General features: G+C 39.7%; 1 protein-coding gene and 1 pseudogene across 1 annotated transcript; one reads left to right on the top strand and one right to left on the bottom strand.

The window, feature by feature from the left end:
- Window positions 1-17,106: 17,106 nt before the first annotated feature.
- Window positions 17,107-69,937, bottom strand: LOC114100048 (organic anion transporter 7-like). The gene is made up of 10 exons (XM_027944653.2): window positions 69,536-69,937; window positions 68,782-68,885; window positions 67,286-67,440; window positions 67,018-67,186; window positions 28,220-28,343; window positions 22,073-22,188; window positions 21,220-21,434; window positions 19,360-19,468; window positions 18,111-18,314; window positions 17,107-17,167 (listed from the first exon to the last, which is right to left on the bottom strand). Exons 1-10 carry the CDS (start codon window positions 69,935-69,937, stop codon window positions 17,107-17,109), a joined length of 1,659 nt encoding a protein of 552 aa, XP_027800454.1.
- A 28,466-nt stretch (window positions 69,938-98,403) lies between these two features.
- Window positions 98,404-99,576, top strand: LOC114099849 (solute carrier family 25 member 33 pseudogene; annotated as a pseudogene).
- The last annotated feature ends 44,603 nt before the right edge of the window (window positions 99,577-144,179 follow it).

A 144,179-nucleotide genomic window follows, 5' to 3' on the forward strand; every position in this document is an offset into this window, starting at 1 on the left:
TGTGACTAGAAATGTTTATTCTGTACCTTTATATATTATATATTTATAAATAGCTTTTGTTTTTTTAATAGGAGCTCACAATGCAAGCTTGCCCTGATTCTCAGAGGAGATTTTGGACTTGAACTTTTGGGAAAACTTGGATCTGTTGAGCATATGGGGACTCTTGGAAATAGACAAAATGTATTTTTAATTGTGAGATGATTGTGAGCTTTTGGGGAGCCAGGAACAGAATGTTATGATTTGGATATGAGGCGTCCCCCAAAATCTCACATGTGAAACAAGGCAAGAAGGTTCAGAGGAGAAATGTTTAGATTGTGAGAACCTTAAACCAATCAGTAAATTAAAACCCTGATAGGTATTAACTGAGTGGTAACTAAAGGCAGGCAAAATGTGGCTAAATCAAGTGGGCATTGGGGACACAACTTTAGGATATATACTTATACTTGGCAAGTGGAGATCTCTGGCTCTTTCAAAATAATCATGTGAGCTTCTTCCCTTAGCCACACTCTTTTGCCAAAATGTTCTGCTTCACCTCAAGTCACAAGCAGAGGAGATGGCTATCTATGAACTGAGAATCTTAAGCTGTGATCTCTCAAATAAACTTTTCCTCCTCTATAGTTGTTCTGGTCAGTTCTTTAGTCACATCAGCAAAAAAGTTGACAAAAAATTATTGTCACGTGCAGAAAATTGTCTAATGGAACTGATTTTTTTCTGGTTCCAAGGATTAAACCCAGGGATTCTCAAACACTGAACCACATACCAGCATTTTTTAGTTTTTGTTTTGAGACAGGATCTCATTAATTTATCAGGGCCTCACAAAATTGCTGAGGATGGCTTTGAACTTGTGATCCTCCTGCATCAGTCTCCTGAGTCACTGGGATTAAAGGTATGCACAACTATGCCAGGCTCTAATGTGACCAATTTGACATCAAGGTACTGGCTAGTCTTCCTAAGGAATAGTGTTCTATTGATGACCCAGAATTGGTTCCTGTTGCTTGCAACTTGACTTTCAGCACAGGTAGTCACTGTTTCTGACTTGAAGAATGGGAGCTAATGCTGTTGGTCACATGCAGAGGCTCAATTTCTGCTATTATCTGTACAAGGCTCAAGTACAGATTTTGGTGCTGGAAAGTGGGGTGATGCATTAAGTTTCCTTAAAATATGGATGCATCCATAGAATCATGTAGTGAGTACAGGCAGGAAGATTTTTGATGTGCAGATTATTAAACACCTAAACTGCCTTGAAAATATTGTTGCCAGAAATGAGTGTTAAAAATGATTCTCAGGGGGCTGGAGTTGTGACTCAGTGGAAGAGTCCTTGCCTTGTATGGGTGAGGCACTTGGTTCAATTCTCAGCACCACATATAAATAAATAAAATAAAGGTCCAACGACTAAAAAATATTTTTTAAAAATGATTCTCTGTGGGAAGCCATACTGACACATGACTGGGCGACTCCCGGTTTGGGTCTGAGGCTTCTGGCTGTGTCAGAATTTTCCCGGCCCTCTCCTGATGAGAGAACCCGTCCGTGTGGGGGTGTGACTGACCACTGACCCCGGGGGCCCAATCACCGACCCTGACCTTGGAGTGCAGTCCCCCCTCAACCTTCATTGGATGGAATTATCCCCTGAATTTCTTGTTCCCCAATAAAAGGCTACTCCCTGGCGTGTTCTCTCTCTCTCTCTCTCTCTCTCTCTCTCTCTCTCTCTCTCTCTCTCTCCTGCTAGCCCTGAGTAATCCTTGCTGCCCTGCTGGGTGGTTAGAGGTTGGAGCCAGAGAGGGGAGCCATCTCGGACCTGGCAATAGAAATAAGGTAACTGAGTCTGTGTGTTTTATTTCGATCTCTTCTAGCTAACTTTATGCCAAGAACCTCATTAATGAAACCATTGCGCAGGCCGCATGGTGGAATTTTCAGTTAAGACGAAGGATGGTTGGTGAAAGAATAATGTTCCTCTCCCTCTGTTAAATCTAGTGATGCAATTAGTTAGATTGCATCTTTTAAAGGCTACAAGATATTTACTACCTTTTTTCTTAACTCTTACATTTCCAACAGTTAAGGCATAAAAAGATTGAACATAGGTTCTCAGGCCATAGCAGGAACCCTCTTTGCAATTCCTGCCTACACACTCAGTGATAGGGCCATCTGTATTATGTAGAAAAGTTGAGGCTGCAATTAAGGGCCAGAGATCTTTTTGGATACCACCTTTGATGAATGTTAGAATATTACCAACAATACCTCCAGAGGTCATGGCATCTTTATATAGTTGTCTTTTATCTACTCTTGGAGACAAATCCAAAATACATCCACCACTTCTAGAAACTTTATGTTGTCCTGGCAAGACATTTGCACATTCCATCCATTTAGGAAAGGTGCAAAATTCTATTGCAGAATGATGAAGGCAGTAAGGTGTTTGTGGACATTCTGTGGAAATGACTGGCTTGTTATGAGAATGAACCCTTGTAATAACTGTCCATACATATAATATTAAGTCCCATGGGCCAGTATAATTGGCTAGCCTAGGTTCCCCATAAACTGTATTTTCCTCAACAGATACCTTTAAACAGCGAACATGTTTATCATGGGACCAACATATAGGTAGTTTCCCACTGTGGCCAGTATAATTAAAATCAGTCACATGGATGGATGTAATGTGAGTATCTGTATTCTATGTAATGAGAATCATTAGTAAGTACTGTGATGGATTCTCCAGTCCACATCACTGGATCCACTACAGGTGAATCCAGGAAATAGGTCCAATAAGTTTCTCCATGAACCCCACCCACCTGACAGTTCAACAGAGCTATCATGGCCACAGACATTGTAGTTGGAGACTTAATATCTCTTTGTTGTCAAACCATGTGTACAACCTGTTGCACTGCACAGCCTGTTGCCTCAGATTCTTCAGTTGTTTCCATGATGGCAGTTTGGATGTTTGGTCCCTTGGGGCCTTCCTCATCCTTTTCCTCCATGATAGCTTCCTGTTCCTGCTGGAGGAACATCTGGATTGATTTTCATTTGTTTGAACTTTGGCTCCAGGTCCTCCATGTCTGATGGCATGTTCAGGTACCCAAATAGAACAAAATACACCTTCTGGGAAAACACAAGCATGATGTCTACCCAACATTATCACTGGGTCTGGTCCTTTCCACTATCCTATTTGTAAATCTTTCCACCAAACTAGGCCCAATGGACCTGTTACAGTGGAAGACATGTTTGAGCAGCAGTGCAACCTTCAGAATCACAATTTTAAAAATTTAGAAACAAACAAGGCATGATTAAGGTTATTTTGTGGGGTCTTATTTATCCCTTTTTGTTTTGTACTTGTAGATTAATAGATAAATTAGTGTGCTCTACAATGGCTAGACCTTGAGGATTATAAGGAATGCCTGTTTAATGATCAATAGAAAATGGTGGCAAAACTGCTGAAAAGAACTAGTATAAACTGGAGCATTATCAGTTTTAATCTGTAAAGGACAGACTTATAAAGCAAAATCAGCTATGCAATGAAAAATGACATGTTGAATATTCTCTTTTACATGGGCAGTCACAAAGATAAATCTAGAATAAGTATCAACAATAACATGTACATAACAATTTTTGCAAACTGATGGATGTGAGTTACATCCATTTGCCACAGCTGATTTGGTGGTAAACCATGGGGATTAACTTCAGTTGGTGAAGATGGAATATGTATAACACATTGTGGACATTTGCAAACAACTTGATAAGCTTGTTCCCTTATAACATAAAAATTTTTTATGTACACTAGAAACATTCTGATGATGTAAAGAATGTCAGGTTTGTGCACAATCAAATAAAGACATTTGTTGACAGGCAGCAACAAGTTTATCAATCTTATCATTTTCTGATGCCAAAGAACCTGAAATATTATAATGTGCTTTGATATGACTAATGAAACTAGGATATTGATGCATTTGAATTGTCTTTTGCAAAGTATGGAACAAATGGAATAGTTCTTTTGATGGTTTATTTCTAACAGTAGCTGTTTCAATATGTTTAGCGAATCCAACCATATATGCACTATTGCCATAAATATTAATTGGCTCATTAGTAAGATGAAGTAAAGTACAAATGAGAGCTTGAAGCTCTGCTCATTTTGCAGAAGTATATGAAGTCTGTGTTATTTCAGTATGAGCATGGCTATAGAAACCTGCTTTTCCTGAACTTGAGCCATCAGTAAACACCGTCATTGCTATGACTATTGGTTGATCACATAATTTTTGGAAAAATAAATGAAGTACAAGAGCAAATTGAACAACCTTATTACAAGGATAATGACTTTCTAGATGACCAGGAAAATTAGCAAAAGCTATTTGCCGTTCTCTCTCTCCTCCACCCTCTCCTCTCTTCTTCTTCTCTTCTCCTCTCCTCTCCTCTCCTCTCCTCTCCTCTCCTCTCCTCTCCTCTCCTCTCCTCTCCTCTCCCCTCCCCTCCCCTCCCCTCCCCTCCCCTCCCCTCCTCTTCTCTCTCTCTCTCTCTCTCTCTCTCTCTCTCTCTCTCTCTCTCTCTTCCCTCTGTCCCTTCTCTCTCTCTCTCTCCACCCTCTTTTCTTCTGTGACTGGCTGCTACAGTTCTGCTAATAAAATCTCAGACAGGTAAACAGTTGTTTTGGCTTGTTAAGTTTACAGAGCTTTTTCTACCATTCCTACATTGGTGCCTAAACCTGGGATGGGGATCCCCATCGCTCAAGGCAGAACCCCGTTCCCAAACTTTGAGCCCAACCATTCCTGTCATAGTCCACTCCTCTGATCGCCCACCTGACATCCACCACTGGCCTTGAAGATTGGTGAGTTCCCCATCCCATGAGTGCCTGAATGCTAACTCCCCAGAATGAGAGAATTGGCCGTTGAGTGTCCAGCAATCCCTCTGGGTGTTTTAGCAGGGGAATGCACCCCACCCAGACCCATCAGGGTCGCGGTGGATCCCGGGTGCTCTGCTAGGTTACCCCTGGGAATTGACTGCCTGGGACTTAGGATCAATTCTCCCTTTCTAACTTCTCTGTCTCCCCTCACTCTTGGCTCCCATGGATGGGTTAGCGCAGTTGCTGCAATCCGTCTCACCAGAGTTCTGCCTCCGTTCCAACAGTCTCCTTCTGACTCTTTTGTTCCACTTGAAAAACTCTCCTGATGTCAGGTTGCCCATGGCCCCAGCCCTATTTGGGTCTCACAGATTGCACTACCCTGGTGACGACCTGGCAATTCCCTCTATTTCCCTATGGCGGTTGGCCATTTTGGGACACCCACTTGACCCTCTGTCCACTCTGGAGCTTCCAGGAAGCTCTTTCTGGCCCAGGTTTTCTCTCTCCCTCTCTCTTACTCTTTCTCTGACTCCCATCTTGCCCTTCCAGCATGGAAAATTCCTCATACCTCCCGGCCTATTCTCCCTTGTGGTGCCTCTTAGATAATTTGAAAATCCTGAGCCTGGCCCCTGATATTAAACCAAAAAGGCTCATAAAATTCTGTACCCAGGTCTGGCCTACATACCTCTTGGACAACCAAAAGGTTTGGCCCATGTGTGGGTCTCTGGATCCCAATTTACTCCAGGATATTTTTAATTACTGTGAGCAATCAAAGAAGTGGAATATGATTTCCTATGTGGAGGCTTTTTCCTTGCTTCAATCTCATCCAAATCTCTGCACCCAGTGCAAGCCTTAACATCTACTCCTTGCTCTCAAGCCTCCTTCCTCCTCTTCTTCTCCACCCTCTGCCTCCACACCCTCTCCCCCTTCTTCCTCTTCTCTGCTCTCAGCCTCCACTTTCCACCCTGCTGATGAACCACGTCCATACCACTCTCCCCCACCCTCAGCCCCGCTTTCCCCACTTTTACCCCCTCCCATTTCCCCATCTTCTACATCTGTGGCATCTTCTGGGAACACTCCTCCTTCTCTTCCTCCCAACATTTCCCCACAATCTCCTCCTGCTTCCATTCCTTCAACCCCAGGCCCTCCACCTCAGTTTAGTCCACCCGCCACCTGATCAGCCACCCATTCACGTGCTAATACAGCACCTAACCCACAAGTCACCACATTTCATCACCAGACTCAAACTTCACATATTGTGCCCCCCCCTTGGAGAGGTCACCAGGCCAGATGGGATTTTAAGGATTTATTTTCCTTTTTCTATGCTTGACATTTCTCAAGTAGAAAAAAATATTGGGATCCTACACTGCAAACTCTGTCTCTTATATTAAAGAGTTTCACTACTTAACTCAAAACTAAAGCCTCACCTTTCATGATATCTATATGATTCTGTCCAATATTCTCCTCCATAAGGAAAGGAGAAGGGTCTGGGACCAGGCTAGGGCCTATACAGACCAGATTAATCAGACTGATGCCTACCATCCCCTAGCTGCCCCGGCGGTTCCAGACCAAGACCCCTGTTGGGATTTTAATGACCCCCAAGACCTGGGACGCAGGGACCACCTTATTACCTATCTGATAGCTGGCCGAAAGGTGGCAGCACAAAAGGCTATTAACTTTGATAAACTCCAGGAAGTCATCCAGAAGAAGAATGAAAACCCCTCAGCCTTCCTAGACCGACTAACAAAGGCTCTCCTTCAGTACTCTAATTTGGACCCTGAATCCCCAGATGGGAGGCAACTTCTTATGACCTATTTTTTTCTCACAAAGCTACCCCAACATCCAGGCAAAGCTAAAAAACATTAAAGAAGCGACCCTTGACTCCCCAGATGGAGGTGTTGGCCACGGCCTTCAACGTCTATCACAACAGAGATGAAAGAGCAAAATGCTAAAAATGCCAGATGTTGTCTCAGGTGTTACAGGGCTCCTTCCAAACTATGGAAAGGGGGAGACAACAATTCCCACAACAAGGACCCCCTGGGCCCTGCTTTAAGTATGGTAATGAAGGACATTGGGCTAAGGCTTGCCCTAACCCCAGGGCACCACCCAGACCATGCCCCAGATGCCAACGTCCTGGCCACTGGGGATTGAACTGCCCCAATTCCCAGAGGGGAGCTGAGGTCAGTCACCCTGCCAGAGACTTGCTGGGCCTAGCAGCTGAGGATTGATGGGGCCCTGGGTCTTCTGTCCTGACCTATTCAATCACCAAGCAGGAAACCAGGGTGGTTATCTGAGTGGATGGGCATCCCATAAACTTTTTGGTAGACACCAGGGCCACATTCTCAGTTCTGAGAGAGTTCTGGGGAACTACCTATCCCTCTGAATATCCTATTGTTGGGGTAGGAGATCAAACAATCATCCCACGCAGAACTCCTCCCCTCACTTGCTCCTTATCTGAGTTCTTCTTTTCACACCATTTTTGTTTATGCCTCAGTGTCTGGTCCCCTTGCTGGGAAGAGATATATTATCCATCTTGAAGGCCTCCATAACCTTACCCTTATTGTCCTCCCCTATTCATATCTTCATCATGGCTTTACTCCCCAATGAAGAAGAGACTTTATCTCTTTGTGTCTGGTGTGGAGACCCCAAAAACCACCAGAACACACATTTTCCCCTCCCCTGTAAAATAGTAGATCCAATTTATGGGACATTGAAACCCCGTCCTCTGCAAATTGCTCTCCTGTGGAAGTGCATCTTAAAGATCCTAACCACTGCCCAAACCAGGCCCAATACCCACTGCCAATGGCCAGTCTTAAGGGCCTAAAGCCAATCATTCAGAGCTTACTAAGAAAGGGGTTCCTCCATCCCACACACTCTCCATTCAATACCCCAATTTTAGCAGTAAAAAAGCCTAACGGAACATACCAATTGGTGTAGGACTTAAGGTTAATAAATTCTTCAATCAGGCCCATACATCCCCTAGTTCCAAACCCTTATACTATCCTTTCCTCCATTCCTGCAAACTCCCCCTGTTTTTCAGTTATTGATCTTAAAGATGCCTTCTTTTCGATTCCACTATCTGTCTCATCCCAAGACATATTTGCCTTCACCTGGACTGATCCAGAGACTAGACATTCCTGACAGCTAACCTGGACTTTCCTGCCCCAGGAGTTTTGAGTCAGCCCACATATTTGTGGACAAGTCCTCGCTGGAGATCTTGAGGATTTTTTCCCTCTATGTCCCAACTCAGTCCTCCTACAATATGTTGATGACCTCCTCCTCTGTAGTCCCTCTTTAGAAACCTCAAAGTCTGACACAGCCACACTTCTGAATATTCTTGCTCACTGAAGATATAGGGTTTCTCTGCAAAACATGCAGCTCTTTCTCTCTGAGGTTGTTTAATTAGGGTTCCACATTTCCCAAGGGAAGAAAGCTATCACAACCAATAGAAAAGGCCTTATTGAAAGCCTTCCAGTACCAAAAACTAAAGAGGAGATTCTCTCATTTCTGGGTCTGGCAGGCTATTTTAGGGCATGGGTACCAAATTACTCATTACTTGCCAGACCATTATATGATCTAGCAAAGGGGAACAAGCATGAGCCCTTGTTACTTTCAGCTGCGCCACATTTCAGAACCCTCCAGAAGGCCCTCTTACAAGCACCAGCTCTACACCTGCCAGATGTTAATAGGTCTTTTACTCTCTATGTCCATGAAAACAAATGGCAAGGCTTAGGGGTGCTGGGACAAATGTATGAGCCCACCTTTGCTCCGGTGGCATACCTTTCAAAACAGTTAGATCCAACTGTCCGGGGATGGGCTTCTTGTCTCTGTGCCCTAGCAGCCTCCTATGTTTTATTAAAAGAATCACAAAAGCTTACCTTTGGAGCCCAAATCACTGTCACCTCTCCTCATCACCTCAAGGACTTGCTAACGTACAGAGGACTGAAAACCATCCCTCCCTGTTGAATTCTCTCTCTCTTGGTCTTTTTCCTCTACAACTCTTCTGTATCCTTCCAAATCTTCCCCCTTCTCAACCCAGCAACTCTGTTACCCACTCAGGCTCAAGGTCAAACACAATCCCCAATACATAAATGCAGGAAAATTCTAGAAAACTTTCTCCCATGCCCAATTAATATCACTGAGGGACCTCTAGACCAATCTGATTACATCTGGTTCACTGATGGCAGCTCCTTTATAAATGAGGGGATCAGAAAAACTGGATATGCCATAGTGTCCCTATCACGAGTAATAGAAGCCAATCCCCTGCCTGCAAATACCACCAACCAACAGGCTGAGCTGGTAGCTACAACACAAGCCTGCGAGTTGGCATCAGGGAAAAATCTTACCATTTACACTGACTCCAAATATGTGTTCCACATTCTCTTATCTCATGCAGCAATTTGGACACAGAGAGGTCTCCTGAACTCAAAGGGCACCTCTATAACAACTCCACATATATCACCCAGCTACTACAAGCCTCCCAGCTTCCTAAAAAACTTGGAGCTGTCCATTGCAGATCACACCAAAATGACTCCTCCCCCATCACACAGGGAAATTCAAAAGCAGATCAGGCAGCCAAGTCAGCAGCCCTTTCAGACCCCACTGGATCTCTCATTGCCACGTACTCTCCAACATTACCCAATAATGGAGACCCACCAAAACATGACCTCTTTACTTACCTCCACTCCATTTTCCACACTAGTCGCAGACTCTCAAAGCCTTTCTCCACTCTTTCTTTACTCTGACTCTCCAGGATAAAGAAGTGATACAGCAAATCACAGCCCCATGCCAAATATGCAAAAGAGTGAATCCCAATATATCTTTAAAACCCAGAACTTTCCCTTCTCATCAGGCTAGGGGCCATACTCCCAGGGCAGATTGGCAAATCGACTTTACCAACATGCCCAGAGTAAAAAACTTCAAATACATACTAGTTTTAATAGACACATTCTTGGGTTGGGTAGAGGCCTTCCCCACCTCAAATAAGCAGGCTACCATGGTGGCTAACATCCTCCTAACTGAAGTAATCCCTCGATTTTGGATGCCCACTTCAATCCAATCTGACAATGGGCCTGAGATTGTCTCTCAAGTATCCCAGGATGTGGCAAAGACATTGTCCATCCCATGGCACTTTCATTGTCCCTATCGCCCCCAAGCCTCAGGTAAGGTTGAGTGAGCCAACTCCACACTGAAAGACATCATAACTAAGCTGTCTTAGAGACTCACTTGGATTGGATAAAACTCCTCCCTCTTGCCCTACTACGCCAGAGGGCTTTACCAAAAAAGCCATCCCTTACCTCCCCCTTTGAGATAATGTATGGTCGTCCTCTTCCCCCAGAATCTCACCAATGCCTTGGCCCCTCCCTGACCAATATGCTCTTCCCCTCCTCTTCCTTATATGCTCTGAGCTATGGAAGCAACAAGATTTGTTGCTTCCGGATCCAGAGAACTCAGCTGCCTCTTTTCCCCTCAAACCAGGAGAATGGGTCTACTTTTCTTCCCCAGGGGAAAAATCCCCTCTAACCCCAAAATGGGAAGGGCCATTACAAGTAGTCCTGTGTACACCCAATGCTGCAAAACTCCAACAGGAAGGAAAGAAACTAACCCCCTGGATTCATATTTCTAAGTTAAAACCAGTGGCACGCCCTCCATAGGACAATCCCACCACAGCTCCCAAACTTACAAGACCCCCACAATCACCCAGATTTACTTGTGAGATATCTCCAGATAATTCTCTTTTTTTTTAAAGAGAGAGACAGAGAGAGAGAGAATTTTAATATTATTTATTTATTTTTTAGTTTTCGGCGGACACAACATCTTTTGTTTGTATGTGGTGCTGAGGATTGAACCCAGGCCGCATACATGCCAGGCGAGTGCGCTACCACTTGAGCCACATCCCCAGCCCCCAGATAATTCTCTTAAGCTCCATTTTTCACAGTCACACACCACCCTCCCTTGCATTCCAGAGGAGAGGAACACACATAAGAATGGGCCTCCCGATAGAATCTAGGAACCCACACCAACACAGTACACCCACACCCGTTTTAGAAACAATTACAGGAACAACTAGAAAAAAAGAAAGCTGCAATTGGCACAACAATCCTACTGGGACCTCTTCACAAACACCATCATCCACTGGAGTCTACCGATACTGGGACATCTAGTTGGGGTCTTTTCATTCTGTGCCTTCCTTCCTTGCATTTTAAAGTTCCTTCAAGGACAAATTAACAAAATCTCTAACCAAACTTTCAATCAGTTCCTTCTCAGGGATTACCAGCTACTTGCCAACAAGCCGGGTGACACTCACATCCACTCATCCCAAGAAACCTCCACCAAGTGTTGAAAGATGAAGATACCAAATGACAACTCCGCTGAAGGGCCATCTCTACCCCACCATTCCAAAGAAATAAGCCCTTGGTTTTCAGCTTTATATGTTCTAATCTGCCTTCTCCTGGATATAGGCCTTTTCTACCAGCCCTACAGACTGGACAACATACCAGAAATTAATGTTGTTTCTTTTCATAGCTGCAGGGCCTGTTCATAGACTTCTCCCTGGAGGAAATCCATGCCTTCAGCGCATGGATATGGGGCCTCCTGGCCCTCCTTCTCCAACCAACTGACCTCCCTCCCTCCCTCTAAACAATGCCCCTACTCAGCAGTAAGTAGCCAGATCAAGAACGGTGCCCCCAAACCAAAACAAAAAAGGGAGGAATATTGGCAAAGATGGCGCCCAGAGCTCTTCTCTTCCAGGAGCTCAGGTCCATGACACACTGAATGGCATGTGAACCATCACCTCCAATCCCTGTGAATGGCGCACCTCCAATCCCTGAAGTGGCACAAGCTCTCTGCCAATAAAGAAGTAATAGCCCACTTGCCCTACTCCTCCTCATCCTGCATTGAGCCCATAAATATCAACACCCTGTTTGCGCTCTCCCCCCTCCTCTCTTCTTCTCTTCTCTCTCTCTCTCTCTCTCTCTCTCTCTCTCTCTCACTCTCTCTCCACCCCCTTCTCTTTGACTGGCCACTATGCTCCTGCTAATAAAATCTTGGACAGGTTAAAAAAAAAAAAAGCTATTTGCCAAGTATTGGAAGATTGCCAGAGCCAACTATGCTGTTGGATAGAAAAGGGGGTTACAATAACAGAAGGCTATTATGATTGATCCAACCAATTGTAATACTCATGTTCTACATTTAATAACTAATTGAGCAATAAGATCATGAAATAAAGTCAAAGACTTTTGAGGATAGTGAGCTAGGTGACGCCATTCAATAACTCCCAAGGACTGTCATGTTGCTCCTGTAGGGATATGAATAGTGGAAAATGTTAATAAATATATAGGTTCTTGTAGATTAATTCTAGTAAGCTGTGCAGTCTTAATGGCAGTTGCAACTTTTGTTAAGGCAGTCCTTGCCTGTGCTGTAAGTTGGTGAGAACTTAGAGAAGGGTCTCCCTGTAAAATCTGAAACAAAGGCTCAAATCTGCAGTGGATAATTTTAAATGTTGCCATAACCAGTTAATATCACCCAGTAATTTCTGAAAGTCCTTAATGTCTGTAAACCATAAACTCTGTTCTGTAGATTTTGTGGATGAATCATGCATCCTTTGATTAAATTGCCAAAATATTGAAAAGGAGAAGACTTTGTACCTTCTTGGCTGCTATTCATAAACTAACTGCAGTAAGTAAAGTTTCTAATTGAGCAAAAATTTTTAAAAGCATAACTGAAGTAGCCTGAGTCAAAAGAATATCATCCATATAATAGATTATAGATGCATCAAGGAATTTTTCTCATAATGGAGCAACAGCTTGTGCTGACATAATGTGGAGCTATTGGCCATACCTTGAGGCAACACTTCCAGCAAAATCTCTTACCTGGTTCTTTAAAATTTATAGCTGGAATGATAAAAGCAAATCTCTTACAATCATCTGGATGTAATGGTATAGTGAAAAAACAATCTTTATTAGTATTAATTCATAATCAAGTAGTATCTCCATAGGAGAAGGAAGTTCATACTGTAAAGCCCCCATTGGTTCAATAAATGGCTCTGAGATCATGTAACAATCTCCATTTGCTAGATTTTTTTCTTTACCACAAAGATTGAAGTGCTCCAAGAGTAGGCTCAATATGACCAACTCGAAGCTGTTCCTGGACTAAATTGTGGGCTACTTGAAGTGTTTCTCCTGTAAGGGGCCACTGATCAACCCAGAAAGGATCATCAGACAGCAATTATTTTTTCCTGTCATTTTCTGGGCTGGAGAAGACATAGATCAATGCCCCCATTAAAAAGGCTGATTAAATGTATTAAGTAATCCATATTGTCTTTGCTGAGAAAACTGAGGCATAGGTGAATACCTTTCCTTTTTATTCATTTTCAATCTTTTAGTGGAGATAGATCCTTCATTAGGCATGGTAGATGTCATCATGAAATTAGGGGTTATTGACAAAACTCCTAAGCTGCTCATAATATCTCACCCTCATAAATTGACTGGCAAAGTATTGAGGATGTAAGGTTTAAAAAGTCTACATTGCCATTTTTGTCTTCCCACTGGAGGTATTGAGCACTTTGAGCAGGCTGAGAGATCTGTTTAATGCCTTCTAAGTCTGCAGACGGTGTGTGTAAAGCCCAATCCTGGGATCAGAATTTACTGGAAATTACAGGAACATCAGCTCTGGTACCTATCTCACCCTTCAAAATTTTGTAATTAATTTTAAGATCCAATAGGGGGCGTTCTTGCTTAACTAATGGAGCCAAGAATGCTCTTTCCAAGGATCCAGATGTCTAAACTTCGCGGGGTTCATCGGATAAAGTTTCCCTGTGGAATAATAAAGCAAAAAAAAAAAAAAGCAATGCTATCTTCTGGAGAATGATGAATAATGTAATTTGTTTAAGCAACAACTTTAATTTCTCCATTAAAATTTACATCAAGAACACCCAGTAATACCTGAATTCTTTTTTGAGTTAAAATAATTCTACCCAATATTAAACCTATTGTATCTGACAGCAGAGGTCCATAAATTCCCATAGGGATCATTTGTGGATTCATCTCTGGAGTCAGTACGAATCTTGAGGTGGGGTGGAGGCCCAGGATTCTTGTTCCTGAGTATAGCAAGACTGGGCCTGTGCATGAGGATGCTAGACCAGAGTGAGTGACTGTTGATCCCGAGCCAAGAGCAAAAGGTGACACCCTCATTATTTAGTGAGGTCAGGGTTGGTCCCCCTCCACTTTCTGATGTATAAGCAGAGGTGGTCCATTTACAACATTCTGGATATAGCATTCCCACACCCAATGCCGACCTTTTGGCACTGTGGGCAAATACCTCGTACATTTCTTTGTTCTTGCGACTGTCTGCAGTCTCTAGCCATATGCCCTGTTTTGCCAAAGTTAAAGCATTGCTTCTTAGAATTGGCCTTCTTTAAAGGAGGCTGTAAAATTTGTTTCAAGGTGGCCACCTTGGCTATGCTTTGGGAGTACACTGGGTTGACTTCAGTACAGAGATGGATGTAATCTGATACAGTTCCCTTTTGGCAGTGGGGCTGGAAGACCTCTTGACAAACTTTATAGTATTTCCAAAAGCCAGTTGTTTAACTAAGATCTCAGATGCATTTGGATCCCCAATCATACAGCTTGCAGCTGGATATAAATGTGCTACAAAGGCTAAGAAATTCTCCTTGGGCCCCTGTAAGATCTGGCTGAAATATAAGTTTTTCTCTCTCTTAGTAGGCACTTTTCTACATGGTCTTCTTGAACACACACTTATCTAAGTATACATTTGTAAATCATAATTTAATTGTTGCAAATGGTGCTGTCCCAGTCAACATTTCCAACGTGATATGTACTCCATGCATGCCTGCTCAGAGCAAAATCCATCCAACTAGATTTTCACAGCAAATATTCATCTCCCAAAAGGCAAGCTTTCACAGGGGTAATCCAGTCATTAGGGGGCAGGGTTTCATTACACAATGATTTCATCAAGCTATGAAAAAAAGGTGAATTGGGGCCATACATGGAACAAGTGAATTTTATTTCTTTTAAAGTTTTAAAAGGAATGGCTGCATGGATACATATATTTTGATTTGGATTTTGCAGATCTAATTGCTCAAATATTGGATATAATTTAAATCCCGATAAATCGTCTTCTGCCACTCTGGTGGCACTAAAGTTCTGCTGAAGCAGGGTAACTTTTGTAGCCACCATATTAGGGACCCTGATTTTTAGTCTTCCCCAAGGGACAGGGTGGATCTCTGGAGCAGGATAATTCAAATGCAAATTATGGAGGTCTGCTGTCAATTCATCCTCCTCCTCAGAACAGAGTCTTCCTCACAGTCCAGCAAAGTGATCCCTCCCCCATCTTCCTGTATGGCTTTGTCTAATGAAGCATGATCTGGCTCTACCTCTGGGCTGTTTCCCTGTCTTTATCTCACTACAAATGCAGGGTGCTTTGACTCTGTCCTTAGGTTCTCTCTCTGCTTTTTACCAGCTACAAATGGAGCACGTTTTACCTCCATCCTTAGGTCTTCTCTTCATCTACCAAGTGTTATGTTTTCTGCAATCAGAGAAGACCTGGAAGGTAGGCAGGTTTGTCCAGTAGGTCTAAGACTTATAACAACATTTCAAAGGCAGTGATTAAATAGCCCAATATCTTGGTCTGAATATAAACAAGTCTCTATCACAGTCCAAATTCTTTCTACTTTCTGGATTGTGCTCCTAGGCCTATTAGCTGAAATAAAACCAGCATGCCGCTCCCTGCAGAGTTTTCCCAAGTATGCAAATCAAACGAAGTTTTCCTCAGAAAACCACAGACAAACTTCCCTAATCACCTGTAGGAGCTGGGCAAGTTGAGCTCACTTCACAGATTTCTCCTTTTGCTTCATGATACCTTTAAGAATAGCTAAGTAACTCTCCCTCTCTGTAGAGAGTGAGTTCACCATGCTTAACATCACGCTATAAAAAAAAAAAAAATCCTCTCTCCTCTTTCTCTCAATAAGCTAATCATGAAAATTTCCTGTGAGAGAGGACTAAGCACCCACCTGTACTCTTTCTCATTTTGGAATCCTTGTGAACAGTCCCTGTTCTAGGCAAGTTCTTGCTCACATACCTTGTGGGTGAAGGAAATGGGATGGACTCGTGTGAAATAAAGCAAAGAAAATAGTACAAGGAAGTAAACATGAGAGATCAGAAATAAGTTTTCAGAGAGTGGGCAGTGATGGGCTAAGCTGACCAGAGGGTACAGCGTCTAACAAGAGAAAGGAACCCCCCAACTCTCCCCCACCCCCACTTGCTTTATTTATAGTGATACAGATCAAAAGGGATCAATAGGAGCTTTTTTTGCAAAAAAAAAAAAAAAAAAAAAAAAACAATGGATAGGTGTGGGAGGAGGCAGTCTGTTCAGTTCTTCAGGGGTCATGCCCATCTCCAGTGCTATGGTGAGCCTCTGACAGAGCTAGGTAGAAAGTCACATGAACTGGGCATTCTCAAACCAGCAGGGTTGCTGCTGCAAATTCCTAACAGACTTTTCTGCTTAATGGCTTTCAAGTCATTTGAATTCACCAAGCACAGTTCATGGATGACTCCCCACAGGTGGTATGATTGACAGGTGGTAGAAACTTCAGGAGGTTGTACCTAGTTGGAGTGATTTATGTCACTGGGAGTGTGATCTTGAAAGAGATATTCCGGATCCTGGTGACTTCCTCTGTTTCTTGTCTTCAATAAGGTAAGCAGGTTTGTTCCACCATGGACTCCTCAATATAATACTTTCACTTTCCATAGACCCAAGGCAACAGGGCCAAGCAACCATGGAAAGAGAATCCTGAAACTGTTTGCCAATGTAAATCTATCCTTCATTTAAGTCACTTACCTCCAGTATTTTGTTGCAAAGACAAAAAACTGACTCACATACTAGGAATAATTTTTAGATGTTTGTAACTATTGTTTCAAGTTGTTTCCAGAAAGTGGAGTTCTTCATTATAATTATCCAATAAAATACTCTTCCTATAAATTCATAAGGAAAAATGTTTTTAAGCTAATTCCATCTCCCTATCCAAAACCTTTTAGGTATCTGCAACCATGTAAATAGTTTCTCATGTATTTCAAAGTATTGTAGTTGCTTTGAACTTCTTGTGATTCATAAAGCATCTTGTATACAAAATTTAGCATCACAATTGTAAATGGGATTCATTATTACTATTGCATCTATTTATTTAAATATGTTTTGCTAGTATCTAGGAGTGATCTTGATATTTCTTCTTTTATCTTGCTCTTTGATCAGTTGTCAATTCCTGGAATTCCTTAGAAGTGTGTCACTTTGATGGAGGTATCTTCCTGCTCTGTTTTTCTTGAGTCTTTCCCCCTAGAACAAATACAGTAAAAACCACAATGAAAGAAACACAAACACAAAGTGACATGGAGAAAGAATATATCTCCTGCATTCCTTAGAGCAAGCTGATCTTTTCCCCACCAACCTTGGTGAAAAACAAACAACCAAACAAACAAACCATGACACCTGTTTAAGGACCTGAGTAAATCTTGTAAAATACAAGACAAATATTCCTGGCAGTATTTGGAAGGAAGCTTTGATAATTTCTACTGTCATCCTTGGCTATCATGTCATTCTCCAAAGGAGTCTTTGGATAAATCAAGGGAAGTACACAAAAGTTTAAATATCTTCCCTAATCCTTCATCATTTAAAAAAGGTCTTTATTTACTATTGCATTCTTTTCTTTTTTGAACACTTTCATTCCTCGTGAAAACCAGATGGTCTGAATCTCACAGGCAACACATGAAGACTCCTCCCCTTAGATATATTGTCACCTGTGGAAGGGGCCCTATTTCTGTATGTGTTCTCCCCTGGGTTCTTCAGTGACCAGGGAAGAGCTCAAGCTTATAAAAAATGACAATGCCAGACAATTTACCAGCACTCATTGGGTCGCAGAATAGTAGGACCTGTCAGGTGAGACTTGGCATTTGTATTTGTGCATGTTCGTGAGATATGTTCAGTGGTATGTGCTACATTGGAGCAGAGAGGACTGAGCAGACCTAATTGTATCATATTTACTACTAAACCTACTGGGGCAGTTTGGGAAGAACTGGCTTGTGTGATCTAGAGATCTTCAGGGGGACATCTGATATCACTGGTTAAAGGATGTTGCTTTTACTAAACCAATGGCACTGACCACTTGGAAAGAGAGTAAGTCTGAGATTGCCAAGCCATAATGGCCCCAGGGGAATTTGTCTTCTCATCTCAGACCTGTGATACATAACTCCTCTAAGGGACCATGAGGAGGCTCACTCACCCATTTTCTATATCTTGGAGGGAGTCAGGCAGAGGCTGATTCCTGGTTTCTGGAAGGAGGAAGACAACAAGGCCAGCAAAGATGCAGGAGGCTCCATAGATGATCCAGGGCAAGGGTTCAGCATATGTCTCCAGGATCATCAACAGGGGTGCCAGGGCTGACCCCAAACTACCACAAACTCCAATGATTCCTAAAGCTGTTGCCCTTGGAGCACAAACAACAATAAAAAATTAACCTGGTAAGAATGCAGATGGATTTGTGTCACCTTTTTTCATTAATTATGAGAGACAACAAGGAGTGTGTTTGGGCATGTGAAGATTGATGACTTGCTCTTGCTTTTGAAATTTTGTTTCATCTGCTAGCAACCTTTATCAAGTTCACAGACTACAAAGACATGTTTTATTATTAAAAATTCCATTAATCATTTATGTTATGTTATTTTATTACTCATTTACTTTATTACATACTTACTTTATCTTTACTGGTACATTACAGTTATGCAAAATAATGGGATTTGTTGTGATACATTTGTATAGGCCCATAATCCGGTCAAGTTCATTGTACAGTTCCTCCACTCCAATGCCTATTCTCTGCTCTTGAGGTCTCCCTTTTATTTTTATAAAAATTCTTGTTCTTCACGTTTTTCTTTCTAGCTTCCATATATGAGAAAATATTAAACCCTTGAGTTTCTGATTCTGGCTTATTTCATTTAGCATGGTCCTCTGCAATTCCATCCATTTACGTGCAAATGACATAATTTTATTCTTCTTTTTTTATAATTTTCTTAATATTTATTTTTTAGTTATAGGTGGACACAATATTTTATTTTACATGGTGCTGAGGATTGAACCCAGTGCCTCATGCATGCTAGGCGAACACTCTACCTCCAAGCCACAACCCCAGCCCCAATTTTATTCTTCTTTATGGCGGCATAAAACTTCATTATGTATATGTACCATGTTTTATTTATTCACTTATCTGTTGATGGGCATCTGGGCTGTTCCTATAATTTATCTATTGTGAGTTGCCCAATAGCATCTTCAATTTAGGTGACTCCAAAGAATACAGGAGATGTACATTAGTGGTATATTAGCACACCTAGAAATACCTAGAAAAAGCTAACTTTGGGTAAACTTTGGCTATAATTGTTATCATCACCATTGATTACTTTCGTTTTCTTCCCTTGATGAGTCATAGAGCTGAGAAAGAACTGTTTTAACCTTCACGAAGAACCTATGAAATTTTGTACCTGATGACGGTGGGGAGCAGTTCATTTGTATGGGTAAGAGAACAGGTAACAGAGGCAAAAGAAATTCCTCCTCCCAAAGTTGTCAGAATCATATGCACGGTCTGCATTTCTGGAAAGAGGAAGAGCCAGGAAAGTTAGGAAATCTGAGATGAAGGAATCTTCATTCTCCAATTTACAAACAAAAAATGCTTCTGTTGGAGACGTTCACAGTGTAAAATATACTGTGGAAAAACTGCACCGAGGAAGTTTGTGAGGACGAGATGTGACTTATATGCAAAGTTCAATTTATGATGAATAAAAGTTCTGAATAATTGTATTCATTCTCTTTGCCTCTCCAGATTTGTCAAAGGAGAAGAGAGGATGCTGAATTTAGGAGGAAATCACTTTCTTTTTCTGTACAATGTCTCTATCCTTTGAATGGAAGGTAGGATTGTCGTGTGTGATTTACTGAGGGGTGTCAGACTCACTCAGGCACTCATGGGGTTGAAAACCACGGTCCATGCACAGTACTGACATGGGGTAAAGACTGTAAAAGACAGTCATGAAAGGACAGGAATCCCATATTAATGGACAAGCTGGAGAGTAGCCAGATCTAGATCAATGTTTGAAGACTCAAGAATAAAAACTTCTATTATAGAAAACATGACAGACTTTGGAAACTTTTCATAAAGTTGGTTTTCTACTCAATTAAAAGAAAATCTCTTGGGGCTGGGAATGTGGCTCAAGTGATAACGCGCTCGCCTGGCATGCGCGGGGTGCTGGGTTCGATCCTCAGCACCACATAAAAATAAAGATGTTGTGTCCACTGAAAACTGAAAAATAAATACTAAAAAATTCTCTCTCTCTCTCTCTCTCTCTCTCTCTCTCTCTCTCTCTCTCTCTCTCTCTCCCCTCTCTCTCTCTTCTCTCTCTCTCTCTCTCCTCTCTCTCTCTCTCTCTTTAAAAAAAAAAGAATCTCATGAGAGCTTTAAACCTTGGAGGAGGCTTTGTGACAGCCAGGAAAATGACATCATTGTTCAAACTCAAGAAGAGTGAAGCCTGTAGCCTGGTGTGATGGTGCACTCCTGTAACCACAGCATTGTAGGAGGCTAAGGAAGGAGGATCAAAAGTTCAAAGCCAGCTTCAGCAACTTATCAGGGGCCTAAGCAATTTATCAAGACCGTGGCTAAAAATAAAACGGGCTGGGGATGTGGCTCAATTGTTCAATGCCACTGGGTTCAATCCCTGATACCAAAGAGAGAGACTGAGGAGTGGAACCCACCAATGTGGGATTTTGTAAAATAAGTTACAACACAGGAGTTCAGCAAAGCACAGTGATGGATATGCTGTCACTGCTGTCACATATTCTCTACTGGAACCCAAAGGTTTATTTTCTTAAGTCAAAATAACTCCCGAAAACCAGAATGGCATTTGTGGTGACCTGAGATGAGGCACATGTGTAGACACATAGAGTTCAGGTATAGATTGTCACTGAAGGTGAAGTAATAAGACAGAGCCATCGAGAAAAAGTAACAATACAGTGTGGTCACATTAGCTTATAATGATAAGTCTAAACCCTACATGTTTGCAATGAAGTGTGATTGGCCAAGAGAAGAAGCTCAGAGAAACTTAGAGAAGCTCAGAACACGGTGGCACCATTTTACAGGTACTTCTTGACCATAATGAAGATAATCATGCATTTGAAACAAACTTTACTGACCTTTAGGTGTTTTCCAAGTACTGGATGGCAGAATCTGTTCTAAATGCCCAACTTGTGTCAGTGAACACTTAGAACCCAATTCTTCTGATTCCTATAGGTGCAAGCTGAAAAATCCTCAGGAAAGTGGGAAAGATCTTTCCTTTTTTACCCTCTCTCCTTACCTTCAGGCACAAATGTGTTGACCAGAAAGGTGATTCCCAACGTGGTCATGAAAAAACACAGGCTTATTCGACGGCCCTTGTGATTCAGGGCCCAAAGTGAAAGATAATTGGCTGGGAGTGTGACTACACCAAGGAGAATTTGGATCAGGAAAACATTGCTTGCCAGGTGCTGGAGGTGCATAATCAAGCCAAAAGTGGGTAGCCATACTAAAAATCTGTAACAAACACACAGGAAAGACACATGCATTGAGAGTTAACACTTATATACTTTAAATGATGGTATTATAAGAACGGTTACTTTTTGGTGTTAAAAATGCAAACTATCTTTTTCTTGTAATATGTGCATGCAAGTGATTATTTTATAATTGTAATAAAACAAATATATGATGAGGCCATCAGATGTTTATTTTGGAGAGATGTCAGAAATGTAAATATAAGATGGGTCTTTAGGATTTTAGAGTTTTTCCTGCTCTTGATCTGAGTGATAGATATATCTTTACATATGTAAATATTTACTCATTGGGTTACATATATGTCTGTAATTCACTATTTCAAATTTTATCTCCATTAAAGCAAACAATGAAGAAAATCCGAGTCAAAGTCTGTACATGATTGAAGTTTGCAGCATCTGTCTCTGGTGTGAGTCTGGCAGTGTGATATGATAAATAGAACTCACTGTACAATGGTTCTGTGTCAAGCTTTTCATAACTCTGACCATAGCCCTGGCCATAGCAATGCTCGTTATATCCTTCTCATCTTTCATATCCAAAGCTGTGTTCACCATATATTGCCCAATTGAAATAAGAAATAAACTCATTCTCCACTCTTTTTATAAGCATGATGTGAAGCCTACCTCACCAAGGACAGGAGACAGATCCGTTTACACAGGTTGGGTGTGTGGAACAAGTTGCACAGAGAAGGTTTTGTCTGTGCTGCCTTCAATTCCTCCTTTATGGTGGATCTCACAGCCTTCAATAATAACAGAGACAAAAAATTGTTCAGTTGTCAGAAAACAATGGGTAGTGTGGAAGCATTGGCCACCCACAGAAGGTAAGGTCAATAACCATCCTAAATAGTGGAAAGTATAAATATTAAAACAATGGCAGGCATGAAAGTGGTGTGATAGGTGAACTCAGGAGTTCAAGGAACCTCAGGGAAGTTGTACAATGAGAACATATTAAGAAGTAAACTCTAAAAGAGTATAGAACGTTGAAAAGAGAATTTATGTTAGAGATTTATCTGAGGAAGGAAACCAAATGATGAGTTAGTGAGATTACAATTCAAAGCCCCTTTTATAACAGATGACTCTAGAAGAGTTGGAAATGGAGTTTTGTTCTCCACTAATTACTAATGGTTGGAGAATACATTTCATATCTCAGGAAGAAGAATTATTTCCTGGCAATTTATTTTTTCATTTTTTGGTTTTTAGTTTTTGAGTCATCCTATTTTATAGAATATGTTGCATGTTGTTTCTCCATGAAAGAGAAGCCTAGAATTAAACTTGAGTTTTGAATCAGAGGGGATTTTAGTTTAAATTGATTTAAACTCAGATTTGCTTTTACACTGAAGTGTTATTGGCCTTGCCACTTGCTAGTTGTATACCCTGGGCAAGGTGATGGCTATCACTATACCTCAATTTCCTTGACATTGAAAAGAAGAAGAAATAAAAGAATTAGGATCAGGAGAAGTAAGAAAACCAACAAAATAATAATGCCTTCCCCACAAACACTTTCTATGTCATTTAGTAGGTTATAATATACATATCAATCTACTTCTAGCAGAACTCTTAGACTTATTAATTTATTAGTTATTCAGAAAGATTAAGTCCATTGTCATGCCTCCTCTACAAATGCAATAATACTACAAATGTAATCAGAAAGTTTTCATGTTGAAGGGAATGCTGAGAATTGGACCTACTCCCATGACTGAGGAAACCTGCACCATCAGAAATGGCCTTGGAGCTTCCAACTCTAGCTTCAACAGAGGAATACAGGATTTATGCTTGTTAGAGAGACATTTGTGGTAATACCTTCTGCATCCAACACATAAACCCATGACCACTGGCCATTGTTATTATGGTATTATAAGAATTGGCTGCAAGAAGACCTTAAATCTGTCTTAGATGCGGGCTGCAGTGCCTGAGACTGGCCTTCAACCCCGTCCAATATCAGAGTAAAATATCAGGGCATGCTGGCTTAATTTGTTACCAGGTACTCATTCTTGATGAGCTAACAGAAATGAGTGGTGCATCCAGAGATATTTAGGTGGGCAACGCTAGCTGACAAGGCAGTTCTACAAGTGTATTCTCCCCGGTAACCCTTACATTGAGAGGAAGCAGCACATATTCAAATAAGGGTTTGCTGGTTGTTCACATTTTACAAATGCATCTTTCTCTATAAATTTCATTCTATGCTAATCATCGCATCATTAGAAAATCCTGAAACAGTCTCATCTCTGCAGTCTTGCCCACAAAGGTGCATCAGGGTCAGTTCATACGGATTTACAAGAACTCTTTATTAAACATTTAAATGGTTATGAACCTGTTGACATCATGTGTTTAGGCTAAAATAGACTCTGGGGAAAGTAAGCAAACTACAAAAATTAATGATTGCCACAATTCTTGGACTCTAGGATTTAAAAAGAAAAATCTTTAAATGTTGAAGTTAAACATTTACCAGGACACCACTGACCTTGCCCTTCTGAAGTCATTTGGGCTGCACTCAACTTCAAATAACCAAATCCCTGAATGTTTAAACCTGACTAGTTCTACCCAAACTTTAAAGGCACATTTCAGACACTGCATTTTTTAAGATGCATTCACAGCTCCCATCCCTACATCAAGGTTAGGTTTCCATCCTTGGGATTCACTTTGCACCCTTACTTGACCGTTCAGGGGCTTTATCAAGCTCACTGATCCTTGTGAGGGTGGAAGCTATAAATGTTTTTGTCCCCTGTCAAAGGACATGCCACAGGGAATCATGGAACACACTCAGAAAGGATGTGCAAGGAAGGAAAAAAAGATACGAGGAAGCAGAGCAAAAGGCACAGACACAAGGTGGAATGCATTTGGAAGCCAAGAAAGCGCACATGAAAGAACCAGTAGAGAAATAAAACAAAATAAATGAGCTTTGGGTAGATGTTTGTGACTGTGATCATAGACAGATGATGTTGATAACTATTTTTTGACTTCTCAACTTACCTTATTAGTATATAATTAATAATTTAAAAATTGCCCATATTTAACAATGCATCTAAGTATTTTGGACATAACTGCATACCTGTGAAGTTGGCACCAAAATATATCCATCCATATATATAATCACTTAAAAATTTCTTCCTTCACTCTGTATTCATTTTTTAATATTTATTTTTCAGTTGTAGTTGGACATACTACCTTTATTTTATTCATTCACTTGTTTTTTAATATGGTGCTGAGGATCAAACCCAGGGTCCCACATGTACAAGGTGAGCACTCCACCATTGAGCCACAATCCCAGTCCTCTATATTCATTTTTACTATTTATTTTGATAAGAACAGTTAGCACAAATCCACCCTCTTAGAAATTTTTTAAGTACATAATACAGTATTATTGTCATCATTCCATTCAGCAGCTTTCTAGAACTTACTCATGTATTTCCACAATGAACACGGGAATGCAGATATCTTCTTGAGATTCAAATTTTTATTTATTTATTTATTTATTCATTTATGGGCATATACCAAGATGTGGGACAGGTGGATCAAATAATTCTATTCAAATTTTTGAGGAATTTTCATATTGTTATTTATAGTGGTGGCATCAATTTGTTGTGAAAAACTCAATTTGTGAAATGTGAAAAAAGAAGTCAAGAGTGTAAGTGCATTTACAGAAGCTACAGAAAAGTAACTAGGAATAAATTTATCCATGAAGTTGCAAAATCTGTATTATAAAAATTATAATAAAATTATAAAAATATAATTTTTTCACAAAAATTAAAATATTTGTGAAAAAAATTGAAAAAGGCACAAATAAATAGACAAATGTCTTTGTTCATGTACTGAAAGCATTAACATTGTTACAATGTTCATGTTCTTCAAAAGTAGCCACAGATTCAATGCAATCTCTATCAAAATACCAATGACATTTTTTTTACAGAAACAGAAAAATATTTTTCCAAATATATTTCCAAAATAGTTTGAAATCAGTAAAGCTCTTGAATAGTCAAATTATCTTGTGCAAAAAAAGGCACAAAAATAAAACCAAAAATATGGAAATAAACATGGAAGTATCACACCACTTGGCTTCAAAATATACTATCAAGGCATAGTAATCAAAACAGCATGGTACTGGCAAGATAAGACTTAGAGCAGTGAAGCAGAACAGAGAGCCCAGAAATAAATCTACATATTTCCACTGAACTGATTTAAAAAAAAAGTGCTAAGTATAAAAAAATGGAGAAGAAAATTTCTCTTCAAAAATGGTCTTAGGGAGACTAGATACTCACATGCTGAAGATAGATGTCAGACCTGCATCTTCACCACATAGGGAAATCGATCCAAAATAGATTGCAGACTTAAATGGAAGGCCCCCAAACCATTACACTACCAGAAGAAAACATGCAATAAAACTCCATGACTTTGGTGTGGACAAACATTTTTTAGATGAGAGCACAAAAGGGAACCAAAGTCAAAATGGACAAGTGGGATTAGGTCAAACTAAAAAACTTCTACACAGAAAAGGAAGCAAGGAACATACTGAAGAATCAACATACAGAGAGAGGAAGCTATTTGTCAACTATGCTTCTGACAAGGCATTTATCCCCAACAGGTACAAGAAATCCAATTGATTAAATAACCAAAAATGAATGAAAATACAAAAATGTAATAAAACGAATCTGAAATTAAAATGAGAAGACAATCTTCAGAATCACTTGGAACACTTCAAACTACAGGCTGCAGCATCTGATCCCCCAACACAAACAAGGATTCTTATTAGCAGTCAGGAGTATAACCACTGAATTAAAAAAAAAATGGACAAAAGATCTCAACCAAACCTGTGAATGGGAAATAGGTACAAAAAATATTTGATATCACTAATTATTGCCATAAATGCACATCAATCCTACAATCAAGCAGAGCATGGCAGTATGTGCTTGTAAGCCCAGATACTTGGGAGGCTGAGGGAGGAGAATTGTAAATTTGAGCCCAGCTTGGGCAATTGAATGAGCCCTTCTCACAAAATACGAAAGTGCAAGAGATATCGGAGATGTATCTCAGTGACAGAGCAACACTTGGTTCAATCCCTAGTAAAAGAAAAGAATAATTATAATGATATATTTTCCTCTCCCCACTTGGAAAAACTATTATTAAAAAAAAGGATTTCAAGTGGTGATCAGAATAATAATTACAACGATATATTTACCTCCTTCCACTTAGAATGGCTATTATCAAAAAACCAAAGGATTACAAATGTGGATGAGAATGTAAACAACAGGGAACACTTGCACACTGTTTATGGAAATGAAAATTATTACAATCATTATGGGAAATAGTATGGAGTTTCTTCAAAAAATTAAAAATATGATTGCTATATTCAGGGTATATGTCCAAAGGAAATGAAATCAGTATATCAAGGAGACATCTGCATTCATAAGTTTATATATCATCATTTACAATAGCCCTGATATGGAACCAACTCAAGTGTTCATTAACAGATGAATGAATAGGTTGGGCATGATGGTGCATGTCTGTAATCCCAGGAAATCATGAGGCTGTGGCAGAAGCATCACAAGTTTAAGGCTAGCCTCAACAACTTAGTAGAAGCCTGCCTCAAAAAAATAAAAGGACTGGGGATGTAGTTCAGTGGTAAAGCACCAATAGGTTCAATTTCCAAAATTAAGATAAATAAATAGAGAGCTAACAGATGACTGAAAAAATAAAATTTATTATATCACAACTGAAAATTATTCAACTTTGCCGAGGTACAAATGTTATATACATTTTATAGAAACTACACTTTGAACCTTGATCTTTTGTTTCCGGGTACTCCATTACATTCTTTCAACATGTTAGGCACCTGCAGTGAGCCACAGTTCCCACCATCCACATGATCTTTAGGGTAACAACCAATACTCTACCAGGTACTGTGTTTTTATACCAAAGTATTCAGTAGGTGACATGTATTAAATGCATTTTTGACTTGTGACATTTAAACTAATTATTGGTTTTTATAGTTTTTGATATGAAGGGTCCCCCCAAATTTCCTGTGGTATTGAGAGGTGAAATAATTAGATGGTGAGATGCATAACCTAGTGAGTGGATTAATTCTTTTGAAGCATTAGAAATTTTGAATTTATTACAATGGTTACTGTAGGCAAGTTCAGTTTGGCTGGAGGAAGTGGGTCACTCGGGACATACCCTAGGGATTATAATGCTTTGTTTCAGACTCCTTCTTCTCTCTATTAATTTCATGATAGGCATGAAGTGCACAGCCTTCCTCTGCAAAGCCCTCTGCAAAGAATGCTTCATCTTGCCACTGGACCAGACCTATAGAGTCAGCTGACAATGGACTGAATCCTCTGAAACTGTGAGCCTAAAATAAACTTTTCCTGAGCAAAATTGTTCTTGTCAGGTATTTTGGTCACTGCCACTAAAAGCTGACTATACTGTTGATTTATTAAGACTTTTAATTAATTAGTTTAATTAATTGGTTTAATTAGCTAGACTTAACCATTCTACCCTGTATATATTCTTCAAAACATCACACTGTAAATATAAAAACATACAGGGTTACTTGTCAGAATGAAAAGTAATCAAATATAAAGAATAAAATCCTGTGGAAGGAGATATGTGAATTGATTATGAGGAGCAAAAGAAAGAAAAAATGGGCTCTTTGCCTCCTCTGAATAAAATATCTGTGTTCAACCTTTTCAGTGATTGCATATTGCATCTTTGGACACCTATTAATAATACGTCAGGCTATGTCTTCCTTGTCTCAAAAGCACCTCCCATCCTGCTCACCTCCATGGTTAAGGCATCTGCACAAGTCTTCATTCCATTCACCCTTGCAGCTTTTTTAAGTTCCTGTAAGCTCTCCTCGGGTTTGTTGTTGGTAATCAGCCACCGAGCTGATTCTGACATCCACCTGATCAAAGATGATAGAAGTGTAGTCAACTCTAACATGGTATTTACCACATTACCTTCATTCTCCTTCAATCTAATACCTACCAGTTACTCAATTAAGCCAAGAAACACACTGTCATGTTGCCTGGTACCATAATTGGGCAAACAGGAAATGATGCCTGCATGCAGTACACCTGCACAGCTGGGATGGCAGACATGGAGTCCTTCCTATTAGCAGCCTTCTTGGTTGGACACACCTTGACTATGGCACTCATAGCACTGAAGCATGAGGGACACTTGGCTGTTCAGACCTTCTCCAAGTTACTTGTAAGGGCAAAAGAAACGTTGATTTATAAAGTGTTCTTTTCCTAAAATAAGCACCTTAAAATATTTTTGCTTACTGAAGGTCCCATGCAGACTGGAAGCACTCCTGCTCCTGCCACTCTGATGGAATCTGATACACAAACAGCTCAGTCTGCCTGGACACTCTCATCTATGTAATGGGGACAGCAACGTCATCAGTTTGCAGATTTGTTATGAGGATGAATGACATCATGGATGAGTGCACCACAGGGTACACCCTCTTGTCTGCCAGAAATCATCTCACTCTCTCAATCTGTAATCATCTGTCTGAGAGTCATTCCTCACCAAATGGGCCTCCTCCACTGAGCCAGCCTCTTGGGAGGAAGAACATCAAAGCCTGTCTTAAGGCTTTCTAAAGACAGGAAAGGAAGAAGATCTATGGAAAAAATTATGTAAGATGTCCAGGCATCCTATATTTTCCAACTGGAGAAACAGTGCTCCTCCTTCATTAAATAGCTATAGATGGAAATATGTTCTTTCTCTCATCCATTATCACTTCCAAAGTTATAACTCACCCAAATATTCTCTGTTGGGCATTTTTCATTGAAAGCTACACACAAAACTACATGGCATAGTTGTGGCTATCTAATCTTCAAGTGCTTCCTGATGTGATGGAAATGTCTTTATTGTTTCATTGTTTTATGTTTATGGAATACATTTAGTTTTCATCAAGCATCTTCATAGTCACTATATAATTTCAGTTTTCAAAAAAAGTACAGAGATAGAGCATAATAGTGGTCATTACCAAAAATTGTACTAAAATAATATAAATTTTATCAAGTCCCTAAAATAGGAAGTGGCAGAGTCAAACTAAAACTTAATTTTTATTAATCTATTATAACTATATATGATACTGGGATTCATGGTGCCACATTCATAGATGCATACAGCATAATTTATCTATCTTATTCCCCAGTATCTGCCCTTCTCCATTCCCTACTCCCTCACCATGATCCCCTTCCTCTCCTCCACTGGTCTCTCTTCTATTATATTTTAATTAGTGGTTTTAATTATATATATAAATGGATTCATTGTGGTACCTTTTTTCATGGCAATACCATAATTTAGTTGAATTTATTTTTTACATACCTCCCCTTTCATTACATTTACATTTCCTGTCACTACTCTATGGGTCTCACATTTTTGTGATAGCCCTTTTTTATTTCTTTTTTCTCTCTCATTTCTGCATATGAGAGAGAACATTTGACCATTGATCTTCTAAAGTATGATGTATTTCACTTAGTTGATGTGCTTCAGATCCATCCATTTACCAGAAAATGACTTAATTTAATTTTTTGATAAGTAAAACTCCACTTTGTGTGTGTGTGTGTGTGTGTATATATATATATATATATATATATATATATATATATATATATATATATATATATATATATATATATCACATTTTCTTTATCCACTTATCTGTTGATGGACATTAAGGATGGTTCCATAACTTGGGTATTGTGAATTGTGTTGCCATAAATATAGGTATGCATGTATCACTATAGAATGCTGATTTTAGTTTTTGTGGATAGATAGAGAGGAGTGGTGATTCTTTTTCTAGTCTTCTGAATGATCTCCATACTGCTGCCCCCAGTGGTTGTAGGAGTTTACAGTTACACCAACATTGTATAAGTGTATTTTCCCCCTCATTCTCATCAGCATTTATTGCTATTTGTATACTGATGAATGCCATTCTCAATGGGGTGAGATTAAATCCCAGTGTAGTGTTTATTTGCATTTCCATGATTGCTAAGGATATTAAACTTTTTATGTATTTGTATTTCTTCTTTTGAGAAATATGTCTCATTTGCTTTGCCCATTTATTGATCATGAATTTTTCTGATTTTAAGGTTTTGTGGGTTCTTTATGTATTATGAATGTTAATTCCCTGCAGAAAGAGCAGTTGGCAAATATTTTCTCCCATTCAGTAGGATCTCTCTTCATGTTCTTGTTTTCTTGCTCTGCAATTTGTTTTTAAAATTTCATACCATCCCACTTATTGGTTCTTTGTTTTATTTCTTATGCTGTAGGATCCATACCTTCACCAATATGTTGGAATGTTGAACTAATGTTTTCTTCTAGCAGTTGCTGAGTTTCTGTTCTAACTTCTGTGTCCTTGAGCTAATTTGACTTGACTATTATATAGGATGAGAGGTAGGGATATAATTCCATTCTTCTATATATGAATATCCAGCTTTCCCAGGACCATTTCTTAAAAAGACTATCTTCTCCACTGTATGTTTTCAACACCCCTTGACAAGGATCATGACTGTATTTATGTGGATTTTTCTCTCTGTCTTCTGTTCTGTTTAATTGGTCCTCATGTCTACCTCTGTGCCAGTTCCATGCTGGTCTTGTTACTATAGCTCTGTAATATAAGTTAAAGGACATTGTGATGCCTCCAGCATTTTGTTTATTGCTCATATTGTTTTGGACATTCTACATCTTTAATTCTTCCAAATGAATTTTAGGACTGTTTTCCCGGTTCTGTGAAGAATTTCATTAGCATTTTGATGGGGATGGCATTAAATCTGTAAATCCATTAAGCAGTATGAAATAGTCTTCTTTGTCTCTTCTGATCAATTTTGGCTTGCAGTCCACTTTATCTGATATGAGATACAGCAAGGATGTTGGTCTGCAGTTTTCCTTCCTTGATTTATCAGTATCTGGTTTTGATATCAGGGTTTTATTCTCTTCATGGAATAAATCTGTAAATATTATCCACCTTTTTATCTCATGAAACAAGTTAGAGAGTCTTGAGAAGGTCTCTTCTTTAAAGATCTCATAGAATGCAGCCAAAAATCCAACTAACACCAGAATTTTCTTTGTCACAAGGGTCTTTATTTTTGCTTCAATCATATTGCTTTTTATTGATCCACTTAGCTTTTCTATACACTTTGGCTCAAGTTTAGGTAAATCACATATTTTTACAAATTTGTCAATACCATCTAGATTTCCTAATGTATATGAAAATAAGTTTTTAAAATAGTCCTTAATGGTCCTCTGTATTTCAAAAATGTCTGTGGTTATATGTCCCCATGTAGCAATAATTTTCTTTATATGATTCTTTCCTCTTTTTCTTATAATTAGATAATGGTTTATCAGCCTTCAGCCTTCTTTATTTTTTCCAATAATCAACAATTTGTTACATTAATCCTGTGAATTTGGGAGTTTTGTTTTTTTCATTTTCTATTTCATTTATTTATATTTTAATTAATTCCTATCATCTAATGGACATAGAATTAGTTTGATCCTGGTTGCCTATGGCCTTGAGATGTAGCATTAGATTTTTGGGGGGGATATTTCTATTTTAAATGTAGGCATTTAATACATTATATATATATATATATATATATATATATATATATATATATATATATATATATATATATATATTTAAGATCTGTATTCTAAGAATCCCAGATTCTTGGTATGTTGTATCATTATTTGTGGGAGACCATCTTTGCACATGACTGAGTTTCCTCCCCAGCTGGGTGTGAAGCGCTCAGTCACTTTTAATGTGGCAGAGCTTTCCCCACCCTTCTTGGATTCCAGAGTTTGTCTGTGTGGAGGAGTGTCTCGCCACTGCCCCAAAGATCCAATCATCGCAACTGACCTTGCAACACTGCTCCCCTTGACCTTCATTGGATGGGATTTTCACCCAGAATTCTTTCATTTTTTGTTTCCCAGTTATTAAAGCCCTCTCCCTAGCATGCTCACTCTCTTGCATTTTTTCTCCCCCACTCCCCTTTTCAGTAAAACCTCACAAAATGGTGTCTCTGTCTTTAATTTAAACTCCCTGAGGATTTTCCCATGTGACCTAACTGTTCTCACCATCTGCGCTGGCCGTGGACTAAAATTATTCTTGTTTTTTTCTAAGAATTTTTAATATTTCTGCTGACTTTTTCTCATATCCAGTTCTTGTTCAGCCGTGTGTTGTTTGGAGGCTCCCAAATGGTGAGTAGAGGAAGAAAGCACTTCCCACTTATCTGATTTTTGGAATTGAATAAACAGTAATACGTCTTAATTACAAGGTGGGTGTAATTATATGTTAGAGTCTGTAAACAAGTCAAAATAACACCTGGCATTTAGCCAGGGGAATGTTAGAGTTCGTAAACAAGTCTGGATGGTGCCTGGCAAAATGCCAGAGGGAGTGGTTTGAGAAGTAACAAAAGCGAGCCATTAAGTGTAGAGATTCCTGATTGGTTGACTGATGTATCTAGTTTATGTTAATTAGATAAGCTGTGTGGAATGTATAAATACTGCTCCTGTCCTGCAATAAACGGCTCCCACTCCTGCTGTATCAACGTACACAAGTTGTTCGTCACCCCCCGGTTATTTTGCCCAGCCAGCCGGGCTGCGGCAGATGGTTGCCCGTACGGGGAGCCCCGGGACACTCGGGGGTAAGTGACGAAAAAAGCTGCCCGTCCATAGATAGGACGGGAGCAAATCTGCTCGTCCCTAGACAGATAGGACGAGAGGAAAAATGACCATTTCCAGAAAATGGAGAAGATTGATACAGTATGTTTGTGTCTTGTTTTGTCTCAGTGTATTGTATTGTCTTTATGATGAAAATATGGAAGGGGTGGGAAGTAAATTACTAAGGGAAGAAGGCACCCCAGTGGAACCAAGAATAGTTAGGGCATGTGTTGATAAGAGCCCAGGAACTCTAGTCAGAAAGAAAAAGAAAGTTCAGAAGAAGAAGGATGATCAGGAAAAAAGTTGCAGCAAAAGGCTATTACTAAATACTTTTCGTTACCGGAGGGTGCGTGAAGCGGAGAGGCAGCTGCCGAGTGTGCAAGCCGGTCACAGCACAGCAAGGATTTTCCAAAAGGCGGCGGCGACTGGCCCTTCCCCGCCTCCTGGCCAGGGAGCTAGCTCTTCCACTGCCACGAGCCCAAATCTAGACCTGACCTGGAGGCACAGTCTTGCAGGCTCTTGCTCCCTGTGCCCAGTAGCAGTTTGAGTCCGGGACACTCCCCAGGGCCATCTGGGGCTGCCCAGGCACTACAGCCAGCAGAAGACGCTACTGGTGTCCCTGATATTTGGTCATTTTCAATGCCAATAACTAAGCTACAATGGTTCTCCCACACCTGGAAGCTGATGAGTAATGAGCACTATTAATGCTTATTTCAAATGCAAAAAAAACCTTGAGATAATGTACTAAATTGTTCAGAAGGTTGTTTTCTTAGTAGAATGCTACAGGATTTTCTTTAGCCATCCGGAGTTCCTGCCTTTGTGCCAGTGAAGACGAAGGTGGAAGAATTTCCAGTGTTGCTGAGAACCGGACGAGACTTCGGATCAAGCTAGCTGCCTGAAGAACTTACCTGGACTGTGATTTAAGCTAGCTGCCTGCAGAACCTACCGGACTGTGATTTACCTGGACTGTGAGTTAATCTATTGAGACACTGCTTTATCTGGACTGAGACAACAAACTGTAATCTATAACAAATTGTAACTAGGTATCTTTGCTAACGGTGTCATTGCTGGTATAATTTTTCCAAGGGCTTCTTGCATGGAGCCATCAATTGGCTTGGTATTGTGGCATTTTGTATCCTCCCTTTCTGTTTGTAGCAGGTTATTTATGGTGTTTGTGTAAAAACCACTATGGTTGTTATTTAAATTAAACAAAAGGGGGAAATGTTAGAGTCTGTAAACAAGTCATAATAACACCTGGCATTTAGCCAGGGGAATGTTAGAGTTCGTAAACAAGTCTGGATGGTGCCTGGCAAAATGCCAGAGGGAGTGGTTTGAGAAGTAACAAAAGCGAGCCATTAAGTGTAGAGATTCCTGATTGGTTGACTGATGTATCTAGTTTATGTTAATTAGATAAGCTGTGTGGAATGTATAAATACTGCTCCTGTCCTGCAATAAACGGCTCCCACTCCTGCTATATCAACGTACACAAGTTGTTCGTCACCCCCCGGTTATTTTGCCCAGCCAGCCGGGCTGCGGCAATTATAAATCAATATTTGTCTGTCAGAGAGTCAGAGAAGCCCAGAAATTCAGGTGTTGAGAACAAAGGATATAAGAAAACACACCAGAGCCTGGCAGCAGCAGAGATGCTGCACCACCACAAAAGGAAAGAGAAACACAGTGAACAAATTCAACACATAAACACCTTTAAAAGGCAGTCTAGACTTGGCAGATACAAATGCCCTGGGGTGAACTGGTGTTCAAAATATGCTTCATGTAAATAAAGAAATAGAGATCTAACTCTAGGAGTTTAAGCTGAATCATTTTCCCGTAGGAACTTGAGAGTTCTTTACAAAAACTTCCACTTTTTTTTGTCTCAGCCAGTGCTTACTATGTTATCTCAAGTTCACCTGAAAAATCATGATCCCAACACAATCATAGTGAATGGCAGATCCAGGGGATTCATGACAGAAACAGAGGAGAGTACAACCTGCTCTCCCTTTGCACTCTATGGTGTGAATGATCAGTTGAAAAGGACAGGAAAATTGAACAGATGGGCAGAATTCTTTTAGGGATGGACAATTATTTGGTGGCCAGTAGGGGGGCTACACAAAACTTTCCATTCACCATCTACCCATAGTGGTCTGCTACCATGACCTATGGGTAGAACACTTCAGTGATATTGGAAATCCACATGCCTACCCGAGAACTTCATCTATTCAATCCTAGGGGCATGAGAATTTAGCATGCAGGATAAGACTCCACACAAAGGTTCAAAGCCAAATATAGTCTTAAAATAATTTGGCTTCCTTATTAACTTATTTATCAACCAATTAAATAAAATCACCCCCATTTACCACTCAGACTAGTGTATTTCTGAAGAACATTTGTAATAAATTTTTTAAAGATTTATTGGTTTGAAATTGTTCTGAACTGGTTGTAACTACTTGAAATTAATCTCTCTCTTCTTATTGTGCTGTTAGATACTGGACATAATAGAAAGTTTAACTTGAGTGAAATGTGGACACCAAGACATTCACCCAATCCACAGAATAACAAGAAATTGTTCTTTATATAAAAGTAAAAGAGATAAATACCCCTTAAGGAATTCTAACAATATGAAAAAGCAAGGGAACTAGTCACTCCAAATACCTCAGAATGCAACTAATCCCATTGATATCATAATGGAGGAAATGCCAGAAAAAGAATTTAGAAAGTTTATGTATGATTTGGATGTGATGTGTTCCCCCAAATCTTATGTTTGAGAAAATGCAAGAAGGTTCTGAGGAGAAATGATAGAGTTGTGAGAGTCTTAACCCAGTCAGTGAATTAATCCCTTAATAGACATTGACTGAGTGGTAACTGCAGTGGTGGGTTTTGAGGACATGGTTTTGGGGTATGTATTTGTATCTGGCAAGTGGATCTCTCTCTCTCTCTCTCTCCCTCTCTCTCTCTCTCTCTCTCTCTCTCTCTCTCTCTCTCTCTCTCTCTCTCTCCCTTTTGCTCATCATGTGAACTGCTTACCTCTGCAATGATGAGTAGCCTCACCTTGAGCCCTGAGGTTGGGATCCTGCTATCTAATGATTGAGACCTCTGAATCCGTGAGCTCCCAAATCAAGTTTTCCTCCTCTAATATTGTTCTTGTTGGGTCTTTAGTTTGCAGTGGCAAAAAGCTGACTAAACCAGTTGATAATTAAACTGTTCAGTGTACTAAAATTATATCTATAAAATGAACTAAGAGATAATATACCAGAAATGAAATAACAATAAAATAATGGTAACAAATCATGACCAGAATATACAAGAAATCAGAGAGAGTATTAATAGCCCAAATCTAAGACTCTTTGTGTAGAAGGCAACAAAATACAAACTAAAGAAATGTATAAAATTTCCAGGAAACTATATAAAAAAGTTTTCCAAACTGTAATAATGAGGTGGAAATCCAAATACAAGAGGCATTTCAAACCCCAAATAGATAAGATGAAAAAACATCCCTCCTAAAGTACATCAAAATTAACCATCTACTACACAGAATAAAAATCGAATTTTAAAAGCTGAAAGAGAAAAAATGGCAGCCCACATTTAGAGGCAAGTTGGGGTTGTTTTTAAATTCTTATATGGGTAGTATTTTTAAAGTATTTTTTGTAGTGCTGCTTTGCAGTCATGAATTTTTTTAATATATTCTCATGTTTGGAAGTTTTTATTTTTTATTTGATTCTAAAGGATAGTGTTGCTGTATATAGTGATCTTGGTTGGAAATTTTCTTTCAGAGATTGGATTGCCTCATTATATGCCTTCCTGGATTTAAAATGGTGTGAAGAACTAAGGGGTTATCTGTATTGGTTTAGCTCTAATGTGTCCTAATCTCTCTCTCTCTCTCTCTCTCTCTCTCTCTCTCTCTCTCTCTCTCCTGGGGATTGAACTCAGAGGCACTTAACCAGTGATCCATTTTTTTGTATTTTTTTACAGACAGGGTCTCACTGAGTTGCTTAGTGCCTCCATAAGTTGCTACGGCTGGCTTTGAAGTAGGGGCCTCCTGAGCCACTGGGATTATACATGTACCACAGTGCCTGGCTCTGACATTTTTCCTTGAAGTTTGAAAGTTCTATCCTTATTCTCTATATTAAGCATTTTGATTATGATGTGTCTTAGAGAAATTTTTGTTTTGTTATTGTATATGTTTGGTTCTATATGACTTCTACATGTCTAGGTTCATCTAATACCTAAGGTTTGAATTTTTTTCTATTATTCAGCTGAAAAGTTCTTAGTACCATTAGCTTGTATCTCCATGCCCTTTTCAATTCCAATGATGTTTTTCTCTTTTGTTTTTTTAAGATATACATGACATTAGAGTATATTTTGACATATTATATGTACATGGAATATAAATTATTCTAATTAAGAACCCATTCTTTTTGTGTTATATGACATGGAGTTTCACTGATCAGATATTCATATATGAACATGGGAAAATTATGTCCAATTCATTCTACTGTCCTTCCTATTCCTATCTCCTCTCCTTCCCTTTATTTCCCTTTGTCAAGTCCACTGAACTTCTACTCTTCTTCCTTTGTTGTGTGTTTCCATCTGCATATCAGAGAGAACATTTGACTTTGCTGTTTGGGGAATTATCTTATTTTACTTAGCATGATAATCTCCAGATCCATTCATTTACCATCAAATTCACAAAGTCAAGTTTGGCCTCTTAATATTTTCCCATAATTCTTGTATATTCTGATAATGATTTTATTTCTATTTTTGTGCTTGTAAGAATTCAAGTTTATATAACCTGTCTTCAAGGTCTGAAGCTCTGTTTTCTACAAAATCTAATCTCTTGTTGATTCTTCCAAATTAATTTTTATTCTATTTATTGTGTTTTTAATTTCCAGGAGTTCTGGTTGAGTTTCTTTCTTAATCAATCTTTTATTGAAATGATTTTCCACCTAATATATTTTCTCTCAATCTTTTCCTTATATCTTCTTTTAATTCATTAATTGTTTTAATAATCAACATTTATTGTCTCCTTCTGGAAATTCATCCCTTTAAATATGTGTGGGTTTTTTTTATTTAGGAAATGTAAATTTGGATGGAGACTTGCTGGCATCATTCCTCGCATGTTGAGAAGTCCTAGGCTTGTGCATCTGTTGAGATAAACTCCTCTTCCTCTTTGATATGGAGGATATTTTGGTGAGTAGTTATCTTTTTGTAATAACTCTTAATCTGAAGATATATCTTCGCTTTAGCAAATAAGCTCAGAAAAATTCCATTATTAATTTTAACTTTAATGCCACTTTGAAAGCAGAAAGTAAGAGTGATAGTTTTAAATTAGGCCATATGTTCACAAATATTACAAATGTAATTTCTAAAGATCTCTATTACTCTGATCCCTCCCAAAAGAATGTCTATGAACAGCAATAGAGAATAGAATGAAACAGCTACACATTCATAATTTTATATTCCATTAAAATTTAAGATGTTATACAAAATAAAGAAAATACAGAAAAATGGGAAGTCAATCAAGGAAGGTGGTGGGTAAGGGAGGAGATACAGAGGTTCAAATGGTTACAGTAAAGTTAGAGCACAAAAGAAAACTGCAGTGAAATAGTTATATAGGGGATATTGTAGGTATTAATTATTATCAGTCAGTTGTTAAATAAATTATCATAGAGAAGTTAAGATTATTTGTTGATAAAGTTTTTAAAAAATAGTTATTTTATATATACATGAAAATAGAATGTATTTTGATATATTATACATATATGTAGTGTAACTTATCCTACTTAGGACCCAATTCTTCTGGTTGTACATGACGGGGAGTTTCACTGGTGGTATATTCGTATATGAACATAGGAAAGTTATATCAAATTAGAAATTTTTGAAACAGACTTTTGTATCTGTTTCAAATGTTAGAACCTACAAACTGTGAGAGAATTATTCAAATGCAACCAAACTTGTTAAATCACACATGAAGGCCAATGGAAAAGAATAGAAGACACAGAGACAAATCCATGCAGATACATCTGATTCTTGCCAAAGTTGTCAAAAAACATACATTGGTGAAAAGACAACATTTTAAACACATTTTGCTAGGAAAATTAGATATCCATATGTAGAAGAATAAAATTAGATTCTTATCTCTCACCCTGCACAAAAGTCTTGAGTTACCATTTTGAGTTAATGGATCAAAGACTTAGAAATTTTGAGTTAGTGGATCAAAGACCTAGGAATTAGACCAGACATGTTGCAACTGAGAGAATAAAATGCAAGGATTACATTGCCACATTCAGGAGGAGGCAGTGACTTCATTAATAAAACTCCAAGAACTCAAGAGATAAAACCAAGAAACCATAATTGGATGGTGTCAAATTAAAAAGCTTCTGCACAGCAAAAGAAAAAAATAGTGTGAAGATTGAATTCACATAATGTAAAAAAAAAAAAAACTTTGCTTCTTATGCTTCTGTTTCCATTTTATTGTTACATTGTACTTCACAGTGGAATTTGTTTTTACATATTTATACATGTTTTTGTCAAATGGCAGAATATAAGAGGTTGATTTCCTGGCTGCTCCAAGAAATGAAACCAGGAAAGCAGACAAGAAGCTTCTCAGCAAGGTAGGACAACAACAACAACAGCACAAAGGGTGGGAGGAGTGGGGATTGACTGGAATTTAAATCTGGACATTCAATGCAGATCAAGAACCCAGGAGGTTGGCTATAATAAAATAAAATAAAAATACCCAGCATTCCAGCCACTGCCATAGCTGGGCAAGAAGAAGCAGCCAGATCAGACACACCATGTGCAAAGTGAAAGGAAAAAGTGCCTACATTTTAGAGGGGTGAGGCATGTCTGGGTATGAAGCATTTAGAGATCAAGAACATTGCCCCACTAAACTGAAAGGTGTGATACACAATATTCTTGTGCAGGAAAGAAGCCCCCATCTTTCCTGGCAGCATGTAGAGGAAAGAAGAAGGAAACAATTTGCTGCCTCAGTACAGGAGCTGCCAGCTGCAGGAGCCAGTTCTTAGCTAACATGAGTTTGGCCCGAAATACAGGCCCATTAAACACAAACTACACAACAAAGAGTGTGCTTAAGTGACTGGGAGAAAATCACACATGGAGAGAGATTTACACAGAGGACAACTGGTTGTGGAAACCAACTTGGTTCTACCCCTCCCCCTGCAATCTGGTTGCTTGCAGAACTGGCTGAGAGACACATGTCTGGCCAGAAATTCAGAAGGGCAGGGGAAAGAGTGATTGAGTTTGGAGACTTAACCCAAGACAGGAAAATGTGCTGTCTGAAGGTGACATACTGCACTAAGAATTTGCTCCTCCTCCACAGAAGTGGAATCCAGGGGAGTTCCCTAGAGTACATTCTTCCAGTGTACACCAGCAATGGCTGGGCCCTGGAGGTGTACTGTTTTTAAATAGCCAGACCAATTGGCATTCAGTGAAGAGCCTTGAGTCTGCTTAAGTTTAAACCTTCCCTCCAGTCATTCCACCTATGGGATTACCTTTCTCACTCCAGCAATCCCAAAGGTGGACCATCATGCTCCAGATGACCACCTAAAACTGCTGAGAAAAGAAACTGAGAATATTTTGAAGTTTAATGTAAAGAATTCATTAACTTTTCATTGAATTTTTTTTTCTTTTTGTTTTCTTCAATTCTTTTTTCAGTTTAATTGTGATTCATAGATATTTATATATACTCATATTTGTTTTTCCCCCTCTTTTCTAGCATTTTGAAGCCAGTTATATTTTATGGTTCAGTTTTTTGAGGACTAGGATGCTTGATTGGTATATTTAGTTTTGCTTTGTATTCTTTTATTTGCATTTGTTATTTTTTTAAATTTTTACTCTATATGTATATTTTCTCTTACGAAGGAAACCCCTTGATTCTCTTTCTCTATTTTCTTCCACTATCAGCCAATCAGCATTGTTTTCACTCTTTATTTTTTTACTTCTATCTTTTCTCCTCCTCCTTCATAATCAAAACATCCTATATCACTCTGTTCTCTCCCTGTCCACCATTTGAAATTGTAAATCCTTTTGAAAGCTTGCTGTTTTTATTGTAGATAAAACTGATCATATGATTTCTGTCTACTGGTAATTGTTATTATTTGTTTCCCACTAAGCAGTGATATACTGTAAATGTTCAGGGACACCAGAAGTCCACAGAGTTGAAACTCCACTACCTCAAATCCATACTGTTAGATGGGTTGGTGCACAAACAAAATGAAAAGACAAGGTAGCAAATTACACCACACAAACCAAGATACTCCAATAACAGAAACCATTCCACACCACAGTGAAAGAAATTCCAGAGAAGGAGTTTAGAATGTACATAGCTAAACTTATCTGCAAAGTGAAGGATGATATAAGGAGAGAAATCAGAGAGAAAATGCAAAAAAGTGAAATATCACTTCAATAAGGAGATAGAAATTCTAAAATAAAAAGTAGAAACATGTGAAATGAAGGAATCCACAAACCAAATTAAATATTCATTGGAAAACATTACAATCAGACTAGATCACTTGGAAGATGGAGTTTCAGGCAACAAAGGCAACACATAATATTGAAAACAAAGTTGACCATGAAGAAAAGATGTTAAAAGACCACAAACAGAACTTACAAGAAATATGGGATAATCTGAATAGACCAAATTTAACACCTATTAAGGTAAATGAAGGCTTGGAGATACAAACCAAAGGAATGCACAGACTTTTCACTGAAATAACATCAGAAATTTTCCAAAACCTAAAAAATTAAAAGGAAAAATCAAATACAGGAGGCTTACAGGACCCCAATATACAAAATTAAAACAGCCCCACACAAAGACACATGATTATGAAGATACCTACCATATGAAATAAAGATCGAATTTTAAAGGCTGTCAGAGAAAAATTAAAGGTAACACTTAGAAGAAAACCAATCCAGATCTCAGCTGATCTCTCAACCCAGACCCTTAAAGCTAGTAGGTCCTGGATTAATATATAACAAGCTCTGATAAAAATGGATGCCAGCCAAGAATACTATGCCCCAAAACACTAAGCAATTAAGCTTCAGAATTGATTTTGGAATTAAAAAACCTTCCATTATAAACAAAAGTTAAAGGAATTCACAACTAGAAAGCCTGCACTACAAAACATACTAAATAAGAGAGGTCATGAAGAAGAAATCAAAAATCAAAAATGAAAACCAGCAAATAGAGGAAGTACACTAAAAGAACAGTGAATCAATGGAGAAACTAATTCAAAGTCAAAAGCAGAAATAAATCAACATCGCAGATAGTAAAAATCACTTCTCAATAATAGCAATGAATGTTAATGGCCTAAACTCATCAATCAAAAGACAGACTGGCAGATTGGATTAAAAAACAAGACCCAACAATGTGCTGTCTCCACAATACTCATATAATATGGAAATACGTCCACAAACTGAATATAAAAACATGGGAAAAAACACATCATACACACAAATCTCATGACAAGAAGGAGTTTAGATGCTCAAAAGAGATAAAGTGAACTTTGCCTAACTTAATTAGAAGGGACAAAGAAGAACACTTCATACAGCTTAAAGGAATTATACATCAACAAGATATAATAATAATAAATATTTTTGCTTCAAATAATGGAGCATCAATGTACATCGAAAAAAACATTGTCAATGTTAAGAATGAAATAGAATAAAACATAATAATACTGTGAGACTTTAACACATCTCTCTCACCACTGGATATCATCAAAATAAAAACTAAATAAAAAAGCTATAGAAATACAATCTAAAATTTAGATTTAACAGACATATATAAAATATTTCATCCATCAAAGGCTGAATCACTTTTTACCTCAGCAGAACACAGATCCTTCTCTAAAATAGACCATTTTATAGGTCATACAGAAACTGTTAGCAAATACAAAAAACAAAGATGATCCTTTGCATAAAATAAAATTATAAATTAATGATAAATTAAAAATAGAAGCTACTGAAGCACATGGAGACAAGATAATATGTTATTGAATGACAAACAGATAGCAGAAGAAATCAGGGATAAAATTTTAAAATACAGGTAAATGAGAATAGTGAAACAACCTATCAAAATCTCCAGGACACTATGAAAACAGTCCTAATAATCCTCATTCCTTAAAAATAGAAAGTCAACAAATAAATAACATAACATTATATCTCAAAGCCCTACAATAAATCAACATTAAAAGCATTAGAAGAAAAGAAATAATTAAAATCAGAGCTGAAATCAAAACAAAAAATCCAAAAAATCAACAGAAGGGAAAACTTTGTCCTTTGGGGAAAAAAAATCGATTATATTGATGAACCCTTAGCCAAGCTAACAAATAGAAAGAGAGAGAAAACTCAAATTACTAAAATTCGTAATGAAAAAGGAAATGTCACAACAGACACTACTGAAATACAGATGATAACCAGAAACTATTAAATTTATACTCTAATAAAATAGCAAATCTTAATGACATTGACAATTTTCTAGAGATATATAACCTACAAAAACTGAATCAGGAGGACATACAAAATTTAAATGAATCAATTTCAAGTAATGAAATTGAAGATGCCATAAAAACTATCAAGAAAGAAAAGCTCAGGACCATATGGTTTCTCAGATGAAGTCTACCAGACCTTCAAAGAAATTACACCTATTCTCTTCAAATTATGCCACAAAATAGAAATGAAGGGAAATCTTCCACACTCATTCTATAATCCTGATACCAAAACCAGACAAAGACCCATCAAGTAAAGAAAATATCAGACCATTATCCCTAATGAATTTAGATGCAAAAATTCTTAAGAAAATACTGGCAAATCACAAAAAAAATATTAATGAGACTCTGTGCCTAATAGAAGAAAAAGTAGGCTCAAATCTTCATCATATCAGCTTAGGATCTAACTTCTTTAACAAGATTCCTAAAGCACAAGAAGTAAAATCAAGAATACCATAAGTGGGGTGAATTTAAACCAAAAAGCTTCTTCTCAGGAATGGAAACATTCAATTACATGAAGAGAGAGCCTAGAGAATGGAAGAAATCTTTGAAATCTGTGTCACCAGCACCTCAGAGAGAGCATTAATCTCTGGGATATATATAAGAACCCAAAAAACTTAACACCAAAAAAAAAGTAACCCAATCAATAAATGAGCTAAGGAACTAAACATACACTTCACAGAAGTCAAAATACAGTCAATCATCAAATATATGTAAAACGTTCACCATCACTAGCAATTAGAGAAATGCAAATCAAAACTACTTTAAGATTTATCTCACACCAGACAGAATGGCAATTGTGAAGAATAAAAACAAGAATAGAAGTTTGCAAGGATATGGGGGGGAACATTGCTGATGGGAATGCAAATCAGTGCAACCACTCTGGAAAGCAGCATGAAGATTCTCAGAAAACTTGGAAGGGAACCACCATTTGAACCATCTATCCCACCTCTCAGTTCATACCCGAAGGACTTAAAACAAGTGTATTGCAGTGATGCAGCTACATCAAACTTTTATAGCAGCCTAATAGCACAATTTGGAACCAAATGGTCCCCTTCAACAGATGAATGAATAAAAATATGTAAATGTAAGATAGATATATATATATATATATATATATATATATATATATATATATATATATATATATATATATATATATATATAAATGAATGAATGAAATTATGTCATTTACCAGTGAGTGGATGGAGCTGGAGAATATCATGCTAAGTGAAATAAGCCAATAACCAAAAGCTAGAGGTTTGCTCTACTTTGTGGATGAGAATTCACTACAGAGGTGGTGGGTAGGGAAGAATCGATTTAGTTAAGATAGAGGGGAGTGAAGGAAGGAGGGGGGTATGGGGGGTTAAAAGTTTAGAAGAATGAATCAGAAATTATTAACCTATGTACATATATAACTATACAACTGGTGTGGTTCCCCATTATGTACAAGAAGAATGAGAAATTATACTCCAATTTATACAATGTATCAAAGTGCATTCTCTCTCATATATAACTAATTAAAACAAATAAAAAAATTGAAAAGATAGAGCACCATGATAAAGTGAGGTTTATCACAGGAATTCAAATTTGTTTGAATACATGGAAATCAATAAACATAATTAATCACATCAATAAACTTAGAGACAAGAATCACATGATTATCTCAATAGATACAGAAAAAGCATTTGACAAAATGTAGCATCCACTCATTTTCAAAACAATAGAAGAACTAGGGATAGTAAGAACATACATTGACATTGTAAAAGTAATCTATGCTAAACCCAAGGCCAACATCATTCTAAATGGAGAGAAATTGAAAGCATTTCCTCTAAGAACTGGAACAAGACAGGGATGCCCCCTTTCACCACTTTTATCCAACATCATCCTGGAAACTCTATCCAGAGCAATTAGACACAAGAAAGACATTAAAAGGGTACAAATAGAAAAAGAAGAACCAAATTATGACTGTGTAGTGATGACATAATTCCAGATTTAGGAGACCCAAAACACTCCACCAGAAAACTTCTAGAGCTAGTAAATGAATTCAGCAATGTAGCAAGATATAAAATTAACACCCATAAGTCAAGTGGGTTCCTATACATCAATGATGAATCAACTGAAACATAAAATTATCCAATTCATATTAGCCTCAAAAAAATATTTAGGAGGGGCTGGGGTTGTGGCTCAGTGGTAGAGCGCTCACCTTGCACGTATAAGAACCTTGGTTCAATCCTTAGCAGCACATAAAAATAAATAAGTGAAATAAAGGTATTGTGTCCAACTACAACTAAAAAATAAAAATATTTTTAAAAATTTAGGAATCAATCGAACAAAGAGCCAAAACACTTCTTAAATGAAACTACAGGACACTAAAGAAAGAAGTTGAAGAAGGCATTAGAAGATGGGAAACACTTTCGTATTCTTGGCTTAATAGAATAGAATTATTCTGTCAAAATGGTCATACTAACAAAAAAAAAATAAAGATATGTGTCCACCTAAAACTATAAAATTAATATAAATTGAATCCCACTTATATTAGGGTCCAATGACATTCTTCATGCAATAGAGACAACAGTAATGACATTAATTTGAAAAAAAAATAGAGCTCTAGAATACCAAAGACATTCTCAGCAAGATAAGTGAAGCAAGAAGCATCATATTATCAGACATTAAATTATACTACAGAGCTATAGCATAGTATCGACACCAAGATAGTCATGAAGACCAGTGGTACAAAATAGAAGATGCAGAGACAAACACACATAAAAACAGTTATCTCATACTATACAAAAGTGCCAAAAACATTCATTGGAAAAAAGTTTGCCTCTCAGTGCTGGGAAAACTGAAAATCCATATGTAATAAAATGAAATTATACCCCTGCATCTTCTAGAAGGAAAATGTAGGTCCAAATCTTTATCATGTCAGCTTAGGAACCAAATCCCTCAACTAGACTACTAAAGCACAAGAAGTAAAATCAAGAATCAGCAAATGGGATTGTATCAAACTAAACAATTCTTCACAGAAAAGGGAACAATCAATAACATGAAGGGAGACTCTATACAGTGGGAGAAAAATCTTTGTCACCTGCACCTCAGGTACAGCATTAATCTCCAGGATATATAAAAGAACTCAAAAAACTTAACACCAGAGAAAAAATAAATAAATAACCCAGTCAATAAATGTGCTGCAGAAATGAACAGACACTTGACAGAAGAAGAAATATGAATGCTCAAAAAATATATGAAAAAGAGTACAACATCTCTAGCAATTAAAAAGATGCAAAATGGGCTGGGAATGTGGCTCAAGTGTTAGCACGCTCGCCTGGCATGCGCAGGGCACTGGTTCGATCCTCAACACCACATAAAAATAAAAAAATAAAGATATGTGTCCACCTAAAACTATAAGATAAATATTTTTTAAAAAGATGCAAAACAAAACTACACTGAGATTTTATCTTACTCTAGTCACATTGGCAATTATCAAGAATACAAGTAACAGTAAATGTTGGCAAGGATATGGGGATAAAGGTACACTCATACATTGCTGGTAGGACTGAAAATTGGTGCCACCACTGTGCACAGCAGTATAGAAAATTTCTCCAAAATCTTGGAATGGAACCACCATTTGACTCAGTTATCCCACTCCTTGGCATATATTCAAAGGACTTAAAATCAGCATGCTATGGAGACATGGCCACATCAATTTTCAAAGCAGCTCAATTTACAATAGCTCAGCTATGGAACCACCCTGGGTGCCCTTTAATAGATGAATGCACAAAGAAAATGTGGTACATATAAAAAATGAAATATTACTCTTACATAAAGAAGAATAAAATTATGGCAATTGCTGGTAAATTGATGGAACTGGGGACCACCTTGCTAAGTGAAATATGACAGTTCTGAAAGAACCAAAGGCCAAATTCTCTGTCTGATATGTGGATGGTGATACATTGGTGGTGGGGAGGGAGGAGTGGAGGTTCACTGGATTAGACAAGGATAAATGGAGGGAACAGGGATAGATGGGAATGGGAAAGGCAGTAGAATGAACCAGACACACTTTTTCTATGTGCATATATGAATACACTACATGTGTAACTCCACATCATGTACAACCACAAAAAAATGATAGTTGTACTCCATGTATGTATGATATGTCAAAATACATTCTACTGTCACATATAACTAAAAAGAGCAAATAAAAACATGCTCATGCATCCATAAAACATACGTATAATTGGGTCAATTTTACTGGCTAATACCTTCCTTCCTCTTTACCATAGGTCCCTTTCCTTTATTGTACTATCTGCCTTCTATTTTGATATTTCCCCTGCATTTTTCTTTTTTCTGTCTTTATCCTCCACACCTGAGAGAAAACATGACACTTGATTTTCTGAGGTCGCATATTTAACATAGCATGATGCTTCCCAGTTGCATCCATTTACCAAAAAATGACATAATTTTATTCTTTATGAGTTGAGTGAAGCTCCATTGTGTATATAAATCACATTTTCTTTATGCACTCATCTGTTGATGGATACTAGACTGGTTTAATAACTTGGCTATTGTGAATTTCATGGCAATGAATACTGGTATGCATGTGTCATGTAGAATACTAGTTTTAGTAATTTTGGGTAAATCCAATGACTTGTGAGAGCTGGATCATATGGTGGTTTCATTCCTAATTTTTGAAGAATCTCCATACTAATTTCCATAGTCATTGTACCAATTTGCAGACCCAATAACAATGTATAAATGCACCCATTCAAATAAATAATTTCCAATGCTTATCATTATTTTCATTCTTGATATTTGAATTTTGAATTGGACTAAGATGAAATTTATTTGATTTTTTTTTTGATGTTCATTTCCCTGATATCTAAAGATGTACAAAAATTTAAAAATATTTGTTGACTATCATTTGTATTTTTATCTTGAGAAATATTTGTTTTATCACTGGCCATTTAGTCACTGTTTTTTGTTTTGTTTTGTTTTGTTGGTTGTTTTTGTTGTTTTCTAAGCTTTTTATACATTCTGGATTTTGTCCCCTGTTAGAAGATGTAGCAAGGATTTTCTCCCATTCTGTGGGCTCTTTATTCATCTTAAATTGTTTATTTTGCTATTCAGATGCTTTTTAATTGGATATAATCCTACTTATTGTTTTTTGGTTTTATTTAATGAGCTTCATGAATCTTATTAAGAAAATCTTTGCCAATATCAATAGATTGAATGTTAATCATAGGTTTCCATCTGTCATCTGCACAATTTTTGGTCTAATTCTAGGGTCTTTGATCCATTTTGAGTTGAATTTTGTGCAGGGTAAAGAATAGAGATCTAGTTTTATTCATTCTTCAAATGTTGGGTTTTGTTGTTGATTAAGTGTTTGTTTTGGTCATGGGGAATAATAGAGATTTTACTTAGGCATGATCTACCACTGAACATACTATCATTTTCTATTTTCTTTTGAGACAGGGTCTCACTAAGGTGCCCAGGCTGACCTATAACTTTTGACTATCCTATTTCAGACTAATAAATCACTGAGATTATAGACATGCATTACTGCACCCAGCCTATTTCTAAGGATTGTTTTTTTTTTTCATTTTGCTTTGTTTTTGAGCCTATAGCAAATAGATTTGTTTTCCTGATCACTTTTAACAAAGTCATTATTAGTGTTTAGAAAAGTTATTAATTTTTAAAATGCTGATTTATTTCCCAGTAACTTCACTGAATTATTTTATTAATAGAAGTTTTTGAATCTTCCAATTAGAGTATTATATTATATTCATACAGTGAAAATTCGACTACTTCCTTTCCTGTGTGCATTCCTTTTATTTCCTACTGTTGCTTAACTGACCTGGATAGTTTCAAGAGCTATATCAACATTCAGCCATAGATCAGGTAATTTCAGGCTGCAATTCGCCTGCGGCTTGCAGACAGATTGCTAGGGTTCAGCGCCTGGGTGCTTCTTAGAACCTGACCTTATCGGAGCGAACACCGAGCGCGGGGCGGCCGAGTTCCGGCTCCCGGAACCGTCCCGGAACCTCCCTGGCCCAGGGCTGCGGAGCCTGCGGAGGCTGCTTCTTGGACCCTGCTCCTATCAGAGTATACACCAAGCACTAAGCAGCCGAATTCCGGCTCCCAGAACTGAGCCCGCGGGGACTGCTTCTTGGAGCTTACACTTATAGGAGCTTACACCGAGCACGGAGCGGCCGAGTTCCGGCTCCCGGAACTTCCCTGGACCGGGGCTAGGAGCCCGCGGAAACTGCTTCTCGGTCCGGGTCCTGCTGAGGGCCGGTCAGGACTCATCCATTGCTTTGGTTGCCCGGCAAGGGGAACGAAAAGCTGCCATTCGCATAGGATACCAACATGGCAGAGATCTGATGTCAGCAGAAAGCGGCGGAGGAGAGAACTTCATCAATACCAGTGGTGACATAAGCAGTTGGTCTCCTGGTAGGGGGGGTGAGGCACAGTCACCCGAGTCTCCTCAATTTGTCGTTGAGCCAGAGGGGAGGAGCCAGGCCACCGCCAGCGCCCGGAGCAGGCCCAGCGGCTCGCCAGCGTGGTGACCGCGTGACCCCAATTGGAGAGGGGGCGGAGCAGAGCCGCCACCCGCACCCGCAAGGTGGGCAGACCCGCGACCCAGTGGTACATGGGCATGGTAGGAGGGGCAGGGCAGAGCCGCCATTCGCGCTTGCAAGGTAAACAGACCTGTGACAGCCTGGCGGGTCAGGCCCAGTGGCCTGCCAGTGTGGTACACACGTCATCCCAACTGGAGTAGGGGCAGAGCAGATCCTTCTCCCACGCCCGGATCAGGCCCTGCCCGTGTGGTGGTCACGTGACCTAAATTGGAGTGGGGGCGGAGCGGAACCGCCACCCGTGCCCGCAGGGTGAGCAGACCAGTGATCAACCTGCAGATCAGGCCCAGGGGTCCACAGGCGTGGTAGGAGGGGCAGGGCAGATCCGCCGCCTGCGCCTCCAAGGTAGGCAGACCTACAACAGACCGGCGGATCAGGCCCAGGAGCCTGCGGGCGGGGTACAAACACCACCCTAATTGGAGTAGTGGCAGAGCAGAGTCGCCGCCCGTGCCAGGAACAGGCCCAGCGTCCTGCAGGCGGGGTAGTCACGACACCCAAATTGGAGTAGGGGCAGAGCAGAGCCTCCACCCGTGCCCGAAAGGTGGGCAGATCTGCGACCGACCAGCGGGACAGGCCCAGTGGCCTGCCAGTACGACAGACACGTCACCCCATTTGGAGTAGGGGCAGAGTAGAGCCGCAACCCGCGCCTGCAGGGTAGGCAAACCTGCAACCGACCGGCGGATCAGGCCCGGTGGCCTGCCGGCGTGGTACACTCATTACCCCAATTGGAGTAGGGGCAGAACAGAGCCGCCGCCAGCTCCCAGAACAGGCCCAGTGACCTGCCGGCGTGGTAGCCACAACACCCCAATTGGAATAAGGAGAGAGCAGAGCCGCCGCCCGCACCTGCAGGAAAGATACGCAAGCAGTATGAAAAGACAAGGAAAGAAAGGACCACAAGCAATGCAGGTCAACGCAACTTTAGAAGAGGTAACAGCTGCAGCAGATGGAATGTCAGATAAAGAATTCAGGATATACATGCTTCAGATGATCTGGAGTATCAAGGAAGACATTAAACAGCAAAATCAGACAATGAAAGATCACTTCGACAATGAATTATGCAAACAAATCCAGGAAGCAAAGGATCAACTATACAGGGAGATAGAGGTTATAAAAAAACAAACAATCAGAAATCCTAGAAATGCAGGAAGCAATAAACCAACTTAAAAACTCAATGGAGACTACTACCAGCAGAGTAGAACACTTAGAAGATAGAACATCAGACAATGAAGACAAAGTATTTCAACTGGAAAAGAACATAGACAGCTCAGCAAGACTGTTAAGAAACCATGAGCAGAACATCCAAGAAATATGGGATAACATTAAGAGACCAAACTTAAGAGTCATTGGGATACAGGAAGGTACAGAGCTCCAAACCAAAGGAATGAGCAGTCTACTCAATGAAATAATACAAGAAAACTTCCCAGACTTGAAGAATGAGACAGAATCCCAAATCCTAGAAGCCTACAGGACGCCGAATGTGCAAAATCATAAGAGATCCACACCTAGACACATTATAATGAAGATGCCCAACATACAGAATAAGGAGAGAATTTTAAAAGCTACAAGAGAAAGGAAGCAGATTACATTTAGGGGTAAGCCAATCAGGATAACAGCTGATCTTTCAACACAGACTCTGAAAGCTAGAAGATCCTGGAATAACATATTTCAAACACTGAAAGAAAATGGGTTCCAACCAAGAATTGTGTATCCAGCGAAATTAAGCTTCAGGATGGAGGATGAAATTAAAACCTTCCATGATAAACAAAAGTTTAAAGAATTCGCAGCTAGAAAACCATCTCTTCAAAACATCCTTGCCAAAGCATTACAGGAAGAGGAAATGGAAAATAACAATGAAAACCAACAGTGGGAGGTAGGACAGTAAAGGGGGGGTGAATAATCAAAGAGGAAAACAAACCATGTTTAGTAACAGAAATAAACAAATATGGCTGGAAGAACAACCCATATCTCAATAATAACCCTAAATGTTAATGGCTTAAACTCACCAATTAAGAGACACAGGCTAGTAGAATGGATCACAAAACAAGACCCAACAATATGCTGCCTACAGGAGACACATTTGATAGGAAAAGACATACATAGGCTGAAGGTGAAAGGTTGGGAAAAATCATATCACTCATATGGACTTCGGAAACAAGCAGGAGTGTCCATACTCATATCAAATAAAATAGATTTCAAGCCAAAGTTAATCAAAAGGGATAAAGAGGGACACTACATACTGCTTAAGGGAACCATACACCAACAAGACATAACAATCATAAATATTTATGCCCCAAACAGTGGTGCAGCTATGTTCCTCAAACAAACTCTTCTCAAGTTCAAGAGTCTAATAGACCACCATACCATAATCATGGGAGACTTCAACACACCTCTCTCGCCACTGGACAGGTCTTCCAAACAAAAGTTGAATAAAGAAACTATAGAACTCAATAACACTATTAATAACCTAGACCTAATTGACATATATAGAGTATACCACCCAACATCAAGCAGTTACACTTTTTTCTCAGCAGCACATGGATCCTTCTCAAAAATAGATCATATATTATGTCACAGGGCAACTCTTAGACAATATAAAGGAGTAGAGATAATACCATGCATCTTATCTGATCATAATGGAATGAAACTGAAAATCAACGATAAAAGAAGGAAGGAAAAAGCATACATCACTTGGAGAATGAACAATAGGTTACTGAATGATCAATGGGTTATAGAAGACATCAAGAAGGAAATTAAAAAATTCTTAGAGATCAATGAAAACACAGACACAACATATCGGAATCTATGGGACACACTGAAAGCAGTTCTAAGAGGAAAATTCATTGCTTGGAGTTCATTCCTTAAAAAAAGAAAAAAACAACAAATAAATGATCTCATACTTCATCTCAAAATCCTTGAAAAAGAAGAGCAAAACAACAGCAAAAGAAGTAGAAGGCAAGTAATAATTAAAATCAGAGCTGAAATTAATGAAATCAAAACAAAAGAAACAATTGAAAAAATTGACAAAACTAAAAGTTGGTTCTTTGAAAAAATAAACAAAATCGAAAGACCCTTAGCGATGCTAGCGAAGAGAAGAAGAGAGAGAACTCAAATTACTAGCATAAGGGATGAAAAAGGCAATATCACATCAGACACTTCAGAAATAGAGAAGATAATCAAAAACTATTTTGAATCCTTATACTCCAATAAATTAGAAGATAGTGAAGGCATCGATAAATTTCTTAAGTCATATGATCTGCCCAGATTGAGTCAGGAGGATATAGACAACCTAAACAGACCAATATCAATCGAGGAAATAGAAGAAACCATCAAAAGACTACCAACTAAGAAAAGCCCAGGACCAGATGGGTATACAGCAGAATTTTACAAAACCTTTAAAGAGGAACTAATACCAATACTTTTCAAGCTACTTCAGGAAATAGAAAAAGAGGGAGAACTTCCAAATTCATTCTACGAGGCCAACATCACCCTGATACCTAAACCAGACAAAGACACTTCAAAGAAAGAAAACTTCAGACCAATATCTCTAATGAACCTAGACGCAAAAATCCTCAATAAAATTCTGGCGAATCGGATACAAAAACATATCAAAAAAATTGTGCACCATGATCAAGTAGGATTCATCCCTGGGATGCAAGGCTGGTTCAATATACGGAAATCAATAAATGTTATTCACCACATCAATAGACTTAAAAATAAGAACCATATGATCATCTCGATAGATGCGGAAAAAGCATTCGACAAAGTACAGCATCCCTTTATGTTCAAAACTCTAGAAAAACTAGGGATAACAGGAACATACCTCAATATTGTAAAAGCAATCTATGCTAAGCCTCAGGCTAGCATCATTCTGAATGGAGAAAAACTGAAGGCATTCCCTCTAAAATCTGGAACAAGACAGGGATGCCCTCTCTCTCCACTTCTGTTCAACATAGTTCTCGAAACGCTGGCCAGAGCAATTAGACAGACGAAAGAAATTAAAGGCATAAAAATAGGAAAAGAAGAACTTAAATTATCACTATTTGCAGATGATATGATTCTATACCTAGCAGACCCAAAAGGCTCTACAAAGAAACTATTAGAGCTAATAAATGAATTCAGCAAAGTGGCAGGATATAAAATCAACACGCATAAATCAAAGGCATTCCTGTATATCAGCGACAAATCCTCTGAAATGGAAATGAGGACAACCACTCCATTCAAAATATCTTCAAAAAAAATAAAATACTTGGGAATCAACCTAACAAAAGAGGTGAAAGTCTTATACAATGAAAACTACAGAACCCTAAAGAGAGAAATAGAAGAAGATCTTAGAAGATGGAAAAATATACCCTGTTCATGGATAGGCAGAACTAACATCATCAAAATGGCGATATTACCAAAAGTTCTCTATAGGTTTAATGCAATGCCAATCAAAATCCCAACAGCATTTCTTGTAGAAATAGAGAAAGCAATCATGAAATTCATATGGAAAAATAAAAGACCCAGAATAGCAAAAACAATGCTAAGCAGGAAGTGTGAATCAGGCGGTATAGCGATACCAGACTTCAAACTATACTACAGAGCAATAGTAACAAAAACAGCATGGTACTGGTACCAAAACAGGCGGGTGGACCAATGGTACAGAATAGAGGGCACAGAAACCAATCCACAAAACTACAACTATCTTATATTTGATTAAGGGGCTAAAAGCATGCAATGGAGGAAGGATAGCATCTTCAACAAATGGTGCTGGGAAAACTGGAAATCCATATGCAACAAAATGAAACTGAACCCCTTTCTCTCACCATGCACAAAAGTGAATTCAAAATGGATCAAGGAGCTTGATATCAAATCAGAGACGCGCCGTCTGATAGAAGAAAAAGTTGGCTATGATCTACAGTCGGTGGGGTCGGGCTCCAAATTCCTCAATAGGACACCCATAGCACAAAAGTTAATAACTAGAATCAACAAATGGGACTTACTCAAACTAAAAAGTTTTTTCTCAGCAAAAGAAACAATAAGAGAGGTAAATAGGGAGCCTACACCCTGGGAACAAATCTTTACTCCTCACACTTCAGATAGAGCCCTAATATCCAGAGTATACAAAGAACTCAAAAAATTAGACAATAAGAGAACAAACAACCCAATCAACAAATGGGCCAAGGACCTGAACAGACACTTCTCAGAGGAGGACATACAGTCAATCAACAAGTACATGAAAAAATGCTCACCATCTCTAGCTGTCAGAGAAATGCAAATCAAAACCACCCTAAGATACCATCTCACTCCAGTAAGATTGGCAGCCATTAGGAAGTCAAACAACAACAAGTGCTGGCGAGGATGTGGGGAAAAGGGTACACTTGTACATTGCTGGTGGGACTGCAGATTGGTGCAGCCAATTTGGAAAGCAGTATGGAGATTTTTTGGAAAGCTGGGAATGGAGCCACCATTTGACCCAGCTATTCCCCTTCTTGGTCTATTCCCTAAAGACCTAAAAAGAGCATGCTACAGGGACACTGCTACATCGATGTTCATAGCAGCACAGTTCACAATAGCAAGACTGTGGAACCAACCTAGATGCCCTTCAATAGACGAATGGATAAAAAAAATGTGGCATTTATACACAATGGAGTATTACTCTGCACTAAAAAATGACAAAATCATAGAATTTACAGGGAAATGGATGGCATTAGAGCAGATTATGCTAAGTGAAGCTAGCCAATCCCTAAAAAACAAATGCCAATTGTCTTCTTTGATATAAGGAGAGTAACTAAGAACAGAGTAGGGACGAAGAGCAGGAGAAGAAGATCAACATTTAACAGGGATGAGAGGTGGGAGGGAAAGGGAGAGAGAAGGAAAATTGCATGGTAATGGAAGGAGACCCTCAGGGTTATACAGTGGAGGAGGTAGAGAGAGAGGAGGGGAGGGGAGGGGAGAGGTGGGGAGGGGGGAGGGTGGAGGATGGGAAAGGCAGCGGAGCACAACAGACACTAGTATGGCAATTTGTAAATCAATGGATGTGTAACTGATGTGATTCTGCAATCTGTGTATGGGGTGAAGGTGGGAGTGCATAACCCACTTGAATCAAAGTGTCGAATATGATATGTCAAGAAATTTGTAATGTTTTGAACAACCCACAATAAAAAATTAAATAAGAAAAAAAAGAGCTATGAAGTAACCTTCTTTCTCTTCTATAATTTTTGCTTGAATTCTGATTTGTTGGATATAAGCATTACTACTTCAACTTGTTTGGGAGCTCAATTTGAATGGAATATACTCTTTCATCCTTTCTCTTTAAGCATATTGCTGTCTTTTCCTATAAAATGAGTCTCTTGCCAACAACATATAGATGGGTCTTGTCTTGTAAACCATCCTGCCAATATATGTCTTTTACTTAGAAAGTTGAGATCTCTTACATTCAATGATATTATACGGAGATTTTTGTTAACCTCTGCCATTCTTTCTAATGTGCAATTTGATCTCACTTCTCATTTTCTTAATTGTTCTTTAAATGAGATTTGTCCATTTGTGAGCTCTTGAGTTTGTTTCTGATTTCTTCTTTGTGTACTATTTAAGAATTTTTGCAGTTCTCTCTAGGTAGTTATGAATTATTTTCTGCTTATCTTGAAAGATTTTAATTTTAAAAAAATTCTGAATAATAGCTTTCTTAGGACATAACAATCTTGGTGAACAGGTATTTTATTTGAAATTTTCAAAGTCATTCTAGATATTAGCTTTTATGCTAAGAAATTGAAAGTGACCTGAGGTTTTTCTCTTGAGGATTTGAAAATTCTACTCTTTCTTTATATTTTAGGCCTTTTAATTATAACATGTTGTGGAGAGATTCTATTTTGATCCTGTCTATTTGGGGTTATAAATGTCCAACTCATTTCCACAATTTAGAAATTTTTCTGTCAATGTTTTCCTTAAGAGTTTCTCCATGTCATTAACTTTCATCTCAAAACACTCCCCAATTCAAATAAGTCTTAAATTTGTTCTCTTAATGTCTCAGAATTCTTGTACATTCTATTCATGGTTCCATTTTATTTTCCCTAAATCTATGTTTGAGGCCAGACACTTTCTCTTCCAGCTCTGAGATTCTGCCATCTACAGAGTCAACTCCATTGAGGAGACTTTCATCTGAATGTTTTATATGATTTATGGTGCCTTTCATTTCTAAGATTTCAGTTTGGTTCTTTTTAAATATCTCTATCTCTTTGCCAAATTTATCATTCATGTCTTCTACTGCTTTCCTCAATTCATTCAGTTATTTTTCTGTGTTCTTGCATAATTCATTGATCATTTTTATAATTATTCTTTTGAATTATTTGCCTGGTATTTTGTTCACTTCAATGTCTTTGGGATCATTTTCTGGTGAATTATGAATGCTAACAGTGTCTTGTTATCCTGTATTTTTAAATATTTCTTGTAATCCTGTGTTGGATTTTTGCATCTATTAAAATAGACTTCTCTTATGCTCTTATGTGTTTGCCTTTTTAAAGCACAGCATTCTCCTGAAAAAGGGTTCTGTAATATCAGGTTGTTGTGAATTTTTCCATGTGCTTCCAGAGTTTTGTAGTAGAATATCCCTACTAGTTCTATAGTGGTGTAATTTGTGTACTTTTATATGGTGTGCATTGTGTCATGGCTTGAGAATTGCACTTTTCTATAGGCCTCACAAGAGGAAGATTCTTCTATAGTTGGCAATGGTGTTGTATACAGCAGGGTACATGGGTTACACCTCCATGATTTTTTTTTCTAGATTTAACAACTCTGTGTATTCTAAAAAGGTATGGGAAAATTATATGGAGGCCCTTTGGAGGTGTGGCATCCACAGTCTTTTTTATTTCTCTGCAGATATTTAAGAGTGAGACCTAGGTCCCTGTCCCCCAGCCATTTGTACTTAGGACCTAATTATCAGATCAAGGGTTTCACTCTGTTATTCTTTATATTAAAGTACTATTAAAGTAAAGAGCCAGTATTATCTGTGCCATCCATCCTACTAATAACCACAACAGAAATCATAGCAGACTTGGAAATTATGTAAACTAAGTAATTCTAAAATGTGATAATAATACATTTTATTAAAAGGAAATAAAATTGAGTAAGAAGAAAGCTGGGAATAATCAGTACATGAACAGAGCAAAGAAAGAGAGATAGCATGTGAGGACTAAAAAGGTGGAAAAGAAAAACTGAAAAGAAAGAGCAAAACAAATAATATACTATAGAGCAAGAGCATTTGGATATTAGATGGACAAGAAAGCAAAGAGTAACAATGAAACAAAAACAAAAAAGACCAAATGAAACAAGTAAACACCTTAATCCTCAAAAAAATAAAACAAAGCAAAATAACAAATGGATATTTTTTAAAAAATGATAAACATGAAAAAGGAAAAAGAAGCAAATATGCATATCTGTGTATGTTCACAAACTTATTGGCCAATGCAGAAATAACACACACACACACACACACACACACACACACACACACACATCCTCATGAAACTTGAAGAAATATTCTCTGTGGAGAGGATCAAAATTTGACAAGGATAGATGTTCTCTGCCTATGACAGACTGACCTTCTTTCCATTACTTCCTGAACTATATCCCCCTTACAAAAAGCAAGGAATACATAAAATCTTCCTTTTTGTGTTACTCACCAAGCTGCCAGCTAGATTGTCTTGGAACAAAATCTGGGTGAAATAGCTCTAATCGTCTCTTTTCACCAGTATAAGGTAGAACCAAATTGAGAGAGAGAGAGAATACTGTCAGTGGCATTTTGTCTGGATAGATTAGGTCAATGCTTTCCCAGGGTGGATATGACATAGAATTTAAAATAGGAAGTGATTGGAGTTTATCTCTGCTCCAAACTCTGAGCTTTGCCTGGTAGTACTGTTAGGGGACAGACAGATGAAAATGGTGGGAACTTGAGGTTAAGAGAATATTTCTATAAAAAGGCCCACTGTGCTCACCCTGACTTGCTTTCTTTTCCAAAAGGCAATTTATCTGTAGCACTATCTGGCCTAAGTGGACAGGATATGTCACATTCCTCAGCAAACTACCTGTTAACTGCAGGAGAAATGCAGTCCCAAGATGATGTCAATGTGAGGAACCCAAGTTACCCTGAAGAGGGAGACTTTTGTGACCAGATTCTGAAACCCTAAAGATAAGGATACTTTCTTCTAACCCTAAAATCTGTAAGAATGTATTATAAGTATCCAATTAGAGTTTCAATGACTATGTTAAATAAAAGTGATGAAATAAGACATCCCTGTCCTGTTCCAGTTTTCAGGGTGAATGCTTTGAATTTTTCTCCATTTAGATGATGTTTGCCTTGGGCTTAGCATAGATAGCTTTTACAATGTTGAGATACCTTTCTATTATCCCTAGTTTTTCCAGTGTTTTGAATATAAAGTGGTGCTGTATTTTGTCAAATGCTTTTTGTGCATCTATTGAGATGATCATATAATTCTTATCTTTAAGTTTATTGATGTGATGAATTACTTTTATTGATTTCCATATGTTGGACCAACCTTGCATCCCTGGGATGAATCCCACTTGATTGTGCTGCACTATCTTTTTACTATGCTTTTGTATTCAAATTTGCAAGAATTGTATGAGAATTTTTGCATCTATGTTTATTAGAGATACTGGTATGAAGTTTTCTTTATTTGATATGTCTATCTCATTTTGGAATCAGGGTAATATTGGCCTCATAGAATGAGTTTGGAAGTGTTTTTTTTTTCTTTTTCTATTTCATGGAATATTTTGAGGAGTATTGGTATTAGCTCTTCTTTGAAGGTCTTTTAGAACTCAGCTGTGAATCCAAATGGTCTTGGGCTTTTCTTGTTAGTAGACTTTTGATGGCATCTTCTATTTCATTGCTCAAAATTGATTAATTTAAATTGTGTACATCATCCTAATTCAGTTTGTGTGAATCATATGACTAGAAATTTGTCAACGTCTTTGATAATTTCTGTTTTATTGGACTACAAATTTTCAAAATAATTTCTAATTATCTTTTGTACTTCTGTAGTGCTCATCATGATATTTCCTTTTCCATCAAAGATTTTAGTAATTTTAGTTTTCTCTATCTTTCTCTTCATTAGCATGGCTAAGATTTTATCAATTTTATTTATTTTTTCAAAGAACCAACTACTTATTTTGTCAATTTTTTCAATTATTTATTTGTTTCAATTTCATTGATTTCAGCTATGATTTTAAAATTTTCCTGTTTTCTATTACTTCTGGTGTTGATTTGTTCTTCATTTTCTAGGGCTTTGAGATGCAGTGTCAGCTCATTCATTTGTTAACTTTTTCTTCTTTGAAGAAATGAACTCCATGCAATCAACTTTCCTCTCAGTACTGCCTTCATAGTATACCAGAGATTTAGATATGTTGTACTAGTGTTCTCATTTACCTCTAAGAATTTTTAAATTTCCTCTCTGATGTCTTCTGCAATCCATTGTTCATTCAATAGCATATTATTTAGTCTCCAGGTGTTTGAGTAGCATCCATTTTTTAAATTTTATCATTGATTTCTAATTTCATTCCACTATAATCTGATAGAATGCAGGGTAGTATTGTGCTGTGGTCTATTTGGCTCTTGAAGTTGTTTTATGAATGTAGATGTACTATTTTGGGGGGAATATATATTTATAATTGTTAGGTCTTGTTCATGTATGATTTCATTAAGAAGTATGAAATATCCTTTTTTATTCATTTTCATTAACTTTAGCTTGAAGTCTACTTTATTGGATATGAAATATCCTTTTTTAATTCATTTTCATTAACTTTGGCTTGAAGTCTACTTTATTGGATATGAGGGTGAAAACCCCTGCTAGCTTACACAGTCCATGTGAGTGCTATATTTTTTCCCAAATTTTCACCTTAAGTCCATGGATGTCTTTTGCTATGAGTTGCATCTCTGGAAGGCAGAATATTGTTGGATCTTTAAAAAGTACAATGTGGAAATTTACTTAACAATTGGACAGATGAAAAAAATTAAAGGGGTACGGATAGGAAAAGAATAACTCAAATTAGCACTGTGACATGAATCTATACTTAGAATCCAAAAATTTCCACCAGAAAACTTTTAGAACTAATAAATGAATTAAGAAAAGTAGCAGGAAATAAAATAAACACACATAAATCAAATGCATTTCTGTACATCAGTGATGAAACATCTGAAAGAGAAATTTAGAACTGTCACATTTACATAGCCACGGAAAAAAGTTAAAATACTTGGGAATCAATGAAAGAGATGAATGAACTCTACAATAAAAACTGCAGAATGCTACAGAAAGTAATTAAAGGAGACCTTAGAAAATAGAAAGATCTCCCTTGTTCTAGGATAATCAAAGTTAATATTATCAAAATGACTGTACCACCAAAAGCACTATACAGATTTAATGCAATTCCAATCAAAATCCCAATGACATCCTCATAGAAATAGAAAAGGCAATCATGAAATTCATCTGTAAAAATAAGAGACCCAATTAGCCAAAGCAATATTTAGCAGAAAGACTGAAGCAGGTGGCATCACAATACCAGACCTTAAACTATACTACAGAGCAATAGTAGCAAAAAGTGGTATTGACAGTAAACTATACTTGTAGACAAATGATACAGACTAGAGGACAAAGAGACAAACCCATGTAAATACAGTTATCTCATACCAAAGGCATGATTTGGAGAAAGGGTTGCCTCTTTAACAAACGGTGCTGGGAAAACTGGAAATCCATATGAAGTAAAATAAAATTGAGCCCCTATCACTCACCATGCACAATACTTATCTCAAAGTGGATCAAGGACCTAAGAATTAGACCAGAGATACTACCTAATAAAAGAAAAAGTAGGCTCAAATCTTCATCATCTTGGATTAGGCCCTCATTTACTTAACAAGACTCCGAAAGCACAAGAAGTAAAATCAAGAATCAATAAATGGGATGAATTAAAACTGAAAAGCATTTTCTCATAAAGAAAAAAATATCAATGAGGTGAATAGAGCACCTACAGAAAGGGAGCAAATTTTTACCACCCACACATCAGATGGAGCACTAATCTTCAGGATATATAAAGAACTCAAAAAACTTCAAAAAAGCAAATAATCCAAACAATAAATGGGTTAAGGAACTTAACAGATGCTTCACAGGAGATAATATACAATCAATCAACAAATATATGAAGAAAATGTTCAACACATATAGCAATTAGAGAAATGCAAATAAAAAGTATTCTAAGATTTCAACTCACTTCAGTCAGAATAACAGTTATTAAGAATACAAGCAACAATAATTGTTGGTGAGAATGTGGGGGAAAAGGTGCACTTATACATTTCTGATAAGACTGAAAATTGGTGCAACCAATCTGGAAAGAAGTTTAGAGATTTCTTGGAAAACTTGGAATGAAACCACCATTTTACCCAGCTATCCTACTCCTTTTGTACTCAAAAGACTTAAAAACAGCATACTACTGTGTTTATAGTAGCACAATTCACAGTAGCTAAATTGTGGAACCAATCTAGATACCCTTCAATACATGAAAGGATAAAGATACTGGTATATATACACAATAGAATATTACTCAACATTAAAAGAGAATAAAATCATAGCATTTGCATGTTAATAAATGGAATTGGAGAATATCATTCTAAGTGAATTTAGCCAATTCCAGAAAACCAAAGGCTGAATGTTTTCTCTGATAAGTGGATGTTTATCCATAGTGGGGGCCAGGGAGAGCATGGGAGAAATGGAGAAACTTTGCATATGGCAAAGGGAAGAAGAGACAGGGTGATGATGCATGGAGGTAGAAAAGATTGTGTAATGAGATGGGCATCATTACCTTAGGTACATTTATGAAAACATGAATGGTGTGAGGCTATTTTGTGTACAACCAGAGAAATGAAAAATTGTACTTCATATGTGCACTATAAGTTGAAATGCATTCTGCAGTCATGTATTACAAATTAGAACAAATAATAATTTTTTAAAACAACAGAATCCACTTAGAACTGGTCAGCATGGGACAAGGTAACCTAGAATTGTCACATCAGTATGAACTTCCAAGTCTGATATCAGATGCTGTCCATAAACCATCAAGTGATGGACCAGGGATTTGTTGGAAACTTCTCTGAGATATCCAATAAAACTGGAGTGCAAGAGAGGCATGTTGTCCCTCTCCTGTGTCAGAGGACCTACTCTCTCCCTTGAGAGTTTCCCCTTTCCTATCCCTTCAATAATGTCATTCTGCTTACTCTGAGTGACATATCTTAAATCTTCCTGACTTGATCACAAGAATTCAGTTTGAAGGGGGGTCTTCATGTTGCCCAAGTTTCTTGGAAGGCCCAAGCTCTATAATAGTACTTGCTGTGAAGATATTAGATCACACACACCTAAAGCCAGATAGATACTGATTTCTGCTGGGAGTTTTAGCCTCAGGGGACTCCCAAGAATTGTACATAGGACTGGGTAACCCATTATCTACAATTCTTATACACTCCGCACTCTTGAATATGGCCTTTCTACATTCAGTCCCCAATTGTAGTCATGCCCACCTATTTAGACTCCTGACTCCTTTCAACTCATCCTTTAACATCTTTGCTGACCTTTAGAGAGTTCAAAGATGAACTTTTGAAACAGTTTTTTCTATCTTCCTTCAAAGCTGGCTTTGAATAAAACCAACTTTCCTACCAATTTGATTCTGAATATTTCTGGGGCATGCCGGACATGTTGCAACCTGGGTTTGTCCCCCAGCCCGACATTGGTTCCCTTGGTAATAGGAGTCCTTTAGTGTGGTTACCTCTTTATAATAAGCCCTGTGCTGGGGGATAGCCTAGCTTCAACACATCATGTCAGCATAATCAAAATGTTAATTTCAACTTCCAATGCCTCTTTGAAAGGAACGATGCCAGAAGTAACAGTGGTAGCATAAGGGTTACCCATATATCAACACACACATTATATATGGAGTTAAAAATGACCTCTATAACTCTATTAACCCAGGAGGAATGTGTGCAACAAGTAATACAGAATAAACTCTAAATATTCATGGTAACAATTATAGACTCAATTGAATTTGAAGATGGGATAAGAAAGAAGAAAGAGAAAAGAAGAAAGAAAGTATGGAGAAGGGATGGAAGACAAGAGTTAAAATGGGGAGAGTATAATGGGTGCAAGATGGGGCTCAAGTAAAGACTGGCAAGAACAAAATTGTGTATGAGAGATTATGTTGTGTATAGGTATATGTGTAAAGGTAAGGCACTAATTTTCATAAAAGTGTTTGGATTTCTTCTTTTGAAGTTTTTGAAATGAGTATTTTGTATTCAGTGTTTTAATTTTAGAAATTTCCAAATGTAATGAAGAAGAATGACTTTATGCTATTTGCCAGTAAATGGATTAATCTGGAAACAATCATAAGTGAAATAAGCCAATTTCCAAAAGCCAAAGATCAAATGCTTTCTCTAATATGGGGAAGCCAATCCAAAATAAAAACAAGGGGAAGACTAGATGTTCAGTAGATTTCACAATGGGGATTAGAGGGAAAGCAAGGCAGATGGGAAAAGGAAAGACATTGGACGGACCTGACATAATTTTCCATGTACATATATGAAAACATCATAGTGAATCCCACCATCATGTATATACACTAAAATGGGATCCTAAATAGAATGAGATATATTCCATGCTAGCAAAATTACATAAAAATGGATTTTACTGTCATATATAACTAAAAAGAGCCAATAAAGCTTTAAAAAAGAAAATCTCTATTATATGGATTTTACACCCTTTGTAGTTTTCAGGACTAAGCCAAACCTGCCAAACTTGTTAGGTTAGTCTGTATGCTAAATTGAGCTAGCTTCTTGCTTGGCCCCCTTGCAGAGGGGTGAGAGAGTTTTCACTCTCCAAATGGTTTTGTTGTGTCTGCAGGTGGGAATGTAGGTCTGCCAGGTCTCCTGACCAGCTCCTCCACTTGCTTTGTCTATAGACTGACTTGAATTAAATTACATCCCTCTTTCCAAGAGTTACTGCACAGGTACTAGGAAAAGGTGTGTAAAAACATCACACTATTATCCAGCCTCTCCTAGGCTTGAAGATATGGGACTTTATGTTTCATCATAATCTATTCCAGTCCCCTCCCATCAGTCACACTTTTCATTCAGAGATTATACTGTCAATTTCAAAGGGAAGTCCTCTTCTTTCTTCTCCACTCTGCAGACTGATTGTTCACTCTGAGTTTAACCCCGCATTGAATCTCATTCTCTCTTTTATGCTCAAATCAGCTCTCAGTATGGACACTCACAGATATTCAAAATACATGTGTACCAAGTAAAGGACAAAAAAGGAAGAAAAAAGAGGGAGAAAGAAAACAAATAAAACAGAAAATGCTATCTAAAAACAAGGATAAAATTCAGGAATTCCCAGTTGGGGAATCAGGAAGGATAATTAACAAGTTCCTTCATGTACATATATGAAAACATCACAATTAATCCCACCATCATGTATATACACTAGAATGGGATCCTAAATAGAATGAGATATATTCCATGCTAGCATAATTACATCAAAATGGATGTAATATGTCAGGGCTTCCCTAATCCAAACACCTCTGCTGGAAGGCTCCAAGACCTTTTTGAGGAGTGGTGGTTTACTCTCCAGGCAGACACATCTAGAATATTCTCCTGAGTAAACACAGTTCAGCTTTCCTGAATTTATTATCTGTTCTGATTGTGGATATATTGGTCAGTGTCTGTTTTTCTTGAGCTAGGTGGTAGAAAGACTTTTGGCTTCTTGAGAAATGCTTTCCTTCTGCCACTGAGGGATTGCATTCCTGACTCTTCCACTGCCTTTATTAATTCTCTTTCTGTCCTGAAAACTGATCATTTTTGTTTACTCCTGGTTGTTAGTCACTGAGTTGCCTCCCTGCTCTTTCTCCTCCTTCACCTACCTCAGTTTGCTACTGCAAACCCTTTAGGACCTGCTCTGACACTCTGGATTCTACTAATTTACCAATATCTAAAGGCCAATATGTTTGCAATAATTTTTTCTACACATTACAAAATAAGGCTTACATCAAGGGTAAGCTAAAAGACCCAGAACTTCATGTAAGGATTCATTGATATTTTGTTTTCATGGTTCTTGTTTTAGTAAATATAACTAGAGTAAGCATAGTTCATTTGAATTCCAAATAGTGTATCATATTCTAAAAAGTGAATCCCATGCCTAAAACATTATTTGTTGTTTATCTATGATATGAATATAATGGGATATCTTGTATTTTCCTCCTTAGTAAATACAGTATATAACAGTTAAAGAGAAATTCACATAAACAATGAATAACTTTCAGTATATCACTTGCAAAGTTTGGGATAAAATTTTTCAAAAATGTTTACTAAGGGGCTGGGGATGTGGCTCAAGTGGTAGCACGCTTGCCTGGCATGTGTGTGGCCTGGGTTCGATCCACAGCACCACATACAAACAAAGATGTTGTGTCTGCCAAAAAATAAAAAATAAATATTAAAAATTTCTCTCTCTCTTTTTAAAAAAAAATAAATAAATATTTACTATTTATCATAAATTGAAAGATTATTCCATGTCCTCAATTTCATCTGACCATCCTACTTGCCCTGCTTCTCAAATTGTACAAAGATACCTGTTCTGAGAGCACATCCTCATGTGTAGAACCAAGAAGAAATAAATTTTTATGTCCTGATGCCATGTACATTCCCATCCCATGGTTTTAGAAGAGAAAGACAAAAGGGAGCTCATACCTTGAGGAAATAAATAAGAAGAACATCGGTACAGACACAACCAGCTGGAGAGTATGCCAGTTTCGAAAAGCAAAAGCCAGGCTTCCCAATATGATCTGCCCAAAACTAGCAGAACAGACTGCCATTGTTGTTCCCATAGCTTGATATTTGGGACTTGTCCATTCTACAACTGAAAGAAAACATCACTGAATAATTACTTCAAGCAAAGGTAGAATATTAAGGTCAAAGTCAAATATCAGTAAATGTCCAAAAGTCAGTGTTGACTTACTGAGAAGAATAGAATTTGTCAGGATGGTCGTGGTGGACATGCCAGCCAGGAGACGTAGTGAGCAGTAAACCAGGAAAGTGGGAACAAAGGCAGCACAGGTGTCAGCAATGGCCAGCTGGAGAAGACACCATGTCAGAAGTAACCTCCTCCCAAACCTATGGAAAAGGGAAAGATGAGATTGTGGGAACAATAACAACTGCGGTAAAAATTAGCACAAAGAAAACAATTCACACCTGTAAAATATCTATAAAGGACCAACAGCTGATATTCTCAAATCAACTCTCTTCTTTTAAAATAGATACCTTGTCCCCAAAACTACTTCTTCAACACCAATTCAAGCTATACAAGACATGCTTCAGTGTTAGGAATATTAATACCTCATAAATATTTCTTTCACTGAGCCATACACTTATGATAGTGGAGAGTGAACGTTTTATATAAAGTATTAAAGTCAGCCCTTGAGACTCTAGGAACAGCTATGAAGCAGAACATCAATGTTGCTAATGGGTTGGGTAAGAGTCTCTATCTGCCGAGTTTGGATTTGTTGACCTTGGGAAACAAAACATATTTGTAAAAATATAACATGTATTTTTCACAGCAAAAGAACATATAAAGTTGACCTTTTCTTAGGTTTGGGATGGTGAGCATTGGGTGGTAATCTGGTTTCCCATTCCCAAAGGTGGCTCAGGAACACTGTTATGGATCTCCACTGGGGAGCATTATGTAGCAATTAGAAATGTGAACTAAAAGTACAAATAGAAATGTGTATGTATTCCCAAAATAGAGTGGTAAGTACACAAATGGAGAGAAGGACACAACACATTTAAATTACATGTAAATTAAGTGCATAAACCCAACTATCTCATTTTGTAAAATATGAATTTATGGATGCATAAGTAACATACTATAATGACCCTTACTTAGAAGAAAAGGTTGGGATGCTTCCATGTATTCTGAAGAAAAATCATCCAATATTCCATTGAAGATCCATTGTATATAAAAAACACTTTTTATTGCTTCGTTGGGACTTCACTCTTTTATTCTTCAACATTTTAAGGATAAAGTAGAATAGTGAAGTCCTTTGAGTTTACCTACTGAGATTTTATTTTCATGATGCCCCTGTGTGACACTGACAATGTCTTTTTCCTACCTGCATATTAAAGCAGGCTGGATCCAATGTGGTGACATATCCACCTCTGTGTCCCCATTGTTAACTGTTTGTGATCTTTCAAAACCCCATGTGGTGGCATCTTCTCTCCAAACCCTCTGGTAAAACAGCTCCAAATCTTATACTGATTTCCTACACTGAGGACTCAATCTTTTAAAAACATCACTCACCACACTGAATGATATTTTGCATTTGTGTTTGTAGATCCCTGGGAACAAAGGACAACCAGGGTAGTGTAATTTGTAATAATTTTTTCACATGCATAAATGATTCATAAGCTGATGATAGTACCCATGGGTAGAGAGATCTGTGAACCAGAGACACTCACCTGTCTGACAAAGTGCCATATACAATGTTTCCAATCAACATTCCAGCCATGAAGAAGAATTTAGATACTGAATTCAATGACTGAGTTTCACATACCAGATCCCACTGGAAGACAAGGAAACCAGCATAAGAAAAACACCTTCACATGATGTGTACTTTTCTTTATGTCAAGCCCCTGTCTTCTTTTTGTGGCTTCTGTTTTCAAAAACATTTCAATTATATCATCCTGTTCTCTGTGTAAAATAATTTTATCTAGGAAGACTGACTTATACCTATGGGTTACATTAATGATTACTTTTAACCCATACTGAGAAGTTCTCAAATCTGGCCACAGACCACCATCATTCAAGGACCTTGAAGAATTTACTTAATGTTGAATATCACTGCACACTTTCCCACATGATTACTCTAAGATTTCAGTCGGGTATGTGGATTTTGATCAACTGACCATACATATTTAATTGGCAATCAAGGCAGGGTGTTACTGACTTAGCATCACATTTTTAACAAGACACATGATTTACTTGCTTAAACTGTGATATTCACAAGAATCAAAGTGCCATGACAGTAGGTTCCTATTTGTTTTTTATCATTACACTAAGTATGTGCCCTGAATTGCATAAAAATATCAGTAGTTTCTGAAAAAGGCAAAGAATAACCAGCACCCGCACAGCAATTAAAGGCTCAAAGCATGTTCATTATTTTCATTGTTTCCACACACCCAAGTCAAATATTTGGAAAATTAAGCCTTTTACCTCAGTCACAATGGTAGAGAGGAACGAGCTCCGGTCATATACCCACCCATCCATGCAGGGCTCCGTGTCCACCTCACTCATGTTTGAGAAGGTTCCATTCATATGAAGGAGTTGCCATTGTGGGTGGATGAAGCGATGACATTTGTCTGGTCTCAGGTTTGAGTCTAGTGGGATGGAGATCCTCAGGAGGGCTTCTTGGCTGAGGGTCCCAGTGTCATTGTCAGAGACAGTGGCATTATCGAGTATGTGGACCCAGCAGCGATGACCAAGGATGACTGCAGTGAAATTCTCCAATAAAGTATGAGTCTGTGCCATGGCATTGTAGATAAGAAGAAAAGCCATCTGAATTATCTGGAACCTCCCCAGACCACCAACTTGATCCAGGAGGTCCTGAAAGGCCATGGTGGCTGAATGACCCTCACCAACTGAAGGCAAAGTGGTTGTATCTAGATGAGTTCAAAGAACAAAGTGTTTTATCCTCTCTCACTGTGACACAGCAAAGGCTGTTGACCCTGACCTCACTTCCTTCTTAATGGCCCCCTCTTCACCTCTGAGGCAATTCCATGAAGCTAATATCCCCGAGTCATCCTCAGGTTATTTGAGTGGCTGTTTTCTTTCAATCGCTGAGAGAAAAAGATTTTGCTGAGGTGCCTTCTGCAATTAAATATGTTAATGATCTACTTTGTGAAGATTCTTGTTGAGGGCAATGAATGTAGTTAATATTGGACATTGATCTGCAAATACTCTGAAAACAAACCAGAGTAACTCTGTTACATGCTTTGTGATTTTTTTAGAGAACATGTAGTTTGCCTACACATTATCTGTTTGATTTTTCTAGGAGACATGGAAAGAGGAAATTTTGGTTTGTTTAGTACTAACCCTTGATTGACAGAGGTTGTAGAAATCATCCCAAGTTAAATTAATGCAGTGAGGTGTTATGGTTTGGATGCAAGATATTCCAGAAAAGCTCATATGTTAGGCAATGAAGGAACGTTCAGAGGGGCTGTGATGAGTTTATGAGTGCTCTTACCTCACCAGTGGGTTCAATCATTTGATGGATTAATAATGAATGGCTATTGGGTGGTAATGTAGGGTGTGGATGGAAGAAGCAGATCACTGGGGGCATTCATTTCAAACAGAAGTTTTGAGAGCTGACATTTCTGTAGAACTTTATGGGAAGCATTCAACTGTCAGCCTCTTCCACGATAATCCCTGTTGCATGAGCTCTCTCTCATCCAGCAAGGAGGTCCACAAAACAGGGTAAGGAGAGTGTGGCTGCAAAATCACTAATCAAGATCTCTGGAGACTAAGCAGGAAGCAGGTCTGATTTTATTGCGCAGTTGCCATGTATATATACTCAGGCAGTAGCCAAACAGAATACAGGCAGTAACCAATATAATGTCTGCTAACCATCCTTGCAGCGACTAATCAAGGAGTGGGCCATGGAGTAAATGCAAGGAAGGCAATTCATAGCCTCATGCCCAGGGCTGTACCTATGGGGTAAGCAGCCTGCCACTCACATGCCTAGCACAAGGGGAGTGGCCTGCCACTCACATGCCCTTAACGTATGGCATGTATGCAGTACTCCACCCACTTGTCCCCACACCCTGTATCTGTTTTATCTGCTCTATTCATTCTTCTTTCATTCTTTTTTCCCATTCTTCCTGTTTCATAACCTGAATTGTTCTATGTTCACACACATCAACTGTTTTTTCTGCCAATTCAAATCTACTACTCTGAACCTTAATCAATTTATACAATTTATACAGTTATTTTCCATTTCAACTCCCAAATTCCATATGGCTATATTTTGGAATACCTACATCTTCACAAGAAATTTCATGAGTCATTATCTTACTTTTATTTCTTAAGCATGTTATTTGAGCACATTTTAACACATTTCTTTGAAGTTTTTATCTGATAAATAAAATATCTGGAAAATTATCTGGGGTTTTTAAATATTTTTTTTAGTTGTAGATGGACATAATGACTTTATTTTAGTTGTTTCAATTTTTCCCTTTTTATTACTTGTTCAAAACTCTACATAGATCTTGACATATTTTATTTCATACATTTGATTCAAGTGGGTTATGGACTCCCATTTTTTCCACATATACAGATTGTAGAATCACATCGGTTACACATCCACATTTTTACATACTGCTATACTAGTGTCTGTTGTATTCTGCTGCCTTTCCTATCCTCTACTATCCCACCTACCCTACCCTCCCCTCCTATCTTCTCCCTCTACCCCATCTATTGTAATTCATTCCTCTCCCTTGTTTTTTCCCCTTTCCCCTCACATCATCTTATATGTAATTTTGTTTAACGATGAGGGTCTCCTTCCATTTCCATGCAATTTCCCTTCTCTCTCCCTTTCCCTCCCACCTCTCATCCCTGTTTAATGTTAATCTTCTTCTCATGCTCTTTCTCCCTGCTCTGTTCTTAGTTGCTCTCCTTATATCAAAGAAGACATTTGGCATTTATTTTTTAGGGATTGGCTAGCTTCACTTAGCATAATCTGCTCTAATGCCATCCATTTCCCTGCAAATGCCATGATTTTGTCATTTTTTAGTGCTGAGTAATACTCCATTGTGTATAAATGCCACATTTTTTTTATCCATTCATCTATCGAAGGGCATCTAGGTTGGTTCCACAGTCTAGCTATTATGAATTGTGCTGCTATGAACATCATTGTAGCAGTATCCCTATAATATGCTCTTTTAAGGTCTTTAGGGAATAGTCCGAGAAGGGGAATAGCTGGGTCAAATGGTGGTTCCATTCCCAGCTTTCCAAGGAATCTCCATACTGCTTTCCAAATTGGCCACACCAATTTGCAGTCCCACCAGCAATGTACAATTGTACCCTTTTCCCCACATCCTCGCCAACACTTGTTGTTGTTTGACTTCATAATGGCTGCCAATCTTACTGGAGTGAGATGGTATCTTAGGGTGGTTTTGATTTGCATTTCTCTGACTGCTAGAGATGGTGAGCATTTTTTCATGTACTTGTTGATTATTTGTATGACCTCCTCTGAGAAGTGTCTAACAGGTCCTTGGCCCATTTATTGATTGGGTTGTTTGTTTTCTTATTGTTTAATTTTTTGTGTTCTTTGTATACTCTGGATATTAGGGCTCTATCTGAAGTGTGAGGAGTAAAGATTTGTTCCCAGGATGTAGGCTCCCTATTTACCTCTCTTATTGTTTCTCTTACTGAAAATAACCTTTTTAGTTTGAGTAAGTCCCATTTGTTGATTCTTGTTTTTAACTCTTTGTTCTATGGGTGTCCTATTAAGGAATTTGGAGCCCGACCCCACAGTATGTAGATCGGAGCCAACTTTTTCTTCTATCAGACGCAGAGTCTCTGTTTTGATATCAATCTCCTTGATCCATTTTGAGATAACTTTTGTGCATGGCAAGAGAAAGAGATTCAGTTTCATTTTGTTGCATATGGATTTCCAGTTTTCTCAGCACCATTTGTTGAAGATGCTATCCTTCCTCCATTGCATGCTTTTAGCCCCTTTATCAAATATAAGATAGTTGTAGTTTTGTGGATTGGTTTCTGTGTCCTCTATTCTGTACCATTGGTCCACCCGCCTGTTTTGGTACCAGTACCATGCTGTTTTTGTTACTATTGCTCTGTAGTATAGTTTGAAGTCTGGTATCGCTATACCACCTGATTCACACTTCCTGCTTAGCATTGTTTTTGCTATTCTGGGTCTTTTATTTTTCCATATGAATTTCATGATTGCTTTCTCTATTTCTACAAGAAATGCCGTTGGGATTTTGATTGGCATTGCATTAAACCTATAGAGAACTTTTGGTAATATCGCCATTTTGATGATGTTAGTTCTGCCTATCCATGAACAGGGTATATTTTTCCATCTTCTAAGATCTTCTTCTATTTCTCTCTTTAGGGTTCTGTAGTTTTCATTGTATAAATCTTTCACCTCTTTTGTTAGGTTGATTCCCAAGTATTTTATTTTTTTGAGGATATTGTGAATGGGGTGGTTGTCCTCATTTCCATCTCAGAAGATTTGTCATTGATATACAGGAAAGCCTTTGATTTATGCGTGTTGATTTTATATCCTGCCACTTTGCTGAATTCGTTTATTAGCTCTAGTAGTTTCTTTATAGAACCTTTTGGGTCTGCTAGATATAGAATCATGTCATCCACAAATAGTGATAATTTAAATTCTTCTTTTCCTATTTTTATGTCTTTAATTTCTTTTGTCTGTCTAATTGCTCTAGCCAGTATTTCGAGAACTATATTGAATAGAAGTGGTGAGAGAGGGCATCCCTGTCTTGTTCCAGATTTTAGAGGTAATGCCTTCAGTTTTTCTCCATTTAGAATGATGCTTAACTGAGGCTTAGCTTAGATAGCTTTTACAATGTTGAGGTAAGTTCCTGTTATCCCTAGTTTTTCTAGTGTTTTGAACATAAAGGGATGCTGTACTTTGTCAAATGCTTTTTCTGCGTCTATCGAGATGATCATATGGTTCTTATCTTTAAGTCTACTGATGTGGTGAATAACATTTATTGATTTCCGTATATTGAAACAACCTTGCATCCCAGGAATGAATCCTACTTGATCATGGTGCACAATTTTTTTGATATGTTTTTGTATTCGATTCGCCAGAATTTTATTGAGGATGTTTGCATCTAGGTTCATTAGAGATATTGGTCTGCAGTTTTCTTTCTTTGAAGTGTCTTTGTCTGGTTTTGGGATCAGGGTGATGTTGGCCTCATGGAATGAATTTGGAAGAGCTCCTTCTTTTTCTATTTCCTGAAATAACTTGAAAAATATTGATATTAAATCTTCTTTAAAGGTTTTGTAAAACTCCGCTGTATACCGATCCGGTCCTGGGCTTTTCTTGGTTGGTAGTCTTTTGATGGCTTGTTCTATTTCCTCCTTTGTTATTGGTCTGTTTAAATTGTGTATCTCTTCCTGCCTCAATCTGGGCAAATCATATGACTTAAGAAATTTATCGATAACTTCACTATCTTCTATTTTATTGGAAAATAGGTTTTCAAAATAATTTCTAATTATCTTCTGTTTTTCTGTAGTGTCTGTTGTGATATTGCCTTTTTCATCCCGTATGTTAGTAATTTGAGTTCTCTCTCTTCTTCTCTTCATTAGCATGGCTAAGGGACTGTTGATCTTATTTATTTTTTCGAAGAACCAACTTTTAGTTTTGTCAATTTTTTCAATGGTTTCTTTTGTTTCAATTTTATTGATTTCTGCTCTGATTTTAATTATTTCTTGCCTTCTGATACATTTGTTGTTGTTTTGCTCTTCCTTTTCTAGGGTTTTGAGATGAAGTGTGAGCTCATTTATTTGTTGTTTTTTTTTTCCTTTTTTTGAGGAATGAACTCCAGGCAATGAATTTCCCTCTTAAAACTGCTTTCATTGTGTCCCATAGATTCCGATATCTTGTGTCTGTATTTTCATTTATCTCTAAGAATTTTTTATTTCCTCTTTTATGTCTTCTGTAACCCATTGATTATTCAGTAACATATTGTTCATTTTCCAGGTGATGCAGGATTTTTCCTTCCTTCTTTTATCATTGATTTCCAGTTTCATTCCATTATGATCAGATAAGATGCATAGTATTATCTCCACTCCACCAGGCAACAAGCACGCTGGTTTCATTAAAGAGGTTTGTGGCATAGAAGTTAACTAGTGAGATCAAAATAAAACACACAGACTCAATTACCTTTTTCTATGACCATGTCCGAGATGACTCTCACCTCTCTGGCTCTCACCTCAAACCACCCAGTAGGGCAGCAAGGCTTATTCAGGGCTAGCAGGAGAGAGAGAGAGAGTACGCCAGGGAGTGGCCTTTTATTGGGGAACAAGAAATTCAGGGGAAAATTCCATCCAATGAAGGTAGAGGCAGGCAGCATTCCAAGGTCAGGGTCAGTGATTGGCCTCAGGGTCAGTGTTCAGTCACACCCCCACATGGACAGGCTCTCGCACCTAGAGAGGATGGGGATAGCTCCAACACAGTTTGGCCAGAATGCCTCACACCCAATCCGGGAGGTGCCCAATCACATGCGAGAATGGCTTCCCACACTCCACACCTTTATATTTACTAAGGGTTGCCCTATGGCATAATATATGGTCTATCTTTGAGAAGGATCCATGCGCTGCTGAGAAGAACGTATACCCTCTTGATGATGGTTGATATATTCTATATATGTCGGTTACATCTCGGTTATTGATTGTGTTATTGAGTTCTATAGTTTCTTTATTCAACTTTTGTTTGGAAGATCTGTCCAATGGTGAGAGCGGTGTGTTGAAGTCACCCATAATTATTGTTTTGTGGTCTATTTGATTCTTGAACTTGAGGAGAGTTTGTTTTATGAATGTTGCAGCACCATTGTTTGGTGCATACATATTGATAAGTGTTATGTCTTGTTGGTGAATGGTTCCTTTTAACAGTATATAGTGTCCTTCTTTATCCCTTTTGATTAACTTAGGTTTGAAGTTGATTTTATTCGATATGAGTATGGCCACTCCTACTTGCTTCCGAGGACCATGTGAGTGGTATGATTTTTCCCAACCTTTCACCTTCAGCCTGTGTATGTCTTTTCCTATCATATGAGTCTCCTGAAGGCAGAATATTGTTGTATCTGTTTTTTTAATCCAAGTTACTAGCCTGTGTTGCTTGATTGGTGAGTTTAAGCCATTAACGTTTAGGGTTACTATTGACATATGGTTTGTACTTCCAGTCATGTTTATTTATTTATTTATTTTAATTTGGCTTGTTTTTCCTCTTTGGTTATCCCCCCCTTCACTGAGTTACTTCCCACTGTTGGTTTTGGGTTCTGTTTTTCATTTCTTCTTCTTGTAGTGTTTTGCTCAAAATGCTTTGCAGTGCTGGTTTTCTGGCTGCGAATTCTTTTAACTTTTGTTTATCATGAAATATTTTAATTTCATTGTCATACCTGAAGCTTAATTTTGCTGTATACAGTATTCTTGGTTGGAATCCATTATTTTTCAGCATTTGAAATACGTTGTTCCAGGATCTTCTCGCTTTCAACGTCTGTGATGAAAAATCAACCATTAACCTAATTGGTTTACCCCTAAATCTAATCTGCCTCCTTTCTCTTGTAGCTTTTAATATTCTCTCCTTGTTCTGTATGTTGGATATCTTCATAATAATGTGTCTTGGAGTTGGTCTCTTATGGTTTTGTATGTTTGGGGTCTTGTAGGCTTCCAGGATTTGGCAATCCATTTCATCTTTCATGTCTGGAAACTTTTCTAAAATTATTTCATTCAACAGATTGCTCATTCCTTTGGTTTGGACCTCTATACTTTCCTCTATCCCAATGACTCTTAAGTTTGGGTTTTTTTTATGACATCTCATATCTCTTGGATGTTTTGCTCATGGTTTCTTACCAGCCTTTCTGCATTGACTATACTCTTTTCGAGTTGATAAACTTTGCCTTCATTATCTAATGTTCTGACTTCTATTTGATCTAGTCTATTTGTAATAGTCTTATTTGAGTTTTTGATTTGGTTTATGGTTTCCTGCATTTCTAGGATTACTGTTTGATTTTTTTTTAATCTCTATCTCCTGGTAGAGTTCATTTTTTGCTTCGTGAATCTGTTTATGTAATTCATTTTCAAAATATTATTTCATTGTTTGGACTTGCTGTCTAATGACTTCTTTAAGATTCTATTCCATCTGAGTCAGATATGCCTTGAGTTCTTTCTCTGTCCATTTTTCTTATGCCTCTAGGTTCTCCTGTGAATTTAAGTTGTCCTGCATTGTTTGTAATCCTTTTTTCCCTTGTTTTTTCATGGTGTTCACGTTACTTTCCAACTCTGTTTAACTGCTGTGTTTCTGTTTTCTCCTATAAATTTGTTTTGGTTTTGTATATCTCTGTGGTCTCTCCTTTGTGGTGGGAGACTATGTCTAGAGATGTTGGGCTTTATTGTAATTTAAAGCTGCTTCATTCGATTCATAAAAGGCTTACAGAATCTGTAGGCATATAGTGATCTGTTATTTGGTCTTAGGACTTTATGTTTAGGTTGGGTGCTATGATGGTATGAAGGTTAGTATGTCTTGGCTGCTTTGGAAGATTGCTCTATTGAAGGGGGATATTAATAGGTGAATGGATCAGGGTATTTGGTAATACCTAGGTACTTAGGAGCCCTATAGACAGCCTCGGAACATTCACCTATTTGCATTTAGAAAATTACACATAATGAAAGTCATAATGCTTGGAATGAAAATTAGGGGGAAGGGGAAGGAATGAGTCCTTAAAGAGAAAGAGGGAGAGAAAAATAGGTAGAATAAAGGAGAATGGAAAGAACAATAAAAATTGAAAAGAGAAGAGAAAAAAATGATAAATGAAGTCTTAGAGTTCTATTTTCTTCTCTTCCAGTAGGTGGAGCTGTGCCCTCTGAGCTGAGCTTCTGCCCTCTATGTGCCAGCAGCTGTAAGGCAGCTCCTCTTCCCCTACTGGGCATCTCTCCAATCCTGTTAGTCCAGAGCTGTTTCTCTTCTCCGGCCCTTCCCCCCTTTCTCCTGCCAGCCAGCCAGGCCCCGCTCCCTGGAGGCGATCTCCACAGATCTAGTTACACTTGCAGCCCCCCCTGAGTGATCTGTTATTTGGTCTTAGGTCTTATTTCCCGAACGACTAAGCACTCTCTCTTTTTGTCATTCATCCAGACCCCAAGGTTGTGGAGCGGGTGATCTAGGAACCATCAGTTTAATTTGTCTGGACCCCTTCAGTGGCCATGCCCCCAGGAACTGTTTGTCGCCACTGGTGGTAGGGGGAGTTGGGGGTCCGGAGTCCCCTCTGCTTCCCTCGGCCCCTACAGTCATGCCCACGGAGCTCTGGGGTGAGATTTTTGAGGTTTCCCATCTGTATGTATCTGGTGGGGATGGGAGTCACACACCTGTTGAAGCAATTTCGCTGGGAAGGGATCCCGTCCGCCAAACTCTGGTGACATGAGCTCTCTGCTATGGTGGGCCCCAGACTCCTTGCCAGAGTGTCTGATGAGAGGAGTGGGTCTGGTCTGTCTCTGGTATGTCCAAGACTCAGTTTCACTTCTGGTCCGCTGTTTCATGAAGGCTTGGTTAGCAACCTCTTCAAAGGGTCTCTATGCCACACATGGTATCCGGCAGTGCTGAAACACCTCCTTCTGCGCAGGTCGCCAGGTAGCGACGGCCCGGACCTCCACACAGGGTGGCCGAGATTCACCCATCTGGGGCAAGCTGTCACCTCCAATAATCCCAAATTCCCCACCTAGGTCTCACTTCAGCAGAATTTTGCTGGGAGTTTTTCAGCAGGTAGAATCCAAACATTCTGATGTGTCTCTCTGTCGGTGTGGCTGAGGAGGTACTGAAAGTGCTGCCTCCCTGCCCGCCGCCATGTTGAGTCAGTTGTTTTAATTTTTATGTGGTGCCAGGGATTGAACTCAGTGCCTCATCCATGCTAGGCAAGTGCTCTACCACTAAGCCCCAACTTTTCTGTCCTTGGAAAATCTAAAACCAAGAAAGTTTCCTCTTAATCATATGGTACTGTGCCAGAGGTCGGGATACTGGAGAGAGGGTGTTGCTAATTTACCTCCTAACTTTTATGTGTCTGGTTTCACAGTTGCTTAAGGAGCAGAACCTTATCAATTAGTTTCTATATTTTTCAGAAAAGAAATTTTCCCATAAGTTATTGTTTAATTGGTGTGTTGGGGGAAAGAAACCCATGGTTTCATATTCTTCCAGCTTACAGATGTAACTCAATATTGGGTTCTGAAGACAGATCAAACTGAGGCTATTACCAAGTATAACATTTATATATAAATAAATATAAATAACACACTCCAATTACTCCAAATGATTGGTATATATGCATGCATATATATATACATATATATACATGAATATATATCACAATCATCTGGAGTATGTTAATTATTTGAGAAGATCTCATATTGATCAACATATTGCCACAAAAGACCATCAAAGAGATTAAATGTGTGTTCTCAAAAACAAACAAACAAACAAAAAAGCCCCACAAACACTATTTCAGTATTTTAGAATTTGTTTGTATGTGTGTTGAATTTGGCTTTTAATATGGACATAGGCAAAGAACTTGTATGTGAAAATTAAGTGTTACTTCAATGTGTCTTTACACTTGTAATGAACCAGTGTCCTGCCTGAGATGAGTTTACGTCCTCCAATATATACCTGTGGGTTGAAATATGGGAGGCTATGACTTCCCTTCAGGACATTGCAAGTTCTTGGTCATGAGCCTCCTAATAGAAAAACAGATTCCATGGTGAGCCATTCTCTTGTGGTTAGATGAATCAGTTTTTTCAACTGGGACCACCAGACATTATAACTTCTCCTGAAGTCTAGATAACTTTGTATCCTCTTATATTTCTGGAAAATAGCCCAGGCCATGGCAATAAGATCAAAAAAATTCACATCTGAATATGAGCTAAGGCCAAGGCCCTTTAGACTGTGGGGCAGTTATACAGACAAATTAAGAGTATCCATACCATAGGAGCACACATACCTGACCATTATATCAGGAAATACCTAAAGAAGCAATTGATTGTTTTCTCCTGAGGTTTATTCTGTGTTGATATAAGGACAAGAAATGGGCACAAACTTTTAGAAACAAATTTAACAGGGGAAATTTTTAAGCACCCTGTGCATTTATAATGCACAATCCAAGCTGCTTCCATAAATTCTGTGATGCTGTGTGGGCTGGTGCTGAACCCGTGACTTTCACATGAGCTCTTGCTTTTCCACTTCCTCGAGTTGCATTGTCAGGTCGGGTATCAGAGATCATCTATTTTTTGGGGTAGGAGTAAGTAGATTCTTTAAGGGTCCATATTGATTCTTTTATTGATCCATTTGTTATTCATAGGTATGTTGTTTAATTTTCATGTATTTGTACAATTTCTAAATTTTTTCTGTTTAATTTTTAAAAACATTTTAAATGTTGCATTGTGATTGTACATATTTTTGGGGTACAGTGTGGTATTTCAATACATGTTTGTTATTGATTTGTAATTTTATTCTATTGGGGTCAGAGAAGATATAACATTTTTTTTAAAATCAGCTAAAATATTCTTTGTGGCCTAACAGAGAGTCTATCCTGAAGAATTTTCCATGCACTTATGAGAAGAACACATATTCTGCATTTTTATTAAATGTTCTATAGATTCTGTTAGGTCCATTTGGCCTTTAGTATAGTATAATTCCTAAGTCTCTACATTGATATTTTCATCTGGAAGATCTATTGGTGAATCTGGGGTACTGGAATCCCCAAATCCTTCTGTATTGATGTCTACCCTTCCTTCTAGATTTAGTAATGTTAGTTTTATATAATTGGGTGCTCTGTCATTCAATGCATATATATTTACAATTGTTATTTTTGATTATGGAATTGACAACTGTACCACTATATAGCCACTTGTCCTTTGTCTCTTTTTACAATTTTTGACCACTTTATCTGATACATGTAAGCTCATTTTTGGTTTCTATTAGCATAGAATATCATTTTTCGTCACTTCACTTTCAGTCTGTGCATGTCTTCATCATCGAGGTGAGTTTTAATTGTAGCTAATGAATCATTAGGTAATTTTTTATCAATTTACATTTAATACAGATAGTTTAAATATTTTAATTGAAGATGTTAATCCATTCATTTTCAAGATTGTTACTGACAAGTAAGAACTGTTGTGATTTTGTTCACTTTTTTCTGGTTGTTGTGTTTTTTCTAATCCTGTGTTCTTTCTTCCTCTCTTATTGTTTGATTTTGTGATTTTACAGTTTTCTATATAGATATTGCCTGATTTTTCTGTTTCTCTTTTGAGTTTCTGCTCTTCTAAATTACACCTTTGCATGCTCATGATGATGGTTATTATCCTTTGTCTCTTGATGCTGGATTGTTCTGAAGCATTTCTTCTAAGGCTAGTGTGGTGGTTAGTAGATCTCTCAGCTTTTGCTTGTGATGCAAAGTCCTTATTTGTCCTTCATTTCTGAAGAACAGCTTTGTGTATAGTTTTCTTGTTAAGTAATGTTTTGTCTTTGAGGATTTTCAATGATTCATGTCATTATTTTCTGCTATGTAAGGTCTCTTCTGAGAAATCTGCTGTTAGTCTAATGGGGATTCCCTTATATATGCTGTATTCTGAATTCCTTTTTTTCTCTTATACTTTGGATAGCCTGATTATAATATGCCTTAGAGAATACTTTTTTTTGCTGAATCTAATTGGAGTTCTTTGAGCTTCCTGAACCTGGATGTCCATATCTCTCATAAGATTTGGTAAGTTTTCAACTATCATTTCATTACATATGGGTTTTATGCATTTTGCCATTTTTATCTTTCTGTAACAAATATTTGTTCACTTATTAGTGTAATATAGTCTTTTATAATTTCAAATAATAGTGTAGTTTATTGTGACATATGTATATAGGCACATAATATAATTTGTTCAATTACATCCTCCACTCCCCATTCCCCTCCCCTCCTCCTTTTCCTTGATCTCCATGTTCCATGATATTGGTTCTTCATTCTATTTTCACGATGTTCCTTTTTCCTACTTTTTTCTGTCTAGTTTCCACATATGAGAGAGAATTTATGATCCATTATATCTGACTTATTTTGCTGAACATAATGCTCTCCAGTTCAATCCATTTCCCTGCAAATGACATAATTTTGTTCTTCTTTATAAAGAACAAAAATAAAATCTATTGTGTACATATCCCACACTTTTTTTATTCATCCATCAATTGATGGACACATAAACTGGTTCCATAACTTGGCTTTTTTTAATTTGTGCTACTGTGAACATGGGTATGCACATATTGCTGTAGAATTCTGACTTTATTTCTTTTGGAAATTTTATGAGGAGTAGTAGAATTAGGTCATATTGTGGTTTCATTCCTAGTCTTTTGAGGAAACTTCATACAGATTTCCACAGTGTATGTACTAATTTGTAGTCTTGCCAACAATATATATCTGTACATTTTCCCCAAAGTCCTGGTAAGCCATTACTATTACTTGTATTCTTTTTTTTTTTAATTTTTTATTGTGGGTTGTTCAGAACATTACAAATTTCTTGACATATCATATTCCACACTTTGATTCAAGTGGATTATGAACTCCCACCTTCACCCCATACACAGATTGCAGAATCACATGAGTTACACATCCATTGATTTACAAATTGCCATACTAGTGTCTGTTGTGCTCCACTGCCTTTCCCATCCTCCACCCTCCCCCCTCCCCACCTCTCCCCTCCCCTCCCCTCCTCTCTCTCTACCTCCTCCACTGTATAACCCTGAGGGTCTCCTTCCATTACCATGCAATTTTCCTTCTCTCTCCCTTTCCCTCCCACCTCTCATCCCTGTTAAATGTTGATCTTCTTCTCCTGTTCTTCGTCCCTACACTGTTCTTAGTTACTCTCCTTATATCAAAGAAGACATTTGGCATTTGTTTTTTAGGGATTGGCTAGCTTCATTTAGCATAATCTGCTCTAATGCCATCCATTTCCCTGTAAATTCTATGATTTTGTCATTTTTTAATGCAGAGTAATACTCCATTGTGTATAAATGCCACATTTTTTTATCCATTCGTCTATTGAAGGGCATCTAGGTTGGTTCCACAGTCTTGCTATTGTGAACTGTGCTGCTATGAACATCGATGTAGCAGTGTCCCTGTAGCATGCTCTTTTTAGGTCTTTAGGGAATAGACCAAGAAGGGGAATAGCTGGGTCAAATGGTGGCTCCATTCCCAGCTTTCCAAGAAATCTCCATACTGCTTTCCAAATTGGCTGCACCAATCTGCAGTCCCACCAGCAATGTACAAGTGTACCCTTTTCCCCACATCCTCGCCAGCACTTGTTGTTGTTTGACTTCCTAATGGCTGCCAATCTTACTGGAGTGAGATGGTATCTTAGGGTGGTTTTGATTTGCATTTCTCTGACAGCTAGAGATGGTGAGCATTTTTTCATGTACTTGTTGATTGACTGTATGTCCTCCTCTGAGAAGTGTCTGTTCAGGTCCTTGGCCCATTTGTTGATTGGGTTGTTTGTTTTCTTATTGTCTAATTTTTTGAGTTCTTTGTATACTCTGGATATTAGGGCTCTATCTGAAGTGTGAGGAGTAAAGATTTGTTCCCAGGGTGTAGGCTCCCTATTTACCTCTCTTATTGTTTCTTTTGTTGAGAAAAAGCTTTTTAGTTTGAGTAAGTCCCATTTGTTGATTCTGGTTATTAACTTTTGTGCTATGGGTGTCCTATTGAGGAATTTGGAGCCCGACCCCACCGACTGTAGATCGTAGCCAAATTTTTCTTCTATCAGACGGCGAGTCTCTGATTTGATATCAAGCTCCTTGATCCATTTTGAATTCACTTTTGTGCATGGCGAGAGAAAGGGATTCAGTTTCATTTTGTTGCATATGGATTTCCAGTTTTCTCAGCACCATTTGTTGAAGATGCTATCCTTCCTCCATTGCATGCTTTTAGCCCCTTTATCAAATATAAGATAGTTGTAGTTTTGTGGATTGGTTTCTGTGTCCTCTATTCTGTACCATTGGTCCACCCGCCTGTTTTGGTACCAGTACCATGCTGTTTTTGTTACTATTGCTCTGTAGTATAGTTTGAAGTCTGGTATCGCTATACCGCCTGATTCACACTTCCTGCTTAGCATTGTTTTTGCTATTCTGGGTCTTTTATTTTTCCATATGAATTTCATGATTGCTTTCTCTATTTCTACAAGAAATGCCGTTGGGATTTTGATTGGCATTGCATTAAACCTATAGAGAACTTTTGGTAATATCGCCATTTTGATGATGTTAGTTCTGCCTATCCATGAACAGGGTATATTTTTCCATCTTCTAAGATCTTCTTCCATTTCTATCTTTAGGGTTCTGTAGTTTTCATTGTACAAGTCTTTCACCTCTTTTGTTAGGTTGATTCCCAAGTATTTTATTTTTTTTGAAGATATTTTGAATGGAGTGGTTGTCCTCATTTCCATTTCAGAGGATTTGTCGCTGATATACAGGAATGCCTTTGATTTATGCGTGTTGATTTTATATCCTGCCACTTTGCTGAATTCATTTATTAGCTCTAATAGTTTCTTTGTAGAGCCTTTTGGGTCTGCTAGGTATAGAATCATATCATCTGCAAATAGTGATAATTTAAGTTCTTCTTTTCCTATTTTTATGCCTTTAATTTCTTTCGTCTGTCTAATTGCTCTGGCCAGCGTTTCGAGAACTATGTTGAACAGAAGTGAAGAGAGAGGGCATCCCTGTCTTGTTCCAGATTTTAGAGGGAATGCCTTCAGTTTTTCTCCATTTAGAATGATGCTTAACTGAGGCTTAGCTTAGATAGCTTTGACAATGTTGAGGTATGTTCCTGTTATCCCTAGTTTTTCTAGAGTTTTGAACATAAAGGGATGCTGTACTTTGTCAAATGCTTTTTCCGCATCTATCGAGATGAGCATATGGTTCTTATTTTTAAGTCTATTGATGTGGTGAATAACATTTATTGATTTCCATATATTGAACCATCCTTGCATCCCAGGGATGAATCCTACTTGATCATGGTGTACAATTTTTTTGATATGTTTTTGTATCCGATTCGCCAGAATTTTATTGAGGATTTTTGCATCTAGGTTCATTAGAGATATTGGTCTGTAGTTTTCTTTCTTTGAAGTGTCTTTGTCTGGTTTAGGTATCAGGGTGATGTTGGCCTCATAGAATGAATTTGGAAGTTCTCCCTCCTTTTCTATTTCCTGAAGTAGCTTGAAAAGTATTGGTATTAGTTCTTCTTTAAAGGTTTTGTAAAATTCTGCTGTATACCCATCTGGACCTGGGCTTTTCTTAGTTGGTAGTCTTTTTATGGTTTCTTCTATTTCCTCAATTGATATTGGTCTGTTTAGGTTTTCTATATCCTCCTGACTCAATCTGGGCAGATCATATGACTTAAGAAATTTATCTATGCCTTCACTATCTTCTAATTTATTGGAGTATAAGGATTCAAAATAGTTTTTGATTATCTTCTGTATTTCTGATGTGTCTGTTGTGATATTGCCTTTTTCATCCCGTATGCTAGTAATTTGAGTTCTCTCTCTTCTTCTCTTCGCTAGCATCGCTAAGGGTCTGTTGATTTTGTTTATTTTTTCAAAGAACCAACTTTTAGTTTTGTCAATTTTTTCAATTGTTTCTTTTGTTTCGATTTCATTAATTTCAGCTCTGATTTTAATTATTTCTTGCCTTCTACTTCTTTTACTGTTGTTTTGCTCTTCTTTTTCAAGGATTTTGAGATGAAGTATGAGATCATTTATTTGTTGGTTTTTTCTTTTTTTAAGGAATGAACTCCAAGCAATGAATTTTCCTCTTAGAACTGCTTTCAATGTGTCCCATAGATTCCGATATGTTGTGTCTGTGTTTTCATTTATCTCTAAGAATTTTTTAATTTCCTTCTTGATGTCTTCTATAACCCATTGATCATTCAGTAACCTATTGTTCATTCTCCAAGTGATGTATGCTTTTTCCTTCCTTCTTTTATCGTTGATTTTCAGTTTCATTCCATTATGATCAGATAAGATGCATGGTATTATCTCTACTCCTTTATATTGTCTAAGAGTTGCCCTGTGACATAATATATGATCTATTTTTGAGAAGGATCCATGTGCTGCTGAGAAAAAAGTGTAACTGCTTGATGTTGGGTGGTATATTCTATATATGTCAATTAGGTCTAGGTTATTAATAGTGTTATTGAGTTCTATAGTTTCCTTATTCAACTTTTGTTTGGAAGATCTGTCCAGTGGCGAGAGAGGTGTGTTGAAGTCTCCCATGATTATGGTATGGTGATCTATTAGACTCTTGAACTTGAGAAGAGTTTGTTTGATGAACATAGCTGCACCATTGTTTGGGGCATAAATATTGATGATTGTTATGTCTTGTTGGTGTATGGTTCCCTTAAGCAGTATGTAGTGTCCCTCTTTATCTCTTTTGATTAACTTTGGCTTGAAATCTATTTTATTTGATATGAGTATGGACACTCCTGCTTGTTTCCGAAGTCCATATGAGTGATATGATTTTTCCCAACCTTTCACCTTCAGCCTATGTATGTCTTTTCCTATCAAATGCGTCTCCTGTAGGCAGCATATTGTTGGGTCTTGTTTTGTGATCCATTCTACTAGCCTGTGTCTCTTAATTGGTGAGTTTAAGCCATTAACATTTAGGGTTATTATTGAGATATGGGTTGTTCTTCCAGCCATATTTGTTTATTTCTGTTACTAAACATGGTTTGTTTTCCTCTTTGATTATTCACCCCCCCTTTACTGTCCTACCTCCCACTGTTGGTTTTCATTGTTATTTTCCATTTCCTCTTCCTGTAATGCTTTCGCAAGGATGTTTTGAAGAGATGGTTTTCTAGCTGCGAATTCTTTAAACTTTTGTTTATCATGGAAGGTTTTAATTTCATCCTCCATCCTGAAGCTTATTTTCGCTGGATACACAATTCTTGGTTGGAACCCATTTTCTTTCAGTGTTTGAAATATGTTATTCCAGGATCTTCTAGCTTTCAGAGTCTGTGTTGAAAGATCAGCTGTTATCCTGATTGGCTTACCCCTAAATGTAATCTGCTTCCTTTCTCTTGTAGCTTTTAAAATTCTCTCCTTATTCTGTATGTTGGGCATCTTCATTATAATGTGTCTAGGTGTGGATCTCTTATGATTTTGCACATTCGGCGTCCTGTAGGCTTCTAGGATTTGGGGTTCTGTCTCATTCTTCAAGTCTGGGAATTTTTCTTGTATTATTTCATTGAATAGACTTCTCATTCCTTTGGTTTGGAGCTCTGTACCTTCCTGTATCCCAATGACTCTTAAGTTTGGTCTCTTAATGTTATCCCATATTTCTTGGATGTTCTGCTCATGGTTTCTTAACAGTCTTGCTGAGCTGTCTATGTTCTTTTCCAGTTGAAATACTTTGTCTTCATTGTCTGATGTTCTATCTTCTAAGTGTTCTACTCTGCTGGTAGTATTCTCAATTGAGTTTTTAAGTTGGTTTATTGCTTCTTGCATTTCTAGGATTTCTGTTTGTTTGTTTTTTATAACCTCTATCTCCCTGTATAGTTGATCCTTTGCTTCCTGGATTTGTTTGCGTAATTCGTTGTCGAAGTGATCTTTCATTGTCTGATTTTGCTGTTTAATGTCTTCCTTGATACTCCATATCATCTGAAGCATGTATATCCTGAATTCTTTATCTGACATTCCATCTGCTGCAGCTGTTACCTCTTCTAAAGTTGCGTTGACCTGCATTGCTTGTGGTCCTTTCTTTCCTTGTCTTTTCATACTGCTTGCTTATCTTTACTGCAGGTGCGGGCGGCGGCTCTGCTCTCTCCTTATTCCAATTGGGGTGTCGTGGCTACCACGCCGGCAGGTCACTGGGCCTGTTCTGGGAGCTGGCGGCGGCTCTGTTCTGCCCCTACTCCAATTGGGGTGACGAGTGTACCACGCCGGCAGGCCACCGGGCCTGATCCGCTGGTCGGTTGCAGGTTTGCCTACCCTGCAGGCGCGGGCGGCGGCTCTACTCTGCCCCTACTCCAAATGGGGTGACGTGTCTGTCGTACCGGCAGGACACTGGGCCTGTCCCGCTGGTCGGTCGCAGATCTGCCCACCTTTCGGGCACGGGTGGAGGCTCTGCTCTGCCCCTACTCCAATTAGGGTGTCGTGGCTACCCCGCCTGCAGGATGCTGGGCCTGTTCCTGGCACGCGCGGCGACTCTGCTCTGCCACTACTCCAATTAGTGTGGTGTTTCTACCACGCCGGCAGGCTCCTGGGCCTGATCCGCCGGTATGTTGTAGGTCTGCCTACCTTGGAGGCGCGGGCGGCGGATCTGCCCTGCCCCTCCTACCACGCCTGCGGACCCCTTGGCCTGATCTGCAGGTTGATCACTGGTCTGCTCACCCTGCGGGCACGGGTGGCGGTTCCGCTCCGCCCCCACTCCAATTGGGGTCACGTGACCACCACACCGGCAGGGCCTGATCCGGGCGTGGGAGGAGGATCTGCTCTGCCCCTACTCCAGTTGGGGTGACGTGTGTACCACACTGGCAGGCCACTGGGCCTGACCCGCCAGGCTGACACAGGTCTGTTTACCTTGCAAGCGCAAACCGCGACTCTGCCCTGCCCCTCCTACCACGCCCATGTACCACTGGGTCGCGGGTCTGCCCACCTTGCGGTTGCGGGTGGCGGCTCCGCTCCGTCCCCTCTCCAATTGGGGTCACGCGGTCACCACGCTGGCGAGCCGCTGGGCCTGCTCCGGGCGCTGGCGGCGGCCCGGCTCCTTCCCTCTGGCTTGACGACAAATTGAGGAGACTCGGGTGACTGTGCCTCACCCCCCCTACCAGGAGACCAACTGCTTATGTCACCACTGGTATTGATGAAGTTCCCTCCTCCGCCGCTTTCTGCAGACGTCAGATCTCTGCCATGTTGGTATCCTATGCGAATGGCAGCATTTCGTTCCCCTTGCCGGGCAACCAAAGCACCGGGTGAGTCCTGACCGGCCCTCAGCCGGACCCGGACCGAGAAGCAGTTTCCGCGGGCTCCTAGCCCCGGGCCAGGGAAGTTCCGGGAGCCGGAACTCGGCCACTCCGTGCTCGGTGTAAGCTCCTATAAATGTAAGCTCCAAGAAGCAGTCCCTGCGGGCTCAGTTCCGGGAGCCGGAACTCGGCCGCCCAGCGCTCGGTATTCACTCTGATAAGATCAGGTTCTAAGAAGCACCCAGGCGCTGAGCCCTAGCAATCTGTCTGCAAGCCGCAGGCGAATTGCAGCCTGAAATTATCTGTTCTATGGCTGAATGAGCTGCGGTCAGTCGAAAACAGGGGTGGTGACGTCAGTTTACCAACATGGTGGCTGCTGGCCTCCTCTGTGGTCTGACCGGTGTGGAGAACCGAGATGGACCGCTTCCTTCCCCCGTCTCGAACCCAGAATTCAGCCCTGACTACGGTGCTTGCGCGGCTGGCAGAAACTGCAGCGCTGTAACCCTGCGTCTCTATCCCAGTGCACGCTGCAGATTCTAGCCGCGGGGCGATTTGCTGAATAAGCAGTGTTACCCTCCGTGCGACAAACCTCTCGCGTTTGAGTCCCCGTAGCTGATCCTCGTGCGATGGAAATCCTTCCTCCAGGTTCCGGAGCACCCCACTATTGCTGGAAATTCCTAACAAGATATTCTTTAGCCGTCCTGACTTGTCATACTCCCACACAGTGAAGCAGCACACGGGGGCAATGCACTCCCCTCGCCGCCATCTTCCCTAACTTTCTACTTGTATTCTTGATGAGTCCATTGTACCTGAAGTGAAATAAAAGCCTAATGAATTTCACTGTTAACTAAAGATATCAAACTCTTTTTCATATACTTGCTGGCCATTTGATTTTTTCTTTTGAAAAATGTCTATTCAGTTTATTTTCCCATTTTTAATAAGTTGTTGTTATTTTGGTGTTAAATTGGTTTTCCTGTGTGTGTTCTTTGTGTATTCTGGATATTAATTATTCAGAAGAATAATGGCAACAGTTTTGTCCCATATTGTAGGCTCTCTCTTCATACACTTAGTTGTTTCCTTTTCTATGCAGAAGCTTTTTAGTTTGATGCAATTCCATTTATTGATTTTTTTGTTTTATTTCTTGACATTTAGGGGCTTTATTAAGAAAATTTTCCCCTGTGGTTATATGTTGGAGTGATGCTTCTGTGTTTTCTCCTAGGAGTTCAAAGTTTGGGGTCTAAATCCTAGAGCATTAATGCACTTTGAGTTGACTTTAGTACAGGACTAGAAATAAGGATCTAGTTTTAGTCTTCTACATGTGGATATCCAATTTTTCTAGCATCATTTTTTTTAAATTCTCTTTTTTTCCCAATGTATGTTTTTGGCACCTTTATTAAGGTCATATGATCATAATCTGTGTAGGTTTTTTTCTCTGTCTTTTATTTTATTCTATTGGTCCATTTGTCCATTTCTTATTGCAGTACCATGCTAGTTTTCTTGCCATACCTCTGTAGTATAATTTTAAATCTCGTATTATGATTCACCAGTATTACACTTTTTGTTTAGATTTCCTTTGAGGAAAAAAATAAGAAATTTTTAATTTTTTTCTTCGCTAATTGCTCCAGCTAAAATTTCAAGTATTTTATTGAACAGGAATGGTGAGATTTGACATCCTTGTCTTGATCTGATTTTAGAAAAAAAATGCTTCTAATTTTTCCCCATTCCATATGATGTTGGTTTTTGATTTGTTATGTATACATGTATGATGTTTAGGTAAGTTCCTTCTATCTTTATTTTCTTCACTGTTTTTAAAATGAATGGGTGCTTTATTTTTTCAAATATTTTTTATGCATCTAAATTGATAATCATATGATTTTTGTTCTTATTTCTCATGTGTTGAGTTACATTTATTGTTTTGCATTTGTTGAATGATTCTTAAATCTCTGAGATGAAATCCATAGAATCATTATGTTCAATTTTCTTAACTGTGTTTTTGAAGAATAATTACTAATATTTCAATGAGGGTTTTTGAATTCTTATTCATCAAGAATATTGGTCTGAAATTTTCTTTCTTTGATGTGTATTTACCTGGGTTTGGTATCAGGGTGATATTGGTTTTATGGAATAAACTGTGGAGTGTTCCCCTTTTGGTTTTATAAAATTATTCAAGAGATATTGGCACCACTTCTTTCTTGAAAAGTCTGGCTTACCAGAGACAAATCCATATAAATACAGTTATCTCATATTATACAAAGGCACCATAAAAATACATTCAAGAAAAGATAGCCTCTTCAAAAAGTGTTGCTGAAAAAACTGAAAATCATTGTAGCAAAATGAAAATAAACTCCTACCTCTCACCCAGCACAAAACTCAACTCAAAGTGGATCAAGGATCTATGCATTAGACCAGAGATCTTGCTCCTATGAGAGAAAAAGTAGGCCCAAATCTGAATCATGTTGGCTTAGGAACCAAATCCCTTGAAAAGACTCATAAAGCATAAGAATTAAAATCAAGAATCAACAATGGGATTGTGTCAAACTAAAAATTTCTTTACAGCAAAGCAAATAATCAATAACATGAAGGGAGAGCATACAGAATGGGAAAAAATCTTTGTCACCTTTACCTCAGATAAAACATTAATCTTCTAGATATATAGAGAACTCAAAAAACTTAACACCAAAAATCCAAATAACCCAATCAATAAATGTGCTACAGAAATTGAACAGACACTGTACAGAAGAAGAAATATGAGTGGTCAAAAAATGTTCAACGTCTCTAGCAATTAGAAAAATGCAAAATAAAACTACACTGAGATTTCTTCTTTCTCTAGTTAGAATGGCAATTATCAAGAATACAATTAACAATAAATGTTGGAGAAGATATGGGGACAAATGTACACTCATACATTGCAAATTGGTGCAACCACTCTGCAAAGCAGTATGGAGATCCCTCAGAAAACTTGGAATGGAACCACCATTTGACCCAGTTATCCCACTTCTTGACATATACCCAAAGAACTTAAAAATCAGCATACCAGAGACTACTGAGGGAGATCAAGTCCTGTGGACCAGATCAACCAACACCAGGTGTGTGGGTCCCAGATGCTTAGCAGGCTCTCTTCACCCCTCCCCTGGCAGGGCAGACACCACCAGAGTTTAGGCTCTGGTGAAGGACTGCCCCTTCCGATGGGCTGACCACTGAAGGAGGTCAAACCCAGTGACCCAGAACCACCCACACCAACTTGCACAGGAACCAGAATCAGAATGCAGTAGTGTTCATTGAGGGAAACCAGCAGGGTCTGGAAGACCAACATCAAAGTGAGATAGAGACAATCTGCACAGTACTATATGAATATGGAGAAGAAACTGTAATACCTCAGATCCACACTGCAAGAAAGGAAGACACATAGACAACATGAAAAGACAAGGGAGGAAAGTGCCCCAAACAAACCAGGAAACTATAATAACAGAACCCACAGACAGCAAAGTTGATGAAATGTCATAGAAAGAATCCAGAAGGTTCATAATTAAAATGATCTGTGAACTAAAGAATGACCTAAATGAGCAAATACAGGCAAAAATTGATCACTCCAACAATGAGATAAGAGAGAAAACACAGGTAACAAAAGATTACTTCAAAAGAGAGAGAGAGAGAGAGAGAGACTCTGAAAGAAAAACAGTCATAAATCCTTCAAATAAAGGATATGTAAATCAAATAAAAAACTCAATAGAAAGCATAACCAACAGACTAGATCACTTGGAAGAAAGAACATCAGATGATGAAAATAAAGTATAAAACCTGGAAAATACAGTTGATCACACAGTGAAGACAGTTAGAAACCATGAACAGAACATCCAAGAATTATGGGACAGCATTGAAAGACCAAATATAAGAGTTATTGGGATAGAGGAAAGTACAAAATTTCAAATCAAAGGAATTCACAACCTCTTCAATGAGACAATATCAGAAAATTTCTCATGCATGAAGAATGAATTGGAAAAAATAAAATACAAGAGTCTTACAGGACACCAAATGTACAAAATTACAAACAGATCTATACCAAGGCACATTATACTGAAAATGCCTAGCATACAGAATAATCATAGAATCTTAAAAGCTGCAAGAGAGAGAAAACAGATCGCATATCAGGAAAGACCAATTTGTATCTCAGCAGATTTTTCAACACAGACCCTCAAAACCAGGAGATTGTAAAACAACATATACCAAGCTCTGAAAGAAAATGGATGCCAATCAAGAATCTTATATCCAGCAAAACTAAGTTTTAGATTTGATGATGAAATAGAAACCTTCCATGATAAACAAAAGTTAAAATAATTTACAATTAGAAAGCCTGCACTACAGAACATCCTCAGCAAAATATTCCAAGAAGAGGAAATAAAAACAATGATGAAAATCATCAGAAGGAGGTATTACATTAAAGGAAAATCTACTCAGAGGAGAAAACAAGTTATGTTAAATACCAAAAATAAAAATGACTGGGAATGCAAATCATGTCTCAATAATAACCCTAAATGTTAATACACTAAACTCACAAATCAATAGACATAGACTAGCAGATTGGATATTAAAAAGATCCAAAAATATGATGCCTCCAAGAGACTCATCTCAGAAAAAGACATCCACAGACTGAAGGTGAAGAGTTGGGAGAAATTATACCACTCACATGGACTGTGGAAGCAAGCAGGGGTTTCCAGCCTCATATCAAAGAAAGCAGACTTCAAACTAAAGTCAATTAAAAAGGATAAAGAAGGACACTACATACTGCTCAAGGGAACCATACACAAACAAGACTTAATAAGTATAAATATATATGACCCAAACAATGGAGCATCTATGTTCATCAAACAAACTCTTCTAAACTTCAAGAGTCAAATAGACCACAACACAATAATATTGTGTGACTTTAACACATCTCTTTCATCACTACATAGATTTTCCAAACAAAAGCTGAACAAATAAACTATAGAACTCAATAATACAATCAATAACTTAAACTTAACTGACATATATAGAATATTTCATCCTTCAAGGAGAAAATAAACTTTCTTCTCAGAAGCACATGGATCCTTCACTAAAATAGACCATATATTATGCCACAAAGCAACTCTTGGAAAATATAAAAATGTAGAGATACTACCCTGAATTCTATCAGATTAGATGAAATGAAATTAGAAACCAATGATAAAATAAGAAATAAAATCCACTCCAACACCTGCAGACTAAATAATATGTTAATGATTGAACAATGGGTTAAAAAAGACATCAAGGAAAAGATTTTAAAAGTTTTAGAAGTGAATGAGAACACAGATACAACATATCAAAATCTGTGGGACACTATGGAAGCAGCTCTAAGAGGAAAGTTACTTGCATAAAGTTCATTCCTTAAAAAAAGAAAAAATCAACAGATAAATGACTTAACATTACATCTCAAAGCCCTAGAAAAAGAAGAAAAAATAAACACTAAAAGCAGTACAAGACAGGAAATAATTAAACTTAGAGCTGAAATCAATGAAATTGAAACAAAAGAAACAACAAAAAAGACAGAACAAAAAGTTTTGTTCTTTGAAAAAATAAATAAAGTTGATAGATCCTTAGAAAGCTAATGAAGAGATGGAGAAAGAAAACTCAAATCACTAACATATGTGATGAAAAAGGAAATATCACAACAGACAGTACAGAAATACAGAACATAATTAGAAATTATTTTGAAAACTTGCACTCCAATAAAATAGAAAATATCAAAGGCATTGACAAATTTCTAGTCATATAATTTGCCTAAATTGAATCAGGATGATATACACAATTCAACAGATCAATTTCAAATGACAAAATAGAAGACTTCAGCAAAAGTCTACCAACTAAGAAAAGCTGAGGACTGGATGGATACATAGCCAAGTTTCACAAGACCTTTAAAGAAGAACTAGTACCAATACTCTCCAATTTATTTCAGGAAATAGAAAAGGAGGTAGCACTTCCAACTTATTCTATGAGGCCAATATCACTCTGATTCCAAAACCAGACGGACACATCAAAAAAAGAAAACTTTAGACCAATATCTCTAGTGAACATAGATGCAAAAATTTTCAATAAAATTCTGGAAAATTGAATACAAAAACATCAAAAAGATCGTACACCACAATCAAGTGGGATTCATCCCACAGATGCAAGGTTGGTTCAACATACAGAAATCAATAAATGTAGTTCATCACATAGATAGACTTAAAGATATGAATCATATGATCATCTCAATAGATGTAGAAAAAGCATTTGACAAAATACAGCATCCCTTCATGATCAAAACACTAGAAAAACTAGGGATGACAGGAACATATCTCGACATCATAAAGACTATCTATGCTAAGCCCCAGGCCAACATCATTCTAAATGGAGAAATATTGAAGTTGAATTGAAATTCCAAAAACAGAAAAAAAATAAAAATTAAAAAAAAGAAATTCCAAAAACAGGAACAAGACAGGGATGCCCTCATTCACCATTTCTATTTAACATAGTTCTTAAAACACTAGCGAGAGCAATCAGACAGATGAAAGAAATTAAAGGGATACACATGGGGGAAAAAATTCAAATTGGTACTATTTGCTGATGATATGATTCAATATCTAGAACTAGTAAATAAATTCAGCAAAGTGGCAGGATATAAAATCAACACTCATAAATCAAAAGTATTTCTCTATATCAGTGACAATTCCTCAGAAAGATAAATTAGAAAAACTACCTCATTTACAATAGCCTCAAAAAAATAAGATACTTGGGAATCAACTTAACAAAAGAGGTAAAAGATTTATATAACGAAAATTACAGAACCCTAAAGAAAGAAGTCAAAGAATACCTTAGAAGATGGAAAGATCTACCTTGATCTTGGATAGGCAGAATTAATATTATCAAAATGATCATACTTCCAAAAGCACTATACAGATTTAATGAAATTCCAATCAAAATTACAATGACATTTCTCATAGAAATAGAAAAATCAACCATGACATTCATCTGGAAAAATAAGAGACCCAGAATAGCTAAAGCAGTCCTTAGCAGGAAGAATGAAGCAGGTGGCATCACTATACCAGACCTTAAACTATACTACAGAGCAATAGTAACAAAAACAGCATGGTATTGGCACCAAAACAGACTGGTAGACCAATGGTAAAGAATAGAAGACACAGAGACTAACCCACAAAATAACAATCACCTTATATTAGACAAAGGTGCCAAAAACATGCATTGGAGAAAAGATAACCTCTTCAACAAATGGTGCCAGGAAAACTGGCAATCCATATGCAACAAAATGAAATTAAACCCCTATCTCTCACCATGCAAAAAACTCAACTCAAAGGTGATCAAGGACCTAGGAATTGAACCAAAGACCCTGTGGCTAACAGAAGAAAAAGTACGCCCTAATCGCCATCATGTGGTATTAGGCCCCAACTTCCTTAATAAAACTCCTATAGTGCAATAATGAAAATCAAGAATCAATAAATGGGATGGAATCAAACTAAAAAAATTCTTCTCAGCAAAGAAACAATCTGTGAGGTGAATAGACAGCCTACATCTTGGGAGCAAATCTTTACCCTTCACACATCTGATAGAGCACTAATTTCTAGGGTATATAAATAACTCAATGAGCTAAGCACTAAAAAAACAAATACCCAATCAATCAATGAGCCAAGGGCCTGAACAGACACTTCTCAGCAGAGGACATACAATCAATCAACAAATATATGAAAAATATGTTCAACATCTCTAGCAATTAGAGAAATGCAAATCAAAACCACTCTAATATTTCATCTCACTCCAGTCAGAATGGCAGCTATTATGAAAACAAACAACAGTATGTGTTGGTGAGGATGTGGGGAAAAAGTACACATTCATACACTGTTGGTGGGACTGCAAATTGGGGCAGCCAATAAGAAAAACAGTATGGAGGTTTCTTGGAAAATTGGGAATGGAACCACCTTTTGACCCAGCTAACCCTTTCCTCGGTCTATACCCAAAGGACCTAAAAACAGCATACTACAGGGACACAGCCACATCAATGCTTATAGCAGCACAATTCACAATATCTAACTGTAGAGCCAACCTAGATGCCCTTCAATTAGATGAATGAATGAAAAAAAATGTAGCATATATACACAATGGAATATTACTCAGCAACAAAAGGGAATAAAATCATGGCATTTGCAAGTAAATGGATGGAGTTAGAGAAGATAATGCTAAGTGAAGTTAGCCAATCCCAAAAAACCAAATGCTGAATATTTTCTTTGATATAAGGAGGCTGGTTCATAGTGGGATAGGAAGAGGGAGAAAACTCTAAATAGGGCAGAGGAGTTGGAGGGGAAGGGAAGTGGCATGGGATTATTAATGATAGTGAAATGTGATGATCATTATTATCCAAAGTACAGGTATGAAGACACAAATTGGCATGAATATACTTTGTATATAATCAGAGATATGAAAAATTGTGCTCTCTATGTGTAATAAGAATTGTAATGCATTTCACTGTCATATATAAAAAATCAGCATACCATAGCAATATGCCATATCTATGTTCATAACAGTTCAATTCACAATAACTCAGCTATAGAACAACCCTAGGTTCCCTTTAACAGATGAATACATTTTAAAATGTGGTGTATATACAATGGAATACTACTCTTCCATAAAAAAGAATAAAATTATGGAATTTGCTTGGAAATGGATGGAACTGGAGATTATCATGCTAAGTGAAACAAGCCATTCCCAAAATCCAAAGGCTGAACATTCTCTCCAATATGTGGATGCTGGCTCACAATAGGAAGGGGTTGGGTGGAGAAAGGAGGAATTAAGAATTACTAGATTGGACAGGGGAGAGTGGGAGCAATGGAGGAGGAATGAGAATGCAAAGTGAATAGAATGAATCATACATAACTTTCTTTTGTTCATATATGAATACACAACTAGTGTAACTCCACATCATGTACAACCACAAAAATAGGAAGTTGTACTCCATGTATGTATGATATGTCAAAATGCATTCTACTGTTATGTATGACTAAAAAGAACAAATAAAAAACAATACAATTAAAACTAAAAGGTCTGGTTGAACACAGCTCGGAATTCATCGGTTTCTGGACTTTTCTTTTTGGGAAAAGCTTTTTATTACTGCTCAGTCTTGTTGCTTGTTATTGGTCTGCTAAGGTTTATTTTATCTTCTTCATTCAAATTTGGTAGGTTGTCTGTGTCTGTAAATCTTCCCTTTTCTTCTAGGTTTGCCATCATATTGGAACAAAAGTTTGCAAATAATTCCATGATCCCTAACGATCCTCAGAAATGTCTGTGATGGTATCTTTTACTACCATTAATGGAGCTGTAATGGTGAGACCGACTTGGTGACACCTGGACTCCTACAGGTTCTGAAGTCCATCTTGGAGAAGGAAGGACCAAAGTCACTCTTTAGAGGATTGGGTCCAAATTTGGTTGGAGTGGCACCGTCAAGGGCTGTGTACTTTGCATGTTACTCCAAAGAGCAATTTAATGACATTTTCGTGCCTAATAGCAATATTGTGCATATTTTCTCAGCTGGTTCTGCAGCTTTTGTCACAAATTCCTTAATGAATCCTATATAGATGGCTAAAACTCGGATGCAGCTAGAGGGAAAAATAAGGGGCTCCAAGCAGATGAACACACTCCGGTGCACTGGATATGTTTACCAGACAGAGGGCGTCCGTGGCTTCTATAGAGGACTAACTGCCTCATATGCCGGAATCTCAGAAACTATCATCTGTTTTGCTATTTATGACAGTTTAAAGAAGTATCTGAAAGAAGATCCATTAGCCTCTTCCACAAGTGGAACTGAGAAAAATTCCACTGCCGCAGTCCGGCTGCAGCAAAATAACCGGGGGGTGATGAACAACTTGTGTACATTGATACAGCAGGAGTGGGAGCCGCTTATTGCAGGACAGGAGCAGTATTTATACATTCCACACAGCTTATCTAATTAGCATAAACTAGATACATCAGTCAACCAATCAGGAATCTCTACACTTAATGGCTCGGTTTTGTTACTTCTCAAACCACTCCCTCTGGCATTTTGCCAGGCACCATCCAGACTTGTTTACGAACTCTAACATTCCCCTGGCAAAATGCCAGGTGTTATTTTGACTTGTTTACAGACTCCAACATTCCACAAGTTTTTTTTGGACTCATGGCAGCTGCTGCTCTTTCTAAGGGATGTGCCTCCTGCATTGCTTATCCACACGAGGTCATTAGAACTTGGCTCCAGGAGGAGGGAACCAAGTACAAGTCCTTCTTCCAGACAGCTGCCTGGTGTTCCAGGAGGAAGGCTACCTCACCTTCTATAGAGGACTCTCAGCCCAGCTCATCATGAAGTGGCACCCCCTTTCTCCACAAAAAAGGCCCTCTTCACCATGGCTGATTTTAAGACTGTCAGCAAAAGAGTCCATTGTAGATAAACTTCCTATTTTCATGTCACCCTATTTACTTGGCTACTAGTGGAGAAGATACCAGCACTCCAGGTGCTGGACACCCCCTTATAGTTTTTCACAAACATATCCAGTATAGTACCTTGAAGAAATGTGCAAACAAGGCCTCTGGCCTTGAGCTGGGGCTTCACAGAGATGTCTACGTTTTTAAGATAAGTTACAATTGGGCTACATGGTAACAGCTGGCAGGGGGAGGAAAGAAAGGGAAAAAGAAGCTCTCCCCTTCTCAGGTGTTGTCCTTGAAGTGTTAACTTGCCCAGAACAGTGAAAGAAAAAGCTGCTTTTATGTGAATTTCTGCAGACAGTGAACTTCTGAGCCCCTCCCTTTACACACTGGGTATAAAACTCTGAAACTCCCTGAACTCGGGGTTCAGGGGATTGATTGATTACAGCAAAAGCTGTGCCCTCTGAACCTGGCTGCAGCCAAATAAAACTGTTTCCTGCTATCTTCTGTGCCTTGCCTCATTTGTCCCTACAACATTTTTAGCAACTCAGATGGGACAGAGGAGGTAAGGAAGGCTATTCTGCCTCTCTTGTCTCCGGAGACCAGCTTCCCTGGGGTGGTGGGGGGACAGCGGTTCCCTTGGTGCACCCAGGCCACTCTTGGCCTGAAGGATGATCAACTCACCCAGGGCCCTGGGGCTGCCACCTCGGAGCACAACAGAACCCAAAGGCAGCAGGAATCAGAATTAGGGTTTTGGAGCACCGCCCGGCTGAACAGGTAGGACCCAGGTCCATTTGGTTTTGCAGCCCACCTGACTTCCCCTTTGAGGCCTAAGTGGGTGGAAGAGAGCCTTGATCAACCTCCGTTGGGTCCCAAGTACCCCTCCAAAGTGGTTGGAGCTGAAACAGGGAGTCGCCTGAGTAGCCCCTGATCGGGGTCAGCGAGCAGGAGGGGAAACAGTGGTGCCCTTTTAGTTTGGTTTGGAATTGTTGGAATTGGGGCGGTATAGAAATTTTGTTCTGGCCATGTCTGTATGAAAGTGTGTGAATGAGATGGACAAAGGGAAGGGTTGTGACCCAACCCGAGGGCCGAAGCAAATGCAGAGTCCTGATCTGCGGTTCCGTGGCACCTCATACAGTCTATGGCGGAATTTCACCAACCAATGTCTAGGTGAAAGCTCCAGGTCGGGGCTGATACCGACCTGCAAGGCTAAGAGGGCCCTAAGTCCCCATGAGGGGAGCGGCCGGAGATGGACAAAGCGAGTCTTGTCCTAAGTGTGTTTTGTTCTAACTGTGTGACACTGATGCAGGGTGGAACATGGGAGGCACACTAAGGAAACTGAGCCATCTGAAATGTGTGTTAGAAACCTTTAGGAAGGTTTTCCTGGTAACTGTGGGGTGAGACTCACTCCACAAATGTTGCAGTGGCTCACCCAAGATGTGGGCTGGCCACCAGAAGGACCTTTAGATGAGAGAGTCATTGCCAAGGTCCATTTGATTGTTGTTGGAACCCCTGAACCAATTCTCTTATATTGATTGCTGGCAAGAGATAGTACAGAAACAGCCCCCTTGATTGAGAGCCTGTCTAGATGGACAGTCCAAGCTGATGTTAGCCAGGTGCATAGTGGTCTCTAAGACCCAGCGGAAAGCAGCTAAACAGAAAACCTGACTACGAAAGACAGGAAAGGAAACAGTTTTCCCGTGAGCCAGAAGAGGACCCAGGACCTTATGTGCCACTCTACCCAACTTTGCCAAGACCACAGGGACAACAAACTGTCCCCTAGCCCCCTTGTCCTCAGAGGCAACAAATGATGGCCCCCCAATACTGGCTATTCCTTCCTCTGTGATGTCCTCAGAGCCAAAGGCTTCCTAAGGCCAAAAGCACTTTCATGTCCCAAGACTAGAGCCACAACTCAGATGAGAACTCTCCAGATGCCCCTGCAAGGGACTAAAGGACCTGCCCATATTAACCAGAGGAAAACACCTGAGGGAGAAAAGGCAGTTTTGTGTGCCAGCCTTTCACCACCATTGTGCTCATAAGCTGGAAAAATCATACTCCCTCCTACACGGAGAAACCCTGGGCCATGACTGATCTGATGCAGCCCATTATCCAGACCTAGGATGGGCCCCAACAAAGAAGAAGATCTAAAGATAAAGAGATGTCAAGAAGCCCTCATAGAAAGTCTAAAAGAATAGAAAAAAGAGAGAGAGAGAACAAAACACACTGTCTGTGCCCAAGAGTTAGAAGGAATCAGAGCCAGCCCTGAGCCCTAGCCTAAGCCGAGCGCATCTTCAGACAAACAGAGCTGAGATAAGCCTCCTGATGCTCCAGCATCTCCCTCTCGCACCCTCGATAGCTCTGAACATTTCTCTCGGCCCCACATCTAACTAAGACCCCTCTGCCCTATGAAACTGGGAGCAATGATCAAAAGAGATGTGCCCAACTGACTCAGAACTAAATGGCCAGGCCACCACCACTGCTGCCCCTCTCCCTGCCCAGAGGTGCCCGGGAGAGGAGGGGCACCATACAAACATTGCAGCCACAGTGCAAGTTTGTCAGTGAAGAAATGAACAGGCGCAAGCAACAGGTGATCAATGCAGCCTTTGTGGGACAGGCTCAGAGAACCATTTGCCAAAAATTACAATCCTAGAGGACTTTACTGAGAAGTGTACCCTGAGTTGATTAAGGTGGCCACCACTGTTTTCATCAATCAAGATCCAGAGACTCAAAGACAGGCAGACCAGAAAGATAAAAAGGAGGATGGATCTCCTTACAGCTACCCTCACCACAAACCCAGAGTTCACTCAAAGGGGCATCTTACTAGAACAAAGCCAATGGTCCAAATGTTTATAAGGAAAAAAAGCATGGCCAGACAAAAGGGGAAGCCTCCAGTGGCCCCAGCAGACAAGTACCCACTGCCATGTTCAAATGCTAAGCCTCGAACAGAGAAGGAATGAATGTTTGGGCCCCAGCCCCTCCTTTCAGTTTCTTCCCACTTGCTGGGAAGTTGATGATTGACGAATATGGCAGGGGTCCCATAGACACATACATCTGCATCTGATTACATGGGACCAAGCGCCTCAAGAGGGCTCAGCTGCTGCAAGCCCTCAAATGAACCGGAATATGTTCATGTTGACAGCCAATAGTGGGCCATAGGGTGCTTACTCCAAAAGGACATGCCACCCTGGCTCCAAGCCACACGCTGTGAGCCACCAACAGGAAGGGCCACAGAGCCCCATGCACCCAGGCATACTGAACAAAAACACAAGTGGGGCAGTCACTATATACAATTAGAGCAGGCTCCCACCTGGCAGGAGGATAAAGCCATGCAAACAAAGAGAAACACCTAGGTAGGCACAAACAATGTGGCTGCCACACTGGGACCTGCATGGGACCACACCGTTGCCCTCCAACCTTGATAGATGACCCATGGTAAGATTTACATAGGTGTCTTTTATACAAATAATGTCTCAGGTCATCAGTCTCTGCTAGTATTTACATTATATTTAAGAGTTGAAGAATCCTAACAGCCAAGATCCTTCACTAGGAGAAAACAACAACAAAAAACAAATCCTGCATCTTAAAGCGTCTGAGGCTCTATGTATGCCTCCCTTCCCTAAATTACAGTTCCTCCCAGGGACTTCAATACACCATCCTTGGGACAGCACTGGACTCTGACTTAAAAGCCTATATCTATCAAGACAAAACGTCAAATACCTTGGTTACCATCTTACTTAACAACAGAACAGAACAACAACTGGGCCTCAAAATCTGCTCAATTCCAGTCCCTTCAACCTGCCATCAGACTAGAGAATTCTTGGGGCTACTGGGTTCAGCCATATATGGATCCCTAACTTTTCAGTCATGGAAAAACCCCTTTAAGAAGCCACAAAGGGGGGAGAATGAGATCTTCTGATGTGGGGGCCAACTAAGCAAAAGGCCTTTGAGGACATTCAACAAGCACTCACCAGTGCACCTGGATTAGGGCTCCCTGACCTCACAAAGCCTTTCTTTCTGTATGTCCATGATCAGTCTGGAGTGGCTGTGAGAGTTTTGACTCAGATGATGGGGACTTGGCACCATCCAGTGGCCTATTTGTCCAAACAGCTGGACTCTGTAACCCAGGGCTGGCCACTTTTTTTTTTTTTTTTTTTTTTTTTTTGAGCCCTTGCAGCCACAGCTCTTCTGGCCTTGGAAGATGATAAACTGGCCATGGGACAAGAATTGGTTATCAGAGTTACTCATTCAATTTTGACATTGTTAAAATATAAAGGACACTATGGGTTGACTAATAAAAGAATGATCAAATATCAGGGCATGTTATGTGAAAACCCATGTATCTGCATTGAGGTCATCAGAACTCTAAACTCAGCAAGTTTGCTGCCCATTTGGACCTGGAAAACCTGATCACAAATGTGTTGAGGTCATGGGTGAAGTGTTCTCCAGCAGACCAGACCTCTCAAGGACACTGATACAAACTGCTTCACAGATGGAAGCAGTTTTATAAAAGATGAGGTATGTTTTGCTGGATATGCAATGGTCACTCTGGACTCCATTGTCAAGGCAGAACCTCTGCCTCAGGGAACTTCAGCTCAAAAACTAAAACTTATTGCTTTGACTCGAGCACCTCAGTTGACAGCAGGAATCTGTGTGGATATTTACATAGACTCAAAATATGGGTTCACTACCCTTCTTGTTCATATGGCCTTATGTAGGCTAATTAACTCAGGAGAGAAAAGAAAAGGGACATGATGCATGGGCAAGAAATTCTTAAACTTTTGGATGCACTGTGGGCTCCCAAGAAGGCTGTGATTATATGTTGCCAAGGTCATCAGAAGGGAAACACTATGGTTTCTGAGGGCAACTAGAGAGCTGACAGAGAGGCCAGGTTAGCTGTCTGCAAGAAACGGAAAGAAAATCCAGTCCCAGGTTTAAATGCTGCCCTTCTGCCTGGCTGACTAGCTAACAGAATGGGAGCCAACACACTCCAAACATTAAAGTAAGTGATTTAAGACTGAAAAAGAAAACTTTCTCCCAGGTGGAGAGTGGAGATTTTCTGATGGCCGGAATAGCCATTCTGGAGATTCTAGCCCCAGCTTTTATCAGACAGTTCCACAGGAATACATTTGGACATACAGCACTTGAGACAGTTCTGAGTTGACATTTATATGTCCCCCAGCTCACAAGCAACACCTGGATGATCTGCAAACAATGTGAGGTTTGTGCTCACAACAATCCTTGTCAGGGGCCAAAGCTCCCACCAGGAATCCAAACTATAGGAGGAGCACCTTTTGAAGGCTTGGAAGTAAACTTCACTGAACTACCATGTTCACGGGGCTATAAATAACTTTTGGTTTTTATGTGTTCATATTCTGATGGATGGAAGCCTTTCCCACCTGCACTGAAAAGGCTAGGGAGATACTAGGATGCATCTCTGGGAAATTATTCCCAGATTTGGTGTCCCAATAACTATTGGCTCAGAAAACAAGCCAGCTTTTGGGCAGAATTGATACGATTACTGATCAAGAGTTTAAACATCAGATGGAAGTTACATACTGTTTATAGGCTGCAGAGTTCTGGTAAAGTTAAAAGGATGAACAGGACTTTAAGGCTCAATTGGGTAAGCTATGTCAGGAGACTCAGTTACATTGTGATGAACTTCTCCCTATTATACTGCTGAGGATTAGATACACTAGGAGGACTGGATTCTTTTCTTTTGAAATAATATATGGGAGCCCCCCCTCTTATTAGGGGACTCCAGGGAGACTTAAGAGAGGTAGGAAAATTAACCCTGAGATGACAGCTTCAGGCCTTAGGGAAAACTTTACAGGTTCACAACCAATGGGTTAGGGAAAGATTGCCACTAAATTTGACCACAGATGCACACTCCTTCAAGCCTGGAGATTGAGTCTGGGTCAAAGAATGAAATATTCAACCCCTGAACTTCTTTGGAAGGGCCCTTTCACTGTTGTTTTATTCACCCCAACTGCAGTAAAGTTTGCAGAGATAGGTCCTGGATTCACTACACCAGACTCATGCCTGCAGCTGTGGATGGCATGCGCTCCAGATGTTGCTATGCCCTTGAAGCTGACCATTCCAAAGAAAAAGGAGTACCAGAGAAGCTTGAGGATCAGAAGGACAACAGCCCTGCTCCAGTCACTCTGGAAGCTTGCCGCAGTCTGGCTGGGCACAAAATAACCGAGCCACCACACAGCCTTGTAGATTCAAACAGCAACTCTTTATTCCCGACTCTCACTGGCTCTACACGCACGTTCTGGGGAAATCCACACACTCCACCGGGCTCTGCATACCAAATACTCTCTGAATCCTGCGAGAACTCAATTGGAACTCAAGGAGCGGGCGGGCGCCTGAGGCAGAAATACACCCTATTCCCAGCAGAAATATTCCTACAGGAGTATTTTGGCAAGAAGGTCCATTATTGTGGATACATTTATCTTATTCTCCTAACACTATTCTTACTAGGTATCCTGAGGTAGCAGGATACGCCCTATTCCCAGCAGGGTCCACCTTAAACCTGGAACTGCCCTAAACCCAAGGAGTAGGTGCTTGAGGCAGCAGGATACTCCCTATTCCCAGAAGGATACACCCTAAACCTGGACCCACCCTAATCCAGCAGGATCCTCCCTAAACCCTGATCCACCCTGGTCCTTGAGCAGGGTCACCTTTCTCAAACATTCATGCAATGTCACTGCAAATGACCTGGGTCCAAGGCAAAGCCATTTTCACAATGGAGAGTCCTCCCTCTAAGCAACATTGGGTAGGCTGACAAAGAAATTGCCATGCGTCATTCCTACTTGGCTATGGCTCTCAGCATCTCCCCCCTTCTGATTAATTAAACAACAAGCAATGAGGCTTAGGGACTGTGCCTGTTAGGTTGTCCAATTCAACATATGGTTCTTACCCGTCATCGAATGAACTGACCTCTAGGCGTCAGCCTCCTGACTTAGGTTGATACCACTGCAATTGGATCATACCCGTCACTGACTACCGGTCCAGCATATAGCCATACTTGTGGATAGGCCTATGCACCAGTGGGGGGGGGTGAGGTTCTTTGCCTCACCTCTGTTGGCCCCAAAATTTGGCCTTGGTGCCAGTGGGGGTGTGAGGTTCTTTGCCTCACCTCTGTTGGCCCCCAAATTTTAGACCATCACTAGCAGAAGGGAGGAGGATACAGAAATGCCACGACACCAAGCCAATTGATGGCTCCTTTGGAAAAATTGCATCACTGGTGACACCATCAGCAAAGATATGCCAGCACTACCACAATTCGCTGCACCAAATGATAGTTCACAACGTATACAAGTGATACATAGTCCAGGCAAGTTCTGCAAGCAGTTCAAAGCGGAGGAGTCTATCAATATGTCCATTTCCTCCCAAAGTAAATCGACTCCTTGATTGAGCATTACTTGTTGAGTTATATTCATTGATGCATCAGTTTATACAGTTTACTGTGATAGCTATCATAGAAGCTATAGTTTGGTTTTATCTTTGTCTTCACCGGCACTGGGATGAAGATAGGAATTCTGGCAATGATGCTAAGGAGACATTATCCTGAACAGAATTATTAAATATAATGAAAAGGAAAGGTGAAAGTAAACAAACAAATCTGTTAACCTCCTTTAAAAACAATCCTTAATAGCTGTTTACCTAATTTAAATTAAACCATTTAAATCACGTGAATAAAAAAAATTCGGATCCATTTTCTCATGAGTGCTCCTCATGTATGAAATATGGACATACGCACATACAGACATACAACACAAAACACAAGAGTGCATACAAACGTACAACACATAAGACAATAGTAAAGGCCTTGTAGCTTTACCTAGGTGAAATCTCCATTGCAATGTTTAAAAACTCCACAGTCAAAAAATAAAACTGATCAGAAAAACATTAACCTAGGTTTGTATGAGCTCAAAAAATAAAATAGAACTTTATGATGTGGGAAAATGCAATAATAAAATAGATATTGAAAAAAGCATCCTGGTTAATCACTGTCACAGATGTAAGAATAGCCAAGCTGGAGCTCTGGATATCAGCTGTTATGGATTTGAGTCAAATCATCTTCTTTTTGATCTGTAGAAATTGCTTTGGTTAGTCTCTCTGGAATCCAAATTGGCTGCTGTTCTCCCTGTGGAAACACACAAACAGAACCCCAACTCCAGACAATCACTGTGTCAGGACCTTTCCATTGTCCTGTTAGAATATCCTTCCAAAGTACCTTAGGCTTATGTACATTTTTTGGACACATATGCCTTTCTGCAGCACTGAGCCCTGATGAATCCAAATTTAAAAAGTTTAGAGTAAAAAGTGTTATTTTAAGTTTATCTTTGGAGGATGTATACCCCTTTCCAATTCCCTCTTTTTGCTTTAATAAGTACATTTTAATAGTTTGATGAGCTCTTTCAACTATGCTTTGTCCCTGTGAATTGTATGGGATTCCTGTTAAGTAAAACATTAACTGATTTTTATTCAGGGATGATGTTCCAAAATATCCTATATGTATCCTTTGGAAACTTAAAGATCCTTTTAAATTGAAGTCTTCCAAAAGCATTTGCCTTAGTTTTTAGAATTACTTTAGTCCTTTTAATTTTTTGATGTGGTTTTAAACCAATTTTCTTTTAGTTTAACTTTTTCTAAATTGGCTCCTGTCTATAAATTTTAACACCCTCATCTGAGACTTCTAATTTCTGTACCACCAGAAATTAAAGTTGATGGGCTTTTTGAAAAAAATTCTAATAATCTCCTTGTTCTTCTATTTTATCCAATATTTGACTTTAAACTTCTCTCTTCTACCTTTTTCTATCTTGAATGTCTGTATCTAATAGTTGTCTTAGCTTTTTGCATTTTCTATCTGAAATAGCTTTACTTGACATTTTCAACCATTTTCTATCTTATTTCTATCTTCTAGTTTTTTCCCCACTAAGGTTTGTACATTCACCCTTAGTTGCTTTTTTTCCTCCTAGTTTTCTTTTGTTTCCTATTTTGTGGGTTTAAAATTCTTGTCTTCCTACATCTTTTCTATCTTCATACATCTTCTCTATCTTTTTTTAACCTTTCTGTATTTCTGTCTTTAAAGTTTTCCACTTCAAAATTTTAATCTTCTTTATCCAAATATCTTTTATCCTATTATCTTCCCATTTTTATGGGTTTTTTTAAGTAATGCTTTTAAGATTAACTAGGCTTTGAATGACACAATCTTTCCTCCGTCGTGAAGGAATCTTAACCACCTTCAATTTAACCTTTTAAAGCCTTCCAATTATCATCTATACTGTACTTTTAAATGTACTTTTTCACCACCTACAGCTTCACTCTTTTAAACGAGGCTTAGATTCTGTTTAAATCGCTTAATGTTAGTTTACATGGCTGCCCTTCAACTAAAGGCTTTTTGTTTTTTCTCCATTAAGAAGCTTTGTCTCAATCTGCCATGTACAAATATACCTTTTTCTTCTTTATTCCTTTCTCAAGCTTTTAAACTAAGTCTAGTTTCCTCAAAATCTTTTTAAATGGCATTTTACAACTTTTCACTTAACCACACAGGATTATCTCATCTGGAAACATTTCTTTTTCTTCAACTTTCATATGAAAACATATTTCCACATCTTGAATCTTTTTATATCTCTTTTTTAGCTGTTAACCCTTTTTAAAAATTTACATTGTGAAACAACCCTCATAAAATTTTTGAATTTAGACAAATTACTCCACTTTATTTATTTATTTATTTATTTATTTATTTATTTTTGCTTCTCCACATCTTAGTTTATTCATTTTAAAAATAGGAAGCTTTTTATTTTTTAGCTTGCAGGAAAGTTGTTTTACCTTCCATATTTTGTTTTTTTTTTAATTTTTTATTGTTGATTGTTCAAAACATTACAAATTTCTTGACATATCATATTCCACACTTTGATTCAAGTGGGTTATGAACTCCCACCTTCACCCCATACACAGATTGCAGAATCACATCAGTTACACATCCATTGATTTACATATTGCCATACTAGTGTCTGTTGTGCTCCGCTGCCTTTCCCATCCTCCACCAAAATTACTCCACTTTAATAAGATGAAATACTTTCATGTTTTTTATGGTACTATAATACTATAATTGAAACCCAACTAAAACTTCTTATATTCTTTGTATATAAATTACACATGATAGAATATTAACTCTTAGTAACCTTGTTTTAGCAAAGACACAGACACAAAGCAATATTAAACATTTTTTTTCCATTTACCAATTTATGAAAACACACATAATGTTTAAATATATTACCTTATGTAACTTAATAAGTAAAGAATACTTGATTAAACAGAACTAGCCATCTCTATCTTGTTGAAGAAAAATCCTTCTACAGGATACCATGATGGTCCCATTGATATACTTAACAACTCGTCTTTAAAAAGCCATGTGCTACATTTTTGTATTGTATCAACATATGTCCTAACAGTTCTTGGTCTTACTGGGGTGCCTCCTTCCTCTAACAATTTCTCTTCCTCGGGGGCCAACAACTTCAAACCTTGAGTCAACCATTTTCCCCAGTTTGCCTGAGAAAATTCTAGGGACAGGCAACTTGGACTAAAAACAAAATAAATCAAAACAAGAACACATTGTTTTTTGAAATGCTCACCCATTCTTTCTCTTTTCCTCAAGGGTGAGCAATTTCACTTACCTCCAAGCTTTAAACGTTCCCCATATGGGCCACCAAATGCTGCAGTCTGGCTGGGCACAAAATAACCGAGCCACCACACAGCCTTGTAGATTCAAACAGCAACTCTTTATTCCCGACTCTCACAGGCTCTACACGCATGTTCTGGGGAAATCCACACACTCCACCGGGCTCTGCATACCAAATACTCTCTGAATCCCGTGAGAACTCAACGGGAACTCAAGGAGCGGGCGGGCACCTGAGGCAGCAGGATACTCCCTATTCCCAGAAGGATACACCCTAAACCTGGACCCACCCTAATCCAGCAGCATCCTCCCTAAACCCGGATCCACCCTGGTCTTTGAGCAGGGTCACCTTTCTCAAACATTCATGCAATGTCACTGCAAATGACCTGGGTCCAAGGCAAGCCCATTTCCACAATGGAGAGTCCTCCCTCTAAGCAACATTGGGTAGGCTGACAAAGAAATTGCCATGCGTCATTCCTACTTGGCTATGGGTCTCAGCAGAAGCTGACTGGTCTATGCACGGCCAAAGCTTGAGGAGGCTACAGCCCTGTTTCAGCCATACAGGAAGGACTGGCTGGCCAATCAATGCACAGTGAAAGATAAACTTCCCACAGGCCTAATGAACTCTTTTAACTTCTAAGATAGTTCTTATACTATAATGTATTGCCACCCCTTGCTTCTAGATATATACATAATTCTCTGTTTGGTTTTTGCTACTGGTTTTATAACAGTAACATCTACTCACTGGACTCTGGGTAACAAAATTTCACTTATACTTTTTTATCTTGCTTATATAAATTTTCTAGAATTTGTTTGGTGTTATTAGTTTGGCTTTGTTAATTCATGCTGTTTAACCTATGTTAACCAAAATGTTAGTCTATTATTTAATTTGGTTTCCTTTGATAACCTTAAGGGATTCTGCCCTACTCCTATTCCAACCATGGACATCATGTGAACCATGTGTCAAGACAATCCACTATAACCAAGAGGTGGTAAAACATATATTTAGGACCTGTCCCACCAGAGGAATGCTATAGATGAATGGCTGTTTGGAAAGGAAAAAGAGGTCCATTGGAAAGAAACTTGATTTAGGAGGTCACCAATCTTGGGGTGAAGGTAACTGGCATCCCCAGAGGATTATTGCCACTTATGCTCCAGCTACGTGGGCACAAAATGACAATTGGAGCTATAGATCTCCTATTTACATGTTAAATAGAATTATTCACTTACAAGCTGTACTAGAAATTATTGTTAATCAGACTGCCATAGCCTTTGACCTCCTAGCCACACAACAGACCAGATGCGAGTGGCTAATTATCAAAACCGCTTGGCATTAGATAACCTACTGGCTGAGGAAAAAGAAATATGTGGAGAGTTCAAAAGCTCAGATTGTTGCATCCAAATGGATAACAATAGACAAACAGTTAAGAATATAGCCAGCAACACAAGAGAATTAGCACATGTGCTAGTTTATACCTAGAAGGGCATTAAAGTTTAGGTCCCAAACATGATTTTGGGAGATGGTTTTCAATTCTTGGTAGATTTAAAAGCTTAACTGGTGTAGTGGGTATTCTGCTGTTAACCTGTTCATTGCTCCCATGTTTGGCTCCACTGTGCATTAAAACTATTGGGTCCACTAAGACAGCCTCCTGTCTTAGGTTGGTACCATTGCAATTGGATCTTACCCATCATTGACTACCGGTACAGCATACAGCTACACCTGTGGATAGGACTTTGTACCAGCGGTGGGTGAGGTTCTTTGCCTCACCTCTGTTGGCCCCCAAATTTTAGCTGAACGACCATCACAAGCAGAAGGGAGGAAGATACACCAAGCCAATTCTCGGCTCCTTTTGGAAAAATTGCACCACCGATGACACCATCAGCAAAAATACCCCAACACTACCACAAGTCGCTGCACCAACAGATAGTTCACAATGCATACACGTGAGTTCACAATGCATACAAGTGATACATAGTCCAGGCAAGTTCTGCAAGCAGTTCAGTGATGGCTATTGCAGAAGCTGTAGATTGGTTTTATCTTTGTCTTCACTGGCACTGGAATGAAGATAGGAATTCCTTTCCTTCTCCATCTCCTGTCTACTAACTTAATTCAGGGCAGTTCCCTTCCTGCTTCCACGACCCCCATAGCCTCCTGCCTGCTTCCCCACCTCCTGTCCCTGCTGCCCCATACCCAGTCCCTGAGACACACATGCCCTTCCTCACCAACACTTACTCCCCTCTCTCCCCTCCCTGAGCTATGCCCCCAGGTCCACCCAGGGCCTCGACTTCCACTCACCTAGTGCTCCCTCTGGCCTCTGCTCTTCTGCACTCCTGGGTCTCCCTTCCCCAACCCCCTCCCCATGCCCACTCCCCCTCTTCCCATTCCCATCCACACACCTTACCACCAGGCTGCCCTCACTGCCCTTCTAGCTCAACTGCACCTCTCTGGGACCTAGACCCTGGAACCCATTGTGCAAGGAACAGGATGGGCCACAATTCCCTGTGCCTGTATGAGCTTCTTCCAGCATCAAGGAGAAAACATTCAGAGGGCTTGGCCTCCCTCCCTGCATCTCCAAGATCCATCTCAGGGCCTGACTTGGACTGGAGCAGAGCCAGGCCTCCTGTCCACCACCTGCTACCCCCCAGCCTGAGTCAGCCTGTCGATCAAGCCCCAGCAAGGCTGAGACAGCAGGAGATATTTTCTCTTTCATCTTCCATCACCCAAGGTCATGGCCAGGGCACTGTGAACAGAAAGGAGCTGAGCTCTGAGGTTGAGCCTATGCCTCCATGAGGATACAGGGCCGGGAATTTTTCTGGGGACAGGGGAACACAACCCCCACAACCTCCCTTTTCAAAATTATAAAACATGCCCTCCAGGAACTGTTCCATTTCTTATAATTATAAGAACTTCTTCCTTTTCTAATTCCCATGATAGGGCTGAACTCAATCCTGCTTAGAACTTCTCTAACAGAAAGTCATGGTTTCTGAGACTAAACACTTTGTAGATCAAAAGGGTGAGGCAAGAATCATCTTGAACTAGGAGGAAAAGACTATGGAAGGAAGAAGAGGGACAGGGGTGTTCTCTGGGGCTTGGAGAGACCCAAACTCTCCTCACAGAGAGGCAGGCAAGGAAGAAGCTCAACACCCAGAAGCCCAGAATGCAGGCTGAGTGTGGATGGAGTGTGAGCCCAGCCCCCAAGGCCCAGATACACGCCTTCTACAGCAGGGACCTGTCTCCCTTCACAGGCCACTCTCAGTGCCTCCCCTCCCCAGCCCAAGACCCGTACTCAAGCCTCATGGACACAGAAAGATAGATGTGCCTTGAAAATAACCCATTGTCTCCCATGGAAAATCTCTTTCATATAATAGTAGAAGTTTTGTAGAGGCTTTCCTAGTCCAGGCTAGCACAGCTGCACACAGTAGCATACAGGAGTCATTCCAGCAACTCAGGAGGCTAAGGGAAGAGGATCTCAAGTTTGAGGCCAGCCTTGGCAATTTAGCAGGAACGTATCTCAAAATAATGAAAACTACAAAGTGCTGGGTCTGCAGCTCCTTGATGCGGTGTCCAGTGTTCCCAGCAGGCTGGGCCTGGGTTCTGACTCTGCCCCATTCTCTGCCCAGGAGGAGCACACTGGCCCCCTGGCCAGCTCAGCTGCTGTAAGCACCAGCTGGGGACAGGCAGCATTCCAGCTGGACCCACCTTGGTTGCTGACTCCTCTCACGTGGCTCCTGGGCCTGAGTTTCTGGCACTGATCACATGGGATTAGCTGAAGAGCTAACCGTCCTGCACAAGGACTGTGGACTTGCATTCACCACCACCCTGCACACCCCAAGTTGTCCCTGTGCCCACCTCACCTGCCATCCCTTCAGCCAGCAGTGCCCCCACCCATCCTACTTCTCAGGACATGGGGCTGTGATATTGTTAAAAGTGGCTGGCACTCATCCGCAAAATGAGACCCCTTGGTTCACTGTCATCCACCCAAAGATGTGGGGACTGCCCATGAGGCTCTGGACATTGGTATCAGCACTTGCTTGTTTCACTTTCTCTCCTTTCCCCCTGATACTTGGGGATTTTTGAATGTTCCCCTGACCTGAGGGAATCAGCTGAACCTACCCCCACTCTCTCCCTCCAGAATGAGGTTGGGAAAGTCCGTAAGGAGGGTCCCACACATCCCCGAGGACATTGGCATGGAGATGCTGAGAGAGGCCCCATGTCCACAGGAGCAGCATGGGCTGTGGAATAGCACATCTACAGTGACGCTGTGGACCCTTAAGATGGAGTCTGCTAGCTGTGGTTCCAGTCCCCCTGTGTGCTCACCCCACGGCCCTGTCTTCCTGAGAGCCTGAAGAGGGCATCCGGCTGGTCCTTGCTTCCTCCACAACCCCACAGTGAGGGTGCTGAGCTGCTCCCACTCTCTCCTGCCCCTTGCTGTTAAGAAGTGGGTGTCAGAAGAGAGACTAATTAGGGGCTTGGGTGGGGTAGCACACTGGTGTCTAAAGCAGCAGCTCTTCACACCAGGGAGTAGGGGTTTGGGTTTCCTGTTGGGCTACAATGAATGCGCTTCGGACCTGGGGGTGAGAGGAAGGGGGGGGGTTTCTTTCCATCCTTCTGGCCACGCAGGCTCCCTGGGTTCCCAGGGTGTGGAAATGCCTCTGGTGGCCTGTTCCAGGTGGTGTGGTTGTTTGGAAGTTGGTGGAAATATTTGCCTGTTCTGGAGATGTTTGCTCCTCATTGGGGGGTGTGTCTGTGTCCTCAGAGCCCCATTCCTTGAAACTCTTCCCTCTGGCTATGCCCCTCCCTCCTGCCTTCCCCACACCCACCAAGACATGGGTGGTTATTATTTTTTCCAGTATCAGCATATTTGCTTGTTTCACTTTCTCTCTTCTCTCTCTGAAACTTGGGAACATTGGAATGTTCCCTGGGCCATCAAATCCTCCTGAATGCACATTGGGCTTGAATCTCTCACCCTTCCAACTGATTTCCATGTCTAATCATCTCCTGGAAGTGTGCCCTGCACTGGTTGGAAGATAAAAATTTAATGTGAACTTTGACCTTTGTTTTCACCTAACTGAAGGCTTGGGTAGGTGGAGTTACAGGAAGACAAAAAGCTAAATAAAAGAAGTCTGGACATCCAGCCAGCAGCACACAGCACTTCTGGACAGAAGCATGTCTTTGGTGAGTCCCCAGAAAGGGTTTTGAACCTTTGATTTTCAAAGCAACAGTGACAGTCTATTATCAGAAATATGTGTATTGTCCTTGTTGGCTCCAGCTCAGGTGTAGAGGGGACAGGGGAGAGGAGGGGCAGGTGGGCTGCAGGTCTGGGGCTCTCACACAGCAGGAAAGGAACCATGGTTGGGTCCAAGGGCCCAGAGGCTTCCCTGCCTCAGCTGCTGTGTAGGGTTTGGTCTCCTGAGTGCTGGCTGCCTCCTGGCACCTCGCTGAAGGCTTTACTTTACCCAAACCAGGTTTCAGGAAACACCTAATTGGGACGGGGTTGTGACTCAGTGGTAGAGAGCATGCCTAGCACACGTGAGGCACTGGGTTCCATCCCCAGCACCACATAAAAATAAATTAATAAAATAAAGGTATTGTGTCCATCTCTGACTAAAAATAAAATAAAAAGAAGTAGAAGAAAATGGGCAATGATCTTCTACTTGAGATCAGAGGAATTCTCAAATGATAGAAGGGCATTTATATTCCAAAGCATTTAGTTCTGTTTTTTAATTTAATTATGTTTTCTAATTTATTCACAGTAATATGTGGATGTATTTGCCTTGTTTAAGAAACAAAAAGCAGAAAGTCCAAGGGACATCGATAGAGGAAAGGGATGGGGTGGAAAGAGGGAAGTGAGGGGGAGGTGTTAGGGAGTGACACTGCAAATTATATTGCTATATTGATGCAGGTGTGTATAGACAACAGAACACTCATCATTATGTACAAATATAATGCACTCATAAAAGGATGTTGAAAGAGAATTTTTAAAAAGAAAGAAACCAAAATCAAAGTCAAAGCCCTGAATATGAAGAATCAGCCCTTCTCCCAGACTCCCTGTGTTCTCTTTTCCCCCTGAAGCAACTTGGGGTTCACTCTGCCAGATAGTTCTAATTACACGTATATAGCTACCTTATAAGTGCTGACTTGTAGCTTTATGTTTTGTTTTGTTTTTTTAAAGAGAGAGAGAGAGAATTTTTTTAATATTTTTTTTTAGTTTTCAGTGGACACAACATCTTTTATTTTTTTATTTTTATGTGGTGCTGAGGATCGAACCCAGCGGCCTGCGCATGCCAGGCAAGCATAGCTACCACTTGAGCCACATCCCCAGCCCCATGGCTTTATGTTTTATGGTGGTTTTTAACTGGGTTCCCTGAGTACAGTTCATCTAAATATACTTGAATCTTTCTCATTACTTAAACGTGTTTCCTAGAACCAATCTGTTGTATTTCAGTAACATGTATGCTGATTTTTTTTTCCAGTACTAGGGATTGAAACCAGGACCTTGTGCAAGCTAGGCAAGTGCTCTCTATAAATGAGCTACTTCGCAGCTCTTTTTAATCTTCATTATGAGGCCAGGTCTCCTAGTGGCCCAGGCTGGCTTCAAACATGTGATCTTCCTGCCACAGGCTCCCAAGTCACTGGGACTACAGGCATGCCTGACCACTGCCAGCAGGTATTACCTTTCTGATGCTAAAATTAGCCCCCCTTGGGTCAAGCTGACTCCTGATCCTTGCTGCCAAGGACTTGAACTCCCAGGAGATCTCCCACCAACTCCAGGCAGCTGCACCCTCACTTCTCTGTGCAGCAGCTCAGCTCCCTGGCAGGGTGCACTGAGCCAGATGCCGGGCTCAGCTGAGTTGGGGGAGGGCAGCTGGTTGCCTCAGTGTACTCCAGAGGTACAACTCATTCATGTGAACTCCAAAGAAAACCCCTCCACCTCTGACTCCCAAACACATCCTATCTTTCTCTCTCTTGATTTTGGCCTGGAGCCCAGACTCCAGCTGCCCCAGTTTGTCTGGGACTATCTGGGATTGTTCAGGCATAAATGTTGGAAACCCTGAGATTCAGTTTCTTCTGGATCTTCTGCTCTCTAGGAAAGTCACCTAAACATCCTAAGACCCAGTCTTCTCGTCTGTGGAAGACGGTGATGGTACTTCTTAGGATGATGGAGAGTGAGGTCAACTGTTCTGCAGTGTTTGGCACATTGGGCTCTGAACATGGGCACTCTGTACCTCATAAGTATCACTGAAGCCCAGGAGCATGGCTGGTGGTGGTCCTTAAGATACATTTTGAACCTTCTTGGGAATCATATCATAATTTGCTGATACAAACATTCTCTGTGCAAAAAAATGTGCTCTCTACAGCTGGCTCACATCACTGCCCCACACACCTATGCTGCAGACCTACTGCCATGGTCCCTCAGAGACACCCCTTCCCATCTCCTCCTTGTCCCGAGACCTTTCCAGGCTAGCATGCACATGGTAAATGGAGGGGAGAGGCTTCCCACCTGTGTATGGAGCAGTCTCTCCTCTCTGATTCCTCAGGTCATGAGCACAGGGATTCTGTAGGACTGGGTTGTGACTTCTTGCAGATCAGATTTTAAAACATGCCATACAAAGGCCCCCTTTATCTGTGTCTGATTTTTCTGTTGCAGGAGAGAACAAGAGCAAAACCTGGAGACCTTATTGAAATTTTTCGCTTCGGCTATCAGCACTGGGCAGTCTATGTGGGAAAGGGCTATGTGGTGCATCTGAGCTCACCAAGTAAGCATGGTTTCTCTATTAAACACAAGGGCTCAGATCAAGGGTAAGAACACAGGCACAATTATGTGCTGGTCCTCACAATGCCTGGCAGAGCAGTCTCTCAATCAGCACTTACTGAATGAATCATGCTCTTTTTCTCTGGCTGTATCTCTGCTAGTCCTCATTATCAGTGAGTTCAGGGAGAAATTGTTGACCTATTTCCATTTTAGAGCAGGTTCAATCCCAGTTGATCCCTGTAGTTGATGAGCATCCCTCCAAAGGTCCAGTACCCTGTGTCTGTGGAGTTCTGCAAGGTCAAACAACAGTAGAAGGAGTTGATCCTTCCAAGAGTTTATACCTGGCTGCAGAGTGCAATGGACAGGTGTGGGCCTCCAACCTCCCCAGGACCAGCCTGGAATCCTGTTCCTCTGCCTCCTGACTGTGTGACCTGAGCTTGTGGCTTCACCTCAGTCAGTTGAGCTCTACCTCAGAAGAGCAGGGATAGGGATTCCTGTCTCCCAGGCCGTGAGGGAGAGAAATGAAGGAGGGCAGGGAGAGCCTGTGCAGGGCCTGGCCAGGTGTGGGGCCTCCTCCCTCTCTGTCCCAGCACCATGGTTTTAAGGGACACGCTGACATGCTGGAAACTCCACTCACCTGCACACAGAGGAACACTGTCCAGTCCTTCAAGTCACTAGTAGAGCTGGTGTGGACATGCACCTGTGTGCACATAAGGAAGTCAGTCGAGTGAGAGACATTGAGACCTTCTGTGGCACCTATGGCAGCTCACAAACTCAGAGACTTTGAACAGAAAATGACAAAGAGCTCAGCTCACAGCAGTGCTCACACTCAGCTGTTAAAGCGTCATTGAGGGAGTGCATTTGTCCCTGAGCCTGGCCACTAGGAACCTGGCCTCCTTAGGCTGTGCTGCTGCGGGTGCTCCCTGGTTGGTGTCCAACCCCTGGGACAGCAGCAAGGTCCTGCTCACAGCAGGAGAGGGAGGTCTGTCTGGGTTAGAGCTGGCTCTGGGGAAATCAGGACAGTGTCCAGTTAGGGCTGCATGTGGTGGGCCCTTTGTTCTTGTTGGTTTGTTTGTTTGTTTGAAGCCCTGGGGATTGAACCCAGGGTGCTCTAACCATGAAGTATACCCCAGCCCTTTTAAAATTTTATTTTGAGTCAGACTCTCACTGAGTTACTTAAGCTGGCCACAGTATGGCCTCCTCCTGCCTCAGTCTCCGGGGTGTCTGAGAATACTGGAAGGTGCCTCCACACCATGCCTAGTTATGGGGTTTGGGGCTACATTCAGTCTGTGGCCTCATTTCCATATCTGTTTAAAAATCCCCAAGATTACTCTTGGTCACCAAATGTTTGTCCTTCAGGAGACCTCGTAGATGGTAAACGAGGACTCAGCAGATCCTTCACAGGGTTATGTGAATGAAGTTTTGGTGGCTTAGTGCTCATAGAGGTCATCTGTAAGGGCGTGTCTTCTAACAAACTTCACCTCCCTTGAGAGTACACCACATGTACAGAATGTTGTTAGTGCAACTGGTGAAGAAGAATACTAGGTGCTTGGGAACCTTCCAAAGCCAGGTCTCCAGGAGCCCAGACTTAATCAGTTGATTTGGGAGGCATGTCTCCTGATCAGGTCTTCTTGGTCCCATGAAGTACCTGGATCCATCCTTTAGATCTTTCAGAGCCTGGGTTACTGCCCCAAGTTCATTGTCTTAGAAGCAGCATTTTCCACAGTAAGAACTTCAGTTCCTTCTGTGGAGCAGTTAGGCTATTGAAAACCTTTTTCCTGTGGAGGTTTGAAGCTAAACTTCTATGTCAGGCTGCCTAAAGAGAATTTAGTGATGGGCTGGGGTTGTGCTCAGTGGTAGAGTGCTCTCCTACCATGCATGAGGCACTGGGTTCGATCCTCAGCAACACATAAATGTAAAATAAAGATATTGTATCCACTTAAAACTAAAATTAAAGTTTTTTTATACAAAAGAGAATTTAATGTATTGTTAGAACCTTTTTCAGGCCTTGTAGAAATATTGGTCATGGTGTTTTCTAGTTCAGAGATTTCCACTTAAATAAGAAGCATGCTAAAAAAAATAATACCCAGTTTCTCTTCATGATCGGCTTTGGAAATTCTTGAAAAATTCAATTATGGAGGAATATTTTATGCATAATGATCTCAAGGTGAGAATTTGATTGGCATTTCAAAAGTCATATGTGGTTATTGGGGGTGAGAGATATCCCAGGCTGCAGCATACAGCTCCCTTAGATTGGAAATCTTTGTATATCTTTTTACTACAAATAATGAATAATCCAATGTGAAAGAGACAGAGAGAAAGTGTGCGTGTTTGCAGGTAGATCTCATTACCCACCACCAAGTGTATTTATGAATACAATGATTATTTTTGGCACCTTGGCATTGGCACGATGCTAGGTTGAATGACTGGGCTTTAAACCAGGGTAAAAGTATAACACATTCTTACCAATTTGATAGAAATTTCCACAAGTTATACCCCCAATTAAATATGATTGATTCCTTCTCCAGACATGCCCTGAGTATTGGTCTGCTACTACACAAACACTCCATGTACTCACAGAGTTTCCACTGATTTCAACTATGGTTCCAGTGAGTTTCTTAAGAGCATATTTGAAGGTATCATTTTCACTTTCTCATTTTAGTTCTGATTCCTTCAACACTGGACTCCAGAATCTCCCATATGAAAGGAATTAATAATAGAGTAAATGTCCATGCCCAAGTCAGGCCCCAGGACATTAAGATTTCCCAGGTAGAGGGAGGCAGTGAAAGCATTGCAGCCACCCTGAGCCACCCCTGGGTGGAGGGCTGCTTACAGCACTGCTCCAGCTGGGAATGAGCGCTGGGGGAGGACGCTGTCCAGGGGAGGGGAACAAAACTTTCTGGAAACCACTTCTGTCCCAATTTGCAGTGAGGCTGTCTTGATTAGGCACACTCTGTGCCTCTATGGCCCTGCCCAGGCCTGGGTCCACTGTTTACACAGGTGAAGTGTCAGGACCTAGCATGAGCTTCTTCAGTTCCGTCCTGGATAACAGAGCCATAGTGAAGAAGGAGCTGCTGTAGGTGGTGGCAGGAGTAGACACATACTGGGTCAATAACAAGAATGATGACAAGTATGAGCCACTGCCACCCAACGAAATTGTCCAGCAGGCAGAGAAAATGGTGGGGAAATACGTGCTCTTTTCATTGATCATCAACAACTGTGAGCACTTTGCGAACAAGCTGCACTATGGAGTTTCCGCAGTGACCAGGTGTGCCCTCAGCCTGTGTCCCCTTCTCACAGCTCATAGGGGCTGGGAACCTGCTGAGGGCTGGCAGTGCAATCTGAGATGGACATTACCTGTGATCGGGGGTCAGGGAAGTTGGCAGAGAGATCAGTAGGGTCCAGGAGAAGGGGACCCTGGTCATGTGGCACCCATTTTTCCTGCACAGGGTTAACAGGAAACAATTCAGCTTTTGTGGGCCAGCTCGTCCCTCTCCTTAATCTGCCAGGGTCACTCTGTAGCCTGAGAGCAGCCATAGACTCTGTAAACCAACAGGCAAGGCTGTGTTCCAATAGAGCTTGATTGTTTACATTTATTTACTTTTGTAGAAATAGGTGACAGGCAAGATTTGACCAATGGGACATTGGGTAACAAGTCTTGGTTTAATGAACTTGAAGTACTGGGGCTGTAGCTCAGTGGCAGGGCACTTGCCTGGCGTGCATGAGACTCAGAGTTCTATTGCCAACACCACACACACAAAAAAAAACTATGAAATATTACATTATACATTTTTACGTGACAAACATTTCAAAAATCATAAATGTAAAATATTTACAGATGATGTAATTTTGTGAATTTGCATCCATGATTTCATTCCAAATTTTCTTAACAATCTTGGAGTTACACAACTAGCTTATTTAATGTGTGAAAAAAATGTCTTCTACATAATTCAAATAGCTAAGTCCAGTGCTATCTTTTTTTCACGTTTGACACATTTTTATCAGGGTGCATGGAGCTGAATACATGTCATCTATGATTTTCAGGGTTTTTTTATTTTTTTTATTGGTTGTTCAAAACATTACAAAGCTCTTGACATATCATATTTCATACATTAGATTCAAGTGGGTTATGAACTCCCATTTTTACCCCAAATAGAGATTGCAGAATCACATCGGTTACACATCCACATTTTTACATAATGCCATATTAGTAACTGTTGTATTCTGCAATCTTTCCTATCCTCTACTATCCCCCCTCCCCTCCCTTCCCATCTTCTCTCTCTACCCCATCTACTGTAATTCATGTCTCTCCTTGTTTTTTTCTCATTCCCCTCACAACCTCTTATATGTAATTTTGTATAACAATGAGGGTCTCTTTCCATTTCCATGAAATTTCCCTTTTCTCTCCCTTTCCCTCCCACCTCATGTATCTATTTAATGTTAATCATTTCCTCCTGCTCTTCCTCCCTGCTCTGTTCTTAGTTTCTCTCATTATATCAAAGAAGACATTTGGCATTTGTTTTTTAGGGATTGGCTAGCTTCACTTAGCATAATCTGCTCTAATGCCATCCATTTCCCTGCAAATGCAATGATTATGTCATTTTTTAGTGCAGAGTAATACTCCATTGTGTATAAATGCCACATTTTTTATCCATTAATCTATTGAAGGGCATCTGGGTTGGTTCCACAGTCTAGCTATTGTGAATTGTGCTGCTATGAACATCGATGTGGCAGTATCCCTGTAGTACACTCTTTTAAGTTCTTCAGGGAATAGTCCGAGAAGGGCAATAGCTGGGTCAAATGGTGGTTCCATTCCCAGCTTTCCCAGGAATCTCCATACTGCTTTCCAAATTGGCTGCACCAATTTGCAGTCCCACCAGCAATGTACAAGTGTACGCTTTTCCCACATCCTCGCCAGCACTTGTTGTTTGACTTCATAATGGCTGCCAATCTTACTGGAGTGAGATGGTATCTTAGGGTGGTTTTGATTTGCATTTCTCTGACTGCTAGAGATGGTGAGCATTTTTTTCATGTACTTGTTGATTGATTGTATGTCCTCCTCTGAGAAGTGTCTGTTCAGGTCCTTGTCCCATTTGTCGATTGGGTTATTTGTTTTCTTATTGTTTAATTTTTTGAGTTCTTTGTATACTCTGGATATTAGGGCTCTATCTGAAGTGTGAGGAGTAAAAATTTGTTCCCAGGATGTAGGTTCCCTATTTACCTCTCTTATTGTTTCTCTTGCTGAGAAAAAAACTTTTGAGTTTAAGTAAGTCCCATTTGTTGATTCTTGTTATTAACTCTTGTGCTATGGGTGTCCTATTAAGGAATTTGGAGCCCGACCCCACAATCTGTAGATCAGAGCCAACTTTTTCTTCTATCAGATGCAGAGTCTCTGATTTGATATCAAGCTCCTTGGTCCATTTTTGAGTTAACTTTTGTATGTGGCGAGAGAAGGGGATTCAGTTTCATTTTGTTACATATGGATTTCCAGTTTTCCCAGCACTATTTGTTGAAGATGCTATCTTTTCTCCATTGCATGCTTTTAGCCCCTTAATCAAATATAAGATAGTTGTAACTTTGTGGATTAGTCTCTGTGTCCTCTATTCTGTACCATTGGTCCACCCGCCTGTTTTGGTACCAGTACCATGCTGTTTTTGTTACTATTGCTCTGTAGTATAGTTTGAAATCTGGTATCGCTATGCCACCTGAGTCACACTTCCTGCTTAGAGTTGCTTTTGCTATTCTGGGTCTTTTATTTTTCCATATGAATTTCATAATTGCTTTATCTATTTCTACAACAAATGCCATTGGGAATTTGATTGGCATTGCATTAAACCTATAGAGAACTTTTGGTAATATCGCCATTTTGATGATGTTAGTTCTGCCTGTCCATGAACAGGATATATATTTCCATCTTCTAAGATCTTCTTCTATTTCTCTCTTTAGGGTTCTGTAGTTTTCATTGTATAAATCTTTCACCTTTTTTGTTAGGTTGATTCCCAAGTATTTTTTTTTGAGTATATTGTGAATGGGGTGTTTTTCCTCATTTCCATTTCAGAAGATTTGTCGCTGATATACAGAAATGCCTTTGATTTATGCATGTTGATTTTATATCCTACCACTTTGCTGAATTCATTTATTAGTTCTAGTAGTTTCTTTGTAGACCCTTTTGGGTCTTCTAGGTATAGAATCTTGTCTTCCGCAAATAGTGATAATTTAAGTTCTTCTTTTCTATTTTTATGCCTTTAATCTCTTTCGTCTGTCTGATTGCTCTGGCCAGTGTTTCGAGAACTATATTGAATAGAAGTGGTGATAGAGGACATCCCTGTCTTGTTCCAGATTTTAGAGGGAATGCCTTCAATTTTTCTCCATTCAGAATGATGCTGGCCTGAGGCTTAGCATAGATAGCTTTTACAATGTTGAGGTAAGTTCCTGTTATCCCTAGTTTTTCTAATGTTTTGAACATAAAGGAATGCTGTACTTTGGCGAATGCTTTTTCTGCATCTATCGGGATGATCATATGGTTCTTATCTTTGAGTCAATTGATGTGGTGAATAACATTTATTGATTTCCATATATTGAACCATCCTTGCATCCCAGGGATGAATCCTACTTGATCATGGTGCACAATTTTTTTGATATGTTTTTGTATCCAATTCTCCAGAATTTTATTGAGGATTTTTGCATCTAGGTGCATTAGAGATATTGGTCTGTAATTTTCTTTCTTTGAGGTGTCTTTGTCTGGTTTCGGAATCAGGGTGATGTTGGCCTCATAGAATGAATTTGGAAGAGCTCCCTCTTTTTCTATTTCCTGAAATAACTTGAAAAGTATTGGTATTAAATCTTCTTTAAAGGTTTTGTAAAACTCCGCTGTATACCCATCTGGTCCTGGGCTTTTCTTGCTTGGTAGTCTTTTGATTGTTTCTTATATTTCATCTATTGATATTAGTCTGTTCAAATTGTGTGTATCCTCCTGACTCAGTCTGGGCAAATCATGACTTAAGAAATTAATCGATGTCTTCACTCTCTTCTATTTTATTGGAATATAGGTTTTCAAAATAATTTCTAATTATCTTTTGTATTTCTGTAGTATCTGTTGTGATGTTGCCTTTTTCATCCCGTATGTTAGTAATTTGAGTTCTCTCTCTTCTTCTCTTCGTTAACATGGCTAAGGGTCTGTCGATCTTATTTATTTTTTCGAAGAACCAACTTTTAGTTTTGTCAATTTTTTCAATAGTTTCTTTTGGTTCAATTTTGTTGATTTCTGCTCTGATATTAATTATTTCTTGCCTTTTGCTACATTTGCTGTTGTTTTTCTCTTCCTTTTCTAGGGCTTTGAGATGAAGTGTGAGCTCATTTATTTGTTGGATTTTTCTTTTTTTGAGGAATGACCTCCAGGTGGTGAATTTCCCTCTTAAAACTGCTTTCATTGTGTCCCATAGATTCAGATATGTTGTGTCTGTATTTTCATTTACCTCTAAGAATTTTTTGATTTCCTCCGTTATGTCTTCTGTAACCCATTGATCATTCAGTAACATATTTTTCATTTTCCATGTGATGTAGGATTCTTCCTTCCTTCTTTTATCATTGATTTCCAGTTTCATTCCATTATGATCAGATAAAATGCATGGTATTATCTCCACCCCATTATATTTACTGAAGGTTGCCCTATGGCATAATATATGGACTATTTTTGAGAAAGATCCATGTGCTACTGAGAAAAAAGTATATCCACTTGATGATGGTTGATATATTCTATATATGTCAGTTAAGTCTAGGTTATTGATTGTGATATTGAGTTGTATAGTTTCTTTATTCAGCTTTTGTCTGGAGGATCTGTCCAATGGAGAGAGTGGTGTGTTGAAGTCACCCATAATTATTGTGTTGTGTTCTATTTGATTCTTGAACTTGAGGAGAGTTTGTTTTATGAACGTTGCAGCACCCGTATTTGGTGCATAAATATTGATAATTGTTATTTCTTGTTGGTGAATGGTTCCTTTTCACAGTATATAATGTCCTTCCTTATCCCTTTTGATTAACTTAGTCTTGAAGTCGATTTTATTCGATATGAGAATGGCCACCCCTCCTTGCTTACAAGGACGGTGTGCATGGTATACTTTTTCCCAACCTTTCACCTTCAGCCTGTGTATGTCTTTTCCAATCAGATGTGTCTCCTGGGGCAGCTTATTGTTGGATTTGTTTTTTTAATCCATGTTACCTGCCTATGTCGCTTTATTGGAGAGTTTAAGCCATTAACATTTAGAGTTACTATTGATATATGGTTTGTACTTCCAGCCATGTTTGATTATTTATCTTTTTTTAATTTAGTTTGTTTCTCCATGATTAGCTTTCCCCCTTCCCTCTGTCTTTACTGAGGTACTTCCCACTGTTGGTTTTGGTTATTGTTTTTCATTTCTTCCTCATGTAGTGTTTTGCTCAAGATGTTTTGCAGTGCTGGTTTTCTGGCTGCAAATTCTTTTAACTTTTGTTTATCATGAAAGATTTTTATTTCATTGTCGTACCTGAAGCTTAATTTTGCTGGATACAAAATTCTTGGTTGGCATCCATTGTCTTTCAGTGTTTGAAATACGTTGTTCCAGGATCTTCTTGCTTTCAGCGTCTGTGATGAAAAATCCGTTGTTAACCTTATTGGTTTACCCCTGAATGTAATCTGCCTCCTTTCTCTTGTAGCTTTTAATATTTTCTCTTTGTTCTGTATATTGGATATCTTCATAACAATGTGTCTTGGTGTTGGTCTACTGTGATTTTGTATGCTCGGTGTCCTGTATGCATTGACAATTTGTATATCCATTTCCTTTTTTATTTCTGGAAAGTTTTCTATAAGTATATAACGCCCCCAGTAGCTAGTGCAAGAGACCTCAGTTGTCATTCAGTAGGTTGCTCATTCCCTTGGTTTGAACCTCTATACCTTCCTCTATCCTGATGACTCTTAAGTTTGGTTTTTTTATGTTATCCCATATCTCTTAGATGTTTTTCTCGTGATTTTTTACCAGCCTTTCTGAGTTGGCTAGACTCTTTTCAAGATGATATATTTTGTCTTCATTATCTGACGTTCTGGCTTCTATTTGCTCCACTCTGTTAGTGATACTCTCATTTGAGTTTTTAATTTGGTTTATAGTTTCCTTCATTTCTAGAATTATTGTTTGATTTTTTTATAATCTCTATCTCCTGATAAAGATGCTTATTTGCTTCTTTTATCTGTTTATGTAATTCATTTCCAATGAGTTCTTTCACTGTTTGAATTTGCTGTTTCATATCCTCTTTAAGATTCCATTCCATCTGTCTAAGGTATTCCTTGAGTTCTTTATTTGGCCATTTTTCTGATGACTCTAGGTCCTCCTGAATATTTAGGCTGTCCTGCATTGTTTGTACTCCTTTTCTTCCTTGCTTTTTCATGCTTCTCATGTTACTTCTTGTTCTGTTTAACTGCTGAGTTACTGTTTACTCCTATAAATTTATTTGATGCTTGGGAGGAAAGGTATTAGAAGGGAAGGGAAGAAGTCACTAAAGAGAATGAAAGTAAGCAGGTAGAATTCAAGGAAGGGGGAATAAGGAAATTGAAAAGACAAAGGAAAAAAATAGAAAAGAAAATAGAAAAAAAATTTTAAAAAAATCAAAAAAATAAAAATAAAAATTATAAAAAATATTTTTAAAATATTTAAAAATGAAAATGAAAAAAAACCAAATTAAAAGAAAAAAAATTAATAAATGCAGTCTTAGAGTTTGATTAACTTCTCTTTCAGTAGGTGGAGCTGTGCCCACCGGGCCATGCTTCTCCTCTCAATATGCAGGAACCAATCACTGTGCAGCAGCTCCTCCTCCCAGTCTGGGCAGGTCTCCAATCCTGGGTGCGTAGGGCCTTCTCTTGTGTCTAGTCACTTCCCCACTTTTCCTCAAGCCAGGCCCCACTCATTGGTGATGCTCACCACAATACTGGCTACACGCCAGGTCTGCTGCTCCCGGGAGCCCTATTTTCATGAATGACTGGGCACACTCTCCCCGTTTGCCATTCCCTCAGACCCTAAGTTTGTGGAGCTTGGGGCTGAGAACCCTCAGCGAATTTTGCTTGCCCTCCAGTAGCCACGCCCCCAGTAGCTAGTGCAAGAGACCTCAGTTGTCAGCACTGGTGGGAGCGGTATCCAAGGGTTCCGCGCTGCGGTCCCGCGCCACTCCTGATTCCCTTGGTCTGACTATCACGCTCATGGGAGAGCTGGGAGGGGCCCTTACGGGAGAACTGGGGGGGCCCTTAAGCTTTCCCCGCTGTGTGGAGAGGAAGGGGTAGGGGGTTACACACCTGTCGCCGCCGGTTTCAATGAAGTTATCTCCTCCGCTGCATTCTGGTGACGTCAGTTCTCTGCCATGGTGGTATCCAATGCAAATGGCGACAGTTCGTTCCCTTTGTTGGGTGAACAATGCAACAGGTGGGTCCTGACTGGCTCTCCCATGCCCCGTCTCAATCCTGTGGCCACTGCCTATGAAGGCTCAGTTGGTATTAATCTCCGCAGGTTCAGAAGGGCCGACCAGTTGTTTCAGCAGGATCATTTAGTGCTTTGTCACAGCAGTTTGTCTGCGAGACGCAGGTGAACGGGAGCTTCAATTCAGCCTATCTGGGCTCGGTGTGAGTTCTAAGAGGCGCAGACTGTTTGCCCCAGATCCACGTCAGCTCAGCATTGCCTAGTAATCCTGAGCAAACAGCATTTAGATGGTTTAAGACTCCCTATGCCCACGCAGCTGAAGAGGTCAGAGACTTGATCTCTCCGCACCCGCCTCCATGTTGGATCTTCCCAGTGTTATTTTAAAACTGTCAATCAAATCAGACAAATTTTTCTAGTCAAAAACTGACAATTTTTCAGTTCACGTTGAAGGTGTTAATGCCCATCAACATAACATCACCTCACATTGTTTCAGGAGGCCTCTCTGTTGGGTTGGGTTGTTTTTTGTGTTTTGGCTTTGGGTTGTTTCTTTTTTTTGGTACCAGAGATTGGACCAAGGGTATTTAAACACTGAGCCACATTCCCAGCCTTTTTTTTTTTAATTTAAAGATGAGGTCTCTCTAAGTTACTCTAGGACCTTACTAAGTTACTGAGGCTGAACTTAAACCTCCATAGCCACTGGGAGTACAGGCAGGTGCCACCATGCCCCACTGAGCCCTCTCTGTTGAGGGTATGTGTTCTTGAATCCCCCCTCCTTGGTGTCCAGGGATGTTTGTACCTTGGCCTGTGCCCCACAGGTTCAGGACAGGGGAGGCACTGGCTCTTCTTTGGTAAGGTAGGAGAAGGGCTGTGGTGAAGAGGGGAAAGATGGGCAGGAAAAATCCATGCCTCCTGGATGTGAGGGCCTCAGGCTGATAACTGGGAACTGCCAGTCAGCATGGGGCACTGGGGTGAGTGAGACCTGCTTTTTGCTGTGACTGAGTCAGTCCCCATCCTATGAACTGGGAGGGTAAACATTTGTCTGGACCCAGGGATGGTGTTCTGGGGGTTGGGTGGGACTGCCTCATTGTGCATCTAAACCCATTCCTAAAGGTTGTACAAAAGCCTCAAGGATCACGTCCCACCCACAGGTGTTTTAGGGGTGGTTGGCTCTCTGCTGTGCTTCTAAGGGTTCATTCAAGCAAGACTGGGGCACTCAGTGATGGCTGTGCTGTTTAGTTTCTCCCTGGCCTGGGGTTCCCCTTTGGGAACCTCTTCTGTAGGTATCTCAATGACTCACCTCCTCTCCCTCTCCCTCCTTCCTTGTCTTCTGCCCTGTCTCCATAGGAAGCTCCCCCTCTGCCTGTCTCCAGCTCTTTCTCCTTCTCTCTCTGTACACAGTGTGCTGTGGGCACTACAGAACTCTGGGCCCCTAGTGACTCTGCCCACACTTTGCTCTGATAGACCACTAACCTCTAGCATGGCCCCTGGAACATGAAGCTCTGTCTGAAAAAGTTCCCAATCCCCTTTCAAATCCCTGTTTAGGAAAGTTCTATTTTTTCCAAGCAGATGGGCATTAATTAGTGACAGGATCACACTTAAGGTCAAGAATTGCCTGGCATGTTTATATTTTCCAAGCAGATGATAGTTGCAAGACCTCCCTGTCTTAGTACATTTGTTGAAACAAGCTTTAACTAGGAATCCTTCCTCTGACTATGAGACACGGAGTGGAAGATAGGAAGCTCACACAGACACAGATAGTGGCCTTACAACTCAGAAGGGTCTTTCTCCAAGTCTGAGAGTGATGCCTTTGGAATGTACTCATCAGAAAACCAGGGCCTCCTGCCATTTCCACAGAATAGTATGATCTGAACTTCAATAGTTGCCAGGGAGAACACTAAGCTGCCTCATTGCATTTACTGGATCACCCTTCAGCATTTTTTACCTCCCTGACTCTAGAGACACCCACTTGCCCCCCTCCCCCCACCAGCTCCCCATCTCCCTTTGAAAAACCCCTCACCTCCCTGCCCATAGTGTTTCCCTCTGGGATGTGGTGAAGAGGACAAAGACAGGGATCATGGGTCTTTCCTGAGCTGCAGGTTCCTTGTACCAGTATCTCTGCTCAGACTCCTGAGGTCGAGTGTGACACCCCGCCCTCTTCTCTTCTGTTACAGGTGCTTAATGGAATCAACACAATTATTACTAAGGATTTATCTGCTATTACAGAATTCTTCTCTGAGATGTGGGCCAGAACACCACAGAACAACCAATAAGTCCAAGGCCTTATGTTGGCAGCACCAGTTAACCGGGGAATTTGAGCAAGCTGGTTTACAGATTTCACTGTCTTTTGTAATCATGAGCACTTGGGTTAGTGGAGCTGAATCAAAGCACAGGAAGCCTTCATCTGAGGGAAACACTTCACAGCACAAATGGTATTAAAGACCTGGTTGCACAATGTTATGTCTCAATGTTTGTGTCCCGTCCCACCCCAGATTCATATGTTGATTCCCTAACCATTAATGTGTGGTGTTCAGAGGTGGTGGCATAGGGCGGTCACTAGGTTTAGAGGAGGTAAGGAGGGTAGGACCCCTAATGTGGGGTTATAAGAAGAAGAAGAGTGAGCAGAGCTCTCTTTCCCTCCCTCTGCCATGTGCAGCCCTACTGAGAACAGGGCCCACTGCATGCCAGGAAGAACCTCTCTACACCATGTCAGGAACTCAGATATTCCAACTGCTGTGGTTTCAATTTAATTTGTCCCTTAGAAATCCATGTTGTAACACAATTCCCCTAAAGATGTGGGACCAGGGTTAATTTTAAGAGGCAGGACAAGGATTAATCCATTCATGTGGTTAGGTAATTACTAGATTAGTGGGTTGGTGTTCTAGTGGGTTCTCTCAGGATAGGTTTCCTATAAAAAGCACCTTGGCTCCATGTCTTAGGTGTTCCTTCTTTCTGTGATTCCTGCAATGCCTCAAGACTCTGCCAGCAAGAAATCCCTCTCCAGGTTTGGCCTGTTGACCTTGGACCACACCATGAGCCAAAACTTCTTTTCTTTATCACTTACCCAGTCTGTGGTGTTTCATTTTTAGCAACAGAAAACAGACTAAGATACCAGCCTCCAGAGCTAAACTATGCACAGTAGAAGTCTGTGGTTTAAGCCACACCAACTACAGCCTGCTGTCACAGCCTGTGCTGGCACACACAGGCTCCTGGCCCTTCAACTTTTCTGCTTCCTTCCTCTTCAAGGTTATTTTTATTTAAGTGGTGTGAGGACACACACAGGACAGCAAGGAGACTGACCTGAATGACGGGTAAGAAGGGAAACCACCGGGTCAGCCAGGGCTGTTATCTCATTGGTTTGAGTTGTGTGGAAGAGTCTTGACCTTGAGTGTGACCCTGTCACTAGTGCCCACCTGCCTTCCTCTGGCCACTCTTGATGCAAACAGTGATTTGAATCATTCCTTCCCTCTGCTATCCATGTCTTATTTCTGCCTGTCTCTTCCACCTCCTCAGAGTTCCAGCTTCCTCACCACATCTGCTTGGCACTGCCTCTCGTCTCTGATCCCATATTCCCCTCTGCTCTGCTTTCTCCCTCAGTTCAACACCACTGTTCTCTGCTACCTGCTCCCACACTAGTTCCTGGGAGTATCTGTTTGGCTAAGTGCAACACACAGCTTGGCCTACCCATTGGCTGCCCTTTCATCACATGGCCCACTGGGCCAATTGGCTCTGCCCAATGGGGTCCATCACATAATTCCCACATGGCCACGAAGCAGTTTCACTTGCAGAGGATTGCAGGTCAGGCCAGGTCAGTGAATGAAGGTTCTGGTTCAGGTGCAGTGGAGAATGATATGTGGGGGCAAACCTGGCTCCAACTTTGGCCCTTCAAGAACTGCAGAGAGCTTGGATCTTGCACCAGAGGAGATCCATTGTCTGGAATTAGCAACTGGAGCTCACATTACTCATAAGATCTGATTCCCCAATATAACACTGTTATTTGTAAAATTTAAAAATGTGTAAATCAAACCTTTTACTAATTTTTTCATGGATAAATTGCCCATTTTCTTAACAGGTATCAGGATTGGGCAGCAAGTAGCAAAAGTGCTATGTCCTTTCCAGCCCATCTCCCATGGACAGACTCCTCTGTCTGTGCCTCTGGTGTGGGGGAAATGAGACCAGCTCCTGTGACTACTGTGTTTGCAGAACCAGTTCTGTTGTTTTTTTCTTCTTTTTCTGCAGTTCTGGGGGTTGAATCCAGGGCCTTTCACATGCTAAGCAAGCACTCTGCTACTGAGTTATTAGTAAAACCATCTTTTAGAGCAATTTACATCACACACACACACATACACACACACACACACATCACACATTTATTAAGCAGGTGATCACCAAGGAGTCACTGGGCCACTCATGCATCCTGTCCTGAAAGTTGAATGAAGACACAATTCTCTCTTCTTCTGGGTGCTGTATCCATACCTTACATGAAAGCTTCACTCACTGCAAGATGCTGTCTTCCAAATCAGCATTGAGCAACTGGAAATCCAATCAGAGGCTGGCCACACCAAGTGCATTCACGTGCCAGTCCCAAAGGCACAGGCTCCAAAGGCCTGCCTCATGTTGCATCACCTCAAAGCTGGGTAGAGTCTCTACAATATTCTAGCCAATTCACATCTTATAACTAGAAGTAATTTCACCTGGGAGAGGGAGGTGATTTCCAACCTCCAACTGTGCTGTGTATTGAGTCCTTAATTTTTCTAAGTCCATCTCCAACATTCAATTTACTAACTAGAAAAACATATGGTGAACAGATGTTGGTATAGTCTGGATAAGAAATGCTCCCACCCCAAAGCTCCTGTGTCAATGCAGGGAAGTTTGGAGGAAAAATGATTAGATTGTGAAAGCTGTCACTTCTTCCCACCATACCAGTATGAGTGGATGGAATGTATTGTAGCCGTAGGCAGGAGGGCTGAGGCTGGAGAGGGTGGGTCACTGGAGTCATGTGCTGGAAGGGTTCTTCTTCCCTGTGGCCCATCCTTCCTCTCTCTCTAGGCCTCCTGGCTGCCATGAATGGAGCAAAGATCTTCCCCATGCCCTCTTCCTTAGCATTCTCCTCTTCATGTTTCCAGAGCAGAGGAGTCAGCCCACCCCGGGCAAAACCACTGAACCATGAGCCGCAGCAAACTTTCCCTCCTCTGAGTTGTTCTTACCAAGTATTTTGAGCACAGTGACACAACGCTGACTAAGACAGAAATTATTACCAAGAAGTGAGGTTGTCGCTGTAACCAGCATGACCATGTGGTCAGAAGCCTTCAGAACTGGTTCACAGGAGTTTGGGATAGTTTATAGATACAGGCTGGAAAAGCTTCAGAGTGTGGTAGAATGAGTCTGGTGGGAGCTCAGAAGACCTTCAGGAGGGACAGATAGATACATTTATAGACTAAGGAAAGTTGCTAAATTTAGATGTTCCTTTAACCCTGGGGGAGGGGTAGAGAGAAAGGAAAGGGACTGAGAAGTGTTGCCGCAGTCTGGCTGGGCACAAATCATGAGCCACTCAAGCAGGAACAAACTTTATTTCTGAACTCCACCAGCACACTCCACACATGCTCCCCGGGAACTCTCCCGAACGCCACCCATGCCGCTCCTTCAGGAACACACCATACACCAACCAGAACTCCCACCACCCGAACTTCACCAAACAATGTGAACTCTTCAGGAATCCCCGCAAGAGCTCAACCAGAACTCAATGGGAACTCCGCAAGAACTCAAATGTCATCATCTTAATGGCTCGCTGGCATCACCTCTCAACCACTACTTCTGGCAAAAATGCCATGTGTCATCCCAACTCAGCTATGGCCCTTAGCATCTCCCCCCTTCTGTTTAATTAAACAACAAGCAATGTGGCTTAGGGACCGTGCCTGTCTTCGGTTGTCCATAACTACATATGGTCCTTCCCTGTCATCGGATGAGCTGACCTCAAGGCATCAGCCTCCTGTCTTAGGTTGGTACCATTGCAATTGGATCTTACCCATTATTGACTACCAGTCCAGCATACAGCCACACCTGTGGATAGGCCTTTGTACCAGTGTGGGGGGGTGAGGTTCTTGGCCTCACCTCTGTTGGCCCCCAAATTTTAGCTGAACGACCATCACAAGCAGAAGGGAGGAGGATACACCAAGCCAATTGATGGCTCCTTTTGGAAAAATTGTACCACCAATGACACCATCAGCAAAAATACCCCGGCACTACCACAAGTCGCTGCACCAACAGATAGTTCACAATGCATACAAGTGATACATAGTTGAGGCAAGTTCTGCAAGCAGTTCAGTGATAGCTATTGCAGAAGCTGTAGTTTGGTTTTACCATTGTCTTCACTTTCACTGGGATGAAGATAGGAATTCTGGCAATAATGGCTAAAGAAAAAATTATGTAACATTCCAGCAGTCACTAAAAGAAAACAATTTTCTGAACAATTTACATTATCCTGAACAGAATTATTAAATATAATGAAAAGGAAAGGTGAAAGTAAACAAACAGATCTGTTAACTTCCTTTTTTGTTCACATATTAAAACAATCCTCAACAGCTGTTTACACAATTTAAATTAAACCATTTAAATCACGTGAATAAGAAAAAAAAATATTTGGATCCATTTTTCATGAGCGCTCGTATATGATATATGGACATACGCACATATAAACATACAAAACAAAACACAAGTGTGCACACATAATATAATACATACAACACATAACATAATAGTAAAGGCCTTCTAACTTTTTACAGATGAAATCTCCATTGCAATGTTTAAAAACTCCATAATCAAAAAATAGAACTGATCAGCAAAACATTAACCTAGGTCTGTTTGAGCTCAAAAAACAAAATAGAACTTCATGATGTGGGAAAGGGCTTTAATAAAATAGATATTGAAAAAAGCATTTTAGTTTCATTAGCCTCCAGGTGTGGGAGAACCACTGTTGCAGATGTAAGGATAGCCATACTGGAGTTCTGGATATCAGCTGTTACAGATTTGAGCCAAATCATCTTCTTTTTGGTCTGTAGAAATCGCTTTAGTTAATTGTCCTGTTAGAATATCTTTCCAAAGTACCTTGGGCTTATGTACATTTTTTGGGCGCATATGCCTTTCCGCAGCACTAAGCCCTGATGAATCCAAATTTTAAAAGTTTAGAGTAAAAAGGGTTATTTTAAGTTTATCTTTGGGGAATATATACCCCTTCCCAATTCCCTCTTTTTGCTTTAATAAGTACATTTTAATAGTTTGATGAGCTCTTTCGACTATGCCTTGTCCCTGTGGATTGTATGGGATTCCTGTTATATGAGTAATGCCAAATGATGAGCAAAATTGTTTAAAAGAGGTAGAAGTATAACCAGGGGCATTATCTGTTTTTAACTGTTTTGGAACGCCCATAGTGGCAAAATTTTGTAAGCAATGAGCTATAACATCTTTAGTTTTTTCTCCAGCATGAAGGGAGCCCATCAAAAATCTGGAAGAAGTATCAACTATAACATGCAAATATTTTAATTTTCCAAATTCTGGCAATTGTGTGACGTCCATCTGCCAAATATGGTTAGGTATCAGTCCTCTAGGATTGACTCCAAGATTAACTTGTGGTAAAAAGGTCACACAATTCTGACATTATTTTATTATTTGTCTAGCTGGTTCCTTAGTTATTTTAAAATGCTTTTGTAAAGTATTAGCATTGACATGGAACTTTTATGAAAATTTGTAGCTTCTTCTAGTGTAGAGAAAATATGTATGTCATGTGTAGTATTATCTGCTAAATCATTGCCCAAACTAAGGGCTCCAGGCAATCCTGTATGTGCCCTGATATGTCCTATAAAGAATGGATTTTTTATGTCCCAGATTAGACTTTGTATAGTGGAAAGCAAAGAGAAAACAGTAGAGGAAGGGGAAATCCTACCAGCATCTTCAAGGGATACTATAGCATTAACTATATACTGACTATCAGAAAATAAATTAAATACAGAATCTTTAAACATCACAAAAGCTTGCAATACAGCATTAAGCTCTACCTTTTGAGCTGATTGTTTGGGTACTAAAAATGTAAAAGTTTGATCGGGGGTAACTACTGCTGCTGTACCATTATTTGACCCATCAGTGAATATATTTGGAGCATTCATGATAGGGGTTTTTCTTGTCATTTTTGGAAAAATTACAGGATGCGATGACCAAAAAGACAATAAAGGATTAGATGGTAAGTGATTATCAAATGAAACATTAGATTTGCACATGATTATTTCCCAAGTATTTAACTCATTAGCTAACTCATCAAATTGATCCACAGTATATGGAGTAATAATTTTATTGGGAGAAATTCCAAACACTCCCTTTGCTGCTTTTATTCCTTTGAGTATTAATTGTCCTACAGCCTCAGGATACCTAGTAAGAATAGTGTTAGGAGAATAAGATAAATGTATCCATGCTAATGGACCTTCTTGCCAAAATACTCCTGTAGGAATATTTTTTGTTGGTAGTACAATAAATAATAAAGGCAAACTTATATCAATTCTATCCAAATGCATATTTCCATATATGTTTCAATGATTTTTAATGTCTTTCTTGCTTCAGGAGTTAACATTCGGGGTGAATTTGGAACTGATGGACCTTTTAGGATATCAAATAAAGGTCCCAACTCTCATGTTGGTATACCTAGATAAGGCCTTATCCAATTTATGTCTCCTAATAACTTTTGAAAGTCATTAAGTGATTTAAGTTGATCTACTTGTATTTGAATTTTTGATGGATGGACGATTATTGAGGATAATAGAACTCCTAAATAATTAATTGGAAAATTTAATTGTACTTTATCATTTGCTATCTCTATATTATAATTTTTAAATAAGTTTGTAAGTGTGGCATAACATTCTAGCAATGTGTCTTTATCTTTGTGTGCTAATAATACATCATCCATATAGTGAAATATTTGTAGTTCAGGATTTTGATTTCTAAGTGGCTGGATTACTTTGTTAACATAAATTTGACACATAGTTGGGCTGTTAGCCATCCTTGATGGAGTACTTTCCATTCATATCTCTGATCAGGACCTTCATGATTCAGTGCATGGATAGTAAATGCAAAACGTGGACTATCCTCAGGATGAATTGGAATTGAAAAAAAAACAATCTTTAATATCTATAACTAAAACATACCAGGTTTTTGGCAAAGCAGACAATTGGGGAATCCCCGATTGAGCAGGTCCCATAATAACCATCTCATTATTAATGGCTCTTAAATCTTGCAATAATCTCCATTTACCAGATTTCTTTTTAATGACAAAAATGGGTGTATTATGGGGAGATACAGAAAGTTGTATATGTCCCTCTGCTAATTGTTGTTTGACCAGGTCATGGGTTGCTTGTATCTTTTCTTTAGTCAAGGGCCACTGAGGAAACCATACTGGTCTTTCTGATTTCCAAGTAATTTTTATTGTCTCAGTGACCCCTCCTGAAAATCCAATCCATGTCTGTCTGTTCCTTGATCTATTTGTATTGGTGCTGCTATACCTTGTTCTTGTTCTCCTAATCTTTTTCCTTTCCTAAAACCTTGTCTAGCCATAATAGTGGACACATTTGAATTGATGTTATTTGTTAATGTTAGTCCTAATTGATCTAGGACATCTTGTTCCCATAAATTTATGGGAAGATGATCCAATACATATGGCTGTATAGTTCCTTCACATCCTTCAGGATCCTTCCAATCTAATACCATTGCACTTCTATGTGGATTAGTCGCCACTCCTAGGCCTCGAAGTTTTTGAGTGGCTTGTTGTAACGGCCAATGTTTTGGCCATTCTTGACGAGAGATGATGCTAAGGTCTGCACCTGTATCCAGTAGCCCATTAAATTCATGTCATTGAATATTTAGTTTTAGCATTGGGCGAGAATCTAAATTTAAAGAAAGCATAGCCCAATCTACACCTGTGGAGCCTAATAACCTGGAACCTCTTTCTACAGTATGACTGGAAAATTTATCATGTAGGCTGGGTATTATTAATAACTGTGCTATTCTATCTCCTGGTGAAATTACTGATATACCCTTTGGAGAACTGGCTATAATTTTTATTTCACCTTCATAATCGGGATCAATTACTCCAGGACTTATCATAAGTCCGTTTAGAGTAGAAGAACTGCATCCCAATAATAAGCCTACTGTTCCTTTGGGAAGAGGTCCTTTTACCCCTGTGGGAATGATTTGAACTCCCATCTCTGGAGTTAGTTCTGTTCTGGCGGAGGCGCAGATGTCCAATCCTGTGCTTCCTCTGGTTTGTCTAGTGAGGGATCTAATGGATAATGTGTCCTGGGCACTACACTGAGGGTGTTGCTGGGTTCCTCCAGTGCCCCGTATATTTGTGGTCGTGGGCCCCAGAGCATTGGGCCCCCTTGTCCATTTTTTGGCAATGGAGCCTGATGCCTTTCTCCATGATATCATGGATAGACACCTGGTCCTTGTTCATTTTCTGATAATGGAGTACCCTCTATGGTGGTTTGAGAATGGCATTCATTAGCCCAATGTCTCCCTCTATGGCATCATGGGCAAATACCTGGTATTCTACTCCTTTGATACCTAGTTTTGTTAAACCCTCCTCCTATGGGGCAATTCTTTTTAAAATATCCTGTTTGTTCACAATTGTAGCATGTTTTTGGCCTGGCATCTAAAGCCTGTTGTACTGCAGCTGCCAAGAATTGCCCTTGTTCATGAATTTCTCTACATAATTTAATATATGTATTTAAATCTTCATGTTTCCATGGTCTAATGACTTCTCTGCACCAACTATTCGCTTGCTCATAAGCCAGTTGTTTTATTAATGGCATTTCTTGTTCTGTATTCCCAAAAACTCTGGTACCTGTTTGAATAAGCCTATCTACAAATTTAGCGTAAGATTCATTAGCTCCTAGTATTACCTTAGATAATTGACCTTGTAAACCTCCATGTCCTTGTAAAGTCTTCTATGCTCTAACCGCATCTAGAGCAATTTGTAAGTATATGGCAGGATCATATGCAGTTTGTTGCTGCTGACCCTCATAAGGTCCCTTTCCTAACAACATATCTAGATTTCTTTGAGGATAACCAGCTGCTGCATTTCACCTAGCCGTCTCCTTGCAAAATTCCTCATTGGCAACCTTCCATAACAGGTATTGTCCTCCATTTGGCACAGCTTTACACATACTAGTCCAATATGCTGGCGTCATGTTCAAGTTGGTAATGGATTCAACCATGCTTACAGTGAAGGTTGCTTGAGGACCATAGATTGTTACAGCCTCTTTTAGCTGCTTCACTGTTTTGAAATCTAAAGCATGGTTAATTTTCTGCCCTCCTGCCTGCTCAAATACAGAGCATGCTAATATTTGAGGTCCTGTCTCAGGATCCCATCTATCAACTATGGGGGATGGGGGCCTCCCAGCATATGGAGTTGGCACTGTTGGTTGGACACTTACACCCTCTGGTGATAGAAAGGTGTTAGTAGCAGTCTCCTGTTGTAACTTTTCCCCTGATGGCTTTTTCTGCTCTAAACTTTCTTCCTCTGACTAGCTCAAGAGACCTTCTCTTTTACTTGAATCTTTTCCTCTGTCTGACTAACTTTAGAGACCTTCTCTTTTACTTGAATTGATATGTCTTCTCCTTCCTCTACCATTGTCTGAACTGAAGGTTTTGGACTAAGCAAACAAGATACCAACATACACAATGGCAATGTGCCAACTGGCAGAGTTCCTGGGCTTTTCTTTTCTATTCTTTTAAAATCTTCACCATGATGGTTCCATTGTGATATATTTAACAACTCCTCCTTAAAAAGCCATGGGCTACATTTTTGTATTGTATCAACGTATGCCCTGACTGCTCTTGATTTTACTGGGATACCTCCTTCCTCTAACAATTTACTTAACACTCTTTTGGTTTGTTTTTTACTAATTTCTGATCCCATATTTCTACTATAACTATAACACAACCCAACAAGATAACACCAAACAAAACCGAAACAGAATGAAACAAAAATGGAACAAAAAATCATTATATCAGCCTTTCTACCTCCTGAAATGTCCATCCATCCTTTCTCCCCATCTGTTCCTCAGATGCAAATAGTTTTTCCTCAGATGTGAGCAGTTTTTCTTCCATCTCACCCATCTCCAGGGACAGGCAACTTAAAACAAAAGTGAAACAAAATGAAAGAAGAATCTTAAAATGGCTACCCATCCTCTCGCCCTGCCCTCAGGGGCGAACAGTTTACCTTATCACTTACCCTCAGTCGTTCCCTGTGTGGGCCACCAAATGCCACAGTCTGGCTGTGCACAATTCATGAGCCACTTATCAAGCAGAAACAAACTTTATTTTTAGAACACACACGCCACACCACACAAGCTCTTCAGGAATTCCCTCAGAGCCCAACTGCCACCACTGGCTTCCAGTGAGCCTCTCAACCCCCCCTCCTCCTGCTCTTGAGGCCGATTGGCTGAGTTGCGTGGGCAGAGCCAATAGAGTCCCCAATGAGCAGCTCTGTGGTCTGAAAGGGTGGGGAAACAGCCCAATGAGCATCACCACAGAGAAGCCAATCAGCTGGTAGCTGGAAGTTTGCTGGGGCCTCTGTGAGCCAATCAGCTGGAAGTTTGCTGGGGCCCCTTCAGCTGTGGCTCTCAACAGTGCATTAAAATTTTTATTTTGGCAATAATTTTATGGTGTTGGTTGGGTTGATTTCATTGGATTGCATTAGATATACCAGGTGGCCACAGTGGTAGAGTCTACATGTACATTCTTCACCAGCCATCCATGTCTGTGAGGTCTGTTATTGTCTCAGTGGCCCAGAATACAAGAATTTGGGGCTTATTCATAAGGTAGGATGTATCTCTCTTAGTGGGGTGTAGCTGAGACTTGTCAGTGGCTGTGTGTGTGGTTCATGCAGCTTCAGATGTGAGGCAGCTCTCAATTTCCATAGGTTGTGTGGATGCAGGGATGCTCTGGTGGATTGGGGCAGGTAATGTGTGCTTCCCATGGCTGAAGGCAGGTGGGCAGGTCTACCTGTCTGCCTCTCAGGATGTTGGTGGGATGAGCTGTTTAGGGTTACCTGCCTGTTTACCTGAATGAGGATAGTTAGATAAGAACACACATACTCTCCTATACCACAGAAGTTGGTCAAGATTACACGAGGGTATGCTGATTCACTTGTCTGCTCCATGGGTCCTCTGAAGGGTGGGTGCAGCTGCCTAGGTACTTCATAGGCTGAAGATGGGTGAGTAAAAGCAAGTACTTGATTTATGGGATCACAGGTTTGTGGAGTCTTGAGATGTTACTATGCAGCAGAAGCTTGGCTGTAGAAGGGCACAGCATTGGCAGAGAATGCTGTCTGAAATAATACAGCTAAACTGAGGTCCTATGAGGGCTGCAGCCCTCTCTAGAAGCAAATACTTCAGGTTTTCATGAGTGTTAGTTGGGACTGTTAGGGGATCTCCTGCTTGCCATTTCTGCTTGTGCTTCTTCACTCTTGGAGTCAGAAAAGATATATTCTGTGTTTTATTTCCTTCTTTATAAGACCATGCTGGATCTCTAATATCCACTGTGTCTCTGTCACATCCTACTGTGTTATGGTACTATACCTCAAACAATCCAGTTATGTTTTCTTGTTTCTTCCTTTTTCAAAGATAAAAGTATGCCAGGCACTTCTGCCCAACCTTCTTGCTGATATCACTTAAGTAAAATCTTTAGCATGATGTCTATGTTCAGAAATTAACCAATTAAAGGTCATTTACAACTAGAGAATTCTAAAATCCAGTGGTCTATTCAGAGTTTGAGAGATTATATACTGACCAACAGGTATAGGGAACATGATGGCAAATGTGATTTAGAAATTAAGTGTCCACCAAAAGCTCATATGTGAAACAATGCAAGAGAGTTCAGAGGTGAAATTATAGTGTTATTAGAGCCTTAACCTAATCTGTGCATTAACATACTTAATGAAGTGGATGGTAACTGTAGGCAGGTAGGTTATGGCTGGAGGAGATGAGTCATTAGAGTTGTGCTTTGGGGGCTTATATTTTGTCCTTATTTAACAGATCTCTCTCTCTCTCTCTCTCTCTCTCTCTCTCTCTCTCTCTCTCTCTCCTCACTATTTTTCATCTCCTCCTCCTCCTCCTCCTCCTCCTGCTCCTCTCTCTCCTTCTTATTCTTTCCTTTTGGCTTCCTGGTGCCATGTTCTAAACTGCTTTATTTCTCTGCTGTGCCCTTCCACCATAATGTTCTGCCTAGGCTCAAAGTTAAGAAGTTGGCCATCTATAGACTGCAACATCCAAAACCTTAAGTCCCAAATAACCTTTTTCTCCTCTAATGTTGTTCCTGTCAGTGGAAAAAAAAGTTGACAAAAACAGCAACCAGAGACACCCTCCAGATCTCAGGCCTTGGTCCAGGACTGCCCTTCCTGACCTATGGGATCCCAGGCCCAGGGTAGGCCCAGGTATGCCCCCTGACCCCTGGGAGCCCAGGCCTAACCCACTTCAATCTTAGGTCACTGCAGCCATCCCTAGAGCTTTCCCCACACAGTAGCCTCTACCGTGTGACAACAGACAGAGCCTAGAAGCAGCTCTATCTTGAAGCAGGCATCCCAAAGCCAGTGTAAGGCCCACCTATTAAGCCCCAATCCAGAAAGATATTGCATCCATCTTGGGGCACTTCCACTGCTATCTCAAGTGACCTCTGCTATTGCCGCCATCACTTTTAGTTACAGTAGCATACACCCTGGGACACCAGAAGGGTCTGGAAGACTAACACCAAGGTGAGGTACAGATAATCTGCACAAATACTACAAGATTATATTATCTCAGATCCACATTGCAAAAAAGGAAGACACATAGACAACATGAAAAAACTAGGGAGGAAAGTGCCCCAAACAAAGCAGTTTACTATAGTAACAGACCCATTGTCAGTTGATGAAATGTCACAGAAGGTGACTGTTCATAATTAAAATGATCTGTGAATTAATGAATGACCTAAGTAAGCAAATACAGGCAAAAATTGATCACTCCAACAATGAGATAAGAGAGCAAATACAGGTAACCATTGATGAAACCAATAAACAGATAAGGGACCAAATACATATATCCACTGATCACACCAACAAAGAGATAAGGGAGCAAATATAGGTAGCAAAAACTACTTCAAGAAAGAGATAGAGATTCTGAAAAAAAAATTTTAAAAAATCCTTGAAATGAAGGAAACAATAAACCAAATTTAAAAACTCAATAGAATGCCTCACCAACTATATCACTTGGAGGACAGAATGTCAGGTAATGAAGACAAAGCATACAATCTAAAAAATAGTTGACCACACAGTGAAGATAAGAAGTTTTTATTAGAACATCCAAGAATTATGGGATAGCATCAAAAGACCAAATCTAAAAGTTATTGGGATAGAGGAAGGCACAGAGTTTCAAACCAAAGGAATGCACATTCTCTTCAGTGAGATAATATCAGAAAATTTTCCAACAAAAAGAATGAATTGGAAAAATAGAGGCTTATGTGACATAAAATGGACAAAATTATAATAGATCTATACCAACGCACATTATAATAAAAATGTCTAGCATACAGAATAAAAATAGAATCTTGAAGGCCAAAAGAGAGAGGAATCAGATCATATATATGGGAGACCAATTCACATCTCAGCAGATTTTTCAACGCAGACTCTCAAATCCAGGAAATCATGGAACAATATATTCCAAGCTCTGAGAGAAAATGCATGCTAACCAAGAATCTTATACCCAGCAAAATTTA

Source organism: Marmota flaviventris, chromosome 9, assembly GCF_047511675.1.
Source record: "Marmota flaviventris isolate mMarFla1 chromosome 9, mMarFla1.hap1, whole genome shotgun sequence".
Lineage (NCBI taxonomy): Eukaryota > Metazoa > Chordata > Mammalia > Rodentia > Sciuridae > Marmota > Marmota flaviventris.

Bases quoted from the DNA above. Each gene is read 5' to 3' on its own strand.
- LOC114100048 (XM_027944653.2), bottom strand. From the start codon at position 69,937: ATGGCCTTTCAGGACCTCCTGGATCAAGTTGGTGGTCTGGGGAGGTTC. The intron at 18,315-19,359 runs GTACAAAATTTC...TTGTGCTCCAAG, and splicing joins CTGCTCCCCACCGTCATCAG to GGCAACAGCTTTAGGAATCA. The intron at 17,168-18,110 runs GTGAGTGAGCCT...TATTTGTTCTAG, and splicing joins CTCCAAGATATAGAAAATGG to GGGGAAAGACTCAAGAAAAA.